Genomic DNA, 131,314 nt, shown 5'->3' with positions numbered 1-131,314 from the left:
ACTTGCTAGTAGTAAGCTCTGTGATACTGAGTAAGGTATTTGATCTCTCTCAGCCATGGACACCTCCTCATCTATAAAATGGGGATAGGAACAGTCCCTATCTCTCTGGATTGTGGTGAAGTAAAATGTGTAAAGCACTTAACACAGAGCCTGACTCAAGAACTGGAAGCCATTTTTATTGCATTTCCCTGATTTTTTGTTTACAGAGCCCAACACATGCGTAGACCCATAGGAATCTTATTGACTGATTGCAGAGTTGTTCATTTCCTTATTTTCCTTCTGGCTCCCTTTCCTTCTATGTTTCTCTATCCCTATGTTTTGGAAAGAATGGGTCAGAAGAACCTCTTGAGCATCCCATATGTACCCAGCCTTGAGCCTGGTTCTGCAAATGGTGACAGGCTCTATAAACAATAGTGAGATCTATATGTGGGGTTTGGCTCTGCAAATAGGGTCTTTGTAAAGTCTAGGGTTCTGAAAATGGTAACATGTTCTTCAAATTATCATTGGATCTGTGACAGTGACAGATTCAGAAATCAGTGATGGGATGTGCTCTGCAGATGGTAGTAGGCTCTGCAAATACTGATGAGCTTTGCATATGATTTCAGGCTCTGCAAACAATGGCAGACTGCAAACTTTAAGGCTCTGCAAACAATGGCAGACTGCAAACTTTAAGGCTCTGCAAACAACGATGAGCCTTATAAATAAGGAGAGATTCTGTGAAGGGTAATGGCCTTTGCAAATAGTGACGGCAAATTGTGATAGGTTCTGAAAAAACTGAATAATCATTCTTAAAGGACAAGAGATCCCTCCTGTGGGTCCCTAAAGAATAAAGCTCTGGCTCAGTACCATGGACAGCAAGACACCCCACCCGGCCGCCCACACACACACCACACACGCACACACACATACCATTCCCTTCCAGGCCTAACTACAGCGCCTCTGTCCACCTATTCACTGGTGCTGGGTATGTGTTGTGGGGTGGAGGATGTAAGCGAGAAGTGGGACAAGGAGAAGAACAAGGCCGTGTTCCCACTCTCAAGGCTTTCAGTTGGTCGAGAAGACAGATTTCTAAGTAGCCAAATAGAAGGATTGTGTCTGTGTTGACAAATCTGTCTCAGCCTAGCTATTTGTGAGGTAGAAGGTGTCTTTCCACATCAGAGGCTCTCGGAATGCTAAAAGGGTGTTTAAACCAGATTGGGCCTCCTGGGGGAACTGAGAAGTCAGCTTTGCAAAGCACATCTTGCAGGCTCCAGCCGACCTTAAATTCTAGCTGGCACCTGAATAGCTTTGTAGCAATTTAAATTTCTCTGCCTGTCCTTTCCAGGTCTGGCCACATTAACAGGTCTGTATCACAAGGCACATGCATACCTTTCAGAGCACAGGGCCTAGGGAGGGCAAAACAAGAATCTGTTTTAGATAGGCTGCAAGTAAGGAGCAACGGTGCTGAGGGTCTGATGCTTGTTGAGAGTGGAATGGAGATGATGACATCATCGAAGTGGAGATAGTTGGATAGCCATGGAGGTGGTGGTGCTAACACGCTGATGGAGGTGGGGGAAGAGCTGGAATGTTGATAATGATGAAGGTGACAGGGAAGTGATGGATATAGTCAAAATACTGTGGGCAAAGTAGGCCTTAATGGGAGATAGGTTGACTTCTGGTTCTGACATTAGCCGTGTGACCCCAGGCAACTTATTTAACTTTTCTCTGCCTCAGTTTCCTCTCCCATAAAATAGGGATGCTAATAATGTCTACCTCATAGAGTTCTTGTGAGGACTAAATGAGTCAATAAAATATGCACCATACTTAGACTAGTGCCTGGCCCATAATAAATACTGTGTAAGTGATAGCTGCTATTACTTGTTTTTTTTTTTTTTTTTTTTTTTTTTTTAGACGGAGTCTCAGTCTGTCGCCCAGGCTGGTGTGCAGTGGCAAGATCTCGGCTCACTGCAACCTTGCCTCCTAAATTCAAGTGATTCTCTTGCCTCAGCCTCCCTAGTAGCTGGGATTACAGGCGCACGCCACCACACTGGGCTAATTTTTGTATTTTTAGTAGAGACAGGGTTTCACCATGTTGGCCAGGCTGGTCTCAAACTCCTGACCTCAGGTGATTCACCCACCTCCTGATCTCAGGTGATCTGCCCGCCTCAGCCTCCCAAAGTGCTGGGATTACAGGCATGAGCCACGACGCCTGGCCTGCTATTTCTGTTAAGGAGGGCAGTGGAGGCAGTGATGATGAAGGTGGGAGTGGTGGCAATGAAGTTGATAATGGTGAGAATAAGGATAATAATAATGAGGATAAGATTTATTGAGTACTTACTATGCACCCTGCACTATTCTAAGTACTTTATATGTAATAACTTGTTTAATCATGACAGCCCTCTGAGGGGGCTAATATTATCATCATTTAAAGACTGTGAAACTTAGACACTGAGGGGTTAACATATGTGATCCAAGGCAACACAGCTAGTAAATGGAGGCACTCCAGAGCCTGTGCTCATAACCATTGCTAAGTGGGGATGAAGATGGGGTTGGCGATAGCAGTAGTGAGTACGGTGTTCTTGTGGAAGCAGGGCTGGGGGTGGAGACGATGGTCATGGTCGAGGTGGCCTGGGCAGCAGTGGTTGTAGTGATGACAGGAGAAGGAGGCGGCAGTGAAGTGCTGATGGAGGAGGTGAAGGTGATGGGGTCTGCGGGGCCAGTGAAGGCCAGCTACAAGAACACCCACTGCCCAGCTCCCAGCAGGGCTTTGCAGCTTCTGCTATGAGGCTGTGCTCTGACAGCAGGGAGGACAGCAAGGACCTTCCTTTCTGTTCAGCAGCTGGGGGTTGTCCCAGACAGTGAAGTGGAATGGAAACAGGCAGACTCGGGGGCACTGCGTGGTAGAGGGGTGGGCAGGGTTTTCCATTGGCTTTCCACCTTTTCCCTGCCATTTGGCATTCTCTGACCCCATAACTACCAAGTCTGCATGCTCCATGCCAGGGCCTGATCTGCATTAATGCAGCAGACAGCAGCAGAGGTAAGCCGCCCACCCTATCTGAGAACCTCCCCACCTTGTCTGCCCAGTGCTGGCTCTGGCCTGCCTCTAGCTTACTGCTGAGCTGAGGGGAAGCCTTAATAGAGAATCTGCCTCTGTGCCGCTGCCCCCCCGCCCGCCAGCCCGTCCCTATTATCAACACCATCAACGGCGGCAAATGACACTCTCGGAATCTTGACTCCAATCTGATGCCTGGTCCCCGGAGCCACAGAGAGGCGCAGGCTGGCCAGGCTGGGGGGGTTGGGGAGGGTATGTGCAGTAATAGGATGTGGCCGAGGACGGTCTATTAGCAGCAGTGCAACCGCTGATGAGCCCCCTCCCCAGCCCCTTGGCGTCCCCATCCCTGCTCAGCCAGGCACAGCAAGAGGCCTGGGGGCTGCTGGGGTGGGGAACAGGAAGGAGGGCAGCTGCGGGGGTGGGGCTAGGCTAAGCCATCCTCAAGTCCAGACACCAGGCTCCCTTGAGGGGATATGGGGATGGGAGGGGGAATCTGAAGAAATGAAACCACTCAGACACTTCCTTCTGACCATGTGTCTGGGGAGGAAGAGGAGTAGGGGAGCAAGTGGACTGTCTGAAGGTGGGGGATTTTTCCTGTTGCTCCCTGGGAGCAGCCTGGGCCTTCAGGTCTAAGAAGCTTCAAGGAGCATGCCATCCAGCCTTCCTTCTCTGGCCTTACCTGGAACTCTCTTTGGCCTGGGAAGCTCAGCACCTCCCTGGGCTGCCTGTCTCATTGCTAAGTGCTTCCTCATTTGGAGTCCTGATTGGTCTTTCAGGACTTACCTTAGATCAAGATTTACCTTAGACCAAGACTCCTCCTAGGCCCCCACCCCACAACCAAGACAGCCTCCCAGGGTTTTGGAGCCAGAAGGTATGTCTCATGTCTGCTTACCTGGGCCCTCATCCCTCCTCCTGGCCACCGATCTTCTGACTGATGTATAATATGTGTATGGAAATGTTATAAGAGGCTGGGGGCAGATGGCTGGACCCACCACAGGGCCTGGAGAGGCAGGGGAGAGAGTGGAAGGAGCCCTGGGTGAGTGCAGGACACCCAGGTTCCAATCTAGATCATCTGCTGGTGACCATGGGTGAGTTACCCACATGGCTCACCCTAGCCTGCCTCCCCACAACACCCCCTCAACAGAGGCCTGCCAGGTGCGGTAGCTCATGCCTGTAATCCTAGCACTTTGGGAGGCCGAGGTGGGGAGATCCCTTGAGGACAGGAGTTTGAGATTAGCCTGGACAACATGGTGAAACCCTATCTCTACTAAAAAAAAAAAAATTAGCCGGGTGTGATGGCGGGTGCCCGTAATCCCAGCGACTCAGGAGGCTGAGGCAGGAGAATCGCTTGAACTTGGGAGGCAGAGGTTGCAGTGAGCCAAGATTGTACCACTGCACTTCAGCCTGGGTGACAGAGCGAAACTCCATCTCAAAAAACAAAACAACAACAACAATGAAAAAAAAACAAAACAAAGGCCCTGGCTGAGAAAAGGGGATGATGAAGTCAGCTTCTCTCCCTCAGGGGCCTGGGTAGATCAGTGGTAGATAAAAGTTATGAATTTGGGGCTGAACAGTCTATAAGCTTAGTCTAATTAATACTCACTCCACCCATGCATACACAGCACCATGTGGATGGAAGAAAATGAGGCAGAGTAGAAAGTGGGATTGGGGACGGGCACAGTGGCTCATACCTGGAATCCCAATACTTTGGTAAGCCAAGGCGGGAAGATCGCTTTAGTCTAGGAGTTGGAGACCAGCCTGGGCAACATGGTGAAACCCTGTCTCTACTAAAAATACAAAAAATTAGCCAGTAGCTGGGACTATAGATGGTGCACACTTACAGTCCCAGCTACTTGGGAGGCTGAGGGGGAGAATCACTTGAGCCGGGAAAGGGTAGGTGGGTGCGGGTTGAGGCTGCCAGTGAGCTGTGATTGACTGCACCACTGCACTCCAGCCTGGGCAAAAGAGTGAGACCCTGTCTTAAAAAAAAAAAAAAAAGAAAGAAAGAAAGAAAAGAAAAGAAAAGAAAAAGCAAGAGGGCTCTTGGGCCTGACTGTGTGTGCTGGGGTACACCATGGAGGGGCTGGAAGGCAGGGTTCTGTCCTGTCCTGAAGGGTGCCTGGTAGGCTAGGAGCCTGGGCACTTGGGCCAGCTGGACAGAGCTCCCTTCTGGGCTTCACGACAGGAGAGAAAGGCTGGGCCTGCCTGAGAGAGGACCCTTGGGACAGGCCAGAGAGGGAGGGAGAGGAGCCAAGCCTGGCCCACAAACCTCTCCTGACCCCTGCCAGGTCTGGGCCTCTGACCACAGCACTGAACTCAATCTGTTCTGCCCACTGTCCCCACCATGTCTCCTAGTCCAGAGGCCACAGATGTCCAAACTGTTTGCCTCTGCTGAGTGGCCACCCTCAGTGCCCCCAGCAGGGGCCTAGCCATCAGTCACAAGGCTGGCAGTCCTCAGGGCTGGACATGCAGAGCTGGATGTGGACCAGTGGATGGCAGGCGGCAGGGGGCACTGACTGCTACGCATGGGCCGCCTCGGAGGCCTCCCTATGCCTTCCCTGCCCCCTTTTCTCTCCCCCAGCCCACCTGTGCCCTCACCTGTGCCCATGTCTCCATTCCCTTGTCACCTGCGTCAACTTTACCTGCCCTTCCCTGTGACCTTCTCACTGTGCCCCTCTGATTTGTCCCCTCTCTCTTCCTTCATCAGATCCCTCTCCCTTGCCCCTTCTCTCCAGTCTCAGGGCCACTTTGCCCCAGACTGACTTCTCCTGTTTCCTGTGTTAGTCTCTCCCTCCCACTCTGTACCTTAGGGGTGGAAAAGTCAAGATTCAGCCTTTGAAACTCCATCTTTTCAACCTCGCTGCCGCTACCTCAGCCTGGCCCTCTCCTTTTCGAGGCAGCTGCCAGTGGAGGAATTGGAACCTAAAGGCAGAATGGGTTTTTTGACCCAACCACAGGCATGTGGAGGTGAGAGACGCAGGCCTTGTGTGAATGCGGGAGTACATAAAGAGCCTGGGAGCAGCGCCCTAGGGAGAGGATGCAGTTCTGAGAGCCTGACAGTAGGGGGCGGCCGATCCTTGGTGACGTCTGGTTTGTTCCTATTCTTCAAACCCCTGACTGGAATTACCCAAAGGGGTAAGTGTTGAGTACATTGTGGGTGGAACCCTAGGGCCCTCAGTAGGGGCAAGCTTTGTCCCAGTCTGAAGTTGGTCCTGGATTGTTAGCTTTTTAAAGAAACTCTTATCTGTTACCCACAAAAACCCTTCTCTATTTGAAATCCTGCAAGGGATGAATGAACTTGGGGTTTAGACCCTTGGAGGAGAGGGAGGGGGAAAAGGCATTTTGGTTCTCCTAGGGAGTGCTACCTCCTCTGTCCTCAATCCTCAGGGAGGCTGGCATCTTGCCTCTTAAATGGTCCTATTTTGGGTTAGAGAAGGAGTAAGAGTCTCCCTCCCAGCCCCCAAAGAATCCCCCTCTCTCATCTACAGGCAGCATCCTCACTCCACAGAACTCTCATACCTACATCAGCTCTGGAAGGGAGCAAGCCCAAGGCGTTCCCTATAGACCTCCTGTCCTGTGCTAATTGGCACAGAGGAGGGAGAAGGGGCTGGGAGGAGTGGGCCCTCCCTATGTGACAGTGTGAGAGCAGGTGCATTCACAGTGTGTGGACATGTGTGCATAGGTGTGTGTGAGAGAAAGACACCACGGTCTGGTCTGTTCTCTCCCTAAATCCCGACACGAGTGTTTCAGTGCTCCCCCACCCCACTTTTCAGGAAGGAGCTGAGCCTGAGTGTGAGGTCATAGCAACTGTGTGTGACACTGATGCCAATTAGTGGAGGTGGAGTAGCCCTCTGGGGTCTGCGCCACCACCCTCTTTATCGTCAGTGCCCGCAAACTCACTATTAAAGTTTTTATCCTCAGGAAGGAAGGCACTGCCTCAGATTTGAATAATATAATTATTATATTACATCAATAATGTGATGGGACAGCATGAGAACCCAGTGTACTGGAGAGGACCCAGGAACCTGGACACAGAGGGTGGCAAGGGAGACTTCCTGAAGAAGGCTAGACTTGATGGGGAAGGGTCTTTCAGATATCCCTGTGACCGCAGGCAGGAGGAGCAGCCTGGTGCAGGCATTTCAGGTCCCATAAACACCTTTCTGGGCCTCCCATGATGCTGGGAACTGGAACTGAGATCCTCAGTGTAACACGCCACCCCTCCCAAGCAGGCCATGGGAGGTTGGTAAATATCGTAATCAGATTAGTGGAGTGGAGACAGCAGAAGCTATGGTGGGAAAATGCTCTGGGCTGGCCTGGCCCCCACCTCTCTCCTGGGAATCCACCCTCTTTCCCTGCCCACCTCCTCCCCTGTGGGCCGCAAGGCCATCCTCAGTGGCCCCTGCCAGCCTGGGTGACCCACCTGGCACTTGGCCCTCTCTGAGCCTGGTGGAGGTTTCTGCATCCTGAGTCGCCTCAGCTTAGGAGAACCATAGGGCAGCAGAATGCCCAGCCCTGTTAACATCCTCTTCCCTAAGAAAGTAGCCCTTTGGGCTGCTTTTCTCAAGTCATGGAGCCCAGGAGAGACCCCTGCCCCTTCCTCTGGCCACGATGCTGCTCACCTGTGAGACTGAAATGAAGCATCAGGAGTTCAAAGTGGTCATGGGTGGAGAGAGTGTCTGGTGCACAACACAGGTTTAATCAGGTTTGAGTCAGAATCACTTCCCTCCTCCGTCTTCTCATGGCCACGCTGAGCACAGGTCTGGGCCCCTGAGGTACCGGGAAGCCTGGTCAGGTGGAAGGGCATAGGGCAGAGTGAGCCAGATGCATCCCATGGAAAGGCAGGGGTGTCTGCCCAGCCCAGGAGGGGAAGGGCTGGGAGAACAGGGCTGGTGTTCTGTGGAGCCTGGGGTGGGGAGCTGGGGGAGAAAGGCTGAAAGACTGTGAGATGGAGAGTTAAGGATTGTGGGCTGAGAATCAGGAGAGGTGGAGATTGGGTGGCTGAGGGGCTGGGAGTCTGGGGTACTAAGGAATGGGATTATATTGGGAGGGGCTGAGGACTTTGGATATTGGGGAACTTGGGAGCTGAGATGTTTCCCCCAGCATTATAACTGGGATGCTAGGGGGACTAGGGTGGCAGGGCCTGAGGAAACCAGTGTTTGGAGGCTGAGGAACTAGCAGGCCAGTGTAGCTGACACAGGGGAAAGGAAGTGGAGAAACATGCTCACAGACAGAGAAGGGTATCCATGGGTGGATGGGAGGATGTGCCCAACAGTCCCAGGCCAGGCCTCCCTCAGCCCCTGTGGCCGTGCTGGGGCCATGGGGGCGGGCAGCGGGCCTCTCCTTGTGGGGCTGTCAGAGCGGGTTAGGCTCGGGGAATTGGTTCTCTGGATCATCTCCCGGGAGCCAGCCCCTCCTGGCAGCTTTGTTTGGCAAAAGCGCAGGGATTAGCAGGGCTGCCCCCACACCACCTCCCGGCCGCTAGCTCCTGGCGCTTTCATCCCTGAAGGTCGCTAAAGCCGAAGTGCTTTGAGATTAGGCCCCACAAAGGGGCCCCTTGTTCTCCAGCCAAGCCTTAGGGGCAGGGAGGGGAGGGGGTCCCGAGAGCTCAGCGCAGGCCGAGCCCCTGAGATAAATCCTTCTCTCTGTCCCTGTCGCATCCCAAAGGGTCCCCCAGGCCAAAGGCCAAAGACCCCTCTGACATCCCTAGCCCCAGCTCAGAGACTGTGTCCCCAGTGGAACCTGGTAAGGGAGCATCCCAGGCCCAGCCAGCCTGGCGCAGCATATCAGCATCCACCTGTGGCCATTTCAGGGTGAGGTGGATGAGGGAGTAGAGCAAGAAGGGCTGCAGGGCTCAGGGTAGCAGTTGGAGTAGGTCTAGATCACAGAGTGAGAAGGAACATCAGTCTGCACTGCTCGCTGAGCAGATGGGGAGACCAACCAGGGCTCAGGATAAGAAGAAGGTGCTTGCCTCGGGTCACACCAAGTTGCTGGCCAAGCCGAGGCAGGAATGTAGTGAGCTCCCCCTTTTCAGCAGGTGTTTGAACCCAAGCTAGAGGTCAGCAGGAGTTCTTGATAAGGAAGGGGAGTTTTGTGCTTTCTGTGTAGAAGAGAATGGTGTTTCACATGTTTGCATTGCACGGGCCAGCAAAAAATCTTTTAAATATGAGTTCCAGAATAAAATTGCCAGCTATTAATTTTGCCATATAAGGGCACAGATGGAAAACTACTAACTGCTGTCAGCATCATTTTATAAAAAAGAGAATATTTTAGCATCAAAAAAGTAGAAAAGACATAATCCCAGAATAGAGAGGATAGAACTTCAAATTGAATAGATGTAGCTTTATGAGAAATTTCCTATAAAAACCTTATTTTTCTTATTTATTGGTATTTGGATGAAAATGTGTTGGGGATCCTAGAGCAAGCAACCTTAGAGGGGTTCCCTGCCCCAAGGGGCTAAGGCTTCTAGGCCCTATGCACCCAGAACGCCTAGATTAGAACACTGCCTACTCCTCTGTGCCAGGGGTGGAGTTGGGGAGAGGTAGTTGTTTCAGGTCCAGTGCTGGGAAGACTGGGAAAAGGGCTCCTGAGACTGGGCTGCTGTGTCGGGGGCTCTGCTGAGAGGACAGCCTTGGCCTTGGCCCTCTCATTGGCCAGGAGACTTACAGAGAGGAGGGGGAGGGAGCAACCCTGACTGTGGGTCGATAGAGGAAAATTTCTCCCTGTCCTCTTGCTCGTAAAATGTTTGTGGCCAACATATTGCACAACATTCCCAGAGAGGCCACAAAAGGCAGTGCTGGGCTGGCAGGGTCAAATGGAGCTCACAGAGCCCAGCCCCTCTGCTTGGCCCCCTGGCTGGGTCAGGCTGTGAGGCTGGTCATAGGGAGGGGTCCAGAGTAATTAGGGAGGTGGTAGTGGGTATATGGGATTAACCTGAGGAACATCAAAGGTGCTCAAGAAATCCCTTGTGAGAAAGTGTTCACAGGGAGGGAGTCACCAATGACAGTGAAGAACTGATAGTATTAGCTGATACTTATGTGGCATTTCCCACATACCAGGCATGGTGCTAAGTAGTAACTCATTTAGCACAATCCTTATAACAACCCGGGGGATAAGCATGATTAGTTTCCCCATTTTCCAAATAAGAAAACTGAGGCATAGAGGTTGACTTGCCCAAGGTCACAGCTAGTAAGTAACAGAGCCCGGTGAGGGAGCATCCCTCCCTCATCCCCCTGAATTTGAACCCAGGCAGTCTGGCTCCAGAGTTCATGCATTTAATTACCATGCACGCTATAATGCAGTATTGTGGTTTTAAGCAAGGGATACTTCTGCGTTCCCACCATCCCTTGACCACACCCTTCCAACTTCAAGGTAGCTCCATGGTTTTCCTGTGATTTGGAGACATCAAGAGGTGCTTATCATCTTGCAGACACTGGGTAAAATGGAAATGTCTCCTTGCCTAGTTGTGGCAGTTAAAAAAAAAAACATGCCCACAAATTCTTTGATACTTCTTCCTTTGAGAGGTGGAGCTTAATTCTCTTCTTGAATATGGGATGGACTTGGTGACTTGCTTATAATGAATAGAATATGACAAAGTGGCAGGATGTCACTTTTAAGATTAGCCTACAAAAGTTTACAGCTTCTGTCGGCACCCCCGTCCCCCCGCCGGCCTCTGTCTCTGTCTCTCTCTCACTCTCTCTCTGTCTCTTTCTCTCTCTGATCCATCCCTATAACGAAGTCCAGGCTATCCTCCTAGAGGCCACATGGAAGAGAACTGAGGCACCCCAGCTGACAGCCAGCACCAACTGCCAGCCATGAGAGTGAGCTTTCCTAGAATAGGACCCTCCAGCTCCCATCAAGCAAGACTTAAGATGATATAGCCCTGGACAGCGCGGCTTGACTGCAGCCTCATGGGAAACCCAGAGTCAGACCACCCAGCTAAGCTGCTCCTGGATTGCTGACCCTCAGAAACTAAGATACAATAAATATTTACTGCAAACCACTAAGTTTGGGGGTAATTTGTTATACAGCAATGGATAACTGATAAACCTCCCAGTCTCACTATTGGGAATCTCATCATTAGAACTTCACCCTGTGGGGGGGTTAAGTTACAATCTCCCCCACGACTCTCCCAACCCTGAGGTAAATAACAACTGGGCTAATGCAGATTTTCTGAATCAGATAATGTCTAGAGGACAGCTCCAATCCAGTTAGAGGATGCCGTACTGAGAAGGGCATGTTGCTGCTTAATCATTCTTAATTCTGAATCTTAATAATTCTCAACTCACCCAGGGCCAGGCCAGGTGGCACAAGCAGGTATACAAGCAGCTTTGATGGAGTCATAACTTCACAGCTTTCCTATATGGCTGGTTCCTTCCAGGAAAAACCGTCCCTTGCTTTAGTTGGCAGTGAGAGGGGCAGGCCTGTCTTAGGGATGAGGAACCGAGGAGAGCTGGGCTTTGGCCATAGTAGGGCCCAGGCTCCACAGATCCCATCTTTTGGGCTGTCTCCATTCTCTGCTTGTGGTGGCCACAGCTGCATTTGTGGGACTCCTCAGCATCTTCCAGCCTCCTTTCAGAGTCCCTACCCTTGGTTGGCCACTGACCCAGTGTCAGAAGTTAGCACAATGTGACTGTGCACATCTCAGTGTCACAGTGTGTAAGTGTGAGGGTGTGCAGACATGGAATGATGGAATGGGAGGTATCTGTGTGTAGTGTGTGCTGGGGGGCTTCATGTAGCATGCATTTGTGTGCAGGTGCATTTGATTTGTGGGTTTCTGGGTGGGAACGAGTATGGGTACAGCTGTATTTCTTTTTTTTTTTTTTTTTTTTTTTGAGACGGAGTCTCACTCTGTCACCCAGGCTGGAGTGCAGTGGCCGGATCTCAGCTCACTGCAAGCTCCGCCTCCCAGGTTTACGCCTTTCTCCTGCCTCAGTCTCCCGAGTAGCTGGGACTACAGGCGCCCGCCACCTTGCCCAGCTAGTTTTTTTGTATTTTTTAGTAGAGACGGGGTTTCACCGTATTAGCCAGGATGGTCTCGATCTCCTGACCTCGTGATCCGCCCGTCTCGGCCTCCCAAAGTGCTGGGATTACAGGCTTGAGCCACCGTGCCCGGCCGGTGCAGCTGTATTTCTATGTGTATCTGGAAGAGCATATACATGTATGAGAATATGTGTATCTGCATGATGGCTTTATCAGGGTGGGGGCGCCATGCACTTTGTGTCTGCATCTGTGTTTGCTGCGTTCGGGATGTGTATCTGTGTGTCTGGATTTCCATGGCCAGGCACCAGCCTGAGGTGTGCCTGCACTGTGGTCCTCAAAGGGTTAAGGGAAACCGGCGCCACCATAACTCTTAATCATAGCTTTGCAAGCTTAGCCAGTGCCCCTGTTGAAAAATGTTTCAAAAAGCAAAATAAATGATCTTTTAGTTACAGAAGTATTGATTTTGCCCACATCTAGTAATAAAGAGCAAGTCACCTGTAGCTAAAACTCTTGTAAAATATATTTTATACTCTAATAGTCTGCAGATAGAGTCACCCGCTGAGCACAGATGACAAATCTCCCCAGCGCGGCCTGCGCCCCCCATATTTCACGTCAGGGACGCGGTGGTGGCGCAGGCAGCGACAGAGCTGGGCCTCCCCTCGGGTGAAGACGTGGCCTGGTTGGCTGGAAGAGAAGAAAAAAAGCCAGGTTCCTGGCACATGGTACATCCCCCTGCCTCCACCCTGGGCCCTTAGCACCAACCTGGGTGGAGATTTAAGACCAGCCGCCCTTAAGGTAGAGTGGGCCTCCTCTGTCTGGACCCCTCAGGAGCTTCCCCCAGGCTCTCAGAGGCCATGCCTCTCCCCAGCACTGTGTGGAGGCTGACAGTTTGGGAATGCTGAGGCTGGATTTGAGAGAAGAGTGAACAAGGAGGTGGGGGCTCTTTCCTGGTTTGAAGGCCAGTTACCCCAGGTGTACACAGGCATGTTCACATGTGTGCCACACTCAGGCCGTTCCCAGGCCTCCTTGTACACCCAAGGGACACACTTAGTCCTCAGTGCACACAAACACAAGGCAATCTCTCAGCACATATGTAGGGGGACACACTTGACCCCCCTACCACGTGTGAATTACACACACGTATGACACTTGGCTTTATGCAGACAGACACACACTTGGATGTTCCCCAAGTGAAGGGGTGCACACCCAGTCCCTTCACACAGACCTGTGCAGTACATCTAAAGCACCAGGCCACATCCTCTCTACCTAGAGAATTCCTTCAAAAATCGACTTCTGTCTGAGACCATGAAATAGTCACTCTGCTTTTGGGGATGAGAATGTGTACCATACTCATATTACATATACAGATTCAGGCCGGGCATGGTGGCTCATGCCTGTAATCCCAGCACTTTGGGAGGCCAAGGCGGGTGGATCACTTGAGGTCAGGAGTTCGAGACCAGCTTGGCCAACATGGTGAAACCCCATCTCTACTAAAAATACAAAAATAAATTAGCTGGGCATGGTGGTGGACACCTGTAATCCCAGCTACTCAGGAAGCTGAAGAGGGAGAATTGCTTGATCCCGGGAGGTAGAGGCTGCAGTGAGCCAAGACTGTGCCACTGTGCTCTAGCCTGGGTGACAGAGTGAGACTCCATCTCAAATAAAAAAAAAGAGAGAGAGAAAGAGATCCAGATCCAGATCCAGCCAAAAGCCCTCTTACACCTCTGCTTCCCCAGGTGGTAGGGGCATTGCTTAGTGCGAACTCCTTTGTCTCTTGGTCTCCTTTACTTCACAGAGCAGGTGCAGCTGGAGAGGAAGCCCAGGACTTGGCCTTCCTGCACGCAGCCTGCCTAGACGTGGGTTGGGGGGCTGGAACTATGCTCAGGAGTGCCTGAGCCATTGCCCCCTAGCTGGCACTGGGTGAGTGGGGTTGAAGGCCACTTTACCTGCCCTTCACCGTACAGTTATTTGTGGGCAAGAGTGGTCAGAAGAAAGCAGGCGCAAAGGCACTACAGGAGACCCCCCCATTCCAAAGCTGCTAATAAATAAGGTTTTCCAATCTCTGGAGGGGGCGGCTGGTGGGGGGAGGGTGGAGAGGGCAGAAATGGGGAGGCCCACTGGGTGTCAGGAAGTTCTCCAGGTGAGGAGGAGATGGGTCAGGTAGCACTGGGGGAAAGGCTGGGAGTATTGGGGGAAAGGCTGGGAGCACGTGGGGTATTTGAAGAACCGGGGTTGGAGGGAGGGAGTGGAGCAGGTAGCAGCTAGAGCAAGGGAAGGAAGGAACGTGCATGCAACTAACAGGGTGTGTGTGTGGTGGAGCGGGTGACTTTTGGGTGGTCGGAGAGGGTCAGGAACAGGCGGGGGTATCGCTGAGAAGCGAGGGGGAGTAGCCGTCGGAGGGCGGGGACAGAGAGGTAGCTGCCCTGCGCTGGGCTTGGGGTTGGGGGTGGGGAGGGCTCTTTAAGCGGCGGCCGCGCTAATAACCTGTCCAGGAGATGGCTCGTGGCAAATTGCTTTGTTAGTCTTGTCAGCGCGGCCGGGGCCGCCGTCAGCGCGCGCCATGGATCAAGATGATGAATCGCCGCGGACGGCGCAGATGCGGGCGGCCCGCGGCCGGGCCCTCGGGTAGGGGTGGGAGGTGGAGGGGCCCGCGGGGGGCCCGGCCGCCGCCATTAACTCCCGAATTAGCTATAAGCCGCCCACCACCCAGCCACTGCCCCGGGGAGCGCCAGCCGTTGGGGCGGGAGCGGGCCCAAGATGGGGAGTGAGACCCACATCCCCCACCCGAACCTGGACCTAGCCTCCTCTGCACGCAGAGGGCAGTGGGCCGCCCAGGAGAGGCGGGGACGGACCCGGCCTCAAGTTCCCTCAAGCCCCGCAGCCCGTTGTTCCCGCTCTTCGAGGACACCCCCTGCCCGGCCGGAGGTTCTGAGAGGGCGGCCCCATGGGGCATTCGCCAACCCCTCTTACACGCCCCAAACCCCGCTGTGAGCTACTAGGGAGGATCCGTGGGGGTGGAGGGGGAAGCGAAGGAGAGAGAAACAGAGAGGGACAGACAGGCAGGCAGAGTTGGGGTGTGAGTAGGGTGGTTGGGTTTGACATTGCTATTCTAAACTGAGCTCAGAGACCAGCGATGGTGGGGCTGGGGCCTGTCCTGGGACTTCAAGGGGACCTAGGCCCCTAAAGTGGTTCTGGGCAGACAGCTGGGACCCTGTGTTCTTTGCGTTTCTAGACTAGTTGGAAACTGTGACCACCTAGTTTTCCCAAGTTCCTAAATTAACCCACCCCTTACCCACTCCCTCCTTGGTCCAATTTAGAAACATCCCCAACACACACACACACACACCACAGGCACACCTAGGAATTTACAAACTCACACAATCCACATAAGCACAGTCTATATTTGCATGTAAACGTATATATGCATATATTACACACAAATATAGGAGTATATACTTAAATGTATTCATATACTCATAGCACAGGAAAATGAATTCAAACAAATATAAAACCATATCCAGAAATGCACCACTGCCTGCACTCCCAGTCCCAGCAGCCCAGGAAAGTACTGGGGGTGGGTCCCCAGTTCCTCAGGGGATGCCTTTCTCTTAAGCCCTTTGAAGGTGTCAGCAACAGCCCTGGGCAGGTGGGTGGGGAGGCTCCAGGAGGAAGGCCCTGAACCATTTCCACTTCTTAATTCCTGTCTAGACGGTGGCACTTTCAAAACGGTTTTGTTAAATCACTAACCCACCCACATTGTGGCACATCAAGCTTCCCATCACTCAGGCCTCCCTAAAGGACGTGTTCGCTTTCCCTGTTCAGTCCTGTTTCCCTCCAGACTTTCCATCTCAGCAAGGGAGCTTGCTCAGGATTTTTGTTTTGCCCCTAAACTTCATCCTCACACCCAGGAATCTACAACCAGCCCTGAATGCAGCCCTTGGGCTGCAATGTCTGTGGAAGTGTGTGGGGGTAGGAAGTGAGTGAGTTACCGCAGCTCTCTCTGTCCATGCTGTCTCCCTATATGGAGGTCTGTGTGTCTCTGTGAAAGTGGGTCTGGCCTGGTAGTGTGGGCTTCTCCAGGTATCTGGGGATCTGAGTCTGTGGAGGTCTGATTGTATCATGAGGCTCAAGGCATACTGCCCACCCAGCCACACACCACCTCCAGACCTTGGGGACGGGGACAGCTGGCACAGGTGGGGGTCTTGGTAGCCTGGGATAGGAGGCAAGCAAGGATTTCCCCAGCTGGACTCAGAATCTGTGTGGCAGACAAGTTCCTTCCAAGAGTGGGTGCCTGGTTGAGCCCCATGCCCTACCACCTCAGTAATCCTCAGCCAACCAACAGAACTCATGCTGTGCTCAAACCCCCTTACCCTAACCCCGGGCAGGTCTGGCCCACTCAGGCCCAGGCTGAGTTGAGGTCATCATTCCTCCAGCCTGCCCAGCAGCTCCTGTGCTATCTGAGGTGGGGAACTAGGGAGGAGGTAAGTTGGAGTTGAGTCCCTGGGCAAAGAAAGATGATGCTCCCTCTTACTGGAAGGGGAGCCCCAGTTGGGGATGGGGGGCAGAGGGGACAAGGCCTACCTGAGCAAGCCTTCCTCATTCCACCAGTAGGGATGGCAGGGAGGGACTTCAGTGCCCTCTCATTTGTTTCTCCATATGTGACCCTTCCACATGTGCACCTGGGCCCATGTCTGTGTGTGCGGCTGAATGACGGTATATGTGTGCAGGGGGTTACAGTTTTCTCCAGAATCATCTGTGTGCCTGTTTGTGTGTGGAGGGCAGCCAGGTGGGGGCGCAGTGTCCTTCCCACCATCTCCTCAGCTTGTGTGGAGCTCTAGCGGCAGTCTCGTTTATCTAAGCCAAAGAAACAGCATTGGCTCCCCTTCCCTCCCCTCCTCTCCACTCCCCTCCCGCACAGGGCCAGGATCCCTGAAGAGAAATTAAAAGGTTATTTAAAGCCCCCGCCTCCGCCTTTCTTGTCCCTTTAAATCGAGCCTAAACGGTTTTGCTTTGGCAGAAGAAATCTTTTCTGGAGCTTTGGGGTGGGGGTGGGGGACCCTGGTGGGAGAGAAGGGTCTAAGCGGCCTAATCCTCTTACCACCCCCTCCTCTCCCTTCTGAGGCCCACTGCTCCCCCCACACCCCCTGAGGCACCCAGCCCCTAACTCTGACTGAAGATCGACCCCGACTGTCAACTCTGCCTGTGGCCCCTTCTGCCCCACCCAGCCCAAAATTCCTGACGCCCTCAACCCAGGCTGGGGCTCTAAAATCTACTGGCAGCATTGGCCAGCCAGCAATGGCTCCTCCCAGTGCCTGAGCCCCTAAGCAAGCAGCCCAGCTCCCAGGAGGTAGACCTGAGAGCTTTGCTTATGGACCAGAGGAACTGCCAGAACCAGGGTACTGCTGCTCTGGTCCCAAGACTGTGCCCACCCTGTGTGCAGCCACCTGGATTTGCAGCTACGTTTGAGCTGAACATTGCACAAGGGCTCGCTACACACACACAAAGGACTCACCACCATATGAAATCCCACAGCTGCACATGGATTCGTGGTCACGGGAGCACCAGTCACAAGGGCACACTCAACATGTGAGTCACAGTTGCAGCCACTGAGGCCAAAGGCTGGTTGCACAGTGTCTCCTCCCCACCCACCCCACACACCCCCCACACGCTTGGCCAAGGCCTCTCCAGCCACCTCCACACAGCCACATCCACAGAGCCTCCCAGAGCCTCTGTACAGCAACTTGCCACCCCTGCATCCACTGGTAGTGTGGGCGTACACCTGCCCCCTGGCACACAGCTCAGACACACACCTTTTGGGAAGCCCAGCCTCTGCCTGGTTGACAGCCGGCCCCAGAACGTCCTCTTCCTATGAGCCGGTTCCCGCCTGGAGGGAGCAGAGCGCTGGTAAGAGCAGGACAACCTCAGGCCCAGGATTTTCCCAAAGTGGACCGGTCGCCGAGTGTGTTTGTACCCCCAGTCCTGGCGACAGGTGCCTGTGCTCTGTGTGAAGCCGCGACTTCCAGCCTGCGGCCTCCCGGCCCAGAGGTCAACATCCAGCTGCCAGACAGGTGAGCGGCTGCTAGGAGCGCCAACCAGCGCACCCGCGGGGTGTGTGGGCGGCGAGTTCAGAGTACTGGCTGTGGCGCTGCGTAGTGGCGCGGGGGTGGCAGTGTTGCAGGTGGTGTGGAACTGATGAGGAGAGGTGTGTGTGCGCGCGTGTGTGTGCGCGCAGCTCGAGACCAACCTTGAAGGGACAGTGGAGACGGGAGTCCGTCGAGGCGCCCCCAGGCCACCTCTACGGACCCCAGGTGCCAAGCGTCGGGGTGGAACCGGGGAGGGGGAGGTTTCTCAAGACCTTTCAACACCCCAGGGATCGGCCTGCGGCTTCCGCGGACCGGAGAGTGGGAGAGAGTCCTAGACCGGGAGCCAGAGCTCCAGGAGGAGAGATTCGGGAGAGGTGACGGACGCTGGCCTGGCGCACAGACCCACCGACTGTGGGGCCACTTTGGCCGGGAGCTAGGCTGTAGCACCGGCGGGGCGGGGCGGGGCAGGGCGGGGCGGGAGCGACGCGTGATTGGCAGCCACCAGGGCCATTAGGAAGCGCCCGGGCCCGCGCCGGGCGCCCGGGATACGCAGTTTAAAACTCCAGCACAGGCCCTGGCGCGCGTACATGGCAGCGGCTGCGGCGGCGCAGGCCCGGGTGACCAGGTACGAGCGGGCGGGGCTGGCGGGCCGATCCGGGAGGGGCGCTGGACAGTCGCTGCAGGGAGGACGAGGGCCGTGAGACCCCGGGGACAGCCTCCCCTCTTGCGGTCCTGCAGTCCCGGACCCACTGGGCGGATCAGAAAGTTTGCAGGGAGCCAGGGACTAGGAGACAGACGGCACAGGGACAGAGGAAACTGAGAGATGCCAGAAAGACCGAGTCAGGGACAGACAGAGAGACCCAGGGTGAGACAGAGGAAGAGATACCCGGGGCTGAAAACGGTGGTAGAAAGTGAACAACCTAGGGAGAGAGAAACAGAACAGAACTCGAAATTCCGAGGCAGTGAGAGCGGAGGGCGAGCGGTGGGTAGAAACACGCCAAGGCGAAGACGGAGGCCTTGGCCCGCGGAGACGCAGGCACCCGCGGAGGACGCTTCGGATCCGTCACGGTTTTGCCTCATTTGGAAGATATTACTTCGCCCCTGAAAAAAAAAATTCAAAAAAGGTTTGGATATTAAGCGGAGAGAAAACCTTCTCAGTTTGGAAGGGGGCGGCGCGGGGAGGGAGGTGGCCGGCGTAATGCGGAGCAGATGCGGCCCAGGGCGTCGCGGAGCCTGGGGCGGGGGCTGGGGAGGGGGCGCGGCCGGCAGCCCAGTTCCCAGCCTGCGGAGCGCAGAGGCCGCCCACACCTCCCCAGCTTCCTGGTCCACGCGAACCCCGGAGTGCTCCGGGCGTTGCCCGGGTCTGGCTTTGGTCTCGCCCGCGCAGATCCCGTTCAAACTCAGCTGCCACCAAGTGCGCCTTTTCTCTCTGGATTGAGATTCTGCACGAATTTTCCAGTTGAGGGTGGTTGGGCGCTCTGCCAGCCTCTGCCCTCGAAGACGCGGCCTTGGGCTAGGGCCCTCCAGGTGGGTGTTTGGGGCGTAGTGGCCCTAGTTCCCTGGAATTCGTTTTGCCTCCCGCGGCCTCAGCCGGCGTGGGTCAGGCGAACTCCGGCGAGGAACGGCAGGCTGGGGCCAGTCTCCGGAGCGGTTCTCGGGGCACTTCTAGGGGAGCGGTCAAAGGGTTGGGGGAACTGCCAGGGTCTTTCCTCCCTGGGCTTCCCACACCGGATGGCCGTAACTCAGTCGTGGACGGCGACAGGCCAGGGGCCCTGATGAACTGTGCAGGGTCCCGGGCTCCTCCGGCTGAACTTTCTGGCTGTCAAATTCCCGGAACCTGCTCAGGGGCTTAGGTGGCACTGGTGGTGCACTTAAGGAGCTTGAGGGAAACCTCCTTTTCCCCAAATTCGCACCAAATCTGGGGCCCCGACTTTTCCTGGATTCCAGCCACACCCGGTTTGGGAGGCAGTGGGCTCCTCAGGCTTGTGATTTGCGGCAAGAAGGAGTCCCGGAATGGGGGAAGGGGGAAGACGGGATCCTAGGCTTTTTCACCCTCTTTGCAAGCATGCAATTCCCCAAAGCCGAGAACCCACCGGGCCTGGAGCGCAGCCTCAGCGCTGGTTCCGACCCGGGCCCCAGGAGGTCTTTTTCGTTTGAGAAAAGTCCTCGGAAACCGGGGCAGGGTGGGCCGGTGTTGGTTTTCTAAGGGCGGCTCTGGTTTGAGGGCGTTGGGGAAAAAGGCGGGCTTTATTGACTCGATGGGCCTTGGAGGAAAGGAGCTGTCTGCACCGCAAGGGTTGTGTGCTCCACAGCCGAGGAAATTGTGCAAGTTCCCAGCTGGCTATGGCGATGGCAGGGCGACTAGAGTCCTTTCCCCTCTCTAGTGCTGGGGATTCTGTGCGCTGCAGGCGGGTCAGCTCTGTTCAACCCCTTTCTAGGAAGTGATATGGTCTATTAGTTTTAGGTGGGTGTAGCGGGGGTTGTTTTCAATTTTTCTGGGATTTGTGTTTCACTTACCCATATGCCTGGTTCTACCCTCAAATGGAAAAGCACTCTGGCCTAAGGACCAATGAATTTAGTTCCTACCTCCCTTTTCTGCAAACCAGCTGTGTTTATGTGTGTCTAGGTGTTCAGAAAAAAATCAAATTTGCTGCCTGGTGAGAGCAAATTATCTGGATAATTGGCTCAAATCTCTCGTATGGCTGGGGTAGACACACTCTTGGGAAAAGAAGCAGGGCATTGCTACTCAGGAGGGGGGTGAACACCTTGCTCTGCCCCTGCAGTCTTTGGGGGCACCTATTCCTGCAAGGAGGCGGGAGTCTGGCAGCCCAGGCCCCACATGGAATGCAGAACAGAAAGGCAGAGGTGCAGAGGAGTGGAAACCCGCCCCAGGCGAAGGCCACGGTGAAGGACAAGCACTCAGGCCTCCAGATGGGCTCTGCCGGAGAGCGGGCTTATGGGTCAGCTTCATGGGCATCGGGTGAGTGTCTGGAGGATCCCTGCACCCCTGTCCTAGCCACTTTCACATGCACAATCCCATGTGGTCTGGAAATTTGAGCTGTTTCTCTGTTCTCAAACATAACTTGCACTTGACACGCTGCGGGCACACACGCACACACTGCGGATTCTGAGCAGGAAATAAAGTTCCCAGCCTCACCTGGGCCTCAGCGCTCCGGGAGTGTACAGCCTAGAATGAGGAGTCCACCCTAGCCCTCAGTGCCAGCCTCTCCGAAGCCAGTTCTTCTGAGGAGCAACCAATCTGGTTTGACGATTAGAGCATGGGGACATGGCCGGTGGCTTTTGAGGGAAGGGGAGAACCAGACCCAGAGGCTCAGTCCCCCATGTCTGAACGAATTCTGTGTGCACACACATATTTGCCAGCTGTCTAGATTGACGGTCATACACAGACACACATACAGAGGCTGACAGGCACACAGAGTGGGACTCCTGGGTTAAAGTCACCCAGGCTATGGGTATCACACTCAGATACACTTTGAGAAGTCACACAAGAGGCACGGGCAGATCCACTAACTACATAAAACCCCTCTGATAGACACAGTTCCATACTCACAGGTTAAACTCACATAGACACTCATGCTCAACACATGCAGACACCCCCTAGGGCAACAGTCCCAGGTGTCACAGCCCCACCTTGAGCAGAAGCCCCAGGCAGTCCTAGGGAGGGTGCGTCTACATTTTTGCTTGGCGTTTGCGCTCTCTATTCCCGCCACTCTCTCCAGGCCTTGAAGTTACTCCCCCGGCCAGTCCCACGTCCTCAAGGAGCCAGTCTTCACCTCCCCCACCCCTGCTTTCCCATTTCGCCCCCCACCCCACCCCTTCCCCACAGTCCCGCTCGGCCGCCCCGCAGTGCCCATGTAAATGACAGCAATAAATATCTAATCAAGGCCCGGGGCGACGCCACTGCTGCCCGCCAAAGCCCATTACCGAACGAGTAGGGAGGGGCGCTGGGGTGGGTGGGTGAGCTTCCGGCGGGGTGCGTGTTTTGGTCTCCACATTCATCCTGCACTGAATGCCTCTCCTGTCTGACCTTGAGTGAGTCTCAGTTTCCCCTTCTGTAAGAAGGGCACCGAGCTGGGCTCTCCCTTGTCCAGCCCTCCAGAGGCCATTCAGTGGCCTCGCTTTCTATTTAGTCACCTGTCCGTTCTTCTGAGCTTGTTTGACTCTTCCCCAGTGTTGCCTGATGGGTGGACATCCCAGCTTGGACAGACCACAGATCCCAGCTCCGGTGGCTCTGGCCCCAACTGTTCTTCGGACTTTAGCCAGGTTTTTGCTGGCAAAGGGGAGTTCCCTGGATATGAGAGCGGCAGGAGGGAGCACATTTCCCAGACGGGGTCACTCCTTCCCTCCGGTCTACAGCCACTGTGAGCACTGCTTCAACGTGCCCCGAGGCCACTGGAGCCCACTGGGTTTCCCAGCCTCCACAGCTCTATCTCCAGGGTTTGTTTGAGCCCCTGATGAGTTGTACATCTGTCAGTGCGCAGAGCAGGAACCGCGCTTTCTGCGTCCGCAGGACAGACCCTCCTCCGAGTTCCTCCAGCCGTTTGGAGGCCCTAACTTGGGGCTGGAGCCGCTCTGCTCCACAGGGGACTCTGTAATCCCTGTTTCCCAGCCCTGGCCTGGATCTGGATGGCCAAGATGGACCAGGTCGTCCCTCAGGGACTTTGGGCCAGGGCTAACTGAACAGGCAGGGCTGCCACTTCTGTACCCTGGAGAGGCCAGGAACATCCTGGGGTCCTAACCTATGCCCTGTTCCATCTCAGCTCTGCCCAAATCTCCTCGATCTCCAGTGCACTAGCTGTATCTCTGCCAGAAAGAAAGCAGAGAATCAAGCAATTACCCAGACAACTCTACTCTCAAGACTTGCAGTCAGGTCCCTCATCCTACCCCGCCACCTGCCTGGTCTCAAAAGCTGATGCTGGACCAGACTCGAGAAAAAGCAGCAAAAAAGTGACCTCTTCCGTCTTCTCCCGTTCCTGGCTGCATTTTGCTGCCTTAAAAAAAACCAAAAAATTAACTCCAGCCGCCTGATTTCTCTGCATCCCCAACATTAAGGACCTCGGAAAACTAGAGGACTGTAGGCGGAGGGGCCTCCCTCAGTCTCGGCCCATTAGCCTGCGGGGGGCTAATTACCCCAATTAGTGGCTGATTTATAATTAATGGCTCGGACCAAGGGATAATTGGATGTTAATGGATAACAGTTTGTGTAGGGAACTAAGAGCCCTGACTCCTTCAAAGGGCCACTGGCCGGTGGTCGGCCCTGAGACCCAACAGGACCCTGGAGCTCTCCCAGTGGGTTCTTCTCCTATCCACTGGGCCCCCATCCCTGAGCCAAGAGGGGAGCTGATAATCTCCTTTGAGAAATTTATGAGCTCTGTGTGCCCGTTATGAAGTCCAGCACCCCTTCCAATCTAACCCTTGCAAAGCCACATACTTCCAAGCCCACCTGCCTGTCACGCATGGCTCCAACTCCAGGTTCACTTTGGGGACCCTCAGTGGAGATGAAAGGAGGATGAGCAGATTCTTTGACCCCCACAGCTCATCCCTTTCCCACATGGATCAGGCAAGGTGTGGTTAATGGTGACGATGTGGGGGTCATGATACCTATGCCACTGGCGGGGGGAGGGAACATGGCCAAGGTGAGGGCAGTGGCCAGGGCTCATGTAGGATGAGGTTAGAGCTTACTCTGTGACAAGGTCAGGGCCACAGCTGTGGCCAGAAGGTGGCTTGGCTTCTGGTGAGGACACTGGATTTTCCCTGCTGGGGCAGGGCAGAGCAGGCAGGCTGAAGAGGAAACTTTGGACATTGGCCCACTATCATCTCCCAGAGCTGGTTTCCTCTCCCCCAGGGCATGTGACCATCTGCAATTCCCCTAGAATCTGAGTCCTTTGAGCTGGAATTCATGACACTACCCCTAAAGTCCAACAGGCAGTGGCTCCATCTTTATTTGTGGAATGAATGATGTCCCTTCCTGTGGGCACTGGGTCCTGAGTACTAGCTGAGGAAGCAGACCCTGCCCTGGATCAAGGTTAAGAGCTCTGGTGGGCACTGATTTCACAATTTGGAGTTAGACTCCCTCGATTCCATCCTGGCTAAGCTGCTTAGCTGTGTAGCTTTGGAGAAGTGACTTTACCTCTCTGAGTCTCAGTTTCCTTATCAGTCAAATGGGGATTATGAGGTTGTTGTGAAGATTAAATGAGCTGCTGCCAGTCAGGTCTCTATGAGGATAGCTGGTAATAATAATAATTTATTATAAAACTCTGGCAAAAGGTAGGCAAACGGGCAACTACAATTTGGTAAGGATAGGAATTTAAAGAAGTCACTGGACCCAACTGGTAACTTCTGGACCTAACCACTGCTAAAATTGGATGATTTTAGCAAATTATCCTATCTTTCTCACCTTCCATTTCTGAATCTGTAAGATGAGGATGGCAGGAGAGGCTTCCTGGAAAAATGCGTGTCCAAGCTTAATGTGAATCAGGAGTTCTCCAAGTCATGCTGGTGGAGGGACAACATTCCCAGAGTGGGAGGCAGCCATATAGTAGCTTTGGAGAGCCATGGCTCAGTGGTGGGTGGGAGTGTACAGGAAGGAAGGAAGGGGAGATGACAGATTTGGATATGGCTTTTTAAGAAATCTGGTTTTGAAAGTATCAGAGAGAACTGGTCTGAGAGATGGGTTCATTTCTTTCAAATGAGGCCTGGCTCACCCCACCCTCTGGTGGGGAGCCCTGGCTGGGAAGAATCTGACCCCTGGCAGGGGGAGGAAGAGGCTGATCCCTGGGCTTTCTGCACCTTTGAGTTCCTGATACTGACAGGAGATTCGGGGAGCATGGAGGGTTCAGTGTAACCCAAGAACGGATCTGGGGCTCTTGGAGGAGCCCCTGTTAAATAAGCAGCATCTGAGAGGTAGTAGTTGGGGATGTCCTCATGTCAAGCTTGCTCTCAAACCATGTGCCTGCAGGGTCCTTGGTCAGGGTAAGACCGGGATCTCCACAGCCCTCACATCCTATCCTTCCACTGCAGATTCCTGGCAACTCAGAACTAAGAACAGATGTGGGAACAGGGGTACTTACTGGGATGGGGGCTCAGCCTTCCCCATTCCCAAGCAGACCAGCCAAAGGGACTCACCTTCCTTGAGCCTCAGCTCCTCATCTGCAGTGTGGACAGCGCCTCCCTCATAGACTTGGGGTAAGAAATTAATGAGGTGCTGAAGTTGAGTATCTGGCATGTGCCAGGGACAGAGCTTCTTTTAAAACCTTGGACCCAAAAGCTCGGAGTTGGAAGGCTTCTGGGTCATCTTGTTCAGCCAGCCCCACAACACCCACGCACTCATGCACACACACGTGCATACACATGAACGAATACCTCCTTCTCGGCCTCCCTCACACGTGGCTGGCCAGCCCTGGGTTACACACTTCTCATGACAAGGTCTCTTTCCCTCCTGGTTAGTGTCATATCAGAAGAGGTCAGAGATGGCAGGACACTAGCCAAGGTCACAAAGCAGCCTGGAGTTGGGGCAGGAGCCCTGGCCTGCTGCTCCTGGGTTCGTGTATTCATGATCTTCTACCTGCATGAGTAAAAGTCCTTTTGGACTCCAAACTGCAAAGCAGGAGAGACAATTGCAATGGCCTCTCCCCTCAAAGTGTCACTGGAGAACCTCCAGAGATAAAGGGGCAGCAGCATTTCTCAAGAAAGAGAGCCCATGGCAACAGGCTACTCTCGATCTCTCCCTCTGCTATTGACACCCAGGGCTAGTCCTCACCAGGGCCTATCTCTTGGTCACACTGTGAAAATAAATACCAGATAGCTTTTCAGAGACTCAGAGACCTGGGTTCCCATCCTGCCTCCACCACTTACTAGCTGTGGGACCTTGGGCAGGAGACTTTATCTCCCTGAGTCTCAGTTTTCTCATCCATATAATGGGGATAATTATACCTTTCTGGAAGGGTTGTGTTGAAGTTTATTAGGTGATACGCCTAGAATGAGGGAAACAAGACTTGGCACGTGGTAGATGTTCAAGGAGAGGTAGCTGTTGCTAATGAGGTGATGTGTCTCACTGTGCCCGGAATGGACAGCGGGATGAGACTCTCAGAGAATGTTCGTTTCCTCCACTTCCACTTCTCTTTCCTTTCCTTTAAGTAAAGTTGTTCTGCCTTGTTTCCATTGTGAATGGGAATGAGAAGAAACTGAGGGAGAATTAAAAGTTCAGAGAAGGAAAGGGAGAGGCAAAGGGTGGTGGGGTAGGCCTGTGGGGTGGCTGAGCAGGGTGTGACCCAAGGAAAGGTCCACTTTCCTTTTAATCAAAGACGTCTTGCATGCATTTTCATGGTACTGCTGCCGTTAATTTATAAAAAGTGCCCCCTAATAAAATTCTGCTTGATTCTTCGATTGGCTGGGCATTAGGCCGCAGCCAGCAGCGACGCGGGGACATAACGGATGCATTTGCAGATTTGGAAAATTAAAGCCATCTATATGGCGCCTGTGGCGGGAGATCCGCCGATCTGCTTGCTTAATGAAATATAAAGATTCTTTTAACCAATGTAAGCACAATTCGACAGCTTGTGAAACGCGGCCGTGCCGTGATGGATGGCTCTCCTGGCTCTCCAGGAATTGCGGGGCGGCACCTTTTAAATATATAATTGATTCTATTTGTAGTATGCAGTGGGCTGAGCCCATGCAGGGCCGGGCCTGGGGCCAGGAGTGCAGGGCCTCTGTTTAGAGGCTCCTGCAGGTCTTGTAGGGTTCCAGCCTGGGGGGGCCTCCCTATAGGGGCCACCAGGACTCAGAACTGGATGTGGAAGGGGCTCCTGCGGCTGGGCCTGGCTGAGGATCTCAGTAGTGCAGGTCCTGGCTGCCTCTATTGCTGGGAAAGGGCCCACTGGGCAGGGGTCACCCTCATGAGGCCTACGTCCTGGGACAGAGGAGGTAGTGGGCTGGGACTCTGGGTCTCCATTTCCTCCCGTGGACTATCCTGGGCTGTGGTGGTCCTGCCTCCCTCACAGTCTCTTGGTCTAAAATTCCTTCCCATTCATTCAACATTTACTATTTACTAAGCACCAACTGTATACCAGACTCTGTGCTAAATGTCGCAGAAACTAAAATGGCTAAGACAAATTATTAATTTTCTGTGTTGATCTCTCTCCTTGCTTTTTTGTTTTTTTCCTTTCTCTTTGTATTTTCCTCTTGTTCTCTCTCACACCTTGTTCAGGGGTGGAAGAGCCACAATACACTGACCTAGCAGCAGGGCACCGGGCCACATGACTTTCCAGGGTACCATTTAGTGTACCTTCCCCTGGTCACACACTCACAGACACATCATTTGCACACATGGGCTCACAGGCATGCACACCCACCAAGACACATAAAGTAGCCAGATATACACATAGACAGAGCCAGATGCGCATACAATCATATGGCCGATCCCAGGTGGGTTGTGTACACACATGGCCACTGAGGTGAGCTTCAGACCTATGGCTGTGTGGCACTACATGTGTACAGCTCAGATGGTAAGTAGCATCCACTGACAAGGGTCCCTCTATGGCCTTAGAGGAGAGCAGGGGCCTTGATGTCCAGCTGTAGTGAGGAAGAGGAGTATGAGGCTGGAGGGAGAGGAGCTTAGCAGGGAAGATTTAGGCTTACACACAGCTTCATCTCACAGCACACACACATGCACACAGTGTGCACACGAGCATGCATGCCATACTTTCTTTCTTTTTCTTTTTATTTTTCCTTTTTTTTTGGGGGTGGGGACTGAGTCTCACTCTGTCACCCAGGCTGTAGTGCAGTGGTGCAATCTCTGCTCGCTGCAACCTCCACCTCCCCAGTTCAAACGATTCTCCTGCCTCAGCCTCCCGAGTAGCTAGGATTACAGGTGCCTGCTACCACTGGTCTAAACTCTTGATCTCAGGTGATCTGCCCATTTTGGCCTCCCAAAGTGCTGGGATTACAGGCGTGAGCCCCCGCGGCCAGCAGAATGTGCTTTTTCTTGCTTTCCTCCTGTTGCCTTGGAACAAATCAGAGATAACAGAAATGAGGGAATGGAATATGCTGGGGTAAGACCCTGTGCGACTGGGGCTGGGAAATACTAGCTAGTGGGAAGAACTTCACCTGTTGACACCTGTTTCACCACTTTCTACCTCCATGGCCTTTAGCAAATTATCCAATCTTTCTTGCCTTCCATTTCTGAATATGTAAGATGGGGATAACATTTTCTACCTCCTACGGTGTTAGGAGAATTGATGGAGATGTCTGATGTATCAGAGGCATTTAATAAATAGTTATGATTATTAATTCATCCTCTGATCCTTATTTCCTAACCCTGCTTCTGCGCTAGACCCTGTGGTCTGGACTGGGGGTGGGGTGGGTGTCCAGAAATGCATGATGTAGTGTCTGCCCTCAAGGAGCTCAGTCTAGTCCAGCTGGGGAGATAGAAGTGTTATCACAGCACTCTGCTGCAGGCACTAGAATTAAGAAAATACATGGAAGGTGCCGAGTGTGGTGTCTGGCACAGAGTGTGTTCAGTACATGATAGCTAGTATTGTTGTCATCATTGTGGTCATCCTTATTTCTATGATCTGAGCATACTTATCACAGCCTGGAGCGGGGAGAGATGCCTTGTCAGAGGCAAGTGGGGGAAGGCCTCATTTCTGAGGAGGGCTCAGTTGTATGGAGAGGGAAGAATTTATTAGGTGAAGGGAAAGAAGAGGAATGGTGTTTCAGGTAGAGGGCCCAGCAAGAGTAACAGCGTGGAGATGAGAAGGAGTGGCAGGTAATCTGGTAGTGCTTGGTGCTGGGGACAGGGAGGGCATCAGGCCATCCTGGGAAGATCTTAGAGACTGTTGGAGGGCCACAGGGATGGGGCAATTGGGGCCCCAGAGAGGCATCTCTCTGGTTTCGGTTAATAAAGCCGTGTTGTGCATCAAAAACTGTGAGATCAGCGATAATTAAGTCAATTAAAATGTCACCACATTAACAGCAGTGAGTTTTAAAGCAACAAAACCCCTGAGTTTGGTGGGGGAGGGGCATTCCAAAAGCAGGAGTTGGGATGCATGAAATTCCCTCTGAACTCTGTTCCCCCTTCCCCACCTGGAGCTTGTGACACTCTGGAGCTTGGTTTCATCCTCATATCCAGCGAGAGACATGGATACCTCCCCCCAGCCCCTACCCGCCCCCCCCCAAAAAAGAAAGAAAGAAATAATATAAATGTGAAAATCACCTGTAATCCCATTTGCTATCTCCCAGAGATAACCTCTGTTAACATTTCAGGGTATAACCTTCCAGACTTTTTTCTATGCATATTTATACATACATTACAAAAATGGGATCATATCATGCATACTGCTTTGTTACCTATTTCCCTCACTCAATGGTATATTGTGAACATCAGCACATACAGATACACATCATTGTTTTAAATTGCGGTGCCGTATTCCACTGTGGGAATACCTGTCCCCTCATTTGCTAAACTAATCCTCTCTCGATGGACAGTTAGGTTTTCAATTGTTTGCCATCACAGGCACTGCTGTGATAAATATGTGCATACACATATCTCTGCATACTTGAAGGGTACATTTCTAGAAATGGAATTGTTGGGTCAAAGACGAGGTACTCTCTAAAGGATTTTGATGTAAGGAGTAAATAGCTCTTCTGCCATCAAGTAGGAGAAGGACCATCTCCCATTCCCCTAGATAACCCTGTGTAGTAATTTTTCTTTATATTTGCTGATTCGATTGGTAAACAATGACCCTCCCTCCCTCCCTCCCTGCCTCCCTCCCTCCCTTCCTTCCTTCCTTCCTTCCTTCCTTCCTTCCTTCCTTCCTTCCTTCCTTCCTTCATTCCTCCCTCCCTCCCTCCCTCCCTCCCTCTCTCCCCCACTTTCTTTCTTTCTCTCTTTCTTTTCTTTCTTGACATAGTTTCACTCTGTTGCCCAGGCTGGAGGGCGGTGACATGATCTCGGGTCACTGCAACCTCCACCTCCCGGGTTCAAGTGATTCTCCTGCCCCAGCCTCCCGAGTAGCTGGGATTACAGGCGTGGGTCACCACACCTGGCTAATATTTTGTATTTATTAGTAGAGGTGGGGTTTCACCATATTGGCCAGGCTGGTCTTGAACACTGACCTTAAGTGATCTCAAAGTGCTGGGATTATAGGCGTAAGCCATTGCACCCAGCCTTTTTCTTTCTTTGGTTGTAAATAAGGCTGAGCTTTTTGTCATGTCTGTTGGCTATTTGTATTTCTTCTTTAATGAGTTGTTTCTTCATTTACTTAGCCTATCTTTTACTAAGGTGACCATCTTTTTATTTATTTATTCATTTAGAGATGGGGTCTTGCTATGTTGCCCAGGCTGAATTCAAACTCCTGGGCTTAAGTGATCCCCTCACTTTAGCCTCCTGAGTAGCTGGGACTACAGGTGTGTGCTACCACACTCAGCTTTATTTTTTTATTCCTAACTAAGAGTTCTTTGTATATTATGGATATAGCCTTTTATTTGATTTGTGCTATTTACTTTTTATGAATTCCTCTACATCACATACAGTATATAACAGATATTTTTCCAAATTTGTTGTTTACCTTTTAGCTTTGTTTATGGTATATTCTGTTATACTGAGGTGTAAATTCTTCATCTCACCATGTCTATTACTCTTTTCTCTTAGCTTTCTGCCTTGAGGTTGGTCATGGTGTGTGGAGTAGGCTTCTGCAAGGGAATGTCATTGGAGGAAGTTCATGTGTGAATGCTGACTCAGAAATCTGTAAATCTAGCCCTCAGCTCCAGACTCCTATATCCAACAGCCAATTCAACATATGCTTACTTGGAAGTTGAATTCGTATGTCAGTCATTCTTGCCATGTCCCCCAAAACCTTGGTTTCCATTCTCTCCCTCCCCAGATCTGCTTCTCCAACTCAATGCTCTTCATTTAGGAAAAGACCCATCTTCACTCAGCTGTTCAGGATGGAAACTTGAGTTATCCTATTTTCTTTATTGCCCTCTTTTCCTCGCATCTTATAACTAAGCTATCAGCAATCATGCTGATTCTACCTTCAAACTACCAGAATCTGACCATTTTCGGCACCTCCTCCCACTCTAGTGAAGGCAGCATGGTCACTGGCCTGGACTTCTGTGGTGTCCTAGTGGCCTGGTCTCTCCGCTTTTCTTCTTGCATCTCTGCAGTTTGTTCTCTATATAGCAGCCAAAATGAGCTTTTAAAAACAAATCATAGACCAGGTGTGGTGGTTCATGCCTGTAATTCCAGCACTTTGGGAGGCCAAGGCAGGAGGATTACTTGAGGCCAGGAGTTTGAGACCAGCCTGGGCAACATAGTGAGACCCTGTCTCTAAAAATAAATAAATAAATAAATAAATAAATAAATAAATAAATAATCCCAGCATGATGGTGCACACCTGTAGTGCCAGCACACCCAGGAGGCTGAGATGGGAGAATTGCCTGAGCCCCAGAGACTGAGGCTGTGGTGAGCCAAGATTGCACCACTGCACTTCAGTCTGGGAGACACAGCGAGACTGTGTCTCAGAAATAAACAAAACAAAACAAAAAAACCCAGATTATATTATGTTACTCCCCTCAAGACCCTCCAGGGGCTTCCCATCACACTCAGGATAAAATCCAGATGGGATTTCCATTGGGCCGTGGGATTACAATGGAATGTGGAGCCCTCTGGCTAGCGACCCCTCTCCCTCCAACCTTGTCTCCTTCATCTGCTCCCTCCGTCTGTGCTCCAGCCACCCTGGTTTTCTTGCTGTTCTACACACACAAGCTTGTCCATGCCTCAGGGCCTTTGTCCTTGCTGTTCCTTGTGCCTGGAAAGCCTTTCCTGAGATCTCCACATGGCTGACTTCAAGTTTCTGCTCAAATGTCGGAGAGCCCTTTCCTGACCACATGTTCTAAAACAATCTCTCCTTTCCCTCTTGTCATTCTCCTCCTCCACCTTATTTTTCTTCAGAGTCTGTATTCCAGTCTGACATTAGTACATATATATTTTATTCATTGTTATACATCCCCCTATCCAGGAATGTAAATTCCACGAAGTTAGGGACTTTGCTATTTAGTAAGTGGGTGCTTAAAAAATATGTGTTGGATGAATATGTGTAATATACGAATGGATGTGTGTGAGTGTAATGTTTGTGTGTAGATGTCTCTGCTGCATGAATAGATATCTGTGAGCATGTCTGTGCGTGGAACTGTGGGAAAAGACATTCAGTTTGTGTCTGTGAATAGGGAGGCTTCTGTGAATGCCTTGCCAAGAATGTCTGCGTACGTGTATTTTTGCATGAAACATGTGTGTGCTTGCCTGCAACTGTGTGTGTTTGTGTGTATGCTGTGGATATTTGATTATGTATAACCTGTGTCTGTTTCAGTGAGGAGGTGAGATACCTGCATATGTCTTCCTTTTATCAAATGGACCTGCCATTGCCCCAGCCTTCCCTTTTCACCTCTCACACTTGGGAAATAGGAAACACTTTTGTGTTTTGGGGAGACTCCAGATGTGGAGTCAATTCCAAAAATGACATTTCACACTGCTACAGGTGGGTGAGGGTCTGGATGGGACCTTGGCAGCCTCTTGCTGAGGCTGGAGCCGTCTCAGTAGGATGGATGTCTTCTCTGATGAATGGAATATTTCCTTGGAACAATTGGCCATGACAGAATAAGGTTGCAGAAATGTGGAGTGGGGCAGGCCCTGGACTGGCTGTGTGGCTTTGACTTGTCACTCTTCTTTCTCTGAGCCTCAGTAGACTCAACTGCAGTTGGGGCTCATCCTTCTTGGCCTGCTTGCTTCTTGGAGGTATGGTGAGAATAAAGGGAGGTAATGGCGGTGAATGTAGGACAGTCGTAACAACACATAACAACAGTATTCTTACGTTTGTGCAGAACCTTAGGGTTTATCATTTCTTTCTTTCTTTTTTTTTTTTTGGAGACAGGGTCTTGCCTTGTTGCCCAGGCTAGAGTGCAGTGGTGCGATCTCAGCTGCCTGCAACCTCCGCCTCCTAGGTTCAAGCGATTCTCCTGCCTCAGCCTCCCAAGTAGCTGGAATTACAGGAATGTGCCACCATGCCCAGCTAAGTTTTGTATTTTTAGTAGAGATGAGGTTTCGCCATGTTGGCCAGGCTGGTCTTGAACTCCTGACCTCAGGTGATCTGCCCACCTCGGCCTCCCAAAGTGTTGGGATTACAAGCATGAGCCATTACGCCTGGCCCTGAGTTTATCTCATTTCAAAGCAAATGCCTCAGTGGGGAATCTGGCTCTGGTCTTGGCCCCAAGTGGGCCTCAATGGGTATTGGTTGAATAAGTGATAAGTGTGTGAGTGAATCAATGAAGGTAAAAATGAGTAAGTGCCTGAGTAATTGAAAGAAGAGATGATTGCATGAAGTAGCAAATGAATTTGTAAATCACAATGACTAACACTTTTGAGCACATACTATGATCCAGTCCTTTGTAAAGGCTTCTCTGAATCCTTGCAGCAACCCTATGAGATAGGTACTGTCATTAACCCCATGTTGCAGATAGAGAAACTGTGGGTCAGGGAAGTTAAGTGACATGCCCAAAGCCACAAAGCTCCTGAGTGGTGGAGCTGAGGTTTCAGCCTGCCCTGGGCAGTCTGACTCTAGAGCCCAGAGCCCTAAACCCACACTGGCCCTGCTGAGTGAATCAGTGAATGAGTGAGTGAATGAAGGAGTGGATGCAGGAACCCCCACACGGTAAGCCAGGGGCAAGACAGGCTCCTTTCCGATGGAGAGAGCTTCTGACCCATCAGAAGGTGGGCATCCAGGGTCTGGACTGGGGGTGGGTCTCCCTGAGGGCAGAGTCTGAAAGGCCTGCCTCATGTCCCCTCTCCCTCTTCCATCTGTAGGCGAATGCCGCCATGCAGCACTACGGGGTGAACGGCTACTCGCTGCATGCCATGAACTCACTCAGCGCCATGTACAACCTGCACCAGCAGGCAGCCCAGCAGGCCCAGCACGCCCCTGACTACCGGCCTTCGGTGCATGCGCTTACATTGGCTGAGCGCCTGGCTGGTAAGAGCCCTGGGGACTGGACTGTGGGGATAGGACTGTGGGGGTCAGGGGAGGAGGCTCTGGAAGGCAAAGAGGAGAGACAGCACTGGCTAAGCTTGTTCTAGGCAGCTCAAAAAGACTCAGGTCACTTAGCAACACAGAGAGATGTCAATTCAAAACTATGCGTGTATATCCAGAGCACCTTTTGTTTGCCAGCACTGTTCAGGGCGCTGGAGCTGCCCTACACTTTCAAATTCTTGTAACAGGCCTGTGAGGGAGGCATTCATTAGCCCTATCTCACAGAAGAAGAAATGAGGTAGGAGGGTAAGGGACTAGTCCAGAGTTATATGGCTGGGAAGTAGCTGGAAGAGCCTGGAATGCTCAGGCAAGGAGAGTTCAGGCACAGGGATTGTAAATAACAGCTTCTATGTTCTGACATCAACTGTGAGTTAGGCACTGTGGGAGTCTCTCTCTTTCTGTGTGCATCAAATCATCCAATCCCCATGTGGAGAGGTTACTATTTCCATTTTATGGACAAGGAAATGGAGACTCAGAGAGGCTAAATCTGGGCCAAGTGGTGTTGGAACATAACATGGCTAAAAATATGAGCTTTGGAGTCCTAGACTTGAAATCAGCATGGGACTTTCCCACTCAGCTCTCTTCTCTGAGCCTCAGTTTCTCCTTTTATAAAAAGGAGAAAATGGCCATGCCCATCCCCTAGGGTGGTTGGGAGGTGATTTGTGATAACATATGCAAAGTATTCAGCAGAGCCTGGTAGGTGCTCAGAGATCATTATTACCCAAAGCCTAAGGAAATTACCCATATATGCCTATGAGGGACCGGCAACCTGGTCCCCCCACACCTGGTTCTACTGACTGTTGCCCTGCCCTGCCAGCCTCTCGGTGGGCGAGAAAAGGATTCAGTGACATAGATGAGGAGTTTGATTTCCTGGGAAGTGGTGCTACCCAACCCATCCTGTCCCAGGCCCAGCCTTGAGCAGCTGGTAAACCCACATGGGCCCAGCCCTGTGCCAGGCAGGCCTCAGAAAACTTCAGGGAACTCCTAGGGAGAATGGGTGCCCATGACCCATGAGAGGGCACAACAGGAGTCAAATGCTGGGGCAGCTCAGAGCAGCAGGATCAGCTGGGGTAGTCAGGGAGAGCTTTCTGAAGGCCACAGGGGCAGGAACCAGGCCTCAAAAAGGCCAACATGAGCAAAGGCACAGAAATGGGATGGGATCTCCACCTGGGTAGCAGCACTGGCCTGGCAGGGAGGGCATGGCCAGTCTTACTCCTTTAGACCCTGCCAGGCCTCTGGGCAGAACTCAGTGGATAAGTTTCTCCCGACCGGTGTGGAGGCATTAGTTTCTAGTGTGGGGATATTGGATATAGTCCTGTGCACAATCTCGTGGTGACATCAGCTCCTGACAGTATTCCAGGACCCAAGGACCAGAGCACAGAGAGGAGTCAGGGATAGGGGCTCATGTCCACTGGTGGAGGCAGAGGAACTGGGGTGTTCAGCCCACCCCCAACTCTCTAATTCTTAAGAAGGAAGGACATGAACTCCAGGTGAGCCTTTGTATGGAGGCCTTGCCTTCCAGCAGAGGCTCTGCCCACGGTTTAGAGAGCCTGGCTTCCCTGTGACACCTATACCGCCCCCACCACGCCTGCCACCCTTGCAGTCCCTGGAGCCAGCAGTAGGATACTGAGTTGTTGCTCCTCCGCCAACCAGGGTGGGGCTGACAGAGCGGTCCCCACTCCTTCCCCTGCCCCAGGATGACCAGCATGAGCTCAGGGCTGAGTTAGGCCGAGGATTAAGGTCAGTCTGAGAGGGGTTCAGGACTCCCTTTTTAAACTGAAGAAGAAGTATCTCAAAGTCTGGGGCTTCCTGGATACCCAGTTGCCTCTTCCTTTTTTTTTTTTTTTTTTTATCTTTTTAGGATGGAGTTTCGATCTGGTTGCCCATGCTGGAGTGCAATGGTGCCATCTTGGATCACTGCACTCTCCACCTCCCGGGTTCAAGCGATTCTCCTGCCTCAGCCTCCCAAGTAGCTGGGATTACAGGGGCCTACCACCACTCCCAGCTAATTTTTTGTATTTTTGGTAGAAAGACAGTGTTTCACCATGTTGGCCAGGCTGGTCTTGAACTCCTGACCTCAGGTGATCCACCTGCCCAAAGTGCTGGGATTATAGGCGTGAACCACTGTGCCAGGCCTCCTCTTCCTATTTAGGGTGTTGTGGATGACTTCTCATTCCTTGGAGGGCAGGGGAAGGACTCTGGCATCCCTTTGCAGAGGCTGAGATTACTCAAGTTCCCTTCAGCACAGACAGGGCAGGATCCACTTATGACATGATGGGAGGCAGTGAAGACAGAGGTTACTGTCTATCTTCCAGGGGCTAGTCAAGTGAAAGGGCTGAAGGCTAGACCCCAGGATGGAGGCTAGACCCTGGCCCTAGGCAGACACCTATCCTGGGTGGTTATCATGTTACCAGACATATGGACAGGATGATGGAATTGATGGTCCATAGTCCTGTCTCCCCTCCAAGCCCACAGTGGTTGGAACCTGGTCTCTTTGTCCTTCTGTCTTTGGGGAGGCAGCCACAAGGGTCAAGACTGAGGGCAACAAGCCTTACCTGAGATGTGACCCCTGATGCCCCCGCCCTCCCCGCTCTGCTCGTACCCCCTAGCCAAGCTCTCTGTTCAGGAAACAGAAGAGCAGGAGCCTCAGCCCCTGCCATCAGAGACTCTAGGCCAGTTGGGATGAGGGGGTTTACAAGCAGAGGATAGAGAATCAAGTGCTGGTGAATTCTGTCTGCCTAGTCAGTCCTCCCTTGACTAGACCTTGAGATGGGTACCAGCCCAGCCTGGCTTCTCATGGGCAGGGACCAGTACTCTGATGCTAAAGAAGTCTTAGTATTCAGAATCTAAGGGCTATAGGGTCTTAGAACTCTTGTGATATGGACTTACAGATTATCAGCATCATGGAGTCTCAAAATACACTCATAGTATCCATCTTAGGGCAGTACCCACCTACCCACTCTCAATGCCAAATAACGAAGACCCCCCTCAATCATATGCCTGACAGCCATTTGTGGAGTTGAGTTAGACCTCTGTGGTCCTGAGAGTGCATAATGGGGTGGAGAGACCTTGAAAGCCCACAGCCATATGGAGAGGGGATGGGTGATTTCTAGGGGCAAGGGACCAGGGCCAGCTCTGGCAGCAGCCTGGGTGTCCACAGTGGGTCAAAGCAGGATAAGATTCAAAGCTATTTCCCATAATTAAATGGGCCCCCTCTCCTTGCCCTCCAACGGCTGTACATTTCAAGACATCATCTTGGAGGCCCGTTATGGTTCCCAGCACCGCAAACAACGTCGCAGCCGCACAGCGTTCACAGCTCAGCAGCTCGAGGCCCTGGAAAAGACCTTCCAGAAGACTCACTACCCAGATGTGGTGATGCGTGAGAGGCTGGCCATGTGTACCAACCTGCCTGAGGCCCGGGTGCAGGTAAGGCCCAGCTCTCCTAACTAGGCCTTGCAGACAAACACCAGCCCATCAGTCTGGCCCCTTGTCCAGGAGCCAGCATGTCATCCCTGTGCCAAGGTGCAACTGATCTCTCCATCAAAGCCTTCAGTGATAGGAGGGGAGTCTGGGAAGGGACGGAGGGTGTGCGTTCCCTAGAGGGGTGGGGGGATGTTATCACACACATCCTCTCCCAGAGCACCCTGCTCCACACCAACCCTCCTTCTTTCTTGCCCACCTTGGACTGCTCCTTTCCTGTCCTCAGGTGTGGTTCAAGAACCGCCGGGCCAAGTTCCGGAAGAAGCAGCGTAGCCTGCAGAAAGAACAGCTCCAGAAGCAGAAGGAGGCTGAGGGCTCCCATGGGGAAGACAAGGCAGAGGCCCCCACTCCAGATACCCAGCTGGACACTGACCAGCCCCCACGCCTGCCTGGCAGCGACCCCCCTGCTGAGCTTCACCTGAGTCTGTCTGAGCAGTCAGCCAGTGAGTCAGCCCCCGAGGATCAGCTGGAACGTGAGGAGGACCCCCGGGCAGGGGCTGAGGACCCCAAAACTGAGAAGAGCCCTGGGGCTGAGAGCAAAGGGCTGGGCTGCAAGAGGGGCAGCCCCAAGGCAGGTGAGGTCTGAGGGATGCCATGGGAGGGCTGGGGTCTGGGGTCCCTGAGCATGTGAAGCCAGTCAGAGGCGAGTAATCAACTGCCCCTGAGGGGCATGGCCCATCAGAAGGGACTAACCACAGCAGGCCTGGGCCAGGTCTTCACCCTTTAGTTGCAGAGCCGTGGGAAGGTCCAGGGGGTTCTGAGGGACGGGCTGGGTAGCAGGGGAGGGATATGGCGGGAGCTCTGGGCAAAAATTATTTATCAGCCATTTGGAAGTATTCCAATATTTTAACAACCAATTGGATGTCCCGGTGCATACTGTGTTAGTACCAGAGATTCCCACGTGCAGCAGACTCCGAGCACATTTCTGAAGGAACAGAGCTCTGGCATGAGGCATATCTCAAACACAAACCCTAAGTCCAGCAGGGAGGGGACAGGGGCTGTGAGCTGAAAGCTGGAGTGAAGGAATGGGAGCTCTGGACAGCGTGGGGGAGGGGGAAGTTACAGCCCTTGAAAAGAAAAAGAGACAGACATGGGGGCCTTGGCAGGGTCCCTGGAGCTTTCCCAGGAAGCCTGGGTCCCTTTCTCCTAGGATTCTGAGCCTTGCTTCAGGGGATGCCCTGACTGAGATGGGATGGATGTGGTTTCAGCCAAAGCCTGTCTTGTCTGTAGTGCCAAGGGGGTGAGAAGGCTGAGTGCACCTCTCCTGGCAGACCAATGCCCTTGTCCTGAGGGCTTTGTTCTTGGGTTCTCTGCTTGCAGATTCCCCAGGCAGCCTGACCATCACTCCTGCGGCCCCAGGGGGTGGCCTCCTGGGCCCCTCCCACTCCTATTCCTCGTCCCCGCTGAGCCTCTTCCGTCTGCAGGAGCAATTCCGCCAGCACATGGCGGCCACCAACAACCTGGTGCACTACTCATCCTTCGAAGTAGGGGGTCCGGCCCCTGCTGCTGCCGCGGCGGCTGCTGCTGTGCCCTACCTGGGCGTCAACATGGCCCCGCTGGGCTCACTGCACTGCCAGTCCTACTACCAGTCCCTGTCAGCAGCCGCTGCTGCCCACCAGGGTGTGTGGGGGTCCCCTCTGCTGCCTGCACCCCCAGCAGGCCTGGCTCCTGCATCAGCTACCCTGAACAGTAAAACCACAAGCATCGAGAACCTGCGGCTCCGGGCCAAGCAGCATGCGGCCTCCCTGGGACTCGATACACTGCCCAACTGACTGTTTGGCCTCCAACCCAGCCAGGGGTCTTAGGTGTCCCCTCCTAGCCCTGTGGTTATCCCTAGGTGGCTCTTGAGGAGTTAACTCCATGAGCACAGGGATCCTAGGGCCCGGCATCCTGTTCCCTGCTCCACTTCCCCATACCCCAGCCTGAGGCGAAGCCCACACCTACACACCCTCTGCATGGCCCTGCCTGGACCCCATGAAGGCCGAATAGGGAGGAGGTCAGGGGCTGGGGTGCCCCAAGCTTCCCTCAGGGAAGTGAGAGGCTCTTCCTGGCTAGACCCCCATCTCAATACCACCTCCTCCCTTTTCTCCCTCCCCTTCTGCCCCTTAGTAAGTCTATGTGTGGAATGTGAGATATAAATATAAATATATAAAGCTATATTTTCAGGCACCTGCCTGCCCCAAGCCCCCTGCCCCACTCCCATCTCTTCTTCCCTGCCACCCCTCCCTGCAGCCTCCGAGGCTTACTCCAGCCATACCTTCTCTTTCTCCTCTCTCCTTCCTTCTTCCCTTGATCTCCCTCTTCCTGTCTCTGTCCTGGTCCCTGCCCCCGTCTCAGCCCAGCCTCTGTATTCTCCACCCTTGATCTTTCTCCCTGTCTCTCCTGCTGCCCCTGGTTTCTTCCTTTGGTGCTGGCTGTGTTGGTATCGTCAGTTCTTGAGCTATATTTTGTTTGGGGTTGTGGCTGGTTTTGGTTTTAGTAATTTTGCTGCTTCCCGTTGCTCTCCTTCTATTCCCTCCCTTCTGCCCTGCCTGCCTGTCTCCTCCCTGCACCTGCGGCCTCTCTGGGAAGCTGTTCCTTTCCATGCCAAATAGAAGCAACAAGGCCCTAGCTGGAGACCCTGGGGATCTGGAACTGCAGGCAGGAGGTAGCACTGGCTCCCACTCCCACCCTTGCCCAGCCTGGCATCTAGAAGGTGTCACGAATTACTTTCTCTTCTGTCTTCTCAGTTTTGATGTCCTCATCCCCAAGATTAAGGAGGCAGTAGTCAGGCTGGGAAGGCAGTAGAATGGCCAGCATTCCTGCCTGTAAGCCCTCCAAAGACAGAGGCCCGGTGTCAGAGTTCAGCCAGGACTGACCACAGGGCTCTAAAGCTCTCTTTGGTGAGACTTCCCTGGTTGGTGAGTGGCAGCAGGGGAAGAGGTGCTCTCAGAGACAGCAGGACTGGTGCTCCTCTCCCACAAGCCCAGCCTCCACGTTCAGCAGGTACTGTGCATAGCAGGAGTACGGTGACCAGGTTGAACTCTGCTTCTGAGCACAGTGAGTGCAAAGCATTTAGCAACACATAGGCTCAGGCTTCTGTAGGCTTCCTGTCCCAGAGCCGATTATGGAAGTAAGGGCTTCTCTCCAACTAGTCACTGGAATGGAAAACTGTGTTACTGTTCATAGCCAGGAAACCCAGCTCAGCAAACCCTCTTTCAAAGCTGTGTGACTGGCTGGGTGCAGTGGCTCACACCTGTAATCCCAGCACTTTGGGAGGCCGAGGCAGGCAATCACCTGAGGTCAGTAGTTCAAGACCAGCCTGGCCAACATGTGAAACTACTAATAATACACAAATTAGCCAGGCCTGGTGGCACGTGCCTGTAATCACAGCTACTTGGGAGGCTGAGCTGGGAGGATTGCTGGAACCTGGGAGGTGGAGGTTGTGGTGAGCTGAGATCATGCCACTGCCCTCCAGCCTGGGCAACAGAGTGAGATTCCATCTCAAAAAAAAAAAAATGCTGTGTGACTTTGGGCAAGCATGTAGCCTCTCTGGGTCTGTTTCCCTGTCTGGGTTAGATGGCCTGTAAGGTCCTAGCCAGCTCTACATTCTGCATTTTTGCTCACAACCTTGCAGGACAGAAGTTTTTAGTTAAATTGACAACAACAGAAGGTTCTCACAAGCACAATGTATGAAGTAGGAAGTTACCATTGCCTTGCTGTGGAGCAAGGGGTGTTGTACACACAAGCCTTTCTGTAGACACTGCCTCAGTTTCCCCATAAGCATAATGGGTCCCCTCTAGTTCAGACAATCTGGATTTGGTCTTGAGTTCCAGTGCCAGACTCTGGGGTCACCACATTTTCATACCTTTGCATGGTCTCAGGGCCTCTGGGCAGTGGGAGGGGATGGCTTAGACAGATTCTTGCTCATGCTCCCCAACTCTTGGTGGCTCACTATTGAACACTTCAACCCCTGCTTAAAGAAGTTGATCTGAAAGCCAGGGTACATATTGCTAAGGCTTGTCTCCTCTCCCAGTGGGAAGAGAGAGGTTCTGTTGGTGTCCTGGTAGGATTGGTTTGCAGAGAAGTCAATGCTCATCACCCTTGAGGGGGTCAGCCTAGGCTGGGGCAGATGGAGAAGGCTTTGCACAGGAAAAAAAGTGAGGGAGATAGTAGTCCAGGCCAGGAGAACCATCTGAACAAAGCAACAGAGATGAGACTCAGTAGACCATGGGAAGCGGGTGGCTGACTTCATGAGAGGTGGGGCTAAGGGGCCTGGAATCCAGGTTAAAGACCTCACCTACATGTGGCAAGCACCAAGACAGGCAGTTGAGGGTTTGCAAATCCTCAGGTGTCTTGCTGGGGTCTGGAATTTGGAAGAGGAATCCACCAGCCATGAGGGCATCAGAGGAGAGACTTAGGCAGCGCTGTGGGAGGTTGGCAGATTCCAGGAGTGACAGAGGAGGTTTTTGGTTTGGGAGGGGTTCTGTGGCCAATGGCCCATCAACTGTCCTCTGGGATTAGTCCCAGGAAGTTCTGTTTCTAAAACAAAAAATAATCATCTGGATAGGTATGGGAAGCTTCCTAGCTGCTTTTAGGCCAAAACTTTTTGTCAGTTCCCGGGTACAAGTGATTGTCACTAGGCCTTGGAATCCAACAGCCCTAGATATCACTGCCTCCTCCAGGAAGCCTCCCCTGACCTCCTAAGGGGTGATGTTCTGTCATGGCTGGAGGCAGGTCCACTTTGGAGCAGCCCAGTTTCCCTCAGATGTTTGTTAACACTTGTCCCATTCAATTGACCCAAATCTACAAACCTAGAGAAGGCAGGGAAGGTACCTGCAGTCCCTGCCCTCAGAGGGATCTCAAGTTTAGGGCACCAGCCTTGAGTACTGAAAACAGCTAGAGAGCAAGAGCAGAGCACACCTGTGTCTCCTCTGAGGACACTGGTAAGCGGCACCGTGCGTCTCCTCTGAGCACACTTGTAAGCAGCACCGTGCATCCCTTCTGGTGGGCAGAGGGTACAGGCCCACCACACCTGATGCTGGAGCCCCTCCCAGGCCTGCTGGGCCAACCTGGGCCTGAAAGCCAGAGGCTCAAGCTCTGATTGTCCCTTCCAGGAATGCCTCATGCCTGGCCTCTCCCTGCTGTCTGAGTCTCCCTTTCCCTGCTTCCTCACTCCCCTAGAGCATGGTCCAGGGGCCTGGGTCCCCACCCCAACTCCAAGGCTGATGGGCTCTACAGACTGCTTTCCAAACCGGCTCTTTTGTGACCATTTGTGCTTAGAGGTTGTGCCAGCCCATGGCAAAAACACTGTGTACTGTATTTATTTATTCTGTTAGTTGAAAATAACAAGACTTAATTCACCCCTGCCTGTCCCCTCGCCTGTCCCCTGTATAGTGCAGCATGACACTCTGTGTATCTGTCCTTCTGTCAGTCTTATTCCCTGTGATGTTGTGACCTGTTCTTTGTCTTGGCAAATAAAAGAGAACCCAGCAGCTCAGACCTCAGTCCATGTTCCTTCCCAGAGATGCCTGCAGTGGCCTGAGCAGGCAGTGTCTCCAGGTCTGTTCACTGCCCCTCTGATGCCATGGCCAGTGGGGATGGAGGCGGACCTACCACACTATTGGCCATTGTCACGCTGACCATGTAGCTCTCTCTGTGACTCTTACTAATCTGCAGCCGGGATGCCACTCTGGAGTGGCTGCAGGGGGGCAGATAACGGGGGAGGGTTCCATCTTCTCTAGGCTGTTTGGACCTCACCCAAACACAAGTGGCAGAGTAACCTGGGACATGGGACACCTGGGACAAGCAGTGCCTGGGAGTATTCAGGGTAGCCTGGGAGATGGATGGGTCTGCAGGACAGAGAGAGGCAGGGGATTCTGAGGAAAACTGCAAGTAAGCCAGGGCCAAAGGGGAGTGGTAAGTAGAGACATTTGGATGTACAGCCAGAGCTGTTTTCCAGTGGAAAGGGCTCTGTCCTGAGAGGTGAGCAAGCAGAGGATGAAGAAGGGCTTTCTGCCACGGTGTGCTGTGGTGTGTCGTTATTACAAGTCTAGCTGCAGGTCTGAGAACCTGTGCTGTGAATTCCTAAGTGTCTGCTTGCATCTGTGTGTGTATGAGCACATTCACCATGCTCAGGAGAGACAGCGCGAGATACACGGCGAGACTGTACGTACACGCAATACGTGCAGAAAAATGCACAGCCAGGAAGTTCTTGCTATGAAACCCTGGTCCCTTCGGCTGCCTCTCAAGAAAAAGAAGACAAGAGATCTCTACTCAGTCGTGGCTGCTTTGGCTCCACCTTCTTCCCCGGTGCTCCAGAGTGCCTGTGCAGGGCGGAGAGCCGGAAGAGGTGGTGCACGCACCTGGCTGAGATTTGGGGGAGGTGACAGTCTCCTCTGTCCGCAGATTTCCTGGTAGGAGAACCCAGCAGGCCTGAATGTATGCAGGGAGCTGTCTGCTAGGCGTCCCAGGGGTGGGCCCTGACCTCCCCACTTCCCAGGTCCACCCCAGCAGACGCATTCCTCTCTCCCCAGCAGGCTGAGGATTAGGGTGGGGAGCTTCTCCCTTTCACCTTGTCCCCTGCCTCCCTGGGAGGGGCTGAGAGATCAAATATCTGCCTCAAATCTCCCACTGCTCCCTCCCCTGGCCTGAGCCATTGACTGTCTCCTATGTACTTCAGCCCCAAGGGACACACCTTCCCTGGCATAAAGGGCACCCTGGTAACACTGCAGTTCAAATCACTCATGCACTCAGCATATACAGAGCACCTGCTGTATGCCTATGCCTGTGCTGGGAGCTGACTACATAGAAACAAGTAAGGAAAACAATACAACAGAGGGTGAGATGGTGTTCAAAAAACGGAGACCTTGGGACAGGCGCAGTGGCTCACGCCTGTAATCCCAGCATTTTGGGAGGCCAAGGTGGGTCAGGAGTTTGAGACCAACCTGGCCAACAAGGCAAAACCCTGTCTCTACTAAAAATAACAAACATTAGCCAGGCGTGGTGGTGTGTGCCCGTAATCCCAGCTATTTAGCTACTCAGGAGGCTGTGGCACGAGAATTGCTTGAACCTGGGAGGCGGAGGTTGCAGTGAGCCACTTCACTACTGCACTCCAGCCTGGGCGACAGAGCAAGACTCTGTCTCAAAAAAAAAAAAAAAAAAAAAAAAAGAATATCTGTTTGGGAGCACAGAAGAGGACCCCTAGCTCAGTCTAGGGAGATCGGAAAGGCCCCCTGGGAGGGAGACTTTTGACCTGAGTCTCATGGGTCGTGTTCACCAGGAAGTCAAAGAGAAGGGTGCCCTGGGAGAGGCATAGCTCATAGAAAGCTGCAGGACTGAGCCAGCTTGCCAAAGCCCTGAGCCCTGAAAGAACAAGGGACCTGTCCAGGTGGGGCTTGAGGATGGTGGGGGTGGTGCCAGCCGGTGAGGATGAGGAGGGAAACAAGGACCTTGGACTCAAGCCCAAGGGCCATGGCTGTGGGAGGCACCGGAAGCTATTCCCAGTGAGGGAGTGGGGTGATCAATGTGTATTTTAGTAACCCCCACTTTTGCTGCATGTTGGCTCACGAGAAGGAGCTGGGGGCAGGAGATCAGAGAGGAGGCCAGTATCTGTCATGTCCTGGTGAGAGGAGGGTGTCATCCATCTGGACTAGGAGAGGGAGTGGGGAGCAGGGGTCTGATTGATGAGAGATGTCGGAAGGAAAATCGCTGTGGTGATTTTAAGCAGGATGGGGAGGATCAAGGGTACTTTCGAGTCTCTGGCCAGGCAGTAGGGTAGATGGATACCCCTACTCTGTTGAGGGGAGTGAGTGTCCGAAAATGATCCTGAGCTCAGGGTAGTCTTGTTTGCCTTCAATTTACTCAAGGGAAGATGTAGGGTCTGTCTCTCCTGCTGACACACTTTCTCTGTGCCTGGCACCTTACACATAAGAAGTCTCTTGGCTGGGCATGGTGGCTCACTCCTGTAATCCCAGCACTTTGGGAGGCCGAGGTGGGCAGATCATGAGGTCGGGAGTTCAAGACCAGCCTGGCCAATATGGTGAAACCCTGACTCTATTAAAAATACAAAAATTAGCCAGGCGTGGTGGCAGGCACCTGTATTCCCAGCTACTCAGGAGACTGAGGCAGAAGAATTGCTTGAACCCAGGAGGTGGAGGTTGCAGTGAGCTGAGATCCCACCACTGCACTTCAGCCTGGGCAACAGAGTGAGACTCTGTCTCAAAAAATAGTTAATAATATTAATAATAAAAAAAAGAAGTCACTTAATCCTTACACAACTCTATGAGGTAGGTACTATTACTATCCTCATTTACAGATGGGAAAACTGAGGCATAGAGTGGTTAAATAACATGCCCAGGGCCACATAGCTAGTCATGGGCCAAACAAAGGATGAACCTGGCTGGCCTCAGAATCCATGCTCTTAGCCTTGATGGTTGTCACAGGGAGATGGTGAATGAAGCCACGTTGCTAAATGAGATTACACAGAGAGAAGCAGAGGATGGGACCTCAGGGAAACGCTGACTACGAAGAGAAGAGGAAGCTACTGGTGAAGCCAGGATGAGCTAAGCCTGGCTTGCTGTTTACTGATGGCAAATAACTACCCCTCTTTGGTCTGCAGTTTCCTCTTCTGTTGAATAGGAATCTTTAACCGGGTCCAGCCTGCTTCCTGGGTGGCTCAGAGGAGGTAAAGAGGAGAAGGCACTGGGGAGGCTGAGAAGCTGAGCAGTTCTGGGCCCAGCATGCCGTTGATGCTCAGATAGCCCATGGTGGGGGAAATGGGAAAGGTTGGGGGCTCCCTGAAGCTTCTCCACAAATTCCCCAATTCCTCATTTTCTCTTTTTTTTTTTTTTTTTTTTTGAGATGGAGTTTTGTTCTTGCTGCCCAGGCTGGAGTGCAATGATGCGGTCTCAGCTCACTGCAACCTCCACCTCCCAGGTTCAAGGGATTCTCCTGCCTCAGCCTCCCCAGTTGCTGGGACTACAGGCACTGACCACCACTCCTGGTTAATTTTTTGTATTTTTAGTAGAGACGGGGTTTCACCATGTTGGCCAGGCTGGTCTCGTACTCTTGACCTCGGGTGATCCACCTGCCTTGGCTTCCCAAAGTGCTGGGATTACAGGCATGAGCCACCGCCTGGCTGAGCCACAGCACCCGGTAATTCCCCTTTCTCTTAGGCCTTGGCCGCAGTGTTCTTGCAGCTCAGGGGTCTGGTTCCTTAGGGGCTCTCAGGGAAGGGGCCCCTGCTGAGAGGGTCTGGGGGATGGACCCCTTTAGGGCTGGGCACCTCCCTCATCTCTTTCCCACAGAGCTGCTCTGGGTTGGAGCCCTCCACCCCCATCACTCATTCTCCTTTAGCTTCTGGGAAAGCCGATTAGGAGGTGGCCTTCTGCCCGCCCCCCTGACAAGTGTGTCTGAACTTCCAACAAAGGCCCTCAGAGGGTTGCAGAGGGAGGGCTCGGCACTGGGAACCTGACACCACTGGCCCAGGATCACCCCAGCAGCCTAGGAGGCAGCTCTGCGGGGCTGCCCACCCCACAGCAGGCAAGAATGTCACTCTGAGAGGGGACCTGGCCCCACAAAGGCCTGGGGGCTGGGCTGGAGCACGTTGGAGAGGTCTTTACCTGGGAGCCCCTCACAATAGGCAAAGCAGCAGGGCCAGCACCCAGGAAGGCATGTGGGAATAGGCATACACAACCCCACACACTGACAGTCTCTCACACACATTCCCCACACATTCACAGCACACACGCACACACACATCCTCACACGCCTGGGACATGTTGACTTCTGCACTGGACCACACAGTCCCAGGGTGTCTGTCTCCCTGTCTCTCATGGCGGCGTACACAGACCTACTGCAAACCGGCAGACCTACAGCCACGCTCTGTCACCTGATGCTCCACACACCTGCTCCACCCCGAGACATGCATTCTGCCCGGCTTGCTCACACTCCAGACAGCCCCCGAATGCTCAGTGGCACCAGATCCCCTCTACAGATGGTCTCCCGAGCCACACTGCTGGCTTGGTGCCCACAGAGACTTGGTGGCAGCTACCCTATGCTTGTGGAAGATGCCACCCAAATGCCCACATGAGAGTGAGATGCTGGTCCCAGCTGCCATGTGAACACCCATGTGCACCAACCCACACATCCACCCCAAGGGCCTGCCTTGAGCCCACTTCCTCACAGCATGCTCCCGCCTGCAGCCGCCTCATGAGCGTGTGACCCATGCAGTCACACACGGTCCTGGGCTCAGAGGGCCCCATGATGTTCTGATGTCACCATCTTGAAATCTTTACTTTTTAAGCAAGGGGCCTTGCATTTTTATTTTGCCCTGGACCCCATGAAATATATAGCTGGTCTCACTCGCACCCCATCTCTATTTATGTATGTATGTATATATGTATGTATGTACGGAGTTTTGAGACGGAGTTTTGCACTTGTCACCCAGGCTGGAGTGAAATGGCGCGATCTCGGCTCAGTGCAACCTCCACTTCCTGGGTTTAAGCAATTCTCCTGCCTCAGCCTCCCAAGTAGCTGAGATTACAGGTGCCCACCACCACACCTGGCTAATTTTTTGTATTTTTAGTAGAGACGGGGTTTCACCATGTTGGCCAGGCTGGTCTGGAACTCCTGACCTCAGGTGATCTGCCTGCCTCAGCCTCCCCAAGTGCTGGGATTACAGGTGTGAGCCACCATGCCCGGCCCACCCCATCTCTTTCAGCTAAGTCACTGGCCCTTCTGTGGCTTCAGAAACCCACGGCCTCCAGAAAGCCCTCGCTTCTCCCACCTGCCCAAGGGCCTCCACTTCCTCTTCCAGCCGGGGTTTCCCTCTCCACCCCATTCCTCACCAGGCAACTGAGTGTGAGGGGTGGAGGGAACTACCAAGAGCATCCTGTCTGTCTACATGCCTCCTCCTAGTGTTACCCTGGGGCTCAGTATTCTCCTTGGTAAAGCGGGGTGAATGGTAATGCCTACTTCAGGGTTCTTTGTGAGGAATGAAAGATAACATCTGTATAACACTTAGCACAATTTTGGCATTTAGTAAATGCTCAATACTTGCTTCTTTTTTTTTTCTTTAATTTGTTTTTATTTTTATTATTTGAGACGAGGTCTCACTGTGTTGCCCAAGCTGGTCTCTAGCTCCTGAGCTCAAGTGAGTCACCCGTCTTTGCCTCCCAAAGTGCTGGGATTACAGGCATGAGCCACGACGCCCGGCCAATACTTGCTTGTTATTATTGCTCTTATTACATTATGATAAGTGCTGCTAAACAAAAATAGACTCAGTTCCCGGCCCTATATATAGTCTAGTGGATAAAATGGAGATTACTCAAATAATCACACGCATATCCACGTAAAGGAACAGGGGTGAATGAGAAGTGCACATGTCTCTGACCTCGAAGGGCTCATGGCTAACAGGAGAGGCAATCTGAGGCTAGATTCAGGATCAATCTAGGGCAAGACACAGCTCAAATAGAGGTCAGAGCTGGAGCTCAGAATGGGCCATGGCAGGACTCAGTTTGGGGCAGGGCTGGCTCAGCCTGTGACTGGTGCCAAGTCAGTTTCATTTCTAGCACTGACTCACTGTGGACCATTTGATAAGCTGCTAGGCTTCTGGGAACCTGTTTCATCATCTGTAAAATGGGGAGACCTCTGTCTACCCCCAGGCTTGTGGGAATTGAGTGAGGTAATAATGGAAGTGAAGGATTAAGCTTCTGTTGCCACCACTAATGACTCTAAACCTGGCCTCCCCTCCCAGGCCAGGGAGGCTGCGTGGCCCTCACCCGTGTCTCCCGCTGCGGGAAACTGCCACCTCAGCCCGGGATCCTTTCCAAGAAGAGTCTGGAGATTTCACAAAGCCCTCTGAACAACAAAGGTTGCAGAAGTGATATTTCCTCCTGGGGTTGACCGCCCCGTGGCTCCTTTATCTTGGCAGCCAGGCTTGAAGAGCTGTTCTTGGAAAGAGCCTGTGTGGGCGTGTGTGGGTGCACGTGGGTGTGAGTGTGTGCACAAGCTGCTCTGTGTTGGTCTCACCGAGCAGGACAATAGACCTGCAGGCCTGGGTCCTTCCCAGGTCACCCTGCCCATCCCCTGGCCTCTGCACAGCATGTGCTGGGCAGCCAGGAGGGAGGGAACACATTCTTTTTCACCTTAGGATTCTCCTGAAGAGAACTTCAGGACACAGGAGCCCCAGTGCTTCAGGAAGAATCTGGGTTAGCTGAGGTGGAAGCTGCACGACAGGGGGCTGAGGAGGAAGCTTGACGACACAGGAGAGGTGAAGGGGAGATAAGGGCAGGTGCTCATCAGCCCGGGCCTCCCCGCTCCCCCTGCCCCCCCCACCCCGTCTCCTCAGCGTGCACAGCCCCTGTGGAGGCGGGGCCCACGAGACGTCTGAAAGGCTCACCTCCTTCAGGTTTACCTTCAGTCTGCCCTCAATAAGCTGCCTAGAAAGGACGGCACAGCCTGCAAGCCCCAACCTGCCTCTCGGACTGTGGGCTATTGGAAAAGCCCCTCTCTGGGCCTCAGTCCCTATTTGTTTTTTAAAAGACAGGGTCTCACTCTGTCACCTACGCTGAAATGCAGTGGTATGATCACAGCTCACCGCAGCCTCACCTTCCCGGGCTCAAGCCATCCTTCCACTTCAGCCTCCCAAGCAGCTGGGAGTACAGGTACGCATCACCACGCCCAGCTAATTTTTGTATTTTTTGACAGAGGTGGGGTTTCACCATGTTGCCCAGGCTGGCCTTGAACTCCTGAGCTCAAGTGATCAGCCAGCCTCGGTCTCCCAAAGTGCTGGGATTACAGGTTTGAGCTACCATGCCCAGCCCTCAGTCCCTAATTTTTTTAAGTGGGCTTTGGACAACTTCTGAGCCTGATTTAAGCGCCCCACCCTGCCGGGTTGGGTGGAAGCCATAGATACATAGAAGAATAACTGAAAAAGCAGTCATTCTTCTGTATGCCTTGTCACCTCCCTCTCCCACACTCCAGCCACCAGGGGCCTGCAGAGCCCAGGAGGATGGACAAGGTGTGGAGGTGGAGGTCGCCTACTGAAGTGCCAGGCCTGTCAAAGTCTGGCCATTTCTGCTTCAGGTTCTCGGAATAGACATCCTCACAGGTCTCTAGTTCGGCCTCCGTCTGGGGAGGAATCACTGATACCCAGCTCCTATCCACAAGCCTGAAGGGATGGGCAGCTCACTACCTTCCAGGGCAGCCTGCGCCAGGGCTGTTGGAAAGTTCTTCCTCATGTTGTCTGAAATCTGCCACCCAGTAGCCTCCTTATCACGCCTGGCTTGACCTGGGAGCCACACAGAACATGTCTATGCACACTGTTCTGCAGTGTGTCACCCAACTGGTGTGGCGCCTCACACACTCACTGTGCCCTCTCCCTGGGTACCTCTGCTCTGCCGGTCCCTCTTCCTCGGGAGAGGCTTCACTCTTCAGAGCCTAGCCACATGCCACCCGCTCCAGGAAGCCTGGCCAGATTATCACAGGGGAGGGAGATGCCCCTCCTTCTCTTGATGCCTCTGGTCACTATATACGGTTCTCAACCACTGCCAGATGGAGCTCCCTGGACAGAAGCTGGCATGGTGTACAGCCTGGTGTGGAGTTTGTGTTCAATCAGTACTGAACTTGTTAAATTAACTGGGAAGAGCCTGTGAGGGACAAGCTCTGCTGAGGGCCTCAGGGAACCAGGTTTCTGTCTGGGCCTTGCCGTGGCTTTGCAGTACAGGCTTGGGCAGCCCTGGCTTTTCCTGGGCCTCTGTCTCCTGCGTAGAGGTTGGTCAGGGTGGTCCATACAGGCGCCTTTCTCAGACAACCTTGATTTCCGAGAGTCTTGCTGGGTTTTGTCTTCCATATGGCATCATCCTGTTTCCTCAACTGTTCCATTCAGAGCTTTCTCCTATGCTGGGTCCTCCTGGCTAGGGTTGCAGATGGGGCTCAGAGGTCATCAGAGGGCAAAGGCACAGCAGCCTGGGGCAGTGGAGTGAGAGGATCTCCTGGGATAGCAGCCAAGGACAGGTGGACCCTCTGTTCTTGCAGGCCCTGTCGCTTTTCCTGCCTGCCTCCCTCATGCCAACCTTGAGATGAGACTGGGTCTAAGGCAGCGGCCATGCCACAGCCTCCTCTGTCTTCCAGAGGACATGGCCCTGTCCTGGTACAGTCTCCTAGTCCTCAGCATGAATGTCCAGAGTTTAGGGACCATGCCCCAGTCTTCGTGAGGTGGATGGGAAGTCAACATTAGCTGACTGAGCACCATCTGTGTGGAAGATGCAGCCCCGTCACTGGGAATACGGTGCTGAGCAGGACAGCATCTGATGTGCGAGGGGGAAGACAGACAACAAATACAGAAGCAATGGAATGTACCTTTGGCAGGCCAATTAAAGCTTATGAAGACACTACCACTACGACCAGGAGGGAGGTGGGGGCTCAATGTATGGCTGCAGGAGACAGATGGAATGACTAGACCAAGAGTGAGGCCAAGATGACCAGGCAGCGCAACTGCCAGGTGGACAGACGTGAGGAAAGAGGCTGGCCCAGGCCTGGAGGCAGGACTGAAGGCTCCTGGGGGAAGGGATGGGGTGGGGAGGTGCGATCTATTACTCTGATGACTCTGGGCCCTAATCCTGTGCCAGGCCCGGCGGGTAATGTGTGTGTAGGGGGAGGGGAGCACCCCCGCTGGGGTGTAATTTCACGCTGAAGGGCCTGATGGGGCATCCCAGGGACTGATCCTTTCTGGATCAGAAAACCCACTTCCCTTTGTCGCATGCAGGGCGATTAGCGCCTTAACCCTTTGTGGGCTGGCCCAGGGCTGGCCCCGCCCCATCTCACCTCCAGCCCCTTGGGATCTTAGTCCAGAGCCCTTTGCCTTCAATCCAGCCAATGCCCCAACCTGGTCTTGTCTGCAGGGAGGGAGAAGCTGTTGACTGAGGAAAGCCAGGGGCTGGATTATCAACTTCTATGTCCCTGTTCCCTGGCACCTAGCTCCCCGAGGCCTTAGTGCCCCCAGAGAAGTGAGCTCACCATGCCATCTTTTCAGGTTCCTCTTACAGCTTGGATCAAGTCCAGTTGCCTTCAGCAAGCCTGGGGTCTAGTCTAATCCATTGCCTTGTTTGGGGATACCCCAACTCACAGCATTCCCACATACGCTTTGATGGGGAGCTCACTACCTGCTGGCAACACAGCCAATACCTTCCATTCCCACTGACCTCTCATGCGGAATGAACACTGACCCCAGGAGGCCAGGACCAGGCCTCCAGCAACATCTCAGAGACATCCCTGGCCACTTTGTCCGACGGCAGCATTCCAGGACTGGGTAGGTCATCACAGTTAGCCCCCTGCATCCATCCCCTCTTTTGCTCACATACTCTGATTCTATTCAAAGACTCACCAGGAAGCTGTCTCAGCTTCTTTGGCTCCAGTGGGTTGTCCCCTTCCTTGGGGGAAGTCCCCTTGGTCCTCCCAAGGCTAACTGCAATGCATCCCTGGGGCGGCTCCCGCAGGTTCTCCCCTTGGGAGCTCCCCTAGGGTGGGGGAGAAGTCAGGGACCAGGCTGGGCCTCCCCTAAGCTCCCTGGGTCTCTCAAACCCCAGCCCCATTAAAAGAAAGCCCCTAAATGTTATTTACACTTTGGAGTCTTAAAAACCATTAACAAAAGCCACTTAATTCAATTATCTTCCTGGCTGGCTCAGTTCTCAGTTCTGAGCGCCAGCCTCCCCTTGTCGCACCCCCACCCTGCCTGTCCCCCCACCACTGTCATTGTGTCGGGCTAATGAGGTAAACTGAAGCGAGCCCTGTCCCCCCTGACAGGTTTATGAGAATTTAATAAAGCGTGGCCGGGACCAAATGAGTTGCCTCAGCCTCGGAGAGCTCATTGTCTTTGGCGTCAGCGTTTTTTGACTCGAGCCGCCCCCCTCCCCCGCCCCAGCTCCTGCCTGGCTTGGCCCCCACCCCCGCCCTCGGTGCCTCCCTAGGTGAGCCTTGAGGCTGGTGGGCCCTGCAGCGGGAGGGCACCCAGGCTGAACCCTGGGGATGGCGGAAATTAAACTGGTCAGTGTGCCCTGGGGAGGGACTGTGCTGTCCTTTGCCCTCACCTACCACACCTTCACGCGCTGCAGACTCCAGGAACATAGTGGACTTCCCACGCAGCTGCCTCGTGCTCCTATGTCTTGGCAGCTGTCAACCTGAGGCCCTGCTGGAGCCGCCTTGAGCCTGATTCACCTTGTCTTGCCTGTTTGGAGCAAGCAGCCAAAGTGAGCTCCCAGAGGGAGGGGCTTCTCTTCTGGCCAGGGTACGGGTTGGGGGCATGGGGCCCTCAGTCATGGCCTGGTTCCACCCCTCGCATGGAATGTCCCTCCTCATTTTCCTGGAAAGATAGCAAGGGGTGGAGCACAGACCGTGGAGCAGAGGGAAGTGCAGATGAAGAGGCTGCCAGTTGGGAGGCTCCCCAGATGGACAGGCTGGCAGAAGAGGCCCCACACCCCCAGCTATGGAGGGTACCATGAAAAGGTACCTAGCTGCCTCTCAGGGGTCCAACACCGAGGAGTTTCTGGACCATTTGGAGACCCAGAGTTCCTTCTCTCCACAACAAAACTGGTTCCAGGAATCACTTCCTTCTGAGACTAAAGCTTGGCCTGACACAAGAGCCTCTTCTGGAAGGTCCTAAACTCACTGGGGTGTTGGGAGAGCAAGTCTTAGGGATCAAGGCTCAATTTGTGACCATGATAAAAGCTCAGTTGTTGTCCAGGGTCAGGATACAATGCATATGGATCAGGGTAAGTGTTCAGGTTGGCACCAGATTCAGGGTCAGACTCAGTGATCAGAGTCAGAGTTCAGTGTATGGACCAGGGTCAGGGCTCAGTCTATGGCCTGAATAAGGGCCAATATGTGTCCCTGATCAGTCTGTGTCCAAGTCAGGGTTCACTATACAGTAATGGTCAGGGTTTAGTCTATGGACCGGGGTCAGAGCTCAATCTGGGATCAAGGTCAGGGTTTGATGAATGGACAGGCAGGGTCAGAGCTCAGAGTGTGGTTAGGGTCAAGTTCAGTCTATGATTAAGGTCAGGACTCAGTATGGACTGGGGTGAGGGCTCAGTCTAAGATCAAGGTCAGGGTTTAGTCTATAAACAGACTCAGGACTTATCTGTGACCTTGATAAAGGCTAAGTTTCTGTCCAGGATCCAGGCTCTCTCTGTAATAAGGTCAGGTTCCAGGGTTGGATAAGTCACTTAGTAAATCTGAGTCACCTAATTGCCCTTCTTCCCCCAACTCCCTTGATCTCCCCATTTCGTAGGGCCTTGGACCTTAGAAGAGGAAAAGGCGAAATTGTGCAGTCTGGTTGGGATGAGTAGTGTCTATTTCCTGCTATGTGCCCGGGGTGCCCTCTGGTGGCAGTCTCCAACAGTGCCGATTTCCTCAGGCTTGGTCCCTCCATCTGGCCATCTCCTACTTTGGGGAGCCTGGCCCTCAGGCTGGTCCTTCGATGCTGATCTAGTCAACCCTTCCTTCCTGTGCCACCCCACCTCCCCACAGGGAAATAGAAAACTGTGCAGTTGGTTGGGGGAACTCCCATAAATATGAGATCTTCTCCCTTCCTGCCCAGAGTTAGGCATCTTGACAAAACCATATTACTGGGGGCCTGGAATCTCAACTGTGCGATGAGATCCACACCTTTTCCTTCTTTCTTCAGTCCACAGGTGCTTAGTGAGCACCTACCTTGTGCTAGGTGGGCACCGAGGGTGCAGCAGTGAACAAAGCAGACGTTCTGGCCTCTTGGTGCTCACATTCCACTTCTCCCTAATCCCTCACTCCTAGTCCACAGCTCTCATCAGGAAGTCTCCTGGCGTCACAGAAGGCCGAGTGGGATTCAGAAGTCAGCAACGCGGGCTCCTTGCACCCCGTGGAGTCTGTGGTTAGACTATTCTAGCTTCTGGGTTCTCTGTCTTCCTCTCTCCTCGGAGTTTCACCACCACCCACATGCCGACAGCTTCTACGTGTCCATCCTAGCGCCTCCTCTTCCAGAACTCAGGGCTGTGGCTCCGGCTTCTGTGGGACAGTCCCTCTGGGCTAACAGGTCTTTTGCCTTACCAGGATGTCCCTTTTTTCCCCAAAACCAGATCCTCCACCATACACCGTGGTGCTCAAACCAAAATTTTAGAACTTCCTCAGGATTATTCTCTTTCATGCCCCCAAAACTCCCCCAACAGATGCAGGTGCAGAATCTGTCCACTCCGAGCAACCACCCTGGTCCCAGCGCCCGTATGTCTCACTGCTGTGACCTCCTAGCTTGCCCCTCCTAGCTTTGCTTTCTCTCTTGCCCTGTGCCGCTCTGTTACTTCCACACAGCAGGTGGAGCAGTCTTTACCACCATCAATCAGATCATGTCACTTCCCTGCTTAAAACCCTCCAGTGGCTTCCATCTCACCAAGAATCAAATCCTAACTCCTCACCCGGGCTTACTAAGCCCTCCATGAGCTGAGCATTACCCCCTCCCCACCTCTCCAGCTTCATCTTCCACCTCTGTCTCAACAGCCCTTCTTTCTTGTTCTGACACACACAGGCCAGTTCATTCTCACCTTAGGGCTTTGCACTGGCTGTTTCCTGAGCTTGAAATGTTCCTGCTCTAGACCTTTGTATAGCTGACTCACCATTCAGAGCTCAGCTTAAATGCCACCTCTCAGAGAAGATCCCCCAACCATCTGACAAGTCCCTCTATCTATCACAACATCCTATGTAATTTTCTGTGTAGTGCTGTTCACTAGCTAAGCTGTTTTGGTCTCACTTGCTCACTTATTTAATTCTTTATTGTCTGTCTCCTCCAAATAAAATGTGAGCTCCCTGAGAGTTTGTTCATCATTATATTCCCACATAGCAGGGAACACAGCAGGGCTCAGGAATTCTTAATTAGTGAAAAAACTATTCTAAGGCCAGGCACAGTGGCTCACACTTATCATCACAGCACGTTGGGAGGCCCAGGTGAGAGGACTGCTTGAGCCCGGGGGTTGATGATTACCCTGGGCAACATAGTGAGACCCTGTCTCTACAAAAAATTAGCCAGGCATGGTGGGGTGTGCCGGTAGTCTCAGCTACTTGGGAGGCTGAGATGGGAAGATCACTGAACCTGGGAGATTGAGGCTTCAGTGAGCTGTGACTGTGCCACTGCACACCAGCCTCAGCAACACAGAGAGATCCTATCTCAAGATAATAATAAAAAAAGGTTCTTAGTGGCTGCCCTCATTTCTCCTAGAGGGAGAAGAGTGGGGGAAACCTCATTTCCTGGCCCCTTAATGAGCTCCCTTGTCCGGGCCAGCAGTACTTTCCTTGGGGAGGCAGGGGCCACTCACCACCTGTAGCACCCTAGAGCCCCCCAGGCCCTGGGGAGTACCCCTCCTTTAGAAGGACCAGTCCTGTGTTCCCTACCACAGTCCCTGTGCCTCCAAGGATAGGCCCTGGTGCCTCAATTCTTAGAATTCAGGTGCTAGGGTGGGAGTGGGAGGTTTTACCTTCATTCCAGGGCCGGTCTGCAGCATCCCTGCAGGAACTCAGTAGTTCCTGAGTAGTTCCCTGCTCAAATTCCCCAAGGTCAGGGAGCTTGATGCTTCTGCGCTGTCAGAATCATGTCCTCTCCTCAACAGAAACCTGCCGCCCAGAGGCCCTTTCAGGGCCTGGAGCCTGCCTGGGAGCGGCTTGCAGAGGTGTGAGACAGAGCACGCCCTCCAGCCTCACCCTGTGTAGGAGAGTGGGGCTTCCCTAGGGCCTCACTGGCCATATTGCCTTAGAGGGGCCCATCCCCAGGTGTCACCCAGGGAAGGGGTGTGAAGTGAGGAGTCCCCACTGTGGCAGACTGGAGCTGATGGGAAAGTGAGCCCTGGGCACTGGATGTGGAAAATCTCTTCTGGTGTGCCTGTGGAGGAAGCGGGGCACAGAAAAGACAGATGATGACCTTCAGCTGGGGGTGTCAGTGGAAGGGACTCCAGGGAGCCAATGTCCCACCTTCCCTTCCCTGACCCATTCTACCCACACCATTGATCCATGTCCCACTGCCCTGAGTCCTTATGGTAGGCTCACTCTTCCTCTGCAGCAGCCAGGCTTGCAGAACAGGAAGTCTTGTTGGGGAAGAGGAGAGAGAATGTAATTCCAGGCATCTAACAGCAGGTGGGAGAGGGGTTGGGCTGAGCCTAGCATTGCAGGGCTAGAATCCTAAGGTGGTAGGAGAAGGGTGGCTCCGACTGCACCCCAAGGCTGCACCAGCGGTGGCCCCCTCTCACCTACTGCTCTACCATAGCAGCAGGTGGCATCTGAAGCTGCAGACCAATGCACCAGAAGAGACAGGACTGGAGCATGGAGAAGTGGTCTTCCTACACACATACAGGGTGGGTTGGGGAGCTCAGAGAAGAGGTCATCAGCTGTAGGTACTGGGAACTTCAAAGGTTAAGGCCCATCGACACGTGCAAATTAATAGAGATGGCCTGCTTGGCACCTGCTCAGGCAGATTTGCTCTTCTCTAGGTCAGTGGGAGAGGGGGAGACAGCAGGAGAGGCAGAGGTGGAGATGGCGCCAGAGGAGGGAAGAGCCCAGGGCTGGTGGGAAGTGTCTGGGTCATGGCAGAGTAGTAGCAAAGCCTGTCTTGTAAAGAGAAAGGGAGGCTGGTGATGAAGCCAGGAGTGGATGGGCAGGGAGTCATAGCCAGCTGGGGGTGGTGGGCCAGCATGTGCCCCAGTCACTGCTTGCCTAGGTACATGCATGGAGAGGAAAGGCTGGCCCAGAGTTGCAGTGTCTTCTCCTCAGTCCCCTGACCCCTCTTCTTTTTTGCAAGGCAGCCCCTATTCCTCTACCTGGCCCCCTCACCTGCCCCCTCACCTGGACAAACCACAGACTGGGCCCAAACTCAGCAAGTCCAGCAAGACTGGGCAAAGTGTCTGGGCTGTGCACGGCCCCGCGGAGCACTTCTCCCCTCACCATCCCTGCTCAGTGACCATGCCCTCAACCACTACTGCTGCCCTCACATCTCCACATGCATGTGTGATGTCAGACTGTTACCCAAACGCTGCCACTCCCCACCTCTTACAGGAGCCAGGCAATCACACCCACAGTCACACTCCTATGTTCATCCAGTCCCCCAATTTGACACACCTGTTCCCACATTCGCAGGCACACAGTCTTAGATACAGTCTTTTGCTCACAGTCACACACTCCTCTCTCCTGAAGCCCTCTTCTAGGTCTCCAAGAGGGGCTGGTACCAGGATGCTTGGGCACTCAGCCACAGGCTGGGAGGGCCCCAGAACCCAAGGTGCTCAGCCAGAGGCCCCACAGCCAACCCTCCCTCCCGGCCTGCACTGTCACAGAGGACTGACTCCAAAGGCGCTTTATTGAGGAGTGAGGCACCGCAGGAATGCATGGTGTGGCACAGTCATGGTGGGTGGGGGCCAGCATTGTTGGCAGTGAAGGTCACACTAGGACTTTCAGGACTGCAGAGGCCCCCTCACCACTCACCTCTGTCAGGTGTCTCAGCTACCCCTGCTCGTAGTCAGACAGCAAGGGTGAGGAGTGCTCACCCCAGCCCTGCTTCTAGGGACCATCCTGGCTCAAGTCAGAGCCACAGTTTCTTGGCCAAATGAATCCCAAAGGTCATGTTGGGGTAGAAACAAGGAGGGTAGGGAGGGGCAGGAGAGGGGGCTAGAAGCCCTTCACTGTGTGTGCAATGACAGAGACAGCCCAGGCTGACATTTGTCCCTTCTTCCTCTCTTCCTCCCACCCCCAGGGGGGCCTGACACTGCTGGTGGTTACCCCTTCAGGGTGGGTGCTCCTTGGTTCACAGTGCCCAAATGCCAGGGGGAGGTTGCAGTGTCAGGGTTCGAGGGTCCAGGGGCCTACTTTCATGAAGCTGGATGGGTGAGGTTTAGTAGGGACCAGAGACCCCACCTAAGGGGCCAAGGGTCTGCTGCTCCCTTCTTCGGGGTGTGACCCCTGACACCATCACACTTTCTACCCAGGAGTTTGGGAGATGGAAAAGATGAGGCCCCCTGCGCCCAGAACCAGACCCTTGGAAGAAAGGAAAAGAAAGAAAGAAAAAGAGAGAGAGAGAGAGAGAGAGAGAGAGAGAGAGAGAGAGAGAGAGAGAAAATAAAAACTTTTCTTTTCTCTTTTTCTTTTGCCCCCTTAAATGGCACGGAAGGAAGGGGAGTGAACCCGGAGAGCGGAGTCACGGCGGGGCCCTGGTCCGCTAGGGGGCGGCCCGCTCCCGGGGCGGGTTGAGCTGGACCCCTTCCGAGCACAGCGCGCAGACGGCCGCGGGCGCTGGGGCCTCCAAGGCGAGGGTGCTGGGGCCGGGGCTGGAGCGGCCGGAGGACGCGGCTGAGACTGCAGGGCTGAGCTGCACTGCTGTGGTGTCCTGTGCCGTGCGCTCGCTGCTCTCCATCTCCAGCGCCACGGGTCCGGCGCGGCCGCCACCCTGACCAGGGCCCACCGCGGCCGCCGAGCGCGCGCCGGGCGCGGGGCCCCGGCGGCTACACACGCAGCAGGCCGCGAAGAAGCCGAGCGCCAGCATCAGCAGCCCCGGTCCCACAACGAGCAGCGGGTTGTGCCTGGGCAGGAAGGAGGCGAAGGCGCCCGCCAGCGTCACGTTCACGCCAGCCAGCAGCGCGCACAGACCGCAGGCGCAGCACAGCGCAGGCGACTGCAGGCCCGACACCCGGCCCCGGGCGCGTTCCGCGGGCGCCAGGACCGGTGGTCCCTTGCTCTTTTCTGCCGGCGGCATCGGCCTGCGCACGCCGGGCACGCATCAAGCTCCCTCTTGCCGCCGGCCGGGAACAGCCCAAATGCCAGGAGCCGCCTCGCGCTAGTCCTGTGGGCACACAGCAAGAGGGCGGGGTCAAGCAGTGTATCTCGACCTCTAATCTTAGGCTCCGTCTGTAGCTACACTCAGTGCCTGGGTGGGCAGAGGTCATCTTGGTCAGCACCCCGCCTCTGTCTCTGGAAAGCAACAACCCATCCCATATGTGAAGAGTCCGCTTGTTGTATCCCCACCTAGTTCCGGGGGTCCCTCGTGGCCAATCTTGCCATCCTCCCTCTCTCCTCACTTTTTTGTTCTCCAAACAGACACCACCCCTCCAACCCCTCTCCTCCAGGAAGCCTACCTGGACTCATTGAGTGAGAGAATGGCTGGAAGGTGCTCAGCACAGTGTCCAGTTCAGCTTAGGTGCTCATCACATGATAATCATCGTCTTCAGTAACCCTAACTAGAAGGCAAATGGCAGCTCTTGGGATTTAGACAACTCACTCCCTCAAGTGGAAGAGGCCTTGGAAATCATCTGACCTTGCCCCCCACCCCCACCCCACCCCCTTATTCAGATGAAGAAACTGAGGCTCCCAGAGGTCTAGCAGTTTATCCAAGATGCAGAACCAGGACCTGAATGACCATGCGACTTGGCCTCAGCATCCCCACCCTAGGCTTCGGTAGGTGTAGCAATGACACTGACTCTTCTGAATATCAGATGAGGCCCTGGAGTGAGTGGCCACGTGAGAATGAGGAGCTCCTGATGGTTCAGACGTTCAGTGAGAGGGCACAGTCCCCACATGGGATGGGTTGGGCTGGAGCAGATCTAAGGCACCAGGACCCTTTCTAGACCCGGCATTCTATTAAATTCCAATCCTACCTCCACTCCACTCCCCATTGTTCTACTGCTGAACCTGGATTCAAAAGTCTAATTGCTGGATGCTAGAATTCCTTTCTAGGATTCTCTAGATGTCTCTGGTTCTAGGATCTATTGCTGGATTCTAGAATTCTGGAAATAAATGCAGAAACAAGAGTAATAAAATTAGAGTCTAGGGATTTATGACTTCTATTTGAGAATTCTGTTCTATAATGCATAAGATCCTAGTTGGTACAAAGGCCCTCAAAGGATGAAATCTTAGCTAGTGTTAGAATTGTGGGGAAAAATGCCAGAAAAGGGTCCTGGATGGGGATGAAAGGGAAGTAATCAGATGGTACTGCGGGTCTAAGGGGAGCATGCAGGGTGAGGAGCAGGGAGTGAGTGCCACCTTCACAGGAGGCCTGACTCTCCTGCTTCCATCTTATCTCCTGTAACGTGGGGCTAATCATAGAACCCACCTCATAGGGTATAGTGATAATTAAATACTTTAAGCTAAATAAAGTGTTTAGAACAGTGAGAATTTAATAAATGTTAACCATGCCCTTCTGGTGGTGGTTGACAGAGAAGGGAGCCATGAAGTCTCAAATCTGGGAGGCTGGTCATGTTGGGTTTGGAAACAGAAAAGTTGGGCTGTCTCCCAGGTGGAGGTACCTTTCTGCGTGTCCAAACCCTATACCCAGTGGGGCTGGAGAAAGCTTGATGACTGACTGAAAATGAGGGCTAGTGTCAGCTCCCTCACTCTCCACACACAGGATGCAGGTCAGAGGGCTTGAAAGGCCACCTCCAGGCCTGTCCAGAGCTGATGACTCCAGGCTTCCCTCTCCTGGCACCCTGCTGAGAGGGGTAGCCCTACTGAGATTCCAGCCAGAATCACCTTGTTGCCGTACCAAGCTGGCAGGAAGTCAGAAATCCCCAAATCGTAGCAAAGAAAGCACATGTTGACTCTTGAGGGCATCTACAGACCCGTTTCCTCAGGGAGCTCCTCATCTGCATGAACATCTGCTCTCTAACCTGCTGTTGATGGTTCTGCCAGCCAGGGATAGCAACCTCTGAAAGGGTACAGCAATTTATAGTGTGCAAAGCACTTTTACATCCATGATATCACAATCTCTACTACTGCTTGATGCCTATTGATAGTCACATTTTGGCCAGGTGTGGTGACTCGCACCTGTAATCCCAGCACTTTGGGAGGCTGAGGCAGGCAGATTGCTTGAGCTTGGGAGTTTGTGACCAGCCTGGGCAACATGGTGAAACCCTGCATCTGTTTTATTTTGTTGTTGTTGTTAACAAAAATAATTTAAAAAAAAATTTTTTTTAATAGCCACATTTTACAACTGAGGAGACTGAGGCTCAGAGAGGGAAGTGGATTGGGGCTCCGGTGGCTGGACTGAAAGGAAGAATAGACATTCTGAGACCAGAGTCAGAAAACAGATAAGCTGGCTCACACCCTACACAATCTTGCTTAATTTTATAGAGAAGGATTTGATCCTCAGGAGGGTCTGTGAGATTCCCACATCTTCCCCTTTTAAACCTCTCCCTAACCTCATTCATCAACATCTGACATTATCTGACAAAGGCAGGAGTTCCCTTCTGTGGGGAGGGCTCAGTATGAGGGTGCCCCAATGGAAAGGAGGGAGTCTGGCTCACCTCACTTCACATCAGTCTCCTGGAAGCTGATATTGGATAAGGGTCAGGGAGGCCCTGGCCGCTGGAGAGTCCAGGGATCTTGCTTCTCTCTCTCTCTCTCTTTTTTTTTTTTTTTTTTTTTTTTTTTGAGATAGAGTCTTGCACTATTGCTTGGGCTTTAGTGCAGTGATGCAATCACAGCTCACTGTAACCTCCGACTCCTGGGTTCAAGTGATTCTCTTGCCTCAGCCTATTGAGTAGCTGGGATTACAGGCACCTAACACCATGTCCAGCTAATTTTTTTTTTTTTTTTTTTTTTTTTTTTAGTAGAGATGGGGTTTCACCATGTTGGCCAGGCTGGTCTCGAGCTCCTGACCTCGTGATCCACCTGCCTCAGCCTCCCAAAAGGCTGGGATTACAGGCGTGAGCCACCGCGCCCAACCAGGATCTTGCTTCTTTTCCCATATGGGGAAGACTCTCCTTTGCCTTAGGGTTTTAGCAGTTTTACTGTGATGTGCCTAAGTGAGTTTTTCTTTGTATTTATCCTACTCCGTAGATATTTGCTTTATATGTATCCTTCCTCATGCTTCTACAATCTGTGGCTGCATCATATCGCCCCCTAGTTCAGGAAACATTTCAGCTCTTATCTTTTCTCCGTTCGCTTTCTCCTCTCCTTCTGGGATCTTCAATGCATGTATGTTCAGCCATTTGCTATTGTCCCATATGTCTCTTTTACACTTTATTCTGTATTTTCTAGCCCTTTCCTTCCTTCCTTCTCTTTATCTCAGTCTGGATATTTTTCTACTGAAATATTTTTCTACTATCTAGTTTACTAATCCTATTTTCACATATGTCTTCTCTGCTGCTAAATCCATCAATGGATTTCATTTGTTATAACTTTTCAGTTCTGGAATTTCCACTAGATCCTTTTTCATAGATTCCAGTTTCCTGTTTAAAGATTCCCTCTTGTTATTAATTTTCTTGAACATATTAAACCTTCTAGAGTCCATGTCTGAAAACTCCAACATCTGGATCTCCAGTGGATTTGTTTCTATTGTCTGTTTTATTGCTTTTGTTCATTTGGTGTTATCTCCTGATATGCCAGATAATTTTTTATTGAATGTCCAACATTGTGTATAAAAAATTATAGAGCTAGCATGAGGCTTTGAATGATATTATCTTTCTCCAGAGGGGATTTGCTTTTGCTTCTGACAGGCTCCTAAAGAACCACAGGCCACTTTAACCCAATTGAGGATTATACTGATTGGAAACTTTGTTTCAGTCTTTCTGAGTCTAGTCTATATCTGGTCAGCCATTAGTCCTAGAGTGCTGCTTTGGTCTTCCCAATAAAAACTGTAGGTGTTTAACAGTACCCTTTCCCTTTTTAGGCCCTGAATTCCAATTTGACTCCCCAGTCTCATGACCTCCTACAAACTGGAAAATGCCTTTAGGGAAAAATCAAAATCTAGTATTACTTCTCTCCACAATCTTGCCCCCCTCAAGTCCTCACTGCCTCGGTAGCTCTCCCATGCCTTTAAACAGATTTCTTAAATGCTTAATCCAGCTTTTAAAGTTTTATCCTCAGCAGGTAAATTGGTCTGATAGAAGTTAGTCTACTTTAGCCAGAAACAGAAGTCTAGATGATAATCTGAAATTAGCACTTATAGATCTATAACTAAGTTATGCTATGCTAAGCACTTATAATAATATCTAATTTAATTTTTACAACATAAGTGTAAGTATTACTATTATACCTCCATTTTACAGATGAGGAAATTGAGACACAGAAAGATTAAGTAAACTCACCCCAAACCACTCAGCTGCAGTGGTGGTGCCAGGATTTGAAATCTGGTGTACTGATCCAAAGCCTGAGCTCTCAACCTAGCAGAGTGCTAGATTTGCTAAATGTTTGTTGAATGACTGAAGCACAGGGTACAGGCTTTTCTGAGGCCCTGTAGATAAGCTCCTGTAATTAGAACTTACACTGCTCAAATGTCAACCACAGAGGAAGACAGGTTTTCTCTGGTTCAAGGAAGGTAAAATTCACTTTGCTTCTTCCTTGGTTTAGCAAACTAGGTTCAACAGAAACTAATTCCAGCCCAGGGGCTGAGCTTCTAAGTGCTAATTGCTAATGAATGACTGATTCTTATCTACTCCTGGGAGGCACAGTGACTATAAGACAAAAGGGTCTCTGCCCTAGGCACACAAAGGACTAAGAACATGTGGGTGTTGGGCTTATTCCTGAGGTTGCCTCCACCCTGGTTAATTGGGATCTAGGAGTGTGCAGGGATGAGGTGTTGAGGCTGCTCAGCTGTTGTAATTCCATTTGCACCACTATTTCATCTGGTGAACTGTGGGCTCCAGCTGCTGCTGTTGCAGTGTTGGTTCTGTTTTGTTGTGGGTGTTCTGGCTAGCTCTGTTGTGGGGTGTCCTTGGCACTGTTCAATAAATCTTTCTGGTTTTCCACTCTACTGAGCACATGTTAAGATTGCACTTTCTGGCTGATTTGTGATTAGGTGGCACTGTGTGACGTTCTGGCCAGGGAATTGTGACATGTGCCACTTCCAGGCTGGCCTATTGGATTATGGAAGCAGGACTCTGAGTTGATGCTATTGCTCTCCCTAGTCCTCTAAGCCCCTTCTATTTCATTCCAAGCCCAGCCTTCAATCCTAGTGCCTGAGCAGGAGGGAAGGGCATTGCTCTGACTCTTGAGTCGCGAGGACTGGAAGACCTTCACTTTAGTGAGTACTCCGAGTTGCTGAGCCCCTAAATCTTCAGAAGCGGGAAACTGAGGCTTGGAGTAGAGGAGGTCTGTGGCCAAGCCAGACCAGATCCAAGCCCTTTCCCACCCAGTGAGGGCTCTGAACACTGCCATTCAGCTGCCCACGACCCTGGCCAAGCAATTCACCCTCCCTGCTGCCCTGCCTCTCCACAAGCAGTTTGGGGGAGGAGCAGACACTGGTTGGGCAGCCTGGGAGAGCTGGTGTCCCTCTCTGGGCCTTAGTTTTCTGGATGTGAAGGGAGGAGTATAATGAGGTTATTGTCCTCAAACTGAGGTCCCTCGTCAATCAATCTGCTGCCCCACCCTCAACCACTTGAGGTTTGTAAAGGTGGAAATGAGGACCTGTTTAGAAGTTACTGTCGGTGTATCAAAAGGTCTCATAAAATCAACATTTATGTATACGTATACATATAAATGTATATGGCTGTACCTGCTCATTGTACCAGATTATTTGCTTTAGGCTGGGATTCCGTTGTTTCCCTGGGAAGTCAGCTGCCACACAGGGGTTCTGGTTGAGAGGGAGGGACACTCATGTTGAGCAGCAACTCTGTGCTAAGCACTTTCCCTACATTAGCACATTTAACCTTCACTACAACCCTGTGAGCTGTTGCAGTCCTGCTCCTAGTTCACAGTGAGGACACTGAGGCTCAAAGAGGTGAAGGGACTTACTTTGGTTTATTCAGCTGCAATAGGGAAAGCTGGGATTCAAACCCAGTTTTGTCAGATTGAAAAGCTCATGTTTTTGGCTCATTAGAATTGCTGTTTACTGAAAGGTATAGAGATGTTTGCTTATTAAAAAAATTTGGGCTCAAGGGGGTGGTCCTCAGTTGGTGAAGGCAAGAGCTCCTGGAGGGGGAGTCTCTGTCCGAAGTCCCTTCAGGTCAGCAGGTGAGCCTGCGCGTCCCCTGTGCCCCCAACCCATGGTTCTGGGATGTTTGTGTTGCATAAGAGCAGTTACTTGACTAGAGGTAGCTGCCAGGCCTCCTGGCTCCAGATTCCTGGTCCAAAGGCTCAAGAGCCTCTGGGCGTAGGGGCTTCAGTCCAAACTTCAGCCACTGGCCCCAGCCCCCTATCCTCCAGGGGAGGCTGAGCCCCTCACTTGCTCAGTCTGAACTCTTTACTGCTCACTATGAACTCCTCTGTTCCTTTTAGTCTTAGCCCTTCTGTTCCCTCTCAGTCCCTGGAAATCTGGGCCAGCCCTCTTCCCAGCACCTACATCCTCAGGAACCTCCCACATCACTCTTACTCATTGCCGGCTGGGGCTTATTCACTACCTTGGGAACTCTCAGCTTCTGCCAACTGAATTCTGCAAACCCAGAGCCCAAAGAGCTACCATCACCCTCACCCTAGCCAATCCATGGACCTGTCCTCACCATAGACACATGCATATACATGCATACTCACATGTGTGCACGTGCGTGTGTACACACATGCACACACACACACACAGAGTCTTCAAGCTGGAAATAAGGTTTGAGGGTGAAGCCTGAAGGTGTGGCTTTCTAGCTCCTGTGTCTGATTCCTGGGATCTATCATCTTCCTCCCTGAGCCCATGTGCATGCACGAACACACACACACACACATATACACTACAGACACACACGCAGTGACTGGACATATCCAGAAATACAAACACAGATGCATAGATGCATTACACACACAGAGTTGCAGACACAGGCCAACATATGACACACTGTCAGTTGCCTGCCTATCTGATGGAGATGAGCTGCTGTCCTGGAGACTTCTCCTTGCCTGGAAGTGTGAGGGTGGAGGGAAGGTGGTTGAGAGCAGGAGTCCCCCGGGAGAGGTGATGGGTGGATAGGAGTTCCATTCTGGCTGCTCTGATGGTGCCTACCCATTCACAATGGGTCTCCATGCTGGCAAAAGGCAAGCACTCACCATTCCCCTCACTGGGGCTCAGCTTTGCCATTGGTGAAGTGCGAGATTGATCTAGATGATCTAGATGGTCTAGCTGGCTTCCAGCACAGCTGAGAGGCCCCAGTGGCACAAGACTCCGAAAGCTTCTTTGAGCAATCACAGGTTTGTGTTGGTTAGACCGAGCCTTTGTAACAATCCAGGCAAAGATGCCCCTTCCAGTCCTTCCTGGTGCTCTTGTACTTCCCCAACAGAATCCTCAGGCCACAGTCCCCAGCAGGGGTTATATAGGTGGCCAGACTGGGATCTCTAACCTCAACCTGGGCCTCTGCCTTTACCCTAAGCAACTCAGCTGCCTGGAGCCAGCTGGAGGGGTGGAGAGAGAGGACTTCAGACTGGCAGGAGTGGAACTGCCCTTCCTATCTGTCTCCTTCCCTCTAAGGCTCTGGAACTAGCTCCACTTTCCTTCCCAGCCTGAGGAATTTCAGCATCTTTTGCCCAACCACCCAGCCCCTCTGCCCTCTTAGTTTCCTGACTTCTCATCTCCAATGCTCAATTCCTTCATTCCACCTCAGCTACACTTCTTCATACCTCATCACCTTCAGGACTTTATCACCCTTCTCATCACCCTGAACCATTCCACATCTGAGAAACCCTGACACCCTACTCTCGACTGTAACTCCACTGCTACCTCCATACAGACACGGCTATAGCACAAACACTGTTCTAAGCCATGTGTGTGTGTGTGTGTGTGTGTGTATATATATATATAATTATTATTATTATTTTTTTTGAGATGGAGTCTTGCTCTGTTGCCCAAGCTGGAGCGCAGTGGTGCAATCTTGGTTCACTGCAACCTCCGCCTCCCAGGTTCAAGCGATTCTCCAACCTCAGCCTCATCAGTACCTGGGACTACAGGTGCGCACCACCACACCTGGCTAATTTTTGTATTTTTAATAGAGACGGGGTTTCACCATGTTGGCCAGGATGGTCTCAATCTCCTGACCTCATGATCTGCTGGCCTCAGCCTCCCAAAGTGCTGGGATTACAAGCATGAGCCACCACGCCTGGCCGCCCTTTATATATATTAACTCGTTTAAGTGCCATGACAACTCTTAGGTAGCACTACTGCTGCCACTAATTTATGGATTGGGAAACAGAGGCCGGAGAGGTTAGAAGAATCGCCTAAGGTCACAGACATCATGGTAACATATGGCATAGCTGTGATTCAAACCTAGGCTGTGTGTCTCCTAAATCTGTGCCTTTCATAACCCCACACTGCCTCTGGCTGTAACTGTTCTTTGATCTCATGCAATCCCTGGACCTCTGCATTTTTCTCCATGATCCTCTTGCTTCCACTTCTGTCTGCATCTACCCAAGAACCCAAACTGACTTATTTTCATTACTCTCTTGCAACTTAACTTGTCCCTTTGTCCTTCTGCCAAAGCTGCCAGCAAAGCCTCAGTTGCAACAGTCTGGCTTTGTGCCACCTCAAGTCTATGCCTAAACTGCTAAGCCTTGTAGGTGAAAAAACCACGGCTGGGTGGCATGGGCTGTTTGTACATCCACATCCCTGGCATCACTGTGATCCTTAAGGATACTGGGAAACCTCCTACTTCCTAGTCTGAGCTCACCAACCCGTCACTGGACCGCACCTCCCACTGGATGCATCTAAGAAGGCCTCTCCCATCTTGAAACAAAACCCTCCTTCAACCCCACATCTGCCTCCAGCTAACATCTGTCCCTTTCTTGAAAGCACTGTCTACAGTATATATCTCACCTCCTTGTCAAGAGCCAGTCCTCTCCAGTCTGGTTTCTGCCCATCACACCACAGACTCTGCTTTCACCAAGGCCACCAGCTGACTCCTTTTTGCTGAATTCCATGAACACTGTTCAACTCTTAGCTAACTTGACGTCTCCAGAGCTTGGGACCTACTGAAGCCTCCCTCCTGGAAACATACTCTTCCCCTGGGATACAGTTCCCTCAATTTCATCTTCACCTACACAGCCCACAGACCCAGCCAGAAAACCTGGGCTTCATCCTCAGCTCCTCTCTCCCCAGGCTTCCCTCCACACATTTGCCATCTATCACTAAGCCCTGCAGACTCTCCCCTCCAAGCGTCCCGGAATCCATCCCTTCCTCTCTAGTCTCATCACTGCCCCATCTCTCCTCCTAGGATCCTCACAGCTGCTGCCCAGCCCTGCCACCCTCCTCATCCCTGCCTTGATTTTGCTCTTACGGGCTGACCTCACCAGGTGTGTGAGCTCGCTGTGCCTGAGCCATGAGCCTACTTGCTCTTCCCTTGGCTGATCCCAGCTCTACCTTCAGAGTGCAGCTGGGATGCTGCTTCCTTCCTTCCTTCTTTCAGATTTCCGAAACTCTGCAAATCAGGGCTCCTAAACTCCTGATACCCTCATGGTGCCATGACTCCTGTATCCAGGTCTGCAGGCCCTAGCCATCTTCCTTGAGGGCCAAGATTACGTCCACCTTGTTTGGGTGCCTGCCTCTCCCCAGGTGAATATGGGTTAGATAAATGGCCCAGTGAATGTTGGTTAAGTAAATGGTGGGGGGAGACATTGGTCAGAGGGGCTCGTTTTGGGCCCTCCTGGCTTCTCCTGTCTCTTGGATTTGAAGTTGCTCTGTGCTCTCTTCTCTTCCAACCCCTCCTCACTTTGGGCTTTGGGGAGGACATAGAGGGGACAGGTGAGATTCTAGGGCAGAGTCCTACCCAGTTCAGAGCAGGGTGGGGTCAGAGTGGAGCAGAGGAAGCCCCGGAGCCGCCAATGCCTGTGGAGTGTCTCCCCTTCTCCTGCATCAGTCTCTGTCTTTCTCAGCCCTGTCCTCTCACGGCTACAGGTTTTTGACCGCTTCTCTGGGCATTACTCCCGTCCCCTGGAGCTCAGGCTGGATGGAGTCTCTTCCCGTTCCAGTAAGTGTCCCCTCCTCAGCCCCCTCCCGCCAGCCTCCCACAGCTCCTTCACTTGCCTGAGTCGGTCCGTGGACACTCCCCTGCGGGCCTGACCCGGCTGACCCCTGAGCACCCTGGGTCAGCAGGAAGGAAGGATCCCTTGAGCGCAGGACAGCCAGGAGAGAGGCCGGGCACCCCCTCCGCCGTCCACTGGGTTCTAGGGCCTGGGCTGGCGCACAGCACGGGGGTTGGAGGTGAGGTCGCCCTCTCCCACGCGGCTGGGTTTCCGGGCGGGCCGGGGGGTGGTCCTGGACCGAGCAGCTTGGAGACTCTGGATCAGCAGGTGGGTGGGAGAGGGCACCCCGTCCTGGACCCCTAGCCGCTGCGCGCAGGGCAAAGACGCGCAGACCCGCTCCCACTCGGCTCCGCTCCCTTGGCGCAGCCCCGGCAGCGGCGGCGGTGGACTGGGAGGGGCCAACGCGCTGGCCTGTGCGGGTCCCCAGCCGCCTCCCGCCACCCGGAGCCCCTCTCCTCCAAGCGTTGGCCGCCGACCCTCAGCTCCCCTTCAACCCTGGGCGAGCGGGGTTCTTACCATACACCTCCCCTCTCCGCTCCGTTCCGTCCTTCTCCCCTTCTCCTCCAGGCTTCGCGGTCTGCAAGCACCCTTGCAAATAACTCCTAGCCCACCCACACCGTCTCGTACGCACTTTCCGAGAGCCAGGCACGGATATATTGCAACTCACTCTAGGGCACGGGTACAAGTCAAAGTGACTCTGCCTTCAACTTCAAATGGATTCTCCACCTTTTCAGGAGCGGGCTGCAGCTGTAGGGCGGGGGAGAGGTGGAATTTTTCCGGGGATGGGCTTGTTTTCAGCATCCCTTCCAATCAACCACCAATCCTGCACCCTAGAAAGGGGTGTGGCCACGAGCCTGTCTAGCGGGTGACTCTATCTCCTGGTGGGGTGTGTAGGAGCTTTTTGGTTTGAGGGCTGGGGAGGGAGTGCTGGGCAGCAGGCCCACCTCCAGGCTGGGCTGTGTGGGAGGGAAGACTGAGGTGCTGACTTTTCAGACCCTGGAGGAGTTCAGCTGAAAGAACATCTCTCCAACCTCTGCCTTCATTCATTCATTCATCCATTCATAAACCCTACTGCAGCCTTCATGCTGACAGTGGCCCTGTGGGGAAGGGCTACCATATCCTCCCTTTGCATCCGGGTAAAGCCAGGCTCAAGGCCCCACAGCCTCTTGCCCCAGCCCCTGAGAACCAGGATGTGAGTCTTATCTCCAAACTCCAGCCCCAGCCTAGGCAGTCCTCTTCCAGGTTGGCCCAGCAGGCATGCAACTTCAAGGAAACTGCTTGGACCAAGCACTCTCCACCTTTGGGTCACTTGTGTGTTCTCAGCACCCAGCCCAGGGCCAGGCACAGTCATAGTCACAGTCCTGGTGTGAGAATGGCTATTGGAAAGAACCAATTTCTTTTCTTGAACAGACTACTGGAAGAGCTTGGTTCAAAGACCTGTCCCTGTCCACGCCCCTGTCCCATGCTGAAATATTGGAGGGTTCTACTTCTCCCTAATGCTACCGTACTATCCATGCCAGCTGGGCCTGACCTCACCTTTTCTCAAAGTGTGAGGGGGAGAAGCCACATGTCTCCACATTGACTACTCCTGTGACTATGGGAGTGGGGAGGTTGAGGCTGGGGATGTACTTGAGGAAGATGTATTGGGACATTCACCTGGGCTGGAGGGAACATGTTTCAGGAAGCCCACAGCAAGGAAAAAGAGGAACTAGAGGACCAGGCTCAAGAATTTCCACTCAGTTTAAGGGTCCTTTGAAGCCTCACCCAGTTCTTCCCCGGTGGACATAGCTCTTGCTGTTGTATGTTTTCATTCCTTGATTTATTGCACCTGGCCCCCAGCATCTGTCTGTGCCTGGCCCTGCCAGGCACTGGGGATTCCCTAGCCCCATCCTGGGGAGAGCTTGGCTGAGAGGGGTTGATGGGCAGGGGGTAGGGAACCACCCTCTCCACAGCTCAGGCTCCACATCCCCCACTCCCATCCCCTCCACCCTGGGGCATCTCTAGGGCACTGAGGTGAGGATCGAAAAGATGGATAGGAGGAAGGGTCACCTCCTGATTGAGGAGGGACCAGCAGCCTGAGCTATTGTTGATGATAATGAAGGAAAAGAGAAGGGGCAGGGAATAGGCAGCAATCGGGTGGAGAGGAGAGAAATTCAAGGAGAGAAAGTTGCTTCTCTCAGCTGAAGGAACGGAAGTCTCTACACCTGGCCAGCATTTGTGGAAGGCAGCCCCTTTGTGGAGGTATGTCACACTGTGGTCAGAGAGCTGATCCCTGCTGCCCGTGCAGAGGACAGCAGAAGATAGAGCCTTGGATAGGGAGAGATAGGAGACCTGGCTGCAGGCCTGGCCCTGTGACCTTTCACCATGGGACTCGATGAGTCCTTTTTCCAGTGGGGCCTCAGCTTTCCCGTCTGAGATGGACTCTGCTGCTTCAGAAAACTTCAGTTTTCCCACATCCACTGGGGTGTCTTCTGGGTGCCTGGCCCTCTGCTCCCACTCTCAGGAGGGGAAATAGACAAAGGCCACTCAGAGTGATTGGGCTGTGAAGGAGGGAAACCCTGGGGCTGGGAAGCACAGTAAAGTCAGGGGAGGCGTCTAAGAGGAAGTGCCATCTCCACTGATCCTGGAAGAAGGACACTATTTCTAGCTTGTCTTCTGCTCACTAAACCAGGCCAGAGGCCATATGGACAGGGCATCTCTGTAGAGGTCACACAACTCTGCCTGGAGGGTGCAGGTGTGGAGGGAGGAGCAGTGTTTTCTGTGAGGCCACACCTGGGCCTCCTTGCTCCACACTTGCTCTACCCATGGCACATGGGACTTGAAGTGGCTTCCTGGGGAAAGCCTAGGGAATTGTTTTTACATTAAATTGAAGCCATTGGCATTTATTAAGCACCTACTGGTCGAGTGCTAGGCACTAGAGCAGGGGCAATGTTCAGTAGACTTAAGTTGGCTTAATAGTTGTTTTGTGAAAAGGAAGACTTCAGCCCTGCCTGAAAGGTGGCAGCAAGACAGAGATTGGCAGAAGAGAATGAGGAGAGCACGTGGGTAGGAGATTTTTTGAATGGGGCCTTTAAAAGTGGGGAGTTTGATAGGCAGAGAGAAGCAGGGAGGGCCCTGGAGAACACAGGGCAAAGCTTGGAGACAGGAATAGGTTTCGCTTCTTCAGGGAGCAGTGAGAAGATCGGCGGAAGAGAGAAGTCAGATCACAAAAAGCCTTAAGTGGTGGAGTTAGACACCAGGGGTCACAGGGCCGGGCTCAGCTGAGAAGTCGCCTCCTCTGACCCCCAGGCAAGGTTGTTTGTACCTGTCCCTTTGTGAGCCCCCCAGAATCCCCCATCTGATTTGCTGCTGCTCAGAGCCTGTCCCTGAGGAACTGCCAGGAATTTTGATATTTGAAAAAGAATCTTGTCTAGCCCCTCTATTGGGCTAGTGAGCTCTAGAGCTCCTGGGCTAGACCGTGGGGGTGGAGGGTCCTTGTCTGTGGTTCTTGTGGGCCTGTGGTTCACTTCTGAAGCCAGGTTAGAGCAAGGGACTGGGGCATTCTGGTCATAGTCAGGGCCTTGGACCCCAAATTCCAGAGAAACCAATCAGTAGATCGAACAGGCAACAAAGCTGAGCTGTAGTCCAGAAAGAAAGGTCAGGGCAGGAGCCTGAAACACGGGAACCCTGTGGGGGCATCCAGCAACTCCTTGCTCTGGGCCCCAGCCCACACCAGTGGAATCCATTTTCGAGAGCCTTGGCCAGGCGAGTGCAAAAGGCTCCATTCCAGACGCTGTTCCCAGCTGCTCTGGGGTCTGCAGGGCCTGGCGTGTCTCCAGTTCGGGTTTTCTAACCCAGGAGGGCACTGAGATGGGGCAGCCCCTCAGACTTTGCCTCAGCATTCCTCAGCCCCCCGGGTCCCTGGCTTCAGCTTCTCCAGGGTCCTGCTCACGGTAGACAGGCTGCTGCGGGCTCCTGGGGGAGAGACCAGGGACAAGAACTGCCTCAGTAGACAGGTCCCCATGGAGTTGTCAAGGTCAGAGGAACTCAAAGGGACCCAAGGCGGGGGTGCCCGGTGAACCTAGGCAAAGCTGGGATAGAATGGGGAGAGGGGAACATCCCAGGTGACAGTTTCAGCCCAGTTTAAGGAGGTACCTCCAGTCAGGATGGCTTTCAAGAGGACAGCAGCATGGGCTGGGGGTAGAGGCAGGACCCTGGAGCCCACTGCCTGGTTTGAGCTTTGGCTGCAGAACTTCCTGGCTGTGTGGTCTTGGGCATGTTATTTAATCTCCCTGTGCCTCAGTTACCCCATATGTAAAATGAAACTAATGACAGTACTGCCCTCATGTGGTTGTTGTGAGACTTAAAAGAGTGAATAATAGATGAACATGGCTCAGAGCAGTGTCTGGAATGGGCCCTTTTGCTGAGTATTAGCCATCCTACCACTGGTGGCAGAGACTGGGCTGGGGCCATCATTGAGAAACTCCTGCCCTGGAATTTTTCCAGGTGTGGGGTGGAGGAACAAGGAGATGCCCAGTTTGGGGTATGAACTTTAAACTGGGGTGGTTAAAACTAGTACCCAAAGCTGGTATGCATGGGTGCCTCTTTAAACTGGGCTGAAACTGTCCCCTGGCACATCTCCCCCTCCCCATTCTATCCCAGCTCTGCCCTGGGTACTGGGCACACCAGCCTTGGGTCCCTTTGAGCTCCTCTGACCCTGGGGGAGTTGGGAGAGGGGAGTGGGAAAATAAACTGAGGCATGGGACCTGGAGGAGGGGGAGGGGAGGGAGGAGAAGAAGCAGGGAGGTGCCCTCATCCCAGTGTCCATGCTGGGCAAGACAGAAGCCCTCAGGATAAGCAAGAGAAGATCAGTTCAGCTTGGAGCAGCAAGGGTCTGACTGCACACATGGGGGAACTGCCAGCAGTACCATCCCCCTGCACTGAGGAAGCCCCTTCAGGATGCCGCTCAAGGCTCCCAGGCCCCACAGAGCTGCTCAGTCAGGGAGGGGAGATGAAAGACAGACTCAGGCTGGGTGCGGTTGCTCACGCCTGTAATCCTGGCACTTTAGGAGGCTGAGGCGGGTGGATCACCTGAGGTCAGGAGTTCAAGACTAGCCTGACCAACATGGAGAAACCCCGTCTCTACTAAAAATACAAAAATTAGCCAGGTGTGGTGGCACATGCCTATAATCCCAGCTACTTGGGAGGCTGAGGCAAGAGAATTGCTTGAACCCAGGAGGCAGAGGTTACAGTGAGCCGAGATTGTGACATTGCACGCCAGCCTGGGCAACAAGAGCAAAACTCTGTCTCAAAAAAGAAAGATGGGCTTGGGAATTTCTGAAACTTACCTTCCTTGTTGCCATTGGTGCTGGATCTTCCTTCTCCATGGTCTGGCCCTGGATGGGGATGGATTCTTAGGCTTCCTGCAGGATGAGAACACCCCAAGCCCCCCGTGGTCACCGAGCCATTCCCCAAATCAAGCCCAGGTTGGGAAGGGAAGTCGTTCTTGCTGTCTAGTTTCCATCCTTGATGCTGTCTTTGCTCCACTGCATTCCTTTAGGTCTCACATGATCTGGGCTGATTTGGGCAGGAGAAAAAGAACTGGGCCCTTGAAGGAGAAAATGGCAGATCTTTTAGGGAAGTGAGGTCCTGGGGAGAACTGGGGCCCTGGAAAGCCCCATAGGATTGGTGGAGATGGCAGCCTGTATTTGGGGCGCTGAAATGTGGTGGGAACTATGCAGAGGCCATGGGGTCTTAGGGGAAACAGAGGATCTTTCATGGGGGCTCAGGGATGAAGAGGGAGTTATTTAGAGATGTTGGACGCTTTGGGGAGTCATAAAATCTCTCAAGGGAGATGGACTTTCCGGCTCTGAGCTGGTTCAGGCACCTTTGTTGCAGGCACCGGGCCGACTTCTGCTGTGCTGTAGTCATGGCAACGCCTGCACAACACACACACACACACACACACAGCAGCTCTAACACAGACAACTAGAGCGGTCTCATATGGGCTCAGCCCAGCCGCACAGTGGATCACAGACGAACACACAAAGGGTCTGGAACAGTCCTTGGCAGAGGGGTCTGCTGGGGTCAGGGAGAGGCCTCACCTATGGTAGGCAGGATGTGGTCCAGGTTGAACCGAGCCTTCAGGAAGGGGTAGGCCAAGATGAGGAACCCTGAGAAGAGACACAGGAGGTTCTGTAATGGGGAGGGTCTGGTGAATGTTGAGGCTGGGGGTGGGCTGGGAGCCTGAGGGGTGATTTGTGAGATATGGATGTGCACAGGAGGAGCACAGTGTGCAGAGTTGGGACTGTGAGTGTGTAAATGTGAGCCCGTGGGCGTGTGCATCTGGATTGTGGGGGGCAGTGCCTGTCTGGGGAAGGGGCTACAGTCTGTGAAGGCCCCAGCTGCCTGGCTCCACCGTGCCTAGGTGAAAAGCAGGTTGCTGGAATGAGCCTGGCTGACAGCACCGCTGCCTCTCTGCCGTCCCCACGCTCCCCCAGGGCCCCCAGGGAGAGCGAGCAAGCCCCCCGTGCTTGCCAGACTGGGCGCTTGTCCTCAGCATGCTGCTCTCCACCCAGACCTGGGGAGCAGGAGCAGCAGAGCCAGTCCTGCCTTGCCTGCCCCAACTCCATCCCCCGATGAGCATCTGTGCCAGAACCTGCAGGTGTAGACACCCAAAGTCCCCTAGCCTGGTGCTTCTGGTCCTGCTTTTGGCCTGGGAGGGTGGGGTGGGGTAAGGGATGGCATTCAGCGTCACTGAGGGGCCATCAGTGTGCCTCGCCCACACAGACAGATAGATGGACACAGCTGCTGTGGAGGCAAACAGGGAAAGAAGAGGAAACCCTTTTTCTAAGCTGGAGCCTGTCTTGGCTCAGAGTCCTCAGGAGCTCTGTCCTTTTACCTGCCGCCATCAACACCCTGTTCTGCCCAGATAGGCTGATGAATCCCACCACAAATCCAAGAGTCTAGAACTTGGGGCTGGAGAGCCAGTGGGAGCAGCCAGAAAGGAGTGTGACAGCCAGCTCCCCTTCTTGTCTCCTCCCCGTGGCTGGAAGGAGCCCCAGCGCATCCCTCCTCTCCCACCTGTGCCCTTGATGGCGGTCTTGCTCACACCTTTAGCTTTCATTCTCCCCAACTGATTCCTGCTGACCCAGCCCTTCCCTGTTCCTTGTTTACCTGACCATGCCTCTGCCCCCGCCTCCAGAATCTCCCCTCCCTATCCCATCCCAGCCCCTGCTCACCCAGAACAGCAGCGCCGATAAAGACACCGCCCATGGCAGCTGCAGCCTTGGATACGGAGATGCCAATGATGACGCTGCCAGCCACCAGCCCGAGAGCCACGCAGGCCAGCTGCAGGCAGTGGAAATCTCTGCTGCTGATGGGGATGTCCATGCAGGCCCACAGGGGCACTGCCTCCGGCTGGTGCAGTCTGGACCCAGAAAAATCCTGGAAGTTTCTGGGCTCTTGGATGTCCCCTTGTTGGCGCTCCAACTTCAGGGTGGGAGTTTCTGGGCAGTAAGATTATGGGCGGGGAACCCTGGGATTTATCTGAAGTCCTATCCCACTGCTCCACTAGGGATCCCCCAGTCCCACCTTGACCAGGGATCTGTACCAGGTCACCCAGCTTACTCCTCCTCTCTTAAAGCCCTCTGAAGATGAAGCCCACCCTTGGGACTCCTGTCTGGCCACATTTCTGCTTTGGCTGCCAGAGTTCTAGGGAGCTGGGCCTGCTCCATAGGATCCTTCCCTGCCAGCTTCCACCCAGGAGAGTTCAAGCTCCCCTGCCCAGGACATCCCGCCCCATCTTCCTAGAGCCACTCACTTGCCACTGAGCCTCAGCCTATGAAAATTTAAAGCAATGAGAGGCGGGGTGAAGGGGGAGTTGGTCCAGGGGCCACAGGCTCCTCAGAGATGTAGGCAGCAGGGAGGTGCTGAGTTATTCATGAGGTTGCAATGTGAGCGGCTGTCTGGGTCCCGGGGCCCAGCAGGCAGTCAGCCCAGGTTCCACTGCTGGTTCCTGAGGGAGAAGAATGAGCTGGTGGCTTTGCATGTCATTCAGAAGCCAGGGATGTGAGGAGACTCCTGGTCACATACTCAGGGCCCACTCTGCTGTGCTCTGCCCTTTGGCCTGGAGGTGCACCTGGGGTCTCTGCTTGGAGTCTGAGATAGACACAGGGCAGGAGGCTCAAGAGACAGGAACTGCACCTGGGACAGAAAGCAGGCAGGGAGAGGCATCTCTCCAAGTCTGCTCCCTACCCCTGCCCATCACATCCCTATCCTGTTCACCTCTGGGCTCCCAGGCAGGGCTGAGGGCATCCTACTTTGAAGCTTGATCTCACGGGACTTCCTTGTCCTCAGGTGTGGGCTTGGTACCCACCCCCCTTTTAGCGGCCAGTGGAATGGAGGGTGAACCCTTCTAGCCACCTTGGGGATCCCTGACTGGGAGTGACAGGGAAGAGCAGTGGTGGCGCTGGTGTGGGCAGGAGGAAAACACCTAAGGGGTGGGGTAGGGAAGAGGACTTGGTAGGGGCTGGGTCATGGTTGGTGCCTTCCCACCCGCTGAACTGAGTATTTGCACCCAGCCCATCTGAGCTACTTGCAGGATCCCCCAACCCAAGGCTGGGCAGTGGTCACCAACCCAGCCCAGCCCTGAGCCCTGCCCCGGCCCCTAATTCCAGCCTTCATCATTCATTGCATTATTTGACTCTTTATGGATCGGGGCCTTCCCAATCCCAGAATATGGCCCCGGCCTGGCCCTGCACCTGGGCACAATTCCTAGGGTCCCATAATCCTACTCAGAGTCCCGTCACCAGCCTCCCTGGCCTCTCTTTGGATGCTCCCTCTCTGCACCGCATATGCAGTCTCATGTCACCAGGCTCAACTTCTCGTCCCTCCACCTGCCTCCATGGCTGCCCTGTTCTTGTTCTATCTCTTCTGTAGACTGACAGCCCCTTGAGGGCAGGTTCCAGGAGTGAGCTCCCCAGAATGCTGTGGCTGGGAGGGAGCTGAGCTAGTCTTCTGGACACAAGGACAGAGTTCAGGGAGAGGCCTTGGACTGCACGACCACCTCCAGTCATCAAACAGGAGGGCTGTGGACACATGGGAACCTCTGTCTCTAGCAAGAGGCATTCCTTGTATGTGGAGAAGGGGACCTGAGAAGGCCCAGGGTCACCTAAGCGGAGCTTCAGCTCACGATGAGTCTGTAGAGAGGGGTGACTACAGCACAAAGATGGGCCCTGGACTGTGTTCCTGGCCCCCACAGAGGGAAAGCCCCTGGAGCTGGGCACTCCCCAGCCACAGAGCTGCTGCCAGCATCCGCTGTGCCTCCTGCCTGGATGAGATCTGATTATTCCTCTAATTAGGCATCAAATCATAGCCCATGTCTCTGTCACACATAATTGATCCCCCACTGACTTAGTTTTAGAAGGAGCCTCCAAAACAATTGTCCATGAAACGTGTTTCTGGCTCCTCTCAAAGTCTAAGGCTGAGGGCAACTCTCTCACACCCTCACCAAGACAGAAGCTCCTGGGGCCGTGTTTTCTACCTTGCACTATGGGGCTCGGGCCAGCCATTCCACTTCCCCGAGCCCACTGCCTTGTCTGGTGATGGGGACGGGGGTGGCAGAGGCACCTGTGCACTGCTTCAGATCTCAGAAAACATTCTGACCTCAAAGGAGAGGCACGTTAGGCCTTTATCAGTTCCAAGATCACAGAACCAGGGCCGTCCCAGCACTTTATAAAACAGGTGGGGAATCCAAGACATGGGGAGACAGGAGAATTGCCCCAGAGTCCTCATGGATCCTGCCCCGCTGGGAAGTACTCTGGCCTATCTGCCCCTGAATTTCAACAGTGTTTTAGTTGAGGTGGGAGGAATTGGCAGCCCCACCTTCAGAGGGAGACATTGTGTTAAAAAATTAGTCAAGGGACCAGGCATGGTGGGATTACAATCCCAGCACTTTGGGAGGCTGAGGCAGGGGATTGCTTGAGGCCAGGAGTGTAAGACCAACCTGGCAACATGGCAAAACCCTGTCTCTACAAAACCAAAAATTATCTGGGCACAGTGGTGCATGCTTGTAGTCCCAGCTACTTGGGAAGCTAAGGTGGGAGGATCGATTGAGCCCAAGGAGGCTCAAGGCTGAGGTGGCAGGATCGCTTGAGGAGGAAGTTGCAGTGAGTCGAGATCACACCACTGCACTCCAGCCTGGGCGATGGGTGTGAAATCCAGTCTCAAAACAAGCAAACAGAAAACAAAACAAAACAAAACAAAAACAACGAAAATCAGTCAAGGCCTGCCTCTTTCCCTCAGGACCACGAGTGTGTCACTGAAGGCTTCCAAAACAGTTGTGATGTAGAGAGGGAGGCCTGCCAATTCTTCCCTCAATTTGGGCTCTGAAAAAGTAAAGGTATGTGTGTCCTTGAGTGATGTGCTCACAGCAATAGGTAAATGAGTTCAGGAACCTCTCTGTGAGTCATGCTGAGAGGGAGGCCCAAGGCACCAGGGCTCCATCTCCCCACCAACCCTCCACCCCTCCCAAGCATCAGAGCCTCCCTGCTGAACCTGGGTGCTCTTGGAGGCCACAGTTCTCAGGCATGGCAAGGCCCCGGGCACACTGCTGAATTCCATCACCCAGTCTCTTCTCTCCGCCTCCTGCTGAGGCAAGGGCTGGAGAGCGTCTGCCCATGCTCCTTCCTTCTCAGTGCACGAAATCCAAGTATGGCGTGGGGGTGGGGAGGAACAGTGGGCGAAAAGGCCCCAGTCTGGTTTGGTTCTGTTTATTTTCCTTGAGGGGTGAGAACCCTGGAAAAGAGCATGATTAATTCACCAATACCCCAGAGGACGGGTAGCTTTCTTGGACCATTTGGAAGCTGAAGTCAGGGAAGCGGCTTCCAAGGCAACGGCTACCATGGCAACAAAAGTGCCAGCCTTGGGGGGACCTTGCTCCTCAGCCCCCTCCAGACCTGAAGCAGCTGGAGTGCTGGCATGGGACCAAGGCACCACTGTTCATGGAGCTGGGTCTGGAAGGGGCAGTTGGCCAGGAGGGAGGAGGGGCCCCCAGAGCCCAGGTAGGTAGACATACAGAAGGACAAAGACAGGACGGGTCCCTGTGCCCAGAGGCTCTCAGACAGGAGTCCTCAGGGTCCAGCTGAATCAGGGCTGGGGCTGGGGCCAAGGCCTGATCATTAGGTTTTAGAAGAGAGGTCTGAGGCTTGAGACGCTCCAACTGGCTGGGACCAGCTCTCTCCTTCTAGGCCCCGCCCACGCGAGAGCTCTGGAGCTGGGGAGCTGCCTTCCATCATCGCAGATCCCATGCCTGAAAGGGGGTCTGCGGTCTCAGAGCCTCCTCAGTGCGTCTGCCGGATCTGCCTCTGTCCAGCAGAGCCAGGACTTCCAAGGTCACCAGTGAATAGTGGCAGTACTGGAACCCAGGGCTCTGGTCCTCACTTCAGGCTCTTCCCCTTGTGCCATAGCTGCCCCTCTGGGCCAGGGGCTGCATCCCGGAGGGACGGAGCAGCCTGTCTGCAGGAGGATCCCACAGAGGGACAGAGGCCTGGCTCATCTGAAGAGCCCCAGATCTGTCTCCACAGCACACAGTGCTTCTGTAGAGTGCTCCCGGAGCCAAGGACCAGGGAGGGCTCGTCTCCCGCACTGGGACCGTGAGTTGTGTAATTCTGCCCTGGCAGACAACAGTAAATACAGGAGTCCCCCATTATCCCTAGGGGACACGTTCTAAGACCCTTGGTGGATGTCTCAAACCATGGACAGTACCAAACTCTATATATTACGATTTTTCCTATATATACATATCTGTGATAAAGCTTAATTTCTAAATTAAGTATAGTAAGAGATTAACAAAATAGAACAATTGTAATAATATATTGTAATAAAAGTTATATGGATGTGGTCTGTCTCTCAAAATATCCTATTGTGTTGTACTCATCTATTTTGACCATAGGTAACTGAAATTATGGAATTAAGCGAAACTGTGGATCAATGGGGACTACTCGATTAGCTAAAACTATAATAGCTAACATTTATGGAGCACTTACTATGTGGGCCTGGAACTGCTCTCAACACTTGCATTTATTAATTTGTAACTTTCACAACAGTTCCATGAAGTAAGCACTATCATCCTCATTTATAGTTGAAGAAACTCTCAGAGATTAAGTAACTGGCCCAAGCCCCAGAGCTAGTAAGTGGCAGAGCAGGGATTTGAATGCAGGCAGCACAGCGCTGGGTCCCAAGCCTTCCTGGAGGGAATTCCAGTTCCACCATTCCTAGCTGTACAGCCCTGGGCAAGCTATTTTTCCTTTCTCTGCTTGGTTTTTCATGTCAAGTGGGATAAAATAATAGTACCTACCTCATAGGACTGCTAAGAATTAAATGCTAATGCCCGTAAACTTCTTAGAAAGTACCTGTTACTTAGTAAGTGGATGACAATGCTGGCAAAACCAAGGTCAGCCAAAACCAAGGTCATGGCGTTTAAGCAGAGCCATGCAGGATGAGAGGGGCCTTGCCAGGTGGGCCAGGCTGGGGAGGTGGGCTGGGACAGGCCACAGCTTGAGCCAAGGCACAGAGGCCTGAGAGTCTGGGGGACTTGCAGCTGGGCAGGGTGTGGGCCAGGGGTGGAGAGTGCTTGACCTAGGAAGCCCCCTTGAAGTCACATTCCTGTTGGGCCTCCCACTAGGCCGGGCTGGAGTTCAGGGATAGAACTCGTATCCTGGTTCTGGGTCTCCAGGGGCTGGGAGTCTGTGGGCCAAAAGGGTCAGATTTTGCAGGTCTGTTTTCCTCACCAAGCCCACTCCAGGTAGATGAAAAAGGGATGTGAGGGTGTCAGGCTTACTGTCAAGGGAAGACTGTCAACAAACAGTATGTATTGTCAACGGGGAGGCATTCATGGCATAGGACAGCTGGGAGCCTGGCCCGTCACCTGTCCCAAGGGAAGAGCCCTAATCCCATCTCCCCTCTCTGCCCTCCCGAGGGAAAGCAGCTGTCACCAGCACCCAGGCCACCGCCCAGACTCTCAGACCTCCCTTGCCACCTCCTTGGGAACTTATAAAGGTCCTTTCCACTCCAGTCCTCTCCTGTCCGGCTCTGAGGATTGCCTGGGACAATGGACACCAAAGTCCTTTGCATGATGTACATGAGGGCTGTGGATGGGAGGCGCCATTTTTCTTTGTTGCATAGTCCCAGGCACATGACACCCCCTTGATAAAGGCTTAGTAATGCTTTAGACAGAGGGGAAATTTGTTTCCTGCTTATGGGCTGCTGGGCACAGAGGACATCTATCAAAGTACATTCTGAAGTCTCCTGTGTCATGGTCGCTGATACCACCTCTACCACTTGATGGGGAGCTCCTAGAAAGCAGAGGCTGTTTCTTACTCATTTCTGGGTCCTGGCACAGAAGAAGCAATTGATAAATGTTTGATGAATTTCATTTCCTCACCTAGAAAAAAAAAAAAAAAGCAATTTCTCCTTCACCTTGTTTTTTGTGTCCAATGTGGTTTTTATTCAGGGGTCCTGATAAGAGATACCTTCTCCCCACCTGGCTGGACTTAGCCCCAGTTTAGAAGGCCAGTCTCCTTCTCAGGTCTGCAGGTAAAAGGAGGACCACCAAATAGGCCACAGCTAGAATTTCAGTTTTATTAAAATAAGCACAATGTATAAAAGCACCATGGTGTTGTATAAACGTCTGCCTGACAAATGCAAATCTATTTTCTTTATGTAACTCAACAGTTCAGCTTATCTGAATGGCTGTACCTTCATGAACTCGGGCAGCAGGCACTGCGTCGCTCAAACAGGGCAGTGAGGCTTCACCCCAGTGTGGCTTCACCTCAGGCACAGAGCTCCATCTAACTGCCCAGATCTGTGCCACCCACACAAGACCTGGGGACACAGCAGCAGACACCGACGCTGTCTCTAAGTTTGTCATAGGAACAGCTTAAAATCAGTTAGAATAGGGCACTGCTGATTAAAACCCAAATGCATGGACATTCCAGAAAGAGCAAGCCGTTACACTCTCTGGGAAGTTCATGGGCTTGCAGTGGGAGATTAAGGTCCCATCTTTGCTGGAACAGCATGGTTAAAAAAAAACCAAACTTTTTTTTTTTTTTTTAAAAACAAAATACAACTGACTTTAGCAGCAATCACAATCAAAGGGGATGATAAATGAGGGACACATTTCAGTCACGGCAAAGAAAGATTATGTGCTTCTCCGTGCTGCAGATCGGAAGACTGATCTGATTTCCTGAATGAGGAAGGCTCCTTGCCCTTCCCTGAATTGAGGGGATGGCTTTGCTCAGCCAAGGGAGAAGACGGGCAAAGAGGACATCCGGAGGACAGAGGAAGGTGGAAGGACCGCCAGAGGAGGGTGACAGAGCTGAGAGGGAAGAGGCACATGTTGGCAGCCTCTGTCAACTGATGCTTCTTGCTTCTCCCTGCAGGCTGCAGCCGCAGCCGCCGCTACAGCGTTGAGAGCAGGCCGGATCCCAGATCTGCAGGCGGTGAGCAGGTGGAGCCCAGCGAAGAGCTGTTCCTGCTGCAGGCAATTATGCAAAGTGACAAGTGATTGCTTTCCTTTTCAAAGACAACCCCTTTGGAAAAAGCTTTTTCCTCCAGGACCCTAGGGAAATGGGGGTTGGTGGGAACTTTAGTGCCTCCGTAGATGAAAAGGCCTGAGTGGAGCCACAGAGCAGATGCTGTCACCTGCTCAGCAGACTTTAGCCACACAGGTTTCCAGGGGGACAATGCCAGGCCTAGGGTCTATAAGGTGTGACTGGAGCATTTCAGAGTGCTGTGGGCGGGCTCCTGTCTTCACCACGGCCTGCCTGGGCCTGGGCCCGCCTCCGGGCCAGGCGTGACTTGCAGGGAGGGGAAAGCTTCATGGAGCAGAGGCCATCGGCCAGCGCCTCTGGCTCCTCCGCTAGTTCATTCTCTTCGTGCTGAGAAAGCTGGCGGTTAAGGGCGATGGCCTCAGCTGCGAAGAGCGTCAGGTCCATTGTGCTGCTGTTCCTGCAGGGCCGGGGGAAAGCACAGAAAAGAGGACCAGGACTCTGGGGTCAGCCAGGCCAGCTCCGGGACACTCCCACTCGCTGCTGTGGCGCTGCACTCCCACAGATTTCCCAGAGCCGGGACGGGCTGCTCTCTCCAAAGTAGTTCTTGCCTAGGTTTGGAATCTGGCTTGACTGAGGGATTGTAATTTGAGCCCCAAGTACCATCCCTGGACTTGATGGTAAGGGCAAGCTCCCCCTTCTCCTCAGGGTACCCTCCTCTGAGCTCCCACAACGCTACATACAGGTCTACCAGGGGCAGAGACCGGGCACATTAAACGCACCTGTCCCTCCCTCGCCCGGCCTGGGTGGGGAAAAAGCTCCCCGAGCAAGGCCTGCGCTGCTTATGTCACGTCCCCAGCACCTAGCTCAGGACTAGCAGGGACAGGCACTTCGGGTTTGCAGAATAAATCTTCTAAGGTGGATCTGAGGTTTGGCACCTAAAGGCATCTGGAGGCTGCTCTAGAGAGTCAGGTAGGAACTCAAATTGGGCAAGAGCAACTGGGTCACACGAATTGAGATTACGGAGGTGTACGACTTCCTTGTGTAGCTCCTAAAAGCTGGCCATGAGGCTGGTGCCAAAACGGTTTCCCACACTGCTTAGCCCTGGCTCTTTGGGAACAGGGCAATCCAGCTGTGAAAGGGCTCCAGAGTCCAACAGCCCAGGGCTGCTGTGTGGCCTTAAGCAAGTTAACTTGATTGCCACTCCTCACCTCTCTCATCTGGAACACCTCTCTTAAATTCATCGTGAAGATTATGGATATAATTGTATGCAGCCCTTAGCACCACGTCTGACATGTGGTAAGGACTTATTATTTTTTTGAGACAGATTCTTGCTCTGTCGCCCAGGCTGGAGTGCAGTGGCGCGATCGCGGCTCACTGCAACCTCCACCTCCTGAGTTCAAGCGATTCTCCTGCCTCAGCCTCCCAAGTAGGTGGCATTACAGGCACCTACCACCATGCCTGGCCATGGTAAGGCCTTAATCCTAGTGGCCACTATTATCACCGTCCATCTAGTACTGTACGTGCCCCTCACTCCTGCTCCTTTCACCACATGCAAGGGCAGAGGGAAGCCGCGTGTGAATAACCCATGGGTAAGGTCTATCTTTGGGCTGTAAGTTACATTTCAATGGGAAAAACAGATTTTTTTTTTTTTTTTTTTTCCTGCCAACAGTGCTAGGAGGGGCCTTTAAGGTGCTGGAGGGCAGAGGAAGCAATCTAGGTGAAGGCAGGGAAGGGTGAGAGATAGATCCAGAGTAGAGGAAAAGAGAGTGAGGAGGGGAAATGGGCAGGGAGCCCCTTTGGAGAAGGCTACTTGAGCCTAGAGATGGGCTCCCTGGGCCCCACCTCCACCCCCATGGTGGCGGAGAGCTTGAGGAAGAGCAGGGTGTGGGGGTGGTCAGAGCATTTACCTCTGGAGGACTTGCGGCGTGGGGAGTCCCTTTTCTGGAGCTTGCTAGAATGGGAAGGACAGATGTGTAGGTAAAGCACTGCTCCCTCCTTCCAAGAGCTGCCCCCACCCAAGCCAGCAGTGGGGAGGTGACTCTAGGCTGCTGGCCCAGCACAGGGACTCGGCTCTGCTTGCTTGCAGGGTCAGGCCTTCCAAGCAGAGCAAGGAAGGTATAATCTGCAGTCGCAGCCCCCAGCACAGCTGCTTCTGCATGCAAAGCCCCTCTTTCCCTTTGCCTGGCAAAGTCCTAACCATCCCCCAGGACCCAGCTCAAGGGTCACTTCACCTGTGACGCACATTTCCCCTTCCCTGCCACCTTCCTGCCTCAGTCTCAGGCCCGGGATGGGGAGTGGGGTCCTGCTCCCTTTGTGCCCCTAGCACTGTTTAGAAGCCTTTATTATGCTGTAACTTATCCCCTTGTCTACTTCTCTCCACTAGAGCGTCGACACAGGGACTGGGTCTCACTTGTCCCTCTGGCATGTGGTAGGTGCTCACTTATGGGTCTGGGAATGAGCCACTTAGACACTCCAACTGGGTCCCCGACTGTAACACAGGCTGCCAATGCTTGCCTCCTTCCACTGGTAGGGTCGCTGAGGCTGGCCAGGGCCTGGCACACCAAGGAGACCAGTAAGTCATGGGAGCATCTGGCAGACCCCTTGGAGGGCAGAGGTCAGGTACTGAGTAGCCAAGGAGGATTCTAAAAAATGTTTTCTAGTGAAAACATGAATTCTAAGCTTAGGGAAAAAATACCATCATTTGCCTTTCAGGCCAGCTGTACCCAGACTCCCAGACCATGAGGAGAACCTATGTGCCCCAACTCGGCCACACACCAATCAGCGCAGCAAGGCCTCGCTCGCTTCTGGGTGCTCTCAGCTAATGATGCTTCCATATAAGGGGAGGATGCTACAGACTTCAAATGACAACAGGATGCTTGCAGGTAACAAATCCCCAGAGGACTGTGTTAGGGCTCAGTCTGTGGCCAAGGTTAGAGCCAAGTCTATGGCCTATAAGGGGCTCAGTCTGGGGTAACAGGAGGAGGTGATTCGCTCTACACACACAGGAATAGATGCTGTCCGCTTCAGCTGTGCCAGCCACAAGGCTGGTGCTCAGCACTCGCTGGCATGACAGCTTCCTTGTGGCCATGCCACAGGCCTGGAATGGTGGAAAACACCCCTTCCGGGAGTCACTCACCCCCTGCACCCATGGGTGCTGCAGAACTTGGGCGGCGCTAAGCCTCTGCTTCGCATCTCGCACCAGGAGCTTGGAGATGAGGTCTTTGGCCTCACTGGAGATGTGTGCCCAGTCCTTGTCAGGAAACTCATACTTGCCTTCCTGGATGCTTTCAAACAGCTTGTTCTAGGTACAAAAGATTCCTCCTGAGGCCACACTGCCGGGGATGGGCAGGATGTGCTTGTCACTGTTTTGATCAACCAGCTTCAATTGATCTCAGCTGTAGCTGCAGCTCATGGCTTGGGGATGCCACAGACTGGGGCCTCTTCCCAGACTCACCCCGCACTATCCCCTAGATGAGCAAACTATACAGAATGCCCTTGGCAGGCCAGGATGATATGCCCTTGGTGGGCTGGATGGGTGATGAGTGGAGACTGCCCACAGAACAAAGCCCAAATTCCTTGGCTCTTCCTAGAGGACTCTCTGTGAACCTCTCAGGCCTCATCTCCCACTACCACCAACCTACTACTCCACTTTTCCTTCCTAGACACTCCAGCTATTTCATGTGTCCATGTCTGTGCCTGTGCTGTTCCTTCTACTTGTGATTCTTGTCCCTCTTCCCCAGGGCAGGATGCACCCTTTAAGAGTCAGTTCAGGGCTGGGCGCGGTGGCTCACGCCTGTAATGCCAGCACTTTGGGAGGCTGAGGCAGGCAGATCACAAGGTCAGGAGATTGAGACCATCCTGGCTAACACAGTGAAACCCTGTCTCTACTGAAAATACTGAAAATTAGCCAGATGTGGTGGCAGACACCTGTAGTCCCAGTTACTCAGGAGGCTGAGACAGGAGAATCGCTTGAACCCAGGAGGCAGAGGTTGCAGTGAGTCAAGATCATGCCATTGCACTCCAGCCTGGGCGACAGAGTGAGACACTGTCTCAGAAAAAAGAAAAAAAAAAAAAAAAGAGTCAGTTCAGGCATGATCTTCTCTAACAATCCTGCCCTGAGCTCCCAGCTGGGCAGAGTGTCTGATTTTATCAGAGTGTCAGATATCTCTATTTTACCTTGTGGCCACCCTGACAAGACGGGGAGAGGGCACTATGAGCCCCCATCCTGATCAGGAATGCTCTCCCAGCCCAGTCCTGCTTGGCATCCCCCAACCACACTGACCCCAAGCAGGGTCTACGCAGTGCTTCCTGGGGCCACACTCACCTGGCACACCCTGCAGACCTCGCCCCGATCCCAGCCACAGTCGGCCCCGCAGTGGCCCACAAAGGGCGGGTAGCCGCTCAGCATGATGTAGAGGACCACACCCAGGCTCCACAGGTCACAGCGCTTGTCGTAGAATGTGGCCTGGTCCGTGAAGACCTCCACCACCTCAGGGGCCATGTATTCTGCTGAGCCACACTGTGGGGGCCAGGGTTGGGGGAGGGGGAGATGGCAGAGAACAGAGAGGCTTAGTTACAGCAGAGGGGATGGCAGAGAGCAGACTGTGATGGGACTGGAGCAGGAGGCTGGAAGGATGGGAGACAGAGCAGGAAGTCATCAGGAAGGCCAGCCAGTGAGCTGCCTGATGCCACCAAGGCACCTGCAGACTGAGCCCCATCATTCCCCAGTATCCAGAGGAGCAGTTCAGGTCACCTTATCCTTCCAGCTCCTCCTCCAGGAGGCAAAGACCCTTGGCCAAGAAGTTCCAGGAATCTCTCCCTGCCTCAGCTTCCTATAAACAGATATTTCATGTACAGGTACTTAAATGCACCAAGAATATGGCTCCTGGAGGGAGATCCAGTTCCACACAGCAAGATTTCTTAAAGTGAATCCTGCCAAGCTCCCCTGCTAGCTCAGAGCAGGAAGCGTAAGAATTTAGAATTACGAGACCATCAAAGCTAGAAAAGCTCTTAGAACAAATCCAACCTTCCCACCCCTCCCATTTATAGATGGCAAAGGCAAGGCCGAGAACAGGACAGGGATTTGTTTGAGCACATCAATGGCACACCTAGGACCAGAATCCAATATTCCTTTCTCTCACCCTTGTGTAGAAAACAGCTGATAGGAATCAAACACATTCTTTTTGCTTCACTCTTCACTATTTCAGGCTCGCCAAGAAAGAACCACCTCCCCGCTCCACACACCCTGCAAAACTAATTTGACTGAAAGACGGTAAGTGTTCTTAAGAAAGGATATTTTCTTTGTTATTGGCATTTAGAGTTAATGACTTTGAAAACAAGGTAGCCCGGTGTGTTAGAGGCTAATAAACATTCCTGATAATGTTGTTTAGAATAAGATACAACACAGGCATATTAAGGGCATGTCTTAAAAGGGTTATTAGGAAAATTTACTTGTGAAGCATACAAATCTCAAAAGAATCAGAATTATACTCTATTAGTTGTACAAGAGATGTCTTGGGAAGAAGTAGCTCCAAGCAGCACCATCTGGTCATGAAATGTGAAATCAGAGAAGCAAACAGGCTAACTTGGCCAAGCGATCCCACGTGCATATAGACTGAGACCTCACAGTTCCCACCACAGAGAGACTATCCTGTCCAGTCAGGGAGGACTGCTCCCCATCCCCCATCACAAGGGGGCTGCGCTGTGCCTTCAGCAGTGGGAATGGGGCTTACAGAACTACCAAATGCTCATATGCAAAAGCGCTGGCCTGGGAGTAGGGTCTGTCTTCACCTGGGTCAGGAGTCAGGGTTCAGCCTGTGCTTTTTTTTTTTTCAGATGGAGTTTCGCTCTTGTTGCCCAGGCTGGAGTGCAATGGTGCGATCTCGGCTCACTGCAACCTCCGCCCCTCGGGTTCAAGCGATTCTCCTGCCTCAGCTGCCCAAGTAGCTGGGATTATAGGTATACACTACCACGCCTGGCTAATTTTGCATTTTTAGTAGAAACGGGGTTTCTCCATGTTGGTCAGGCTGGTCTCAAACTCCCGACCTCAGGTGATCCGCCCACCTCAGCCTCCCAAAGTGCTAGGATTACAGGCATGAGCCACTGCAAATGGCCAGCCTGTGCTTATAATTTGTCTCTTCATCAGCAGAGAGGACTCACCCCAAACTAACAGTCCAAGTGTCAGTTTCATTAGCAACTAAGGGGTCAGGGGAGGCTTGAGAGCCACGAACACAGAGCAGTAAGCAAAATGACCACTCAGGCAGCAGGAAGATAGGTCCAGTTGGTTTGCCATCCTTAACCCTCTGTTCTGGACCTCCCAGCTCTGGGTCAGGGAAACACTCCAAATACTTAGGAGCCCAGAGGAAGCATACATACTGGCGTGGTCAGCTCCGGTGTGGTTATGGGGGTGCAGGAGTTGTTCAGTTTCACCCCACTGCCCAAGTCAAAGTCACAGATTTTCACTGGAGACACCTGAAAAGGAAAACAGAAGCCAGCGTCACAGACATAAGAAACTACAGGGCAAGAGGAGCCAGGCATGGCTGTATGAGTGCATGGCTGAGTGGCTGTCACGCCGCAGCTGGTTTTATTAGGTCATGTTTGCTCTCCGGAGGTTAACAAGAAGTCCCCTGAGGATTTCTTCCCAAGTGTCTTATTCCCTGTGCTCTCTTATTTCCCAACTAAGGGAAAAATGGGTGGACGATTTGGTGTCGGATGATTGTGAACTCAGACCAAAGTAAGAATGGAACTCTTGCTGGCAAACGATGGTACAGGTTGCAGCACAGCAGCTAGGGGAGTTACTATGCACTCCTGAGAGACAGACTTCTTGCAGCCCATTCAGTGGAGTGCAAAGGAGCTTGCAGTAAAACCCCTGACCGCCTCAGGTGGCTTAGGGTGACCAACTTGTCTGGGGTGGCTTGCTTGGGACTTGATCAGTCTAAACACAGAAAGTCTCATGTTCCAGGAAACCCCTCAAACCTGGGAAAACTGGGATGGTTGGTCACTGTAGGTGGCATCAACACAGTAAGCAAGTCCACCAGAACTGGATGCTGTGCCTGAGACCACAGACAGGTGCCTCATCTCTGGAGCCAACCAGGAGGGCACTTTGGGTGCACACATGAGAATGGATGAGAATGGCCTACATGGTGTGTAAGCAGCACAGCGAGTGAACTAAATGCTGGTTCTCTGAGACCCATGTCCTCGCCGGGAAGCCTGGGCAAGTCCCTCGACTTCTTTCTCTCCTTCCTTCCTCCCTCCCCTGTTCTCTATTTTTCTTCTTTTCTTTTTCATTTAGCCCCTTTCTCATTAGTGGTAAAATATAAAGCATAAAATATAAGATTTTAGCCATTTTTAAGTAGACAGTTTAGTGGCATTAACTACGTACATTCACACGGTTGTGCAACCATCACCACGATCTGTTGCTAAAACTTTTCCATCACTCCAAACAGAAACTCTATACGCATTAAGCCATAACTCCCATTCTTTCTTCCCCTAGCCCTGGGTAACTTCCAATCTGACTTTATGAATTAATAAAGACTTTCTGTCTTTATTAATTTGCCAATTCAAGATATTTCATATAAGTAGATTTACACAATATTTGTCCTTTTATGTTTGGCTTATTTCACTTAGCATAATGTTTTCAAGGTTCATATATGTATCAAAACCTCATTCCATTTTATGGCTGACTAGTATTCCATTGAATGTATGTACCACATTTTGTTCATCTATTCAGCTGCTGATGACCACTTGAGTTGTTTCTACCTTTTGGCTGTTGTGAATAATACTGTAATGAATACTGGTATACAAGTATCTGTTTTCAATTGTTTTGGGTAATACCTAGGAGTGGAATTGCTGGGTCATATGGTAATTCTGTGTTTAGCCTTTGAGGAATCACCAAACTTTTCCACAGAAGTTGCACCATTATATAATCTCACCAGCAATGTATAAGGGTTACAATTTTTCCATATCCTCAACAACACTTACTATTTTCCATTTTTTAAATTACAGCCTACCTAGTAGTATGTGGTGGTATCTCACTGTGGTTTTGACTTGCATTTCCCTAATGACTAAGGATGTTGAGCATCTTTTCATGTACTTGTTGGACATTTGTGTACCTAATTGGAGAAATGTCTGTTCAAGTCCCGTGTCCATTTCTAAATTGGTTTGTCTTTTTGTTGTAGCGTTTTAGGAATCCTTTATATATTTTGGATATTAAACCTCGACCAGATATATGATCTGCAAATATCTTCTCGCATTCTGTAGACTGTCTTTTCACTTTCTTGGTAGATAATGTCCTTTGAAACTTAACCTCTCTTTTTCTTAAGAGACGGGGGTCTCACTATATCACCCAGGCTGGCCTCAAACTCTAGGCTCAAGCAATTCTCCTACCTCAGCCTCCTGAGTAGCTGGGACTACAGGCATGCAACCACTGTGCTCAGCTAATTTTTAAATTTTTTGTGGAGATGGGGTCTCGCTTTGTTGCCCAGGCTGTTCCTAAGCTCCTGGCCTCAAGTGATCCTCCCGCCTCAGCCTCCCAAAGTGTTGGGATTACAGGCCTGAGCCACTGCCTGGCCCCAATTATTCTTCTCTTTCTCCTTCCCCCCTTTTGCCTTTCCTTTCCTCACTTTCTTGTTTTGAGACAGGGTCTCTGCTGTACAGGCTGGAGTGCAGTGGTGTAATCATGGCTCACTGGCTATCCATGTTTCCTAACTTGAGTTTCAGTTTCCTCGTCCATAAAATGAAGGTAATAATAGTATCTACCTCATGATATTTTATAAACACTAAATAAATATAAGTGCCTGGCACAATGTAAACATTCAAGAAATGTTCACTGTAATTATCAGTAGTAATCATAATAATAAATTATCAAGTTCTATGACAGAACCAATGACAGGAAGTCACAAGATCTTATTTGAGTGAATCCATTATTATTCCCCATAAAAGAGTTGTGAGTAGCAGACTGACTCATTCATTCAAGGCCACCTCTTATTTATGAGCCATGACTTCATCCAGACCACAATATATATGCTCTTGAATACACACATGTATATACATGCAGAGCAGTGAACACGGGCCCCAGCACCACCAGGGCCTAAATCTCTCCTAATAAACACAGAATTTGTCAAATTCATATACTTCCATTTACTTAGAGAGATCTGCCTCATATAAGATTAAGTTGTTTGGCTGGGCGTGGTGGCTCACATTTGTAATCTCAGTACTCTGGAAAGCCGAGGCAGGTGGACTGCTTGAGCTCAGGAGTTTGAGACCAGCCTGGTCAACATGGTGAAACCCCTGTCTCTACTAAAAATACAAAAATTAGCCAGGTGTGGTGGCACATGCCTGTTGTCTCAGCTACTTGGGAGGTGGAGGCGGGAGGACCACTTGAGCTTGGGAAGTTGAGGCTGCAGTGAGCTGTGATCATGCTGCTGCATTCCAGCCTGGGTGACAAAGTGAGACCCCATCTCAAAACAAAACAAAACAAAACAAAGGTCTTCACGACTTACATCAACTGAATAAAGGTAGGTGCACTGGACTAGAAAATATTAATTTTGTGTAGGTCTCATATATTTTCCAAACTCTCAGGCTTACATCAATCACACTGATGATCAAGAGCAAAGAAAGGACGAGGATGGGCAGAAACATCACACAGCAAGTGTAACATTCTTACATGTCCAAGATGATCAGTTCAAGTTGGTGCCTGAGGCCAACGGAACTGCTAACAATCCATCCTGAAAGCAAGGATGGCTTCCTCGGTAGGTATAAACTATAACGTTCCAAATCAGGCCCAAAGTACCTTTTCTGGAGATTCACACAATATATTTTCTGGTTTCAGATCACGATGAGCAATGCCTGACATGACAAAGAGCAAAAAAATGGTTAACATATGCACATAATTATCCAACATTCCACACACAATTAATTTTTTCCAAATGCTGTTGTTCGCAGATTAATTCCTGATTATGGTACATTAAAAAATCAACGAGCTGCAGGAGGCAGAAGTAACCAGAGACACAAACCAAAAGCACAGTTGATTCTGCAGGTTCTTTTGAAGAGGAGGGTTTAGAAGTCTGGCAGGGATAAGAAGGGCTAAATGAATCCCAGCCAGCCTAACCCTCAGCACCACAGTGACCACCAAGAAGAAGGCCTAATGCAGAGCAGAGAGCTCTGCAAATGGCAATGCTTGGAACAGCAATGCAGAAATAATTAGTGCCTTGTTTAAGAGCATCTCAGGGGCTTAACTGCTCTACCTCATTTCTTCTTGTGTGGCCGATTGAAAAAAAAAAAAATTCCTTCAGTGCGAGTCTCTGAATGTTCAGAGGAGCAAGTATTAGTTACCAAATCTCCCAAAGTGACGGATTCCCTTCTCACCTGCTTTGCATGTCCAAGGCAGCCCTGCCAGCAGCACAGCAAAGACTGCTTTGTCCCCAGGATGCTGTTATTTTTGTTTTTAAAAATAGAGATGGGGTCTCACTATAGCCCAGGCTGTTCTTGAAATCCTGGCCTCAAGCAGTCCTCCTGCCTTGGCCTCCCTAAGCATGGGGATTACAGGTGTGAGCCGCCACGCCGGGCCCACCGGGGTTGCTGTTTTTAAGAGAAAACCCTTGCACTTTGGCCAGGACTCCTGAAGGAGACTGGAGATAGCAGCTTAGTCCATGAGGGGTTAACCTGCTGACCTGGCCAGAAGGCACCTGGGGGAGAGCCCTCTTCCAACCAAAGAAAGGGACAAAGAACTAACTCAGGGCCATGGTGTTTTGGTGGACACAGAAACCTCCCTTTCCTCTTTCCTTCCACAGCACATGCAGCACAGAGACAGGGCTGGAAGGCTCAGCAAGAGTCAGAGCTACAGCTCGGAAGTACTGGAAAGCGGCAGCGGATTCTCGGGGTGATGGGAAAAGCAAAATCTACTTCACTAAAACTCCCTCAGTGATCAACTTTTTCAGCAGTCCTCCAGTTCCCGACTAGAAGGCAAAGGCCTGGCCCAGGCCACGGGAGGCACTTCACTAAAGAAGAAAAACCTGAGCTCCAGCAAGCTCAGTAACTTCATCAGTCACCTAATTGAACGAGAACCCAGAGCAACTCAGTCCAGGCTGCACAAATTGAGTAGCACTGCTCTGCAGCTCGCCGCACTAAAAGTGAAAGATATTTTCCATTACAGCAAGTGCTCCCACAGAAGGATCACGAGCCGCACATGGAGCCTTACTCTCCAAATAGGCGCCCATGGCCCAGTCGTCCCTCAGCCTGAGAACTCAGAGAGCCAGGCTGTAATAATGGCGCTGCCATGTGAGCACAGCAGCCATCGAGCTGCTCCGGTTCATTTCCCAGAGGTTGAGCTGCAATGTGTCCAGTATTTAAAAGTATGGAACTTGTTTCAGGGCTGACCCATTCTTGCCCAATTCATCTTCCCCGTGTGAAGTTATTTAGCAAACAGCCAAGTTCAGCTGGAAATCGTTTTTCATCCCCTCCAACTTCTAGTCACATGGGCAGCTGGCCAGCTACATGTTAACAAGCGCCTCAGAACTCCAAAGACACCACCAGCCTCTGTTCCCTTCAGTGCATTCTTGTAAATAAATAAATAAATAAATAATAAAACCTGCCTTTACCACCCCCTCCAAGGGTGGATCTTGTAAAAAGCATGACCCAGTTTTGCAGTCTACAGAGGCAGCTTGGGGAGCAGCTGTAAATCTTTGTCAGGCAGGTGTTACCTCTATGCATCCCAGCTTTCAGAAACAGAGCTGCTGCTATTCATCATGCTGCGGAAGGCACAGACACCCCCTTCTAGTTTTCATCCTAGGTGCAAGTCAGGGCCCCAACATGGGCACTGTTGGTATGCAGACCTTCTTCAGCCACTGGAGGAGGGAGGTGGGCTCCATGAACCTGAACCTCCTGGACACAGGCCACACTCTCTGCACCGATTGTGGGCACCAGGTGGAACGTGTGAGTAGCATGCCTCCCACTGGTCCCGGGCACCCACAACCAATGTGGCTGGCCAACATCCACAACAGAGAGGGGGCAGACCTAAGTCACAAGTTATTCACTTCACTCCCACCCCCACCAGGCAGAATGCTTTAAGGGAATATTAGGAATAAAAATGCTTTCTTCCTGGTAGAGGGGTGAGGATGGAGGAAATAAATCGTATTTATTGAAGAACTACAACATACCAGGAACTATACTCCATCTATGCTGCACATATACAATATAAACACAGGTGCATATTTTTCATCTATAAAAGGCTTAGAATAGTGCCTAGTACATACCAAGTGCTATACAGTGTTAACTACAGTCTATGATGCTATTATCTCAAATTCTCACCATAGGGTAGGCATTATTACTGATAGAACACATAGCTAGAAGACATGTGAAACCAGAATTCATTTTTTCCAGGGTACTGCTGTTAGGCAAATTAAAAAAAAAAGTATGGAATAGTCAAACGGATTTATGGAAATGTAAAAACAATGTGTGGAAAGATTTAAATCACTACAAAAGTTCCTAAATAATCAGTCATAGGAAAGGGACTGTAACCTGAAGTGTAAATCAAATCTAGTAACCTGTGAGTTACCAATGTGCTCTTCAACAGATACCTCAAATGTACATGTTAATAAAAAAGTATAAGATAGGCACTGTGACTCACACCTGTAATCCCAGCAATTTGGGAGGTTGAGGCAGGAGGATTGCTTGAGCCCAGGAGTTTGAGACCAGCCTGGGCAACATAGGGAAACTCCATCTCTACAAAAAAAATACAAAAATTAGCTGGTCGTGGTGGCACACACCTGTAGTCCCAGCTACTTGGGAGGCTGAGGTGGGAGGATTACTGGAGCCCAGGGAGGCTGGGGCTGCAGTGAGCCCTGATGGCGCCCCTGCACTCCAGCCTAGGTGACAGACTGAGACCTTGTCTAAAAAAGAAAAAAAGGAAAAAGAAAAATATATTTTTCATTTACTGTGAACAAGATATATTAAACTATGTATATCCTATCGTGCCAATTTTGAAAAGAGACAGAGGTGATGTATTTTAAAAGACTAGAAAGAATAACACCAAGATATTCACATTAAGAAGGTCATATTGTGTATGAGCTTTATATTCCTCACACGGTAAGAATCTAAGAAAAGAAACATCATCCACACACAGTCACACATACCCTGTTCAATGTGAAATTGATTCTTTCTCCTCCCTGCTCTTTCTCCTGTATCCCTATGCTGCTCAGCAGCTCCACCACCCACCCACCGTTCGCAGCAGAAGCCTCGGAGCCATCTTGGACTGTTTCTCCCCCAACTCCCATCGGTGAGCGTGTTCAAACCTCAAGCTGCCTTCCAGACACACCATCTCCTGCACCAGCCCTCTGCCTGGCCTACCACCTCCCTTGGTACCCAGAGGCTGGCCAGCCCAACCCACCACCAAGGCAAAGGCTGGGTTCACCTTTGGTATGCAGGAAGTCAAGGGCAGCAGCAACGTCCCGCACCACTCGGCTGGCTTCTCGCTCATTGAAGTGCTTTTGCTTCTGGATGTGGGCTAAGATGGAACCTGGGGAGCAGAGGGGACACAGAAGAATGCCTTTTTGGGCTCTAGTAAGTATAACTTCTATTTTTTTTTTTTGAGACGAAGTCTCGCTCTGTCACCCAGGCTGGAGTGCAGTGGTGCAATCTCAGCTCACTCTCGAACTCCTGACCAAGTGATCCGCCCGCCTCAGCCTCCCAAACTGCTGGGATTACAGGCGTGAGCCACCGCACCTGGCCGTATAACTTCTTAGAGGCCAAGTTTTCCCAAGTTTGGAAAACTTGGGGTGGGGACATGGGGATTCATCGCTTATTCATCACTACTTGTCCAGCTCCAAGTGTGGGGCCTGGCACAGAGGAGGTACCAGCTTGTATGTCTGTTAAACAAAACTGCACTGCTCTCTTCTGTACCTGTCTATGAGGAGCTCAGAAGCGAGAGAGAACAATTATAAATAGAGCCAAAAAATATTCATGATGCTGGGGCTGATTTGGCTTCTGCAATCAAAAGGAATAAAACTGAAGGCACTTGGAGCTGAGGTGGACTCTCTGTAGCAGCATTTTCTCCCCTGCACCTGATCTCTGATGCAAACAAGAGCACAAAATTTCAAATGGAAACGCCACACCCTTGCCAGACATGTAAAGGCCTGGGAAAAGGGGGGAAAATGGGTTTTCCTCCTGAGTGTTCCCATTGATTATTGTTTTGTTGGCAATGGCTAACATTTACTGAGTAGTTACTAGTACCATGTGCTATGGAATACTCTTGAAATAAACTGTCTTATTCTCACCACAATTGGACAAAATGGGTAGTGTACTTATCCTCGTTTTACAGAGGGGGATCCTGAAGCCAAAAAGAAAAACGGTCAAGGAATGTGCCCAAGATTACGCACCAGTAAGGGGTGACGCTAGGACTTAGGCCCAGGGCAGTTAGGCTTCAGAGTCTATGCAGACATCCCCCAGCAGGACTTGTGGTCTGACTGCTGCAGGGATGGACTCTCTTGAGCCAACCACACTGGGTCTGGCCTCAGTAAGCTACATTAAGTTTACTGATATGGCGACGGAGGATCCCATCTGCATGCAGCATTTCAAACATGTACTTAACAGTCAGTCATGTGTTGTTGGGTGCTGCAGGGGCAGACACAGGCAGGAACATGCGGCTTGGCTTCATGTGGTCTACGTTTACTACTAGAAGCCAGTATTTCTGGGCTGCAGGTATTATCTCTGTGTCCTAAAAATGGCATGTGTCTACTGTTTTTTTTGGGGGGATGGGGAGAGCATGAGAGAAGGGGAAGAACTGCCAAAGACTGTTCATTTGCCAGATTAAACAACGGATCCCAGTGTGCTAGGGAACATTCCCAGAAAACCGGCTCCTGACTAGGTCCTAGCTTGCTCTGCTATAGTGAGCCTCGTTTTCAAATTTGGTAAAAGGAAAAGCAGAGAGTAATGCTCTACATTCTTTTTCTTTTTTTTGAGACGGAGTCTCGCGCTGTTGCCCAGGTTGGAGTGCAGTGGTGTGATCTCGGCTCACTGCAACCTCTGCCTCCCAGGTTCAAGCGATTCTCCTGCCTCAGCCTCCTGAGTAGCTGGGATTATAGGCATGTGCCAGCACGCCCAGCTAATTTTTGTATTTTTAGTAGAGACGGGTTTCACCATGTTGGCCAGGCTGGTCTTGAACTCCTGACCTCAAGTGATCTGCCCGCCTTGGCATCCCAAGGTGCTGGGATTATAGGTGTGAGCCACACCGTACCTGGTCTACTCTACATAATTCTAAGACAGCCTCCAGCATACCAAATTGTTTTAATAATATTAGCAGCCAACATTTATTGGGCCCTCGGTGCCTACCAGACACTGTGCTAAGCATTTCACATGAATTATCTCATTTAATATTCATAGCAACCCAGTGAGGTAGGTGCTATCAATATCTCTATTTTATAGAAGGGGATATTGTTTGGAAAAGGTTAAGTGACTGGCCCAGGATCACATATGGCTGGTAAGTGATGGAGCAAGACTTAAGCCATAGCTGTGTTGGTTTCTAAAGCATGCTCCCTCAGCCACCAAGCCCCTCCATGTGGCCCTCCATGCAGCTCCAGACATCCTTGCAAGTGTGCCCTAAGATTGGGGGAGTGCTGGGAAGGGAAAGGGCTTCTCTGCCCCACCTCATTATGTCAGAAAAGCAACTTAAGTATACACCCCAGTGATTGTGTGTGATGGCATCTTTCTATCTGAAGGATGGCACATTCTCAGGCTTCCCTTCTATCCTGGGTCTGTGTCCCAAACAATAGGACCCTCCTCTCCTCTGTTTTAGCCTTTCTAGACTTCACAATGTATTTGAGAGCTTCTACCCCATAATTAATGTAGTTAAATAGTGAACATGTCAAAATGGGATTGATAAATCGATGACTAAGTGTATCTATATATGACTCCTATTATAATGAAAAGGCATTTATAAAATACCCACACAGGTGACATTCTAAGCTCTGCAAAATGCTAATTATCATCCTTCCCTCCGGCCTCCCTTCTCCCAAATCAAGGGCAGTTTTTAAGTCCTTCATCCTTTTTATTAGCTTGACTCGTTTTGGAAGTCTCTGGGATTCATGATGGATGATCACCACCCTGGGTCTTAATCAGAAGTCCACACACATACTCAACGGTAAGTACCTCCTTGCAATTTCTCAAAGACCAAGTAAAACCTTGTGTCATCTTCAAAGAACTCAATCAGCTCCAAAATGTTCCTTAAATAGGGAAAATAGGAGGAGAGGGAAAAGGGGGGAAATGGTATTATATATTAAAGTCTACTTACAAATATCCAATGAAAAAAATATACAACACCTGGCAGTGGGGCAGAAATCAGCTTGAAATCAGAATGCTTATTAAAGACCCGCGTGTGGAAGCAGCCAATGGTGTTAGCAAGATTCAGGTCACCTTATCTTTCCATAATGTTTAGTCTCTGGTGTTTTCACCAAGTCTGTGCTGTCAAACCCCAGCCCTAAAACCCACTAGGTAGAGTTATAAAAAAGTCCCGGTCACATTAAACTGAATAAAATCTGCAGCCGACTGGAAGCAATTGCGGCTAATAACACTGAATAGTAGGTGTGTGTCCTGGAGGCAAGCAGCAAATAATTACTTGCCCTCCCTCTTGCCCATAAATCACAGGGCAGTATTTACATTGCCTGGAGAAAATGGAAACATCTGTCAAATAGACTTGGGGCCTAACGTGGGCACCGCTAGACCCTAACTGCTAAGCGCTGCTTAATGAAACGGCCGCGTTCCCGGCCACCGTAGCACTTGTGGCCTTCCCCGGTGAGCACTCTCTGTCTGCCCGAGTATTTCAGTGCTCCGCCAACAAGGTCGTCTTATACTCAATAGGGAAGCCACCAGCCTGGATATTGGAGGTGTTGGGGGCTTTTTTTCTTTTAAAGAATAAAATAAACCAAGTAGAGTCTCTAATGCTGAACTAAGAAGCTGCAGGGCTGAAAATAAAAATCTGTCTCTCATAAAAAAAATGCCGACTACTTTGGGAGATACCAGGCTTTTACTAGTGTGAAGGCGTCCAAATAAGATGGACAAAATGGCCTCATTTGAAAGAAGATTGTGAAGGCAGTGCCTGGAGTTAAATCAACAGCAGCCCCCATCCTCCAAGCTTAATGGCAAAGCCATCAATACCAGGCCACTGGCTCCCTGCTGACCCTGCCATGGAGGGAGAGAGGGGGAAGTGGAGTCTTAGAGGTGACCCTGATTTAAAGCCACGCTGGGAGAGCTGCTCATTTGGAGCTGGTGGTGGGCAGAATGAACTGAGGCTAGAGATGACCTGGACCCAGCTATCTAGAAGGAGTGCTAGACAAGGTTCCAGAATCTTAGTGGTATCTGCACATACGTAAATATTCTGGGAGTAGAAACTGCAGCAAATATTCTTAACAGTTCTCCTCATCTTGGTATTAAGGGCAAGTCCTTAAAGATTTCTACCAGGCAACACTCAGTCAACCTGGTTTCCACAGGTACCAAAAGAAATAAAACCCCATTTTCCCCCAACAACCACTGATTCAGATGGTTCGTTCTTCTAACTTGCCCGAACTGCTGATATGTACAGTATTTCAGAAGACACAATAACTCCTTAGATGTTACTGCTGCTTTTCCTTTCTCTCCCTAATACTGAAAGGTGGAAGGAGGTACCTGCCTTGTGGGGACAAGAGTGAGAGCTAAATGCTGGGGCCAGGAGATAGTAAGAAATAGCCTCCTCTTCTGTGGCCAAGCGTCCCCCCAGCGAAGCAGCGACAATCACACGATACTCACTTGTTTCCCTGACACTGATACAGCGTCTCCACCTCTCGAAACACCCTACTCCGACTGTGCCCTGCTTGTTTTTCGATGATCTGTGGGAAGAATAAAATCTGTCATGTACACCCGCCTGACTTCAAAACAGCCCCCTGGCAGGAGCCCTCTGGGAGAATGCAAGGCCATCCTCAGGCCACATCCAGTGTCCAGCAGAAGTCTGGCCTAGGCCTTGGTGACACCAGCACTGTGGCTCTGTTGGCAAAGCACCAGACTGGCCTCAGGGCTTTCCAGCCCAGCTGAGCCTGTTCCACTCTGGCCAAGCACACCACCAAGGAAGTGAATGAGGCTGCTGCCCCCAGCTGCCCAGGGGAGACTGAGGCAGCCGGCTAGACAAAGAGCTACCTTACTCAGCTCCTCCTCCTGTGGGCATCTCTTATCCGCCTTAAGGGTAAGCATTTACTGTGTCTACTGAAGGATCTTCTCATGCTGGAGGGAGAAAGGTTGATGGAGGACACGGTGGGGAGGAGCTAAAGCTTTGACACCCAGCTCAGAAGCTGCCTCCATGATCCCCCTGGCAGAAGTAGGCTCTTCCTCTTCTGAGAACTTACTCTTTGGCAGACACTGTGTTAAATGATTTATTTATGGCCGGGTGAAGAGGCTCATGCCTGTAATCCCAGCACTTTGGGAGGCCGAGGTGGGTGGATCACCTGAGGTCAGGAGTTCTAGACCAGCCTGGCCAACACGGTGAAACCCCATCTCTACTAAAAATACAAAAAAATTAGCCGGACATGGTGGTGGGTGCTTGTAATCCCAGTTACTCAGGAGGCTGAGGCAGGAGAATCACTTGAACTAGGGAGGTGGAAGTTGCAGTGAGCCGAGATTGTGCCATTGCACTCCAGCCTGAGTAACAGAGTGAGACTCCATCTCAAAATAAATAAATAAATAAACAATAATAATAATTCATTTACACAATCTCAGTTGACCATTATGACAACATCGAAAGATAGGGAGGTATGAAACATTTGCCCTCAGTCCAGAGCTGACTCCGAAGCCCTTGCTATCTCACACCTGCTCAGATGCTCTAACTTCTTCGAGGACCTGGAGGCTTTGTCTCTCCTGTGACACCGTGGGCTGCTCCCCCTCCACACCTTTACCTGAGATGCTTGGCAAATGCTGACTGAAGGAACAGATAAGCCAACAGATGGGAGGGTGGTTTCCGGAGGGACTGGCTGCCTCTGCAAAGCTCTCTGGACCTATCTGGAGCCTCAAACCACTGCACACCGAGCCTGTGGGCAAATCTGCAGAGCCTAGCCCCGCCTTACAGCTCCAGCGTGCACAGTGGGCAGCACAATGACATCCTCTTCCTTGAGACTTCAGACTTCTCCAATACGATGCGGCACAGACATCCATGATCAACTGTACTTTTCTAAAAAAGTCTTTGACTGTAAACCACAGTGGGCCCATTTTCTGAGTAGAGAGGTGTAGTGCTGGGGAACAGAAGTGATTCAACTTCATTCCCCAAGCATTTCAGATCAAAGTCATGAAGAACTTTCTAGCAGGCAAGTTTTCCACAGCACAGTCTTCTCTGAGGAGGTAACAGGCTCTTGCTATTAGAGATGGGGGAGTGGAACATGGACAACTATCTGGGCAGTCATAGAGGAAATTCAGTGTCAGGTTATCTTGAAATTCCATTCCAACCTTGAGACTCTAGGATCAGTTGGGTGTCTATAGGAAAAGCTGTAATAAGCTAAATATTGTAGAGCCATGTTGGGAGAAGTAGCCCATCTCTAGGGAGCTTTGAAAGAGTAGGGGAGAGAAGAAACATGGGCAGAACTGCTGAAACCAAGGAATTACCAAGCCAGAGTCCAGTGTTTGCCCCAAAGATGCCAGGGGGGATGTGGAGGAAGGGCCAGGTTTTTCTCCTATTATCCAACCTTAAAGAAATAAACCTCTCATCCATAAATGTATTTAAACCTTTGAAAATCAGTTTATGTTTGTGGTTTTTACCACATTTAGACAGATATATCAATTTTTTTTTTTTGAGACAGAGTCTCCCTCTGTTGTCCAGGGTGGAGTGCAGTGGCGCAATCCTGGCTCACCTTTGCCTCCTGGGCTCAAGTGATCCTCCCACTTCAGCCTCCCAGGTAGCTGGAATTAGAAGCACATGCCCCCACACTCAGCTTATATATATATATATATATATATATTTTTTTTTTTTTTTTGAGACAGAGTCTTGCTCTGTCGCCCAGGCTGGAATGCAGTGGTGTGATCTTGGCTCACTGTGCAACCTCTACCTCCTGGGTTCATGGGATTCTCCTGCCTCAGCCTCCCAAGTAGCTGAGATTACAGGCGTGCACCATGCCCAGCTAATGTTTTGTATTTTTAGTAGAGATGGGTTTCACCATGTTGGCCAGGCTGGTCTTGAACTCCTGACCTCAGGTGATCAGCCTGCCTCAGCCTCCCAAAGTGCTGGGATTACAGGTGTGAGCCACCACGCCTGTCCTAATTTTTCTATTTACACGTAGGCATATGTTTTAAAAATCACTTGTAATTTATACTGATCTGTTTCCCAAAAAAAATTGAGATTGTGCCCTTGTTACCATGTGAAGCAATACTCCAGCTGAAAGGAACGTGGCTTAGCAGACTTGCTCACCCTTCTAACCCGCAGCTGGGACTGTGGAAAGTTGGTTCAAAGGAGAGAAAACATTTCCTTCAGGATCCCATTGGGCTGGGATTGCCAGTGTGAGGTGGCACTTGACCTGGTGGCTCAGGTGGGTGATTTGAAATCAGCTTGGATTTAAAAAGACCCTTTCTCTAGGTGAGTAGTCCTCAAACTTCGGTGGCTATGAGACTCACATGGGGAAGCTGGTCAAGCCACAGAGATCCAGGCCCTATCCTACATCTGGAAACCTGGATCTCTGTGTGCTTTGTTAGAACTCTAAGGGCTTCTAATACACAGTAGCGTTCACAGCTGCCCTTCCTACATCAGTAGTCCTCAAGGGTTAGTGAGTGTCAGAGTCACTAGGGGAGTTTGTTAACATGTGTATTGCTGGGCTCACCCCTGTTTCTGAGCTGGTACTTCTCAGGTAGAGCCAGGTAGCTTCTATTTCTAACAAGTTCCCAAGTGATGCTGAGGCTGGTCCAGGGCACACATTTTGAGAACCACTGCTCAAGATTCAGCTGTTCTTCCATGTGGGGAGGGCAAGTGGAGGCACAGAGGGGTGACACGAGCCACTCCAAGACCTCGCAGCTAATTAAAGGCAGCAATGAGGCCAGAAGCCACTTCTCCTGCCCTAAAACTGAGCGCTCAGTCACTTTAGTTTTTCTTTTCATTATTTTTTCTGAGATAACATTCAGATGTTACCAAATCAGTCACCTTAGTTTTTAATTCTCACTATCATGCTAACATCTAATACTTGTATAGCATTTTGTGACGTGTAAAGTGTTTCCACCTCTCCCAGGATATTTTAATTTTCATCTTCATAACTGCCTCAGGAGACAGAAGGGAAGGTATCATCATTTAGAGATGTAAGAACTGAGGCTTACAGACATTTGATGACTTACCCAAAGTCAAACAGTTACAGTTTGTCAAAACAGAAATTCAGGTAGGCCTTCTAATTCCAAATCTAGTTATCCACTCCCTGAAGTTGACTTCATTTGTCAGAATAATGAGAAACTTACTATGAGCCAAGCACTGTGCTAAGCACTTTACCTGTATTAACTTATTTAATCCTCACAACAATTCTACACAGGTTCTAGTGTTATACCCATTTTACAGATGAGAAAACTGAAGGACACAGAGGTTAAGTAACTTGCCCAAGGTAACACAGTAAGTAAGTAGAGAAACCAAGATTTGAATCCAGTGAATACAGCTTCAGAGCCCCCATTCTTATGGAAAATAACATTTATTTGGTTCAGGATGAGCTAGAAATGACTATTTGCAAAGTAAAGCCTGGCATTTAGCTGAGACACTCACTTTGACGGCATACTCTTTGCCATTCTGTAGGCTCACGGCACCTTGAACTTTGGCATAGGCTCCCTCTCCAAGCAATTCAGAGGTCAGCTTGTACATATCTAGAGGTGAAATGGATGAGAGGAATAACAAGATGAGTCACCCTACTGCAAGCTCAGATGGGAAGAACTTCTGTGGCTCAGCTTCCCTGATCAGACGACACAGGCACCTGATGACTCTAGCACTCAGTGACAAGGAAGACAAGTAGCTTTCCCAACCACCTCAGGACCCATTTTCTCAACAACAAGACCATGTACAAGGCATCCTGTTCCTCATTTTAGAAATGAGGTCAGCAAAAGGGTCTCAATTCAGCACACATTTCCTGAACATCTACTATGTGCCAGACAGCATAACAGAGTAAGGAATAAAATAAAGGCCAGGTGCAGGGGCTTACACCCGTAATCTTAGCATTTTGGGAGGAGCATTTGGGAGCAAGGCGGGAGGATTGCTTGAGGCCAGGAGGTCAGAATCAATCTGGCCAAACACAGCAAGACCCCATCTCTAAAATATATATATTTATGATCCCTCTCCTCTAAGGGTTGCAGTCCAGTGGGGAAGACAGACACATACACAGGTGACCCCAGAATAAACCAGGCATTGGTAAACACTATCACAGAGGGACAAGGTACAGTAAAAAAAAAAAAAAAAAAAAAAAAAAAAAAAAAAGTTGAGGGAGGAAAGGGTTAAATACGTTCAGAGAGGCTGGGCATGGTGGCTCACGCCTGTAATCCCAGCACTTTGGGAGGCCAAGGTGGGCGGATCAAGAGGTGACGAGATCGATACCATCCAGGCCAACGTGGTGAAACCCTGTCTCTACTAAAAATACAAAAATTAGCTGGGTGTAGTGGCACATGCCTAAAGTCCCAGCTACTTAGGGGGGCTGAGGCAGGAGAATCGCTTGAAGCTGAGAGGTGGAGGTTGTAGTGAGCCAAGTTAGCGCCACTGCACTCCAGCCTGGCGACAGAGCGAGACTCCATCTCAAAAAAAAAAAAAAAAAAAATTTGTTCAGAGAATCTGGAGGATCCTCAGAGAAGGGGTATGATTTGAATGAATATTCATGTACTCATTTACTGACCACCTATTATGTGCCAAGCTCTGTGTAAGCACTGGCTATACAAAGGAGAATAAAACACTGTTCTATTTTATACCCCATACAATGGAAGTCATTGGAGGCTTCTGAGAAGTCTCCAGAAGTCACCCACAGGAAATAGACAGAAGTAGGATGCAAAGGATGCCTTGAGGTTTTTAGGGTACTGAGTCATAGCTGTTCTAATAAAGTAATAGATCTGGGTTAAAGGAACATCTACATGACCTGCCCAAGCTTACAAAGGGCACAGCTCTTTGAGCCGCTTCCAAAGGACGCCACATCTCCATCATAGCACTAGCTGCCTGACCTCACCCCACTCAGCCTCCACTCTTCAGCCTTTTCCTCTTGAGGCACCTAGCATTGAAACCACAGCCAGAGCTGAAGACATTTCACCCAGGAATTAGATTTTATCACTTTCAGTCAGGAGAAGTCCTGTCATTGCACAAACTGTCCTTAAAAAACAGGAAGTACTCTCTCGTGTTAACTGAAAGAGCAAAAGAGCTGTTGATTAGGAAACTATTTGAAAACCCTTGGGATCTTTGTCTCTCCCCGATCCCCATCCCCTGACACATACATACACACACACACACACACACACACACCCCTGCTGTTTGAGTTAAAGGCAAACAAAAAAACCCTGCTGAAAGTACCTTCTTGGTTCCATCATAGTTTGGTCTTTCAGTTGTTTATAAGAGCAGATGGCACACTGTTATTTGTAAGTGTTTTAAATGACGTGCTTCTCACAATGGACACGTTGGCATTAGCCCTTTACACATATCAGGATAGGTGGGTGACTGGAGGTCCCATATTCCCAACCCATAAAGTGCTTGTTATTGGAACTATTCTACAGAACAGCCAATTCACTAGTGTGTCTGGAAGGCTGGAAGGAGGGACCATGAGGGGAAGCTACTTCAGACCTCACAATGAAAGAAAACAAAACAGATGAAGTGGGGCATGTTACTCCTAGGAGTAGCTACTGATGCTTTTGGTGCTTTGCACAAGTATCCAATCACCCCATCACATGGCCATTGATAACAGGACCCACACTGAGCCTAGTGCCTTGCACACAGAGAGTGTCAAAAAATGTCTGATGACCCAGTATCGTGTCTACGGAACACAACATGTACTCTATAAAATGTAGTCAAACACATACAGCATAAGTAGCTACAATCTGAGAGACAAACTCTCTGCTTATAGGAGACTCAAGTTTCATTTGCGGCCATGGCCTTTGGTATTTCTCTCTTCCTCTTACATGGTTCTATCTCTCAGCAGCCCCTCCAGGAATAGCTGAGGGAAGAATCACACCTGAAAAAAGGGTGGAAGACCCCAGGCAATGTCACTGATAGATAGGTCTTCCTGTTCCCTGAAAAGGAAGCAGTACCTGAGCCATTCACAGGAGGCCAGTGCATCATCTGAGAGCTTTTTCCATCCCCGCTCTCTTTCTGTAATGCCCTGTGTAAACTCCCTCATCCCCATCTTATCTCCCTACCACACAGATAACCACCAGCCGGCTATAACTTGACACATTCTGTAATCTGGATCTGTGGCTCCCGGAATGCTCCTCCCATACTTGGGGAGCTGCAGGCCCAGATATAGGGGAGTTGTGTGACCAACCTTCAAACTTTCCTGGCAAGGAGTCAGTGGCCCGGGCCCTCCGCTTCTTCTTCCTCCTCCTGTCACCATCTGCGATGGGAAGGGGTTCGCTGCTGCCCATCTCTGGGAGATATGAGAAGAAGGAAGGGAAACATCACTGTACTGATCAAGCTGTAAATTCACCCAGAAGGAAAAAAAAAAAGGTAGTGGGGGGAGGACCCAGGAGGCTTACACTGATGGTTTTTAAATATCTGTGAAGACTATTGATTTGTTTTGACCTAGGAGGAAAAACTAAAGGCAAAGCCATTATGGGAGATCATTAACGGTGGAAAAGAGCTCAGACAGGCAGGCTAGATTAAAAGAAGCCAGCGGAAGCCTGCTTTAACCAAGCTCATTAGCGCATGGATTTAGATCTGCCACCGGTCAAACCATATTCTCCAAACAGAACAATGACTCCATAGGCAGAACATGACCTGTGACATCCTCCAGCCTCAGCATCAGAAAGGCAAAACCGAGGGAGCTAGGCAAGAAGGGGGTTGGGAGCAGGGGTCCATGCAGATGAGCCACAGACTCAGCAACATCGCTATGGATGCGCACAGGGCACAAATGGCCTGGAGTGGAGACAGCCTCTGTGAAGGTAGCAATAGGGCTGGGGTTCAAAATGGCCCCAAATTACTTCATGTCCAAGAGCACGGACTTGAGTGCCTATGGAGCCTATGGCATCCTCTCCTCCCACAGCTCCTCCACCAGAAGGGCTGCAGGTCAGGCCTATTCAGAAGTCGGCAGTTGACAGGTCTGTGCCAGGCTGCTGGATGAGGTCACTTATTGCAAAAAACCTTATTATCTCTCATTGGCAAGCACCTGGCTCCCCATCTTAAAGGGAGGATTTGTCAGGCAGGCATTCAGACACTGCGCAGATTGGGCAGAAACAGGTCAGATGGAAAGAAGAAGCAGGACACTGAGATGGGAAAGAGAAAAGGAGGAACAGTGAACCAGTACCCAATCACAGTCCTGCTTCTAAGACACTCTAGTATGGTCCTTTCCCTGTTAAAGATAAATTACTTATAGAACATGTCATGCCCCTGATCCAGAGTGGAGCCTTAATACTCTTTGCCTGCAGTTAGAAATAATAAGATTTCTCTGAAGTCTCTGGGTCTAAATCCCCACCAGGGTGATTAAACCTTTACATCCTTCTAAAATAGAGGCACTCGAGTGCTGATGGGGTATACGACGTGAGAGACTTTTAGACCAACCTTCAATAAACAACAGGCTCTCGGTTGTTGGTGTTGGTTTTTTTTTTTTTTCCCCTTCTTTTTTTTTTCTGAGAGCTTTTAAAATGGAAGCTGGCTCTTTGCCCATTGAGGGGAAAGGCCCACTCTCTTCTCAGAGGATCCGGCGGCATATGACCAGAGAAAGAGCAAGTGTGCTAGGAAGACTGGTTAGTGCCCAGCCAGGTCCATACACTGTTCTCAGAGGCAAGTACATGCCAGCCATCAGGAGAAAGCACACAGGACGGCACTTTCAACACCACAATCCAGATAGCACGGTTACGCAGCCAAGTGTCTGATAGCTCAATTTAGGCGCATTCTTCCATCCATTTTGGGGATCTGATGACAGCACATTTTTAATTATAGTTTAGAATGGGGAACAGATAAACACATGGATAAAAGAAATCCACAGAGGATCTCAAAATATAACCGTAGCCAAGAGCTTCAAACACAAGATATATCTGGGGATGGCAACACCCTATGAATTCAAAGAATTAAACATCTGGCTGGGCACCGTGGCTCACGCCTGTAATCCCAGCACTTTGGGAGGCCAATGCGGGCAGATCACTTGAGGTCAGAACTTCGAAACCATCCTGGCCAACATGGTGAAACCCTGTCTCTACTAAAAATACAAAAATTAGCCAGGCGTGGTGGCGGGTGCCTGTACAGTGCCAGCTACTTGGGAGGCTGAGGCAGGAGAATCACTTGAACCTGGGACACGGAGGTTGCAGTGAGCCAAGATCACGCCATTGCACCCCAGCCTGGGTGACAGAGCGAGATTCTGTCTCAAAAAAAAAAAAAAAAAAAAAAAATCAGCACCTCACCACCCACCCTCACCAAGGTAAATTAAAAGGAAAAAAGCTGCCCAAATGTATGACACAGTGGGAAATTCAGCAGAAATAAAACGCAGGGTCACTTATCTTCAGGAGCTCAGGGAGGGGGTGCTGGCCATTGGGGCAGCAGGCTGAGAAGGAGGAACCACCGTCTCTCTCTCTTGCCCTGACCTTGAGTGCAGTCCAGAGGCAACCCGTGTCCGCATCTATTTTCTCATCAGCACCGCAGGCCCAGTGCAGAGGAAACAGATTTGGGTTTCAGCTCTTTCTCCTTCCCCTGTCTACACTCTGATGGAGGGCCCCAGGACAAGCAAAACAGCCGAAAGGCAGGCAGAGCAGAGGAGCAGCAAGAGGACTGGAGGCATTATAATTCACAGGGGACACTCAGGCACATGACTTTAATGAGAAAACCCTGTTAGCAACAATTTATACTTGGTCTTTACCACAGCAGGGCTGAGGGAGCCTCTTGTGCGAGAAGCATACCTCAGAGCACTGCCACACACGTAATATTAGATTTTATGGCTTCACACACACACAAAGATAGAGTACCTGGTATATTCTGCATGGATTTCAATGAAAGAGGGTACGCCAGAAGGGACAAATGGTTAAGACCTTCCTTGGAAACGGAACTTGGAGAGTTGTTTCTGAAACTAGGAAGGAAAAAATGTAGGAAGATGGGTGAAGTGAAAGAAACATGCTTAGTTTCCCTGGTTACAAAGAGGGAAGAGAGAGGTGTCATAATCTCACCAAAGGGTTGCTAGTTGCCCATGTGGAGCCTGGCCACACACTGTTTTCATCACAGAGTCCACTAGCAGGTTTGTGGGGCCTTAATTCATCAGGCACACACTCACAGGATAAATGCTGCCTCAGGGAGTGGGACCCCCCCACAGTAAAGCTGCACCTCGGCTCACCTGCTTCCCTTGGCCTAGGAATTCTTCTTGGTCATCAAAACCCGGCTCAATAGTCCCCACCCTTTTGCAGCTCCCTGATAACCCCAGATGAGTTAAGGTTTCTACAAAGACTTTGGAAGTCTGTTAGGCGCTATGCAAATGGAGGGTGTTACTGAGCAGAACTAGTAGTTGGTGCTCCATCCTCTGCTCCCAAACACCCTGCGAGAAGCTCCATGAGGGCACTGATTTTATTTGGTCTTCAGTGCTCCCCTGTGTTCCTAAAGGCCGAGATTGTCCCCTGTCCACTTGTTTCTCCTACAGATCATGGCACAGTGTCAGACACATAGCAGCCATCAGAAATTGCGCTGAAATGGAAATGATATGAAATGACGTGCATACTGTTAGGTGCGGGGTATGTCACACTGGCCCTTTAGGTACCAAGTGCACATCCTGAAAGAAACATGGGTACAACTTTGCCCTGTAGACAATGCAGAGTAAGGCTACTTAGTTTTATGAATCCAGTTCAGGAATTCTACTAATTCCTGGATAAACCCCCTTTCAAAAAAGGGTCTAGGACACAAAAGGTCCTTCACTTTCTTTTCTTTTCTTTTCTTTTCTTTGAGATAGAATCTTGCTCTGTCATCCAGGCTGGAGTGCAGTGGCACGATTTTGACTTACTGCAACCTCCACCTCCCAGGTTCAAGCGATTCTCCTGCCTCAGCCTCCCGAGTAGCTGGGACTACAGGCGCGTGCCACCACGCCTGTCTAATTTTTTGCATTTTTTAGTAGAGATGGGGTTTCGCCATGTTGCCCAGGCTGGTCTTGAACTCCTGACCTCAGGTGATCCACCCGCCTTGGCCTCCCAAAGTGCTGGGAATACAGACGTGAGCCACCACACCCGGCCAGGTCCTTCACTTTCTAAACAGAAGCCTGGTTCTTGCTACAGGATTGAGCAATGTGTCCGTTATGATAGAGGAGGAAGTGAGCACTTTTCAGTTTTCAGGCAGATCCCAGCTGGTCTGGAGGCTCCCAGCACTTCCGCTGCCTCCAGCCCTTGCCTTCCTCTTGGGAATGGCTCAGCGGTCCACCACGTGTCTATTAGTGGAGGTGGAAGTGGAACTGAAGCAGCAGCAGGCTGCTTGCTGACAGGGAAGGCGCACAGGCTTGGCATCAGGCGAGCAAGGCAGAAGCCCTGGTTCAGATATTACAACAGAACCAAGGCCAAGTTACTGTGCCTCTTAGAGTCTCAGTTTCCTCATCTATCAAATAGGTTTAAAAACACACCCGCCCTGTCTATCTCACAGGTTGTTGTAAAGACCCAATGATGGCCGGGTGCGGTGGCTCACACCTATAATCCCAGCACTTTGGGAGGCCGAGGCGGGCGGATCACCTGAGGTTGTGGCCAGCCTGACCAACATGGAGAAACCCCGTCTCTACTAAAAGTATAAAATTAGCCAGGTGTGGTGGTGCATGCCTGTAATCCCAGCTACTCGGGAGGCTGAGGCAGGAGAATCACTTGAACCCAGGAGGCGGAGGTTGAGGTGAACCGAGATCGCGCCTTTGCACTCCAGCCTGGGCAACAAGAGCGAAACTCTGTCTCAAACAACAACAACAACAACAACAACAACAACAACGACGACGACAAAAATACCCAAAGATATACTTCATATAAATATGTTTCCAAAAACATATGCATATGCACAGGTATGTATGCATATATATGAACCCAATAGAGTAGAAAGACTAGACAGAAATACATAAAACTGCTAATACACATAAAATTTTAAAAAGCACCAACTATGTGGATATTTTGTACACATTATCTCTAATTCTTATCATAATCTCAAAAGGTAAATATTTTTGCCATATTTCAGGTAAGAAAAGCTCAGAGCAGGCAGCTGGTAGATTAAATAACCTACCCAATGCCAAACATCTAGTTAGTGGTTTAACTGGGATTCAAACTCAATGCTGCTCTTTCAAGTCCAGGCCATTTCTAATACATAATAGTTTTCTCTATGTGATGGGGTGATTTTAAAATTCTTCTTTATATTTGCAATATTCTCTAACTTGTATACAGTGAAATTTATTTTTTATGCTATTCTTGTTTAACTCACATTTTATTTTTAAATAAAGTATACCATAATCTTTCTCTAACACATATTGGAATTTGGTATCTGATTTTAGTTTTTAAAAATGTGTCTGGATTTCTCTGTATTAAAATTCAACATTCAGTGATGAAAGAAACATTTTAGGAATAATGGTGCCTTGAAGATACTAATTTCACAATCATTCAAAACAACCAATGTTATTTTTTAAAAAATGCTACTTCTTAAAAGTAAATATTTTATAAAAACAAATGAAAAAATGTGCTGAACATTGGAGCCTGAGAGCTACGGCTCTCCTCCACTGCACGAACTGCAGCAAGCTGCTTAGCTTCTCTGAGGATCAGTTTCCTTGTATATGAAATGAGGTAAGCAGAAGGCCTGGGCTGTCCACGTCACAAGGCTGCTGTGAGGATCGAATACGAGACTAGAAGTGAACGCGCCACTGACTTACTCTTCAGTAATACTCTATTTATTGGACACCTACTGATCATCTGCTGCTAGACAATGAGAATACAAGAGAAGACCCAGTCTCTTCCCTGATGGGCGTTTAAATCTGCTGCTGACACTTAAAACTATTTCAACACAGTAGGACAAGTGCTGGGACAGGGAGGCACCAGGTGCTGTGCAGCAGGCGAGAGGAAGCTAACCCAGTTGGGTAACTAGAGGAAGAGACAGCTAAGCCTCAATACCTGAGGGATGAGTGGGCTGGTCAGGCTGGGGCCTGGGAGAGAGTGTCCCAGACCAAGGAAGGGCTGGTCAGGCTGAGGCCCTCCTGGAGGAGGGACAGAGGGTCAGTGGGGGCCACTGGTGATCGCTCTGGCTGGCAGGGGCACAGAGCACATGGGAAGAGGGATAACATTAGCTCACGAGCAGTCTCATCGTCATCGATGACAATGTCTCCATTCCTAGGCATATGTTTATCTTGTTTTCTCCATTAAAATAGGAATGCATATTTCATTTCTTTGTAAAACCTATTAGTGAACAAGCACTGATGGAACTGAAAGGATGTTAAGTGTTAAGGATACAGATCCAAGAATCATCCTGGTTCCTGCAGGGGAGAGGTACAGAGAACTGACAGAGCAGATGAGGAGGGGTTGGGGAGGCTTCCTAGAAGGACTACTACAGCACGGACATTCCTGACATGCAAGTACCCATCCACCATTCTGCCCCGGAAGGTGACCTCGAGGCCCACCTTCTGAAAGAACTGTGTGACTTCTCCACAGTCTTACGAGCCACACTGTCCCCAAAGGAACCAGATCTGTACTCCAAATTTTGAAGAGCCTGCAGAGAACTCATCAGCTTTCATATCTGTGCGTGAAACTAGAGACGATCCTCTCCCCACTAAGAACCTGACTTTGCTGGCTAGCTCAGCTCTGCAAACTTAGCTCACACTCCTCTCCCAAGCACTTCAGAATTCTTTTCAAGGTCTCCCCAACCTTTAAGAGCGATTTCCCTCAGCCAAAAGAGCTTTCTTGAGAAGAAATAGTGGTGAGAGCAAGCAGAGGAGTGTAATTACCGACCCTTCTCGGGCATCAGCTAGCTGAGCATTCCACAACAAATGGAGAATGCAGAAAATGATCAGGAACTGAGGGACGCTGAAAGGAAGTGTCATGGGCACTCTAAGGAAGTGGCCAAGACCAAGAAATGTGAGACAGAGGAGGCAATGAGGGGGTGCCTGGGGAGACTGACCCCAGAACACTTACATCTTTAAAGTAGCAGCCGGAGCAGTATTAGAGTTAGAGGCCACATGACTACTCCTAGTAGTGACATTACTCACACACACACACATGCTGCTTATGTAGGCCAGGCAGCATTCTTTTTTTTAAAATTATTATTATACTTTAAGTTCTAGGGTACATGTGCATAACGTGCAGGTTTGTTACATATGTATACTTATGCCATGTTGGTGTGCTGCACCCATCAACTCGTCAGCACCCATCAACTTCACCAATGCTACACTTTACATATACTAACTTATTTAATTATCACAACTTTATGAGCTAAGTATCCAGATTTTACAGATGAAGAAACTGAAGTACAAAGAGATTAAATGATTTGTTCAAGGTTGCATACATCATAAGTGGCAGAGCTGAGATCTAAATCTAGTCTGACTCAGAATTCAAGCTTTTAACCATTACACTGTATTTAAACCTTAATGCTGAAAGGCAGAAGGGGGTAGCTAGTAAAAGTAGCCAGGCACCAATGAGAATGCTTTTATTTATAAACCTTAGCACAGAGCTTCCCTGCTGATGTGCTGTGAATGAGATGTTGATCCCCTCATCAGGCCTCCAGTCACTCGCTGTTACTCAGGTATGCAGAACAGTATCATTTTCAGCATGTGCTATGATGTGAAAAGGTTGGGCAGCACTGCCCTAGCTTCCAGAAATATGAAGGCATTATGACCACATTATTATCATCCTATTCATCGAAAACCTCATTCATCAGAAGTTTCTTCTTCCTGTTCTGAGCTTGCCTTGTATTTTGTGTTTTGTCGTCTTATGAAAGATGGGTTACCAACCAAAGTCCACCCACGTTATTTCATGGCAGTTCTGGTGTCAGGTACAGGCTACGTTCTTCTGCCTGACCCATTAGTGGGAAGATTGCTTTTGTGGCATCATTATTATGCGGGGACAAGGAGAGGGTGCACTCAGACACTAGTCAGATTTAACACACGATGGATGAAAGGAGTCACTTGTAAAGTCAGCTCAATCAAAGGACAGTCTGTTCACAGTGATACTGCAAGGGGCTAAGGTATTCTTCCCCAAGAGTCTGGTGTGAGGGGAGGCTGGGCCGCAGCATGCAGGTGGCAGCGTCTCGCTTCACTGCAATGAAACTGGCAGGTGAGGCCTGCTAGGGTGCCAGCAAGGAATCCCCCACAGGCCTCAGACAGGACTGGGGGCCTGAGAATCCCAGAGACAAAAGGTCACAACTCTAGTCCATCTTCTGCCTCTGTTCTGATTCTGGGATCACAAGCAGCCTTCAGAGCTGTCACTGCATCTTCTGGTGGAAGGAACGGCAAGAGGAAGGACATGGAAGGGGAGAAGGAAGTGTGTGCTGAAGAAACAGCAAGCAGGAGGAAAGGGCTGGATGCAAGTGGGGAGCAGCGTGTAAAAAGCTGACAAAGGTGGGCTGCGCTCAGGCCCCCAGGCACAAACGCAGCCCACGAGGTTCTCCAACCCCCAGCTCCTGTCTACCTTCCAGCCTCAGCACCCAACACAGCCATTGTTTCACGGAAAAATGAAACTAGCGGCTAGTTCCGCTTGCAATTCAAGGGATCCCACACGTACTTTTCCTGGAGTCAAGTGCTGTACTTTGGTTTGCTGCAGAAGTGCTTTATGAGTATTTCAATTTTGTTACACAGAATATTAAAGAGATCTGTACTCAGGGTTGGAATTCAATAAAACTGATAATTTTTGCTACTTCATCAAGGACACTCTTGCGTGAAAAAGGCATTTTAAAAAAGCCAGGTGCGGTGGCTCATGCCTGTAATCCCAGCACTTTGGGAAGCTGAGGTGGGCAGACCACCTGAGGTCAGGAGTTGGAGACCAGCCTGGCCAACATGGCAAACCTCTGTCTCTATTAAAAAAAACAAAAATTAGCCAGGTGTGGTGGCAGGTGTCTCTAATCTCAGTTACTCAGGAGGCTGAGGCAGGAGAATCACTTGAACCTGGGAGGCGGAGGCTGCAGAGAGCCGAAGTTGTGCTGCTGCCCTCCAGCCTGGGCGACAAAGTGAGACTCTATCTCAAAACAAAAACAAAAACAAAAAACTGGGAGTACAGAGCAGTGGAGAATACAATGGCTACTAGCACAGTTCAGCATCACCACCTGGACCAAGGCACCAATAGTATTACCCATTGTTGCTCTGCAACAACAGAGAACATCTTAGTACTATTACAAAAATCATTTTGACTGCACAGATTCCTGGAAGAGTTTTGGGGACCCCCCCATGGTCTGCAGTGTATGCTGCAAACCACTGGCCTAAGTGATGGGGAGGGACTGGGTGTGACTGGGCCACGGAATTGACTGTGATGTGAAGAACAAACTGGAGGCTAGAGAGTGAGGGCTGAAAGAGGCAGCTGTAACAGCCCTGGGCAGGGCGAGAAAGGCCTACAACGGAGACAGGGAGAGCAAAGAAGAGGAGGTGAGGTGTGTAACAGAGTGAGGGAATGAAACCATTGAGGCAGAATTGGTCCTAGTCCTACCAAATGACTGAAGAAGGTGAAGGGAGCGAAGACCATGGCTCTTCTTGAAGGAAGGGACAGTGTCTAATTCCTCTCCATCCCCACTGCCTAGTATGCAGCTAGGAAGAGGCGGGCCTCATATACTTATGATTACATGTTTATTAACCAAAGTCAGGTCACCATAAGAACAGTAGGACCATGAAAGAGGGGGAGAATTCAGGAAACGGAGCTGGCTGGGGATGGGGAGCAGGGAAAGACAATGGCACCACCGGGGAGCTTCAGATGAAGAGGGGTGACATAGCCACCAGGGACTATGAAAACTCACCGATCAGGCTAAAACCACTCTCACTCAGCCCTCGTCTGACCCAAATCTGCAAGTGAGGCATTATTCACAATCTCCGAGGCATGACAAACCTCCAGTGACAGTGTAACACAGAACACTTCAAAATGTCATCATATATATCATACATAAGTTAAAAAAAAAACCTGAAAAGATACATCTCAAATTATTACTATTTTTTGAGCTACAGTCTTGCTCTGTCACTTCAGGCTGGAGTGCAGTGGCACAATCTTGGCTCACTGCAGCCTCTGCCTCCCGGGTTCAAGCAATCCTCTTGCCTCAGTCTCCCAAGTAGCTGGGACTACAGGCGTGTACCACCATGCTTGGCCAAGTTTTGAATTCTTTATAGAGACAGTCTTGCTATGTTGCGCAGGCTGGCCAAATTATTAGCAATGGTTATTCAGGGAGGGACAGTGTCTAATTCCTCTCTATCCCCACTGCTTAGTATGGAGCCAGGCAGAGAGGAGCTTCATATACTTCTGTTGTGTTTTAGCTTGTTTTGTTATGAAGTAGTTTTAATTCCATAATTAAATAGATCTGTACAGGTGCAGTGACTCACACCTGTAATCCCAGCACTTTGAGAGGCCAAGGCAGGCAGATCACTTGAGGTCAGGAGTTTGAGGCCAGCCTGGCTAACATGGTGAAACCCCATCTCTACTAAAAACAAAAATTAGCTGGGTGTGGTGGTGCACGCCTCTAATCCCAGCTACTCAAGAAGCTGAGGCAGGAGAATCCCTTGAACCCGGGAGGCAGAGGTTGCCATGGGCCGACATTGCACCACTGCACTCCGGCCTGGGTGACAGAGGGAGGCTGTCTCAGGAAAAAAAAAAAAAAAAGTAAATAAATATGTTTTAGTTACATGTTTTCCTTATGACCCCTGCCATGTCATTCTGTAGAAATGTGTTCCTCCTACTAAGCGTTATCTGAGTTGTACCAGGACAGCTTCGCTAATCCTAGCTAACCAACTAAGTGCTGAAAACCACGATCTGCTAGACAGTCTCTTACCTGCCTCTTCCTCTGGATGTATCAGATCATTTCAATTTGAAGTAATCTAAAAGGATAACTGAAATGTACACTCAATCTTACCTACAGGTTTTTCCAACTTTTCGGAAGATACCGTCTGTAAACTTGAAATCCCAAATGAAATAAAGCTCCTGTCAGGGAGTTGGTGTCTTCCAGCTACACGAAGTGTCTCAATGGCCTTTGTACGTAGCTGGCAATCTTCGGTTCTCCACTGGCCTCTGACATGGAAACCTTGAAAAAGCAGAAATAGAAAGGAAATCAAAATGCTGACTTCTTTAAAAGGACCAGAAAAGAGAAAGATCAGTCTGAACATGCCCCAAACCTATGAGTTACCCCACTAAGTAGATATACACACGGCAATCACAGATTTCTTGTCTTTAAAATCAGACATTTGAATTAAAGTTTTTATAGAGATAGAGTCTTGTTATGTTGCCCAGGCTGGCCAAATGATCAACAATGATTATTTGGGAAGGGGCAGCGTCTAATTCCTCTCTATCCCTACTACCATTAAGCATTGGAAGATTGAACAAAGGGCTGAGTGAAATTTTTCAGATTCTGTTTCTATTATGGGATTCCAGACCCAAAAAGATGTAACTGGACCTGGGTGATAGAAATAGACACCTCTGCTCTGAGGAGTCTCAGGCAAAAGGCAAAAGTTGACAGGCCGGGCGTGGTGGCTCATGCCTGTAATCCCAGCACTTTGGGAGGCTGAGGCAGATGGACTGACTGAGCTCAGAGGTTCGAGACCAGCCTGGGCAACATGGTGAAACCCATCCCTACAAAAATACTAAAATTAGCCAGGCGTGGTGGCACGCACCTGTAGCTACTTGGGAGGCTGAAGCAGGAGGATTGCTTGAGCCCAGGAGGTCGAGGCTACAATAAGCCAAGATCATGCCACTGCACTCCAGCCTGGGTGACAGAGTGAGGCACTCCTCTGCTATCCACATTTTTAGAGAAATGAGCTGGGCTCTCTCTCTTAGTGGCCAAGTCCAAGTCTCACAGGCAAGAGGTAACAGAGCCCAAAAGATAAAGTAGATGCTGAGAGCAGCAGGTGGCACGAATGGGAACAAGGTTTTGTGTTGAATACATAATTATTGCTAGTTTTCAATCTGATGACTTCATTTTCTCTGTGTTCACTGTTATTTTAATATCATGGCTCTAGCTATCACAAGTCAAAGTTGCTTTGTCAACTTCCCTATGAAATAAATATGCATTTCCCCTTTTCTCAGTGGGAAAGCCCTGAAAATGCAACTTAACTCTGAATTCTGAGCCTTTATGCCAAAATTTCTAAAAAGGCTTTCTAACCGGAAGTTGGGTGTGTTTCACCATGACCTCAACCACATGTCCCAAGCAGGACTTGTGTCCAACCCCCACCCACTGCCTCCTTCCTCCGATTTCTCTTCTTCCCTATCAGATCATGTCATCCTGCCAGTTACTCCTTAAAGGCAAGCACATATCTTTTTCATCTTTGCATTACCAGTATCTAACGTAGTATCTGGCAAAAATGGGCTCTAGTGAATCTGAATGAATTACTTCATACACAAAATATCTCTTTACTGTCCAATAAAGATGTTAGCACAGTGGATAGTCCTTCCTACTATGCTCTTCATTCCCAAACAAATCTGAAACCCAATGAAACTATTTCCAGGGCCTAAGGAAACTCAGGGTATGCTCTCTCTCTTCATTTCTACTACCACACTTCCAGGGACAGCCTTGAACACCTTTCAATGACAGGATCTGGCTCTATCAGCCAGGCTGGAGTGCAGTGGCATGATCTTGGCTCACTGCAGCCTCCACCTGCCAGGCTCAAGTGATCCTCCCACCTCAGTCTCCCAAGTAGCTGAGACTATAGGCGCGAGCCACCACGCCTGTCTAATTTTTGTATTTTTTGTAGATACAGGATCTCGCCATGTTGCCCAGGCTGGTCTTGAGGTCCTGAGCTCAAGTGATTTGCCTGTCTCAGCCTCCCAAAGTGCTAGGATTATGGGCATGAGCCACCACACCTGGCCTTGGGCTTTCATTCTGTCTTTAGTCTTGTCATAGGTTTAGATCCCCACCCGGTCCCTTCTTGTTACCTATGGTAGGAGTTGGCAATTTTTTTTCTGCAAAGTGCCAGATGGTAAATATTTTAAGCTTTATGTGTCACGTGGTCTTTGTTATGACTCAATTTTGCATTTGTAGAGAGAAAGCAGCAGACAATATATAAATGAATGATTGTAGCTATATGTCAATAAAACTTTATTTTTGGACACTGAAGTTTAAATTTCATATAATTTTCATGTGTCATAAAATATTGATCTTTTCTTGATTTCTCCCCAACCATGTAAAAATGTAAAAAGTACCCTTAGTTTTCATCCACACAAAAACAGGCGGTGAGTCAAATATGGCCTGTGGGCCATAGTTTGCCAACCCTTGGCCTATAGTAGAAAAAAAAAACCCTTAGAATTCCTTACGGACTTTGTGTATTTCGTCACATGGAGCCACCTTAGGCTGGGGAAGTAGAAAGTGCAGGGCTTTTGGGCATTAGGTGCTAGGTTCCAGTTCTGGCCCTACCATCTACCATCCCGGTAGCCTTGCACATAAAATTCAACCTCTCTGAGCTTTACTACCATCATCTATAAAATGGGGGCAATAACGCCTACAACACAGAGTTGTCATGGCAATTAAGTGAGCTAATATATATAGAGCTCATGGCACCAGTATCTGGCATACAGTAGGCACTCAATAGTAACTCTTATTCCAGCTTCTGACATGGCTTCCCCAGATCAACTGCAGCTCTGGAAAGCAACACAGCCACTCTGTGAACCACAAGTGGCCGCAGGAGGGAATAAATTGACAGCAAATACAAAGGCAGACAGAGAATTTGGAGGTTTTCAGATACATGCCATGAGATTCTAAGTGCCCGGTTAGCCCTAATTCCTTCTGGCACCATTTAAAATTTCTCTAGTCCCTTTTTCCTCCTCAAAAATTACTTCTCACAGTCCTTAAAGATTCTTAGCATTCTTTACCACCTACCCAGATGGACCCTGCAGCCCTCTCCTCACTCCTGTACCTTCTGCTGGTATAGGGCTGCGGTGGGGAAGGGTGACCATGGTCAGACCAAACCTACACAGATTGATCGGCCTTCAGCTGGGTCTTAAGTAGGCTGGGCCTGGTGAGGCACCCAATTCTCTCTCAATTGTTCATGAATTTCTTGCTGTACTGGGAATTAAATTTCTTCAGCGCTTAAGAACTAGACTTTCCACAAAAATTTTAGAGCCAAAAAAAAAAAAAAAAAAAAATCACCATGTATACCAACAAAAGATCCATCACATTACTTTCAAGTAAGAAAACATCAGTGAGGCACAGGTAAGGCTAAGATTTATGGTATCTCTACCCTTGGTCTCAAAAGCCAGATCTCGGCCTGTCACTTCCTTGCTCTAAAACTTCTAATGGGTGTCCACTGCCCCTGGAGTAACCAAGCTTCTGTGCTGTCACTCAGGGCCTCCATCATCTTGTCCCAGACCAACCCTCTATGGGAGTCTTAACCTGCAGTCTAGTCAAAAGGGACTGAATTTCCACCTGATTGCTCTAACCAATTTCTAGCTTCCCACACTTGTGCATAATTAAATCACCTGTAACATTTTATTACACATCTTCCCCTAGACTGTAAGCTAGGGACAGGGTACAGACTATGTCTCCTTCATCTCTGGGTCCCCTACACCCAGCAGAGGCTCTGACATGGGGCAACCACTTCATAATTGTTAATGAATGGATGGAAACAGCTGAAGTTACTCTTCCCTTAAGCTGTTTTAGCTGGACTTTTATTAGAAGACGGAGTACAGTCTGGGTCACTGCCACAAAGCAGAAAAACCGAAGAGAAAGAAAAGACGCATGACCAATGTGATCCAAGCAATGGAAAATAGGTTTTAAGAGTGAGGTTAAAGAGACCAAGGCTGTTTAGCCAGGAGAAGAGAAGATGAGGCCTAACTGGATTCTGACTTTAAGTATAGAAAAGGTTCTCATGAGAAAATCTTGATCTCATCCTCCCTTTATAATCAGAAGAAACTTTTCCATATTTATGGAAAATGGAACAAGAAGAAATGACTTAAGGCCCGAAGGGTTTAAGCTGGACAGAAAGAAGAACCAAATTAGGCACCACTTTTCCAGAGACACTGTTATTGTACTTTTGACAAGTGAATTGGAGGAGTCTTGCTTGGCACTTTTGTTGAAGGCTGTGCAAAAAAGAATACATATGCTGCTCTGTTCCCGTTTACTGTGGAGAGAGGTGGGTGAAAACAAAAGTCAGGTAAGATTTTCTAAAGAGGCACTGATTTTTATTGACCCATTTCCTACAGGCACTTTCTGCCAGGTTATGGATTGCAACCATGTGCTGGAACAATCTAGTATCTCAAAGGTTCCTGATAAGGCAATGGAAAGAAAGAGAAGGTAACATGCCAGGGAAGGGAAGATGGCCCTAATAAATACACTTTCTATAAAAACAGTACCAAACTGGGCATTCATATATTTGTTAATATTATTACAATTAAAGCTCACATTCATTGAGCACCTACTATGTGCCAGGCACTGTGCTGTTTTGTCTCAATTCTCTTAACAACCCCATGAGGTAAGTAATATTTGTATTCTCATTTTACAGATGAAGAAACAGAAACTCAGAAAGATTAAATAACTTGCCCAACTCACACAGGTAGCAAGTGGCAGAGCCAGGACTCAAACCCAGGTAGTCTTGACTCTAGAGTCCATAAACCTAACTACTGTCTCCCTGTAAGGATGAGACGATAGAATATAAACTTTACTCTCTCAGTATCCTGTTCATATTCTCAGCTCTTCCTCATACAGTCCCAAGTCAGGACATTAGCAAGAGCTGAGGCCTCAGAAGTGAACTGAAATACTCCTTTGATTATCAGCATCTATAAAATGGGGGCAATAACACCCACACCACAGAGTTGTCATGGGAATGAAGTGAGCTAATGTATACGGAGCTCATGGCACCAGTGCCTGGCATACAGTAGGCACTCAATAACTAGGAACTGTTATTCCAGCTTCTGACATGGCTTCCCCAGATCAACTGTGGCTCTGGAAAGCAACCCAACCACTCTGTGAACCGCAACTGGCTGCAGGAGGGAATAATCTGACAGCAAAAACAAAGGAAAGAAACAGACTGAGGAGTCTCAGATGAAAATGAGCACATGCAGGACTTGAACGCCAGCCTCTGGACTCCAAATTAGTGCTCTTTCCTACTTACAGACTCTTGCTGAATTTGAGGGTGAGAAAATGAAGAGATAGGATGTGCCAAATGGGCTGCCTCCCGCAACAGACCCTTTTGTAATGAACTGTCAATCTCCCATCAGAACCCATGCCTGAAATACCAGGGTCCTGCAGCCTCTGTAAACTGGTTCGAAGATTCTACTAGCTAAGGATGGCAATGCACTGATTTATGGCATTGTGGGTGCTGCCAAAACGCTCACCTATTAAACCTATCAAGCAGACCTAGTCCATGCAGCTTCCAAACTAGGCCAGTGATTCACCATTTTAAGCCTCTTCACTGATGTCCCCATTCTGGGACCATCTTTGCTCCAGTCTAACCTCCGTCCGGCTGCCAGAGAAAACAGAGCGCCAGTCAGGGCATTTGGAGTCTCGCAGCATAAGGAAGATAACATGGGCCTTTGAACTCGGCACTGCTAGTTTTGAACCAAGCTCTGCCCTTACCAACTATCGAATCTTGGGGAAGTCACTTTAATCTTTCTGAGGTCTGGTTTCTTCATCTTTAGATTGGAGATAAATAGGCCTACATTACAGAATTAAATATAGTATGTAAAGCATCCAGCATACTGCAAGCCACAAAGCAAAGGAGACACTTGATAAATGCCAGTGTTCTGCTCCCTACTCCGCTCTCTACATTTTAGCCAAAACCTGCCACTTCGGCTTATTTCTTCTTCTCACTAACTCCTCTCCCTTCCCACAACACACACACACACACACACACACACACACACACACACACACACACCCCTACACCTGTGCATTTCTGCCTCTCAACCATTGCTCAAGCTGTTCCTTCTCCCAGGAATAAACTCCCTCCAAGGCCCAGCATAAATTCTCCACCTTCAGGAATCCTCTGACCATGCTGGGATTGATTTCTCCTTCTCCCAGACTCCCACTTTGTTTACATTCCTTACTACATTTACCATAGTCAGTCTGATTTCAGTTATTTATGTACTTATCTATCTTCCAAACTACACTGGAGGGAGAAGGTTCTGAGAAGACAATTATTTATAGGAGGGCAGGAAATGTGTTGTTTTCCTCTGTGTGTATTTCTCAATACCAGGGTCTTGTACGTAGCAAGAGCTCAATATGTGCTTATTGAATTGAATCTTTCCATCCTATACTGGGAATCTTTACAGAAAGATCCTGGACTGAGTTCATTCTAAAACTGCATTTACTGCCTGACTTGATAAATAGGGATTTTTTGAAGTACATGAATATTCCTAAACTAAGATCCACTAATACTCATGTGGGCTTGTTTCATTCCTTCATCCATTCTTCCAATACACTCTGGACTCTTCTTGGGATCTCTCTCCAACATACAAGGAGACGTTGCTGGGACAACATTTCTCACTCACGGAGATCTGGGAGCAAGCTCTTGGAGAACTGCTCCACCCCACTGCGTAGGAGGTGACTGCCATTAAAACCATACTAAAACTCAGAGTTGTGGAATTGGAAAATAGATCTGAATGATCTGCCTTAGTTTCCAAGCTATAACATAGAGTTAAAAACACTTAAAACAGTGTCTGGAACACAGCAAGTATGCAATAAATGTTAGATGTTGTTTTAACGACGAAGTAGACTGGAAAAAACAGAGTCATGACATTTCACTTCTAGAACTATCTCCACTACTGACTGATTCCTTGTGCAATCTCTTTTTTTTTTTTTTTTTTTTTTTTGAGACGGAGTCTTGCTGTGTCACCCAGGCTAGAGTACAATGGTACAATCTCAGCTCACTGCAACCTCTGCCTCCTGGGTTCAAGCGATTCTCCTGCCTCAGCCTCCCAAACAGTTGAGATTACAGGTGCCCACCACCATGCACAGCTAATTTTCGTATTTTTAGTAGAGATAGGGTTTCACCATGTTGGTCAGGCTGGTCTCGAACTTCTGACCTCAGGCGATCCACCTGCCCCGGCCTCCCAAAGTGCTGGGATTACAGGTGTGAGCCACACACCTGGACTCCTTGTGCAATCTCGATCAAGTCCTTTCCCCATCTATAAAATGAAAGTGGCAGAACCAGATGGTTCGTTCCCAAGCTCCTTCTACCTTCAACCATGTATATTTTTTCTGTGATCAAGAAATAACTTTCTCTTCCACATGCTGAGGCTGTTGGCAAGGGAAAATGTGCATTTATAGCTGCTGGTCCCCAGATGGGAGGAACCACTGTTTCCCAAGGCCAAGGGCAGAGTAACTGATTAGAAAACCACCTGTGAGTTTTCCCCTGTTTAAACTGTACTATTAATACACCCAGTGCAGGTCTCTGAACAGAGCATTACCTACCTTCCAACAAAACTCACAGTCAAGGCAAGACAAGAGCCTGAAAACAATGGCTGCAATGAAGAATCCTTGCTTGTGCAGAACTATTGTACTTTCCTGCTTTTGATGCCTGTAATTAGGGCATCAATCTAAACTAGGGCCCTCCTTAGGCCCAAAGAGGAGGAAAAACACAAAGTCCCATTCTGAACCTGACAGCTCATAAAACAAGGGCCAAAGCTAGTAAATAAAAAATGTCACTGACTCATTTAACCACAAACACTGCAGAGGCCTACTATGTGCTGGCCCTATTCTGGGCAGAGGAGGAAGGAAAGAGACATGGTGCCTTGCCACCTACCTACTCAGAGTACATATGGAGTGTACATACCCCTAGGCAGACTATGATGAGAGTTACATTAGAGGGTCAGCCTCTGCTACAGAAGACAGAAAGGGGAACAAGTAATCCAGAAGGCTCAGAAAAGCTTCACCATGGAGGCCACATGAGATGTAAACCTTGAAAGATGAGGAGGAGGAAGGAAATCCAGGAAGAGGGAATATAAGCAAAAGCTCCAGCAGGAACATGCAGGGAGTGTTTGAGAAGCAGAGACTTGGCCGGGCACGGTGGCTCACACCTGTAATCCCAGCACTTTGGGAGGCACAGGCAGGCAGATCACCTGAGGTCAGAAGTTTGAAACCAGCCTGGCCAACATGGCGAAACCCCATCTCTACTAAAAATACAAAAATTAGCCAGGTGTGGTGGTTCATGCCTGTAATCCCAGCTACTCAGGAGGCTGAGGCAGGAGAATCGCTTGAACCTGGGAAGCAGAGGTTGCAGTGAGCCGAGATCACACCGCTGCACTCCAGCCTGGGTAACAAAGTGAGACTCCATCTCAAAAAAAGGAGAAATGGAGACAACTAGTTTATTTTGACTGGACCACAGGTTGCAGGTTTGGGAAAACCAAGGGAAACAGGGAGGGGAGAAGTTTGGGAACAAATGGTGGAGGAACTTGTCTGAGGCTGGAGTCCAAACTCTACATCAAGCTTGTCCAACCCACGGGCCTGGATGGCTTTGAATGTGGTCCAACACAAATTCGTAAATGTTCTTAAAACACTGAGATTTTTTTTTGCAATTTTTAAAAAAGCTCATCAGCTATTGTTAGTGTTAGCGTATTTTATGGGTGGCCCAAGACAATTCTTCCAATGTGGCCCAGGGAAGCCAAAAGATTGGACACCACTGCTCTATACAGTAAGCAATGACGCCCACCAAGGTTTCCAAGCAGTGTCTCAGGAAGAGCGCAGGGGCACCCATGAAGATGATGCAAAAGGAACCAAGTAATTAAATTACTCTGGGACCACATTACAGGAGACCACATGCACTTCCTAAACACATGCTGGGGTCTGACAGCTCCTGCTCACAGAGCTTCCCTCTCCTATGGCTTGGCTTCATGCAATCTGAGCTGCCATCCCCCACAACTGTCAATATCTGCAAAATACCAGAGTAACAGAACTCCTGACCAACTCTCTGGATTACAGACAGAGAAGCGTTGAGGTGGGAGCAGAGGGGGCACCAAAGCCTCTAGCTGGCTCAGTTCCATATAAAACCCAACCCTAGATTTCCTCTTCACATCACTTCCAGCAGCCCTCTAATGAAGGGCTGAAGCTAAGGAGAGTGAGCTGAAATCACCCGGCTGATGGGTGGTGATCCAGTGAGACACTACACCTACTGTCCAGCATGTGCCTGGCATATGGACAGTGGTGCCCTTTCCATTCTGCAGGGTCAGTTCCATCTGTAAATCCCACTGAGGCTTCAAGGCCCAGGTCACATCAACTCTTCTCTCAGAGCCTTTCTAAAGTACCCCAATCCAAAATGACTGAGCTCCTAGAAATCACAGCTACCATGTATTCAGCACCCATTACATAACAGGTGCCATACTAGGTGACTTCCATATAATCCTATTCAACTTTCACAATGGACCCTATTATGGCCATTTCCTAGGGAAGAACGTGAAGCTCTGTGAGGGGAAGCGGACTTGCCCCAGGACACACAGCTAAGAGGTGGAAGAGATGAGATCTGAACCCAGGACTCCCTGACCCTGAAGTTGAGCACTTCTAACAACACTTCATTCCTGTGAGCCTGCCTGCCTCTGATCTGCCACTGACAGGGAGCTTGGAGCTCTCTAGGAAGACAGGGTGCACACCTGACACTCTTATTACCTTTCCCTGTGGACAGCCACCCACACAGGCAGGAGCCTTCACATACTGAAAATAAACGAAAACAATTAATTTAAAAATAACGCAGTACACAGATTTCTCAAATTCCTCACGTGAAAAACTATTCATGACACTGGACTGCCTGAGCCCTGTGCCCAGCCATAGCCTCGGTCCTGATCCCAGAGAGAGACTGAGTCTCAAACGGGCCACAGAGTAAGCGCCATCTCGGACACCGGCCGCGCCCCTACCCCAGGCACAGACGGAGCCCCGGCAGGTCGTAGACAGCTCGAGACAGTCCTGAAAAGCGTCCCCTTAGGCTGTCCCTCCGCAGCTGAATCGGGTCGTGACCTCGGGCCGCCGTGAAGGCCCTGACTGCCCCCTTCCGGGCACACGAACTCACAGACCCCGGCCCCGCTTAGCTCGGAGGAATACCTCGCAGGTCTCGCTTTTACCTTCGCTGGCTCCCGCCGGGGAGCGGTCGCGCGCACCCCTACCTGCTGATCGCTCCTCCGAGAACGCGGAAGAGGCGGTGCTAGATCCAGGAGGTGGGCCCGACCAGAGAGGGGCGTGAGGGGGCGGAGCTGCGCCTGTGCCCTGATGGCTACGCGGGGCCCCCTGGGGGAAGGGCACTCGAGCTGAGCGAACTGCGCAGGCGTGACAGAGAAGAGGCGGGGAGAGGGGAGATTACTCGCAAGTGGGTGGGGCTTAGCTCCTCTGGCGCTTTCTTTTCCGAACGGAGGTTGGAGAAGCCCGGGAACGAAGGAGGCTGCGTGCGGCAGGTGTAATTAACATGCACTGAGCGCTTCTGCAGGCCAGGAAGGAATTTTAAAATGCCTTTTATATGTGGGGAAACGCTGCTAGTCTTTTCTAAAACGGGGGCCAATTCTGCACAATTTATTTAAAGGTCTGAGTGCCTAGAATTTCACCATAAGAGTTTCTCCTTGAGTACATTATCCCCAGTAGCTCAAAATTTTTAAAACTTTTAAAAGTTCATTTATTGGGGAAAAACAATTGTAAATGGGTTAATGCCTCAACCAGCCTCCCCACATCCCCTTCCCAAGTCTGCAGCTGCGATGAGAAAGGATGAGAGTGTGGACTGGGATTTAATTCAGGTGCTGACTCTGAGTGATGGAGGTAAACATGCCTTCTCCGCCTGTCTCAGGATTATTGTGAGGATTTGGTAAGCGAGGCTAGTTAAAGAGCTCCAGGGTTTGCTTTCCATCATCCACCTGACAAACATTTTGTTCCCTGTCTTGTCAGGGCTGTCCCGATTGGGAATATTAGCGAACATTCAGAACTTTGCTAGATTTCCCAATCTGGGTGAAGGCTGGAGAGGAGGAAGATCAAGCTTCTGTGTTCACTCCCTTCTGGAATCCTGCGGCCCAACCTGAGGGCCCCTA

The 131,314-nt window shown here is 50.9% G+C and overlaps 4 protein-coding genes across 17 annotated transcripts; 1 reads left to right on the top strand and 3 right to left on the bottom strand.

Moving 5' to 3' along the window:
• Nucleotides 1-18,739: 18,739 nt before the first annotated feature.
• DMBX1 (diencephalon/mesencephalon homeobox 1) lies at nt 18,740-43,152 on the top strand. Its single transcript, XM_007978897.3, has 5 exons — nt 18,740-19,217; nt 33,971-34,136; nt 37,441-37,619; nt 37,900-38,248; nt 38,994-43,152. Exons 2-5 carry the CDS (start codon nt 33,983-33,985, stop codon nt 39,443-39,445), a joined length of 1,134 nt encoding a protein of 377 aa, XP_007977088.1. The 5' UTR covers nt 18,740-19,217; nt 33,971-33,982; the 3' UTR covers nt 39,446-43,152.
• Nucleotides 43,153-59,871: 16,719 nt separating this feature from the next.
• TMEM275 (transmembrane protein 275) lies at nt 59,872-66,325 on the bottom strand. Its single transcript, NM_001357076.1, is given in 3 exon segments — nt 59,872-60,492; nt 60,785-60,886; nt 66,139-66,325. A coding segment is annotated over 1 exon segment (534 nt). The 5' UTR covers nt 60,406-60,492; nt 60,785-60,886; nt 66,139-66,325.
• Nucleotides 66,326-72,219: 5,894 nt separating this feature from the next.
• Nucleotides 72,220-78,047, bottom strand: KNCN (kinocilin). Of its 2 annotated transcripts, NM_001357069.1 has the most exon segments (4): nt 72,374-74,522; nt 75,896-75,970; nt 76,652-76,720; nt 77,789-78,047. In NM_001357069.1, coding segments are annotated over 4 exon segments (375 nt in total). In that variant the 5' UTR covers nt 77,940-78,047; the 3' UTR covers nt 72,374-74,442.
• A 6,127-nt stretch (nt 78,048-84,174) lies between these two features.
• On the bottom strand, nt 84,175-130,471 carry MKNK1 (MAPK interacting serine/threonine kinase 1). Of its 13 annotated transcripts, none has more exons than XM_007978874.3 (14): nt 130,367-130,450; nt 120,249-120,416; nt 112,196-112,296; nt 109,567-109,668; nt 106,830-106,927; nt 102,872-102,951; nt 101,240-101,313; nt 98,508-98,612; nt 94,890-94,945; nt 91,475-91,570; nt 89,424-89,618; nt 88,236-88,400; nt 87,007-87,050; nt 84,175-85,556 (listed from the first exon to the last, which is right to left on the bottom strand). In XM_007978874.3, exons 3-14 carry the CDS (start codon nt 112,209-112,211, stop codon nt 85,331-85,333), a joined length of 1,257 nt encoding a protein of 418 aa, XP_007977065.1. In that variant the 5' UTR covers nt 112,212-112,296; nt 120,249-120,416; nt 130,367-130,450; the 3' UTR covers nt 84,175-85,330. The 13 variants fall into 13 exon arrangements, with proteins under 13 accessions (XP_007977065.1, XP_007977066.1, XP_007977069.1 ...); XM_007978875.3 differs by having other exon boundaries at nt 130,409-130,450; XM_007978878.3 differs by lacking the exon at nt 130,367-130,450 and adding an exon at nt 130,163-130,344.
• Between the last annotated feature and the right edge of the window lie 843 nt (nt 130,472-131,314).

This window comes from Chlorocebus sabaeus, chromosome 20, assembly GCF_047675955.1.
Source record: "Chlorocebus sabaeus isolate Y175 chromosome 20, mChlSab1.0.hap1, whole genome shotgun sequence".
Classification (NCBI taxonomy): Eukaryota; Metazoa; Chordata; class Mammalia; order Primates; family Cercopithecidae; genus Chlorocebus; species Chlorocebus sabaeus.
Note: the sequence above shows the minus strand (reverse complement) of the source record. Positions and strands in the feature narration are given on the sequence as shown.

Bases quoted from the DNA above. Each gene is read 5' to 3' on its own strand.
- DMBX1 (XM_007978897.3), top strand. From the start codon at position 33,983: ATGCAGCACTACGGGGTGAACGGCTACTCGCTGCATGCCATGAACTCA. The intron at 37,620-37,899 runs GTAAGGCCCAGC...TCCTGTCCTCAG, and splicing joins TGCCTGAGGCCCGGGTGCAG to GTGTGGTTCAAGAACCGCCG. The intron at 38,249-38,993 runs GTGAGGTCTGAG...CTCTGCTTGCAG, and splicing joins GAGGGGCAGCCCCAAGGCAG to ATTCCCCAGGCAGCCTGACC.
- KNCN (XM_073007140.1), bottom strand. From the start codon at position 77,939: ATGGACATCCCCATCAGCAGCAGAGATTTCCACTGCCTGCAGCTGGCC. The intron at 75,971-77,788 runs GTGAGCAGGGGC...CTCATCCTGCAG, and splicing joins TATCGGCGCTGCTGTTCTGG to GAAGCCTAAGAATCCATCCC. The intron at 74,523-75,895 runs GTAAGTTTCAGA...TCTCTCCCCCAG, and splicing joins CACCAATGGCAACAAGGAAG to GAGCCCGCAGCAGCCTGTCT.
- MKNK1 (XM_007978874.3), bottom strand. The intron at 101,314-102,871 runs GTGAGTATCGTG...TCCCTATTTAAG, and splicing joins TATCAGTGTCAGGGAAACAA to GAACATTTTGGAGCTGATTG. The intron at 87,051-88,235 runs GTGAGTGACTCC...TTCCCATTCTAG, and splicing joins AGCACCCATGGGTGCAGGGG to CAAGCTCCAGAAAAGGGACT.